Genomic DNA, 144,179 nt, shown 5'->3' with positions numbered 1-144,179 from the left:
GAAAGAAATAGAAATTTTATTAAAAATTTGATTGGTTTGCCATATTTTTCCTATCAGAGTAATGATAGAAATTCTATTTTATATATATATATATATATATATATATATATATATATATATATATATATATATATATATATATAAAATTAAATGTGAATTGGGGAGGTCTGTTATTAAAAATTCATTTTAAAAATAAATAAATAAACAAAAAAATTATATCATATTATATTGGTGGGGAGGCAGAACATTAAAATTCCCACCTCCCACCATACTTTCCCCCTACCACAGCAACACAGGCTATCGACGACCATTAAAAGCTGCACAATAGGCCTGTTGCTGTGAATAACAAGTACACCTGTTGTCATGACAGTAGGGTTGCCGCGACAACAAAGCCTACAAACTTTTAAAGAAAAGTCGCAGGGTGTTTTATTTTTTATTTTTATATATACATTTTATGTAAAAATTTATTAAAATTTTGATTAACTTTTTAATTAATAATTTCATTATTAAGATTTGTATTAATAATTAATTTAATTAATTAATGGACGTTTAATATAGTTTTTAATTAATAATTTATTAATAGTTTTGTTAATTATTGTTAATTATTAATTAATAAGATATTAATATAATTATTTATTTCATAATTATTAATTAATTTAATTTAAAATAGTTTAATTAAGTTTGATTAATGCTAAATATCGTTTGATGAAGTTTTAAATTTATTTATTTTTATTTTTATTTTATTTTATTTTTTTTTAAATCGATAAACAGCCAAGGCCTTGATTAATTTTATTATTAAATTTATTTTATTATTATCATTGATAATATTAATTTTTTATAAAATTATAATTATTTTATTTGAAAACCAATAATTATTATTTTAATAATTTAATAAACTATTACCTTTTGTTGAAATAATGGGTGTTGCACACATTGCATAATATTGTTATATTTTATTATTTTATTTTATTATGTAATGTTGTGCCTAGATGGACGTGCAACATGTAAAGATTTTCATGGAATATTCTTGATGAGTTGTATTGTAACATTGTGATAATATTTCATGTAATTATTTAATATTGGGAAAAAAGAATAAAATGCCCAATATTAAATGTGGGGTCAGTGGGTTAGGTAGCACATGGTTTTAGCACATGGTTTATGTAATACCACTTAGTGGTTTTGTGGGACTTGCTACTATATAAGCAGCCACAAGGGTAGTTGTTGTAGAGAGAGAGAGTGACAAGGAGAAGACAAAAGGCAAGAGTCGAGCGGGACAAGGCTTGACAGGTTAGCCAAGGGAGCATTTGTGAAGGTTGAAAGCATGGCATGGGATGTGTGGATTCATGCTTGTTCACATAGTTTGCTCGGTTGTGGCTATGGCCATGAAGGCTTCCATGGTTGTATGGCAATGGTATTTTTTGCTGAATAATACATGGTGATGGATGCTTTTGGAGGCTGGGTTTTTCCCTCAATGAGGGTTTCCCAGGGTATATCTTGTGTTACAATTTTGTGGGTATGTTGTCTATTCTCTTGCATGTGGATTTTAATTCCGTGTCTATTTTAGATCTATTATGGGTTATGTGGAAACGGTTATATTATTTGTTGTCAAGTTTCATTACACCTTTAAATTATTTTGGAATAATTGACTTATAATCGAATAAGGGTAATTGTGCTTTTTGTTCAAATTCAAGAAATGAGTTATATGGTTAGGGATAAAATGTAAAATTCATATGTTCGAAAACTTACATTAAATGAAAATGCAAACCTTACTATTACCTCAAAGTTTGTGTTTTCAAAATCAAACCAAACTATGAAACTACTCTATTATATGTATGTTGTCTATGTTTTGGGTTTGGGTTGACTAGAGTGTTGACCAATTTTAGGACGTCTACCAAAGGCTTGGGAGTTTTGTGTTTGTGATATTATCATAATTTGATCTTTGATCTTTTAAACTCAACCATGGTAATGTGTTTGACATGCTCTATGATGAGTTTGGTTGTATTTTTCATTATTGCTTTCAATGTCCTTGTATGATTATAAGATAGATGGTATGACATAATTGTCTTGACCTTTCAGTCTTTGATCAGTTATGTTTGGGATATTTTTCAGTTTCTTGTAAAGAACTAAGAGATTATTGTGAATTATCTTTGATGCATTCTAGTCACTTGTATAGGATTGAGGGAAATACTATGATTCTTTGATTTGTGATTTTATGAGCTTAGAGTAGGTTATCTATATGTAATGTTGGGAAGTGGCTTGCAATGGAGGCTAGGGCCCAAAGTGGCTGCAAGAGTAACCCATTGTAAGTTGTTTAATAAGTGAAAACACTACATTGAATGAGAGTAAAATGAACCTAATAAGAGTCTTTGTTTTTTCTCGCCCATGCCTCGAGTGCTTGTATAGACTAGGATGGGAGTAGAGAGGATGCTTGGTTGTAACCATGCATTATTAGTATGCCTTGTCAGTACGAAAGGATACTAGTGCCGCATAGAGTCACTAGAGGGCTGGGGGATTAAAAGACTAGTCAAGTAACCCTAGAGTTGATTCATGTGATGACACTTTCCCACTTACATAGTAAATTTCCTACGTGTCTTTGTCTGCCTTTGGGTCTAGATGTCGATTTATCTTGGAACCTTTGAGTTAGATTACTTTTAGGGTTTCTTTGACATAGATATTACTTTTGATTTTGGGATTGATATATTGTTTGGGAATTGAGACCATCTCCTCAGCACAGTGGGAATGGACCTTTTTGGGTTACCACACAATCGGGTGGTAGTGCATTTTACTCTTACCTTTGAGATTTGTCCCTTGATGTCGTGGCTAGAGTTCCTTGTCTGCATTTCCTTTCATTCTATCTTTGTATATCATGATGGATGGTTATATCTATTTGATGGATGGTTTTACTTATTGTATTGTATCTTGTTTCATGGATCTGAAAGGGATGATGTAATCTATTTTATAAATGTATATTCTTTTAGCCTTTCATACCCTATGACATGTATAATGGATGATTGTGCATTCCAAATTTTATTGCCAAGTAGCATTCAAAACAACTGTATATTATTTAAATGGACTTGGACTTGTAATTATTCTTTCATGTGGATGTGTTATTTTTGGTGTAAATAAGTATTTACTTATTACACTTTACTTAAGTTTACTTAGGTTAATGCATTATTTTATTATTTCTTAACTGACACTTAGGAGTTTGCGTACTCTTATGAGTTGTCATGTTGACAACACTAGAGTAAGCAACTCTAATTCAATGGATAGTGTCTACAACACTAGAGCTTGCCTAATTAACTGAGTTGTCATGTAGACAACACAGTTATTCGAGTTGTCATGTAGACAACACAGTTATTCGCACTTCTAATTTAGCACATGGTGTTTACAAAATTATTTTGCATGCTACACCTTTGTAGGCTTATCCTCTCATCTTTGCACTTACTCCTATGCTTAATGGAGGATAATCCACACCTGGTGGACATGTGCTTGGTTGTGACACTTATCATGTTGCTAACTCCTAGGCATTCTAGAAACATTCCAAAGGCCTTTATATACACCCACTCCTACTATAATTTCACATTGAATGAATATCATATCATCATTCTAATCATACTCTTTTGGTCTAATGTTGTGCTTATGATTGACTTCCTTGATCTTGAGTGAATTTTTCTCTAAGGCAAATTCTTACATGGTATCAAAGCTATACCAAATTCTTACATGGTATCAGAGCCAACAACTCTAGCAAGCAAGAACCAGCAAAATCAACTTTGTTTTGGTTAGTGAGGACCTTGAGTTTTAAACAACTCAAAGTTTGGATTACCCATGCATGTGGGATTAAAACTTTGCCCCCTCACCAGCATTTAAACCATCGACCTGACAAATCAACCTGCTCTTCCTATTGTCTGATAGCATCATCTCTAGTAGTGACTATTTCTCTAACACCCATGTGCAGCCACGCTTTGGAAACCCTGATGTCATTTGAAGACTTCAATGACTACTACAAAGATCCCAACTGGCATAAAAGTATCCAGCCCTGACTTCTGACAATCCTCCATGCCTAAAAATCCTTTGTCGGCCCTTTTTTCAACTTTGTGGCACCAAAAATCACACTAGTAAACCTTTTTTAAAATTTGGCACCCATTAGTTGACATAGATTTCCTTACCAAATTTTTGCTAGTTTGAGACACGTGGACTCTACAAATGCATCCACACAGATCTATTGATAGCTTAGCCATAGCCAGTCAACAACATCTCTCCATGTTGACAAGGTACACATCATCAAGCCCTATCAGCATTGATCATACATCTGACTTAGCTGGTTCATACTTTTTCATATAGCTGACATCATCACCACATCAGTAGGGGACCCGAGTTTTTGTTGACATCAACAATTCACAGTGTTAAAATTGATGACCGTCTATGTTGGCATTAAGTTAGTATTGCCATTAGTGACAACACTAATCCATATCAGTATAACTATCGAGCTCAACACTTAATTCTCTACTCTCCCTAAGCATTCTAGTGTTAACCAAGCTTTGAAGAGTTTAGTAGTTTAAACCAAGTAGACAATAGCTACTGAGCGAATACAAGCAATATGAAGATCTGCAGTGTCTACCGAGCTTCACAGTGTCTACCAAGTAGTAAGCTTGTGTCATGCAGATTCTATGTAAACTGAGCATTGGAAGAATTAGTGTTTGCCGAGTGAAGCAAGGTAAACTTAGTATCTACCAAGTAACACTACATCTACCGAGTCACCAGTGGTCACCAAGTTCAGAACTACATTGAGTGATTAGTATGGACTGAGCCTTCACTTCTACCAAGTGCATGATGATGTTGAGTAATGCAGTGAATGTCGTGTATCAAAAGGTCACCGAGTCAGTTCAGTGAACCCAAGTTATTTACTATTGGGCCTACTTTGTAATGTATTTGTTCACTTATGTTTGGCCAACTTTGCAGTTTTGTAAATTTGAAAGGTATTTATGTAAGGTGTATTGTTAGATATCATACGAATGAAGAAATAGCGAAGTAATGAGAAGTATATGCAAAAGATTATCAGTAGCAGTTCAAGGAACACAACAAGGTCAATACAGAGGAAGAAAAGTTATATCTATCACATAAGGTGATCAGTGCATAAAGGATCTTATCAGCAATTAGTTGTAAGCAGATCCACTACTTCATCTTAATAGGTGAATCAATTTTGTAAATCCTTTAACAAGGTAGACTTAACAGTCTTTGTACAAATCTCTTAACCAAGTGCATACTTCATTGTATGTTTGTAAATCCTCTAACAAGGTGGACCTAGCAGTCCTTTGTGCTCCTAATAGGGAAGATCACCAGAAGTGGTCAATGTAAACCCTAATAGGCCAACTTTATGCTGCAGTATTGAAGTTTTGTGGGTATCATCCCCACCCAAGTTTTACTTTCTATTTGGAAGGTTTTTGGCTCACCAAAATATTGTGTTCTTTTGTGTGGTGAATGTTTTAACTTTCAGTATTAATGCATACAGTAGCATAGATTAGTTTGTGACAAATTCAAAAGAAGTATTTAAAGTTATTGATTCACCCCTCCCCTCTTAGTAACTTATCATATATTGAATATTTCCAACAATTGGTATCAGAGCATTGTGGTTCTTCGGATAAAATTTTGACAGCTTGAGCAAAGATCTAAGGACAAATGGAGATATTTAGACTTGATAAGGCAATTAAAAATGAAAAGCTAGATCTGGAGATGGCCATAGATCAACTCAAAGAAGCAAAGGAGAACCTTTCCCAATCCTTGAAAAGAAGGAAGGAACTTTCAAGACAAATGAATGACCATTAGTATGTTGAAGAGAAGATTGAAGACTTTTTCCCATCAAGCAGCTGAGATGAAGCTAATGAAGCAATCAAAGAACTCCTAGCAAAGAATGGCTCTCTACAAGAAGAAGTAAGGAAACTTAAAAGAGAACAAGAAATCCAATAAATTAGGCTATGTGAAATTTTGGAACAAAGAAATAAGGCAAATGAAGACTTGAAGACAAGGAACAATGAAGAAGAAAATCAATCCAATCAGCATGAAGACCTCATTGATCAAATCACTGGAGCAAATGAAGAAATCAGGATTCTCAAAACACAGAATGAAAGAATAAGAAGTGATCTAAATTATGAAAGAATGGTGAAAGAACTAAGATGTGAAAATAAAATCATTGAAAAATTGAAGAATGACCTAAATGCTAAAAAACAAATCAATAAGTGAATGTTGAAATCACAAGAAGACATGAATCAATTGAATCAGCAAAATGAGCAGAATCTTCATAGGCAAAAGGGTAAAGTAGAACTAGGATACAATGAAGAACAAGGTGAATCTTCAAAGCAAGGTGCAAAAAGGAATCTAAAACCCTCATGCAATCATTGTGGGAAAATTGGTCATACATCAAACAAATGCTGGAGAAATGGAAAAGGAAAATTCAATGGAAAGTGTCATAACTGCAATCAGCATGGTCACAAAGCCAATGAATGCAAGGAGATACCAAAATTTGAAGGTAAATGTCACAAATGCAAAAAGCATGGTCACAAGGCATCTCAATGTAGATCCAAATCATTCAATCCAGCTAAACAATTAGTAAAGGCAATATTTGGATGGGACTACAATACCTGGTGCAGATGTCATTATTGTGGAGAATATGGACACACAGGCATAAATTGTGCAAGGCATCACCTAAGAAAGAAAGATACTACTATAAGGTGTTACACATGCATTGAACTTGATCATATAGCTAAAAATTGCATGAATATAGGAAAAGTTGAAGATGAAAAGAAAGCAAGGGTTGACAATATAAGGAAACAAATGAGGCAGCAATGGATTCCTAAATCTACTAAGGATACAAGCTCAAATCATGGTAGTGAAGTCACTCAAGAAGTGGGTGACTCCATCCCTCAAACTAAATTCCTAAGAATGTATTGGAGCTATACTCAGCAAGAAAATCGTAAGCAGTTCCAAGAAATATAAGGAATGCAAATGATCCAATTAGTATTCCAGATACACTAGGAATCATAGAAAGGTTATCCTTCGTCGAGTTACATCAGACTCCACCAAGGTAAGTTTGTTGTAGACCTTACCAAGCAAGGTCGGGAGTAAAGGAAATTTGGTTTGTTCATCGAGTTAATACTCTTGCCGAGTTAGGTCAGTGGATGACAGTCTGTCATGCACTATGTCATAATGGCACCGAGCATTTTTGAAAATTTCTCAACAAAAAGGGGTAATTTTGACTTCATTTTTCATCGCATCCATAACATTCAAAGAATAGAGTGATTTGAAAGAGCATTATAGTGTTTTTGAGTGATTCAGCAGTAGGATCCTTACGAATTTCATCATCTACTAAGCAGCGATGGTGTTTACCAGTGGAAGCAACACTAAACCAAAGAAGGGTTCTGAAATGCTGGTTAAGGGTGTTGAATGGAAAGCACCAAACTTCAAAATCATTTTGGTTGTTGCTAAGTCACTTGATCCATATAGAGCTCAGTCACAAATCTCGCCCAAGGTACTCCTAATTAATGACATACAAACTCACTTTAAATGTTCTGTTCAAGAATTAGGGACACTAGAAATGGATACTACCCTAACTGAAATGTGTGTTGACGGAGTTTTGAAACCTGAGCATAAACATTTGGAAGTTAAAGGATTAACTCATATCCCTCACATGCCTCAAAATTTCCAAGTGAAATGGATAAGATACATATTGAGTCAGTTTCACAATGGTCAATTATGGTTGGAGCAACCCATTCTAATTACAAAGAAGATGATACACAAGGTTATGGGTCTACCTATACTAAGCAAAGCCAAATCAACCAAAACCATACGTCAGGAGGAACTACAAAAAAAAACCCTAGCCGAATGGGATGGTAGAGGTTTGAAACTAAACAATGTCATTGACATAGAGCTTAGGTTTGGCATCCATATCATTGCACATAAAATCTATAGCTTGAGTCCGTCAAACATCCTTCCTTGTGAGGCAATTGACCTAGCATACAAGGTTATAAAGAAGAACCTTGAATTTGATTTGTCAGATGTACTACTGAAGCAATTGAACAAAAATATTGAAAGTGTGAAGACTTCCAAGAACAATTCCTTCAAGTTTAGTTCATTGCTTACCTATTTATTCTTTTATGTTCAAAAATTCTTTCCATCTAAGGGCACAGTCATATGGAGGAAAGACACCCCTGTTCTTTATCAAATAAATGAATTTATTGAAGAAATGGGTGAAAATTTTGAAAGGGTGTTGGATAATTATTTTGAGGCATTCAAAGAGAAAATGAATAATAGATTATGAATCCCACCCAAGCTTGTGGAAGACTACAAGGATGACATATGCTTCATGGTGGACTGTGATAGAGTGTACATTCAAGCAATCATACCAAGAGTGGCATGGGTAAAACCATTGCCTTATGAAATTAATATTGATGAAGCTAGAGACATCATTGAGATTGTAGTAAATGAGCTAGCCAATCCAAATCTTCCTACATTTGGCACTTATGAGGAAGCCAAGAAGAGGATAGAGCTCGGTATCAAGATTCCTCAAGCTATCAACAGAGGCAAGAAGAGGATTGAAAAATTGAAGACAACTAAAGGTCCTCTAATGCTTACTAAGGGTAAGGGTGAGGATGAAGAAGAGGAATATGATGAAAGTGAAGAAGAAGAATCAGAGAAGGAGGAACTAGCAAGGAAGAAAGGTAGAGTGATTATCACTAAACCTCAGAAGAAACCTACTGTAGTGTTCTCCAGGAGAGGTAGGAAAGGTAAAAGTGAACCAGTATTCATTTTCTCTCCACCTACATTTGAGGAAAGGATGAAATAGCTAAGAGTTGGAGCAGGAATATGTAACTTCAAAGTTCTCAAATATGAGACTTGGACTCTAGCTGAGCAGAAAGAGATTGAGGACTTAGTCATGGAGAAGAAGGGTATTTGGAAATATTCCCCTACTCAAATGCAACCTCAAATCCATGCAAATATTTTTGCCAAAATTCAAGTCAGATGGGAGAACACGGTGCAAACTGTAAAAGACATCTTTGAACAATAGTTGAGATAGTTAGTACCTAATCTGACTAATGTTGAAGTAAAGAAGGCAATGAAACAACATGAAGACAAAATGATTCTAAAGATTAACTCATGTTTTATATTAATGAATAACATAGAATTAGTGGTTAAGCATGCCTCAGACATCTGGAGAGATGTAAATCATCTCAACAAGCCATCAAATGAAACTGTTATAATTAAAGATGATGATAGTGATGATGATGATGACAAAACTCCTTCCATCACAGTTACTAAAGGTGAATTGCATGCTCTAATAGAGGAGAAGGAAGAAGAAGAGAAGGAAGAAGAGGAGGAGGAAGTAGAAGAAATGGATGAAGAAGGAAAGGAGGAAGAAGCAGAAGAGGAAGAAAAGGATGAAGATGATCTAGTCAGAATTGCAGTAGAGGCTATTGCATCTCTTCCTCACACTCCACCACATACTATCACATCAATGGAGATAGCTTCTACTAGTGAAATTGTGAGCACAAAAACAACATCAATTGCTCAATCTTCACCAGTCACCTCCCAACTCCAAGTGTCTACAATGGAAGTATCAAGCACTTCATCTACTGAGCTGACTATTACTTCTTCAGCTACTGAGTTAGCTCCCTCTGCCTCTGCATCTTTAGTTTGTGCATCAGTAAGTTCTAAAATTTTATCTTCATCAATTCCAGTAAGCTCTGTGGTTTTGTTTTCATCTTCATTGTCTGCATCTACTTCAATTCTAGTTAGTTAAGACACTTCTATGAGTATTCTATCGAGTGTGGCACCATTTTTGGGAAGTGTTTCAATTTTTGGTCCAGTTAGTACTTCTATTGGCATTCAATCCTTAAGCCCTATTCCATTTTTCACTGCTAGCCCTTCTATATCTACTATTGTGTCTATTCCAAAGGTCAAACTAGTCATCACTGAAGTAAAACCAAGGCAACCATTGAAACTTCTTATCACTAGAAAGGAAATTGAAGAAGACATTGACTTAGACATAGATAATAATACCCAAGATTGATTATGAGACTACTACTATTGAAGAAATCAGGTTAGCCAGTCAACTCATAGAGAAGAAAGCTACACAGAAGCAACTAAGGTCTGAAAGGGATAAGGAATACAAAATAATTGAAGATGCCAAGAATATAATTACAGATGCTATAGGTATTGAAGTGAATTCCACTCAACATATTTTGATTCTATTAGAAGAGGTTGTATAAAAATATAATGAGGACTCCTCTGGACAAGAGAAGCTAATTGAAAAGGTTGAAAGGAAGTTTGATACCAAGGTGATAGAGCATATTGCTTAGCAAATTGCAATCAAACAAGTGGAGTTGTCCACATTTTAGGGCAATTTGGAAAATTCCTTTAATAATGCAGCATCACTTTTTGCAAAACTTTATGATATGTCTGGTTTTACCAATGAAATAAAGGAGAAGCTAAATAAGATTGATGCTGACATAAAATCTAGTGCATCAAAGTTGTAGGCTGACCCCTCTTTCAGCTCCTCTCATCACACCAAGGTGAAATATCTAGCAGAAGTGCAGGCAGAACTTCTAAGAGAAGATGGAAGAATAAGAGCAACCTTGATTGATATTCAGAACATGATCTTGCCAATAATAGATACAATGCAGAAACATATTGCTCATTGCAAGACATTGGTTCAGGGTCTAAGCTTCTCAGTGGTTGATCACATGATCAAATTATCAGCAAAAGTTTAGATTGCTCTCTCCACCTAAAAAATTTTGCAAAAGAATTGAGATACCTCATTCACCCTCATTCTTAAGGTACATCAAGAATTTTTCTCTTATTTTGGTGTAACTATATAGATAGTACATTTAGCCCTTTGGCATTACTATAAAAAAGGGGGAGATATATCAGTATTAAAAAAAAAAGGGAAATTCTATATATAAGGAGAGATATCAGTATAAGTGAAAGGGGGAGATAGCACTTAATAGAGTCAGTATGTATATGTGTATAGCTATGTACATAACTATCTTTATATATACATTATATGTCATCAAGGAGATATATGTAGAAATGTATATGCAGTAGCTTTACAAAGATCAATTTTGAAAAACCAAAATTTAGTGAGTCAGTTTATGTACATATGTTTTGGCTTATAAGTGTTTTGTCACTAATTCCAAAGTGAGAGATTGTTGGCATTAAGTTGGTATTGCCATTAGTGACAACACTTATCCATATCAGTATAGCTACCAAGCTCATCACTTAATTCTCTACTCTCACCAAGCATTCCAATGTTAACCAAGCTTTGAAGAGTTCAGCAGTTTACACTGAACAAGTAGTGGCTACCGAGTGAATACAAGCAATATGAAGATCAGCAGTGTCTACCAAGCAGTAAGCTTGTCTCATGCAGATTCTGTATAAACTGAGCATTGGAAGAATTAGTGTTTATCAAGTGAAGCAAGGTAAACTCAGTATCTACCGAGTGACACTCCATCTACCGAGTCAACAATGGTCACTGAGTTTAGAGCTAAATCGAGTGATTAGTATGGACCGAGCCTTCACTTCTATTGAGTGCATGACAATGCCAAGTAATGCAGTGAATGTTGTGTATCAGAAGGTCACCAAGTCAGTTCAATGAACTCGAGTTATTTATTATTGGCTGACTTTGTAATGTATTTGTTCACTTATGTTTTGGATGACCTTGCAATTTTGTAAATTTGAAAGGTATATATGTAAGGTGTATTGTTAGATATCATATGAATGAAGAAATAGCGAAGTAATGAGAAGTATATGTGAAAGATTATTAGCAGCAATTCAAGGAACATAGCAAGGTCAATACAGAGGAAGAAAAGTTATATCTATCACATAAGGTGATCAGTGCATAAAGGATCTTATCAGTAATCAGTTGTAAGCAGATCCACTACTTCATCTTAATAGGTGAATCAGTTTTGTAAATCCTCTAACAAGGTAGACTTAATCGTCTTTGTACAAATCTCTTAACCGAGTGCATACTTTATTGTATGTTTGTAAATCCTCTAATAAGGTGGACCTAGCAATCGTTTGTGCTCCTAATAGGGTAGATCACCAGAAGTGGTCAATGTAAGCCTTAACAGGCCAACTTTATGCTGTAGTATTGAAGTTTTGTGGGTATCATCCCCACCCCAATTTTATTTTCTATTTGGAAGGTTTCTAGGTCACCAAAATATTGTGTTCTTTTGTGTGATGAATGTTTTAACTTTCAGTATTAATGCATACAGTAGCATAGATTGGTTTGTGATAAATTCAAAAGAAGTATTTAAAGTTACTGATTCACCCCTCCCCTCTCAGTAACTTATCATATATTGAATATTTCCAACAATCTGACCATCATTCCCAGGTATTTTTGAACTACTACAATGGCCATTTGACCATCAAATTTAACCTTGTATTTGCTTCCTAGACCCCTCTCCAAATGTAGTTTTGATTTGACATTCTGACTTTGGGAGGTCATAACTCAATCATTCAAACTCCAAATTAGGTGCAATTTTTTAATTTTGGGTAGAATTTCTTGAATTTTTAGTGGTGCAATTCTTTTTTGGTTTTGGTGCACGGATTTGTCAGAAATTGTATTTTTTGGTGATTGTACCTGTCCAATCCTGCATTTTGCAACTTGAAATGCTCCGTATGGGCTTATCTAGACACATTTTTAGGTTTTATTTTTTTGAAAGTGCTTAATTTTTTGTCTACTTTCCAGATTTGCAATTAGATTATAGGGTTGTGTGACAAAAATCTCACTTTCATACTTAAGGCTTTTTCTACATTGTAATGCTTTGATTACTTTTCAAAATTGTTGTACATCTGAGCTATAGTGCTTAGTGATAGATTTTGAGCTTCAAAAGGTAGTTGTAAATAGCAAAATCAAAAGTCTACTTTGTACATTTTGACAAGTGGCCTATTGTACATGCACTATATATAAAGTGCCAAAAGCATCTTTTTTTTTTGGGAGGGGGTGTATTGTGTTTTTATGTCTCTCTTTTGAACTTTTATTATTTTTTGCATCATGGGTTCACCTAAAGGTCCACTTCTAACTTCACACAATTATTCTACATGGAAAGATATTGTATGGAGTAGATTAATGGAAAAAGGTCTAAATCTTTATGTTGATGGTACAATCCCCAAACCCACTAATGCAACAAAACTCTTTGATTGGCAAATTAAAGACCAACAGGCTTTAGGAATTATCAAGAGTTGTGTACATAGAGATCTCTTCTTCCACATTTCTAGTTTTAAGGAAGCCAAACATGCTTGGGATAAACTTGAATCATTGTATGGTAAGGTGGATGAGGAAAAAGGATACCAAATTGAGGATGATCTACTTCTCTTGGATCCAAAGAATTTTGGCACAATTCAAGATTATATCAACAAAGCCAATGAGTTTAGAGCACTACTTAAAGATTTCGGTAATCCCATGAAGGATGATAGGTTGATTCATCACATCCTAAAGAGGATACCTTCAGAGTATGCTTCCTTTGTTTCGAATTAAAAAACTCATAAGTTGACCATGGGAAGTGCTTTCCAAAAGCCTACATTTGATGTATTTGCTAAAATGTTGGATTTTGAACAACCAAGTTGATAGATATGGGATTTCTCACGTCACCAAAGACCAAAGTATTGGTGGCTAGTGATGAGAACCAATCAAGTCAAAGTGGAAAAAGTTCTAATAACAATAAAAAATAGTGGAACCAAAAATCACAATCTAAGACACAACAATCCTCCTCACAACAAGGTGGTTCTTCTTCCAACAAGAAGTGAAACAATGAAAAGAAGGAAAAACTATTTTTTGCATATTGCAAGAAACTGAATCATGATGAGCATCATTGCAAGACTAAGAGAATCAATGAGTTAGAAAACCTACTCAAGAAGAACAAAATGCAAGTGCCAAATGCTTCCAAGGATTCAACTCCAGCCACTTCAAAGGGAAAAGGCCAAGCACTTATGGCTAGTTCAAGTTCTTCAACTGAATGGATTCTTGACTCAGGTGCTTCATATCATATGGGTTCTTCAAAAGGAGACTTTTCTTCATTGAAGCAATCACAGGTACCGCACATCTTTGTAGGAGATGATACAAAAATGGAAGTTGAAGGGAAAAGACATGTAAAGATGGAAAATGGGGAATTCAAAGATGTTCTCTATGTTCCAGACCTCAGTTCTAGTCTCCTCTCAATTTACCAAATCAATCACCTTGGAGATGGCAACAAAGTTGAGTTCCTTCCAAAATCAGTAATGGTGTGTAATCTCAAAGATGATCCATTGGTTGCAGTGAGGAAAGTCAATCATGACAAGAGGCATTATTCCTTCTCCCACTTTGTGCTAAAGTCTCATTCACATGCCTTATTAACTCAATCACATGCACAAATCAAATTATGGCATGAGCGATATGGTCATCTTGCCTTCCGCTATCTTTAGAAACTTTTCTCAAAAAACATGGTCAAAGATCTACCTACAATCAACTTTTCTAAGGGTCAATGTTCAACATGTTCAATGGATATGCATCTCGAGGAGAAGTTTGATAAAGGGAAGTCTTCAAGAGCACCAATTGTTCTTTAGTTGGCTCACATAGTACTAGTAGGTCCTTTTGTAGTGACATCAGTTAGCCAGGGTTGCTACATACTTACTTTCATTGATGACTTTTCACGCTACACATGGGTCTACTTTCTTCATCATAAGAATGAAGTGTTGGACAAGTTTCTAGCCTTCAAGAGTCATATTGAACAATAATAAAGGAAAGCCATCAAATTTCTTAGGATGGAAAATGAAAGCAGATGTGTGAACACAAGACTTAAAGACTTTTGCAAACTTGAGGGTATTTATCTTCATAATCCACTAGCATTCAGTCTACACAAGACAGATGTAACGCCCCGCTCGGGAACCCAAGAGAAATAAACCTAACATGTTACAATGTTTACTGAACTTTTTTCTTTTTTTTTTAAAGTTTAAACAACATCAAGATAATATTAATGCAGAAGCAATAAGAACATACATATCAAATACACATTTGCAATTACAGATACAGTTTTCAATTCCTCAAGGATTCCTTTACGTTGAGTCACATTTAATAATTTTAAATTAATTAGTTTAAGTTCCAAGTACAATGTCTCAAGATCATAAAGAAATAATAGATACATAATCGCATAAGCAAATGCATGAGTATAAACAATATAATGAAAGTACATCCAATCAATAACATCCACTGCACATGTCGCAGGGTATGTGAGAAAAGATACAATACATCAGAATACGTGATAACATATATACATCATCTGAAAAGAAGTCTCTGAGATAAGAAATAAGAATGATAAAGGTACATCTTCAGCAACGAACATCCAATAGCTGGCAATGTGAAGGGGGACCCAAATGGTAAGAAGGCACTACCTCCCAACCGCGTGGTTACCTAGTCAGGTTTCCACTCCCACCGTGCAGGGAAGATAATGAACGATCCACATACGGCTAATCAAACATAAAACATTCCAAGGCAAGGTACCCCTAATAGCCAAAACTACCTCAAAGGTAACACATACTACTCAAGAAGATAAAATAATCCAAAAGTAAGAACACTCAATCTAGTATCGATACCACATAACCAAACATCATTCACAAACCAAGTATAAACCAAATACCAAGATCACAAGATAAAGTCAACGAAAAATAATCACCTCAAGTCAAAAGCCACATGTCAAAAGTACAACATCCATGAATCACCAATCATCCTCAATGAATGTAATAACCATAATAAACACATCCGACAATAGATACACCACCAACAATGAGTACACCACTAGAGGTACACAAAATCTATAGAGGAGACTCAGGCTACATACTAGGGAGTGTCATCACATGGCTTCTTGAGTTATCCTGGACTGGTCTCTTAAGAGACCGCGGACCCTCAAGCGTTGAGTTACCCTGGACTGGTTACTATGAACCCCGGACCCTCAACATCACACATATGGAAACTAGAAAGCCCTCTCAAGAAGACGAGGCACTCATCTCATTCCCATCCTTAGTCTATACAAGCACTAAAGGCATGGGTAGATCAAATATCTCTAACTTATCTTTTTAGTGTGTTTACCCCCCATAAATTTTACTTACTAGATTATCACTTATAACATAACTTGCATTAGGTTACCCTGGTACCGACCACTTTGGGTCCCAGACCCCTATTGCAAGCCACTCCCAAGTCACGTACCTAGACAACCTCTCCTAAGCACATAAAAACATAGTTGTGTCCCATACCACAACACCCATAAAGATCAAACTCGGTTCCTTAACAGGCAACCTGATAATAAGATGGATCAAACTAAATCCAAATACACATAAATGCTCACAAAACAAATCTCATAAGTACAAACTCCAATTTGAATCACAAGAATCATCATACATTTAGCCACATAATTGGTATAAAATAATTCTCACAACCTCTGGTGTACTCCCTAGACTGGTCAACATCTAAACAACACCAAAATCCAAAGCATAGGAAGTACAAGTAAAACAGTCCAATTCATAGTTTGTGTTTGGATTGAAAAGACACAATAGGGTTATAAGTAAAGTTTCAGTTCTTGTTTCAAAGTATGAATTTGATTGACAATATAATGTTGAGTTAATGATTAGTTCCCATAATTCTCGAAATCGATTTTCTAAAATATTCTAAGGGTAAATTATAAATATATGTTTTAATTTTACTAAGATAAATTCTTATTCATTCTCGATAAAAATAATTGTAATTCTACTAGAATCAAAATCTGAATAATCTTAAAAAAAAAAGATTTCCTATCCTACTAACTAATGCTTATAATTATTAAATTTCATTTTAGTTTAAACAAACTAATATCCATTAAATTCTGTTTTTTTTTTTTACTATTATTATTATTATTTTTATTAAATTAATTATATAAATTTATTAATTAATTATTATAAATTACAAACTTTTAATAAATTGAATTGGAACAAATAATATTTAAAAGTAAATTATAATAAATAACATTAAAACTTAAAATAAATCAATTTTAATAACATTTAAAACTTTTAATAAATTTTAAATTTAATAAATTTTTAAAAAAAATTAAAAAGGGGCCGACGACCTTCCCTTAAAGGGATTGCCGAAGGCGTACCCTGCTGCCGCAGGTCTACGCCAGCAGCGGTACGCTGTACCACTGCTGTCGCAGCCTGCGTCAGCAGCGACACCGACAGGTAAGTGGGAGGGTACAGGGTTATTCCCTCCCCCAATCAAATTATAAAAAATAATTTTGTTTTTAATAAAAACAATCAAACTTTTTCCTTCCTTTCATAATTAATTTTTTTTTTTTAATTTATTTATTTATTTATTTTTTTTTAAATTTTTTTTTTTTAAATTTAAGAATTGTTTTATTATTTGATAAATTTTCATTTCATTAAAATTTATGATTTTCATTTCAAACAAATTCTACAATAAAATTATTTTAAATATATATATATATATATATATATATATATATATATCTTTACATTATTAGTCTGATAGGAAAAACTAAGTTTGACCATTCAAATTTCTAATTTAAATCTTTCTTTTCCTTCAAACTCTGTGATTTAATTAATTTCCTCTATGATTCTTTTGTATAAACAATGAGAAACTAATTTTAACCAATCAGATCTTGAAACAATCGAGATGATAAACATAATTTCAATCACCCAACAATCACGAAGCAAACAGATATTTTCAATTAAAATTGCATTCACAGGATTTCAAAACCCTACCTCGTACTGATGCTAAAACTCTAACAGCTGGATGAAAATTTTTACTGCAAGCAATATCCTTCAAGCTACGAAAAATTCCTTCTTTTCCAAACCCTCTGAATTGCTCAATTGCTCTCCAAACCTATGTGTGCCCTTTAAACTTGTGTCTGAAAAACTCTCTACTAAATAATGACCCCAAAACCCTCTAATATAGAATCTAATTACCCTTTAGGGTTTCTATCTCCACAACTCTAAAATCAACCTTTATTTATCTTATCTTTCATATTTTCATGCACGTTATGTTGCAATACTGAGGATACAGACTCTTAATTCTATGGCAAGTTGCATGATACAAGCCAAGTCTCTTGATCCATCACTTGAAGTCAAAGCTATAAGTAGTGCCAGTCACATACTTAATAGGTCTCCTCGTAATGCCTTAGATGGAAAGACTCCTTTTGAGTTATGGTGCAGCAAGAAACCAATTGTGAAACACTTCAGAGTCTTCAGTTGTACTTTCAAGGGATGCAAGGCACCACACATAGGCCTTGTACTTTCATCAGATATGAAGATGGTGCTAAGGTATACAAACTTATGGATCTTAAGACTCATAAGATCTTTATAGATAGGAATGTACACTTTAAGGAATGTGTTGATGCCATGACCTCTCTTTGCATATGTATACATTGCCACAGTGATAGGTCCAGCACAACAAGGTATACCTTGTCTTCTAGCTCCAGCAACAGGGGATGACTACATAGCAAATATTTTAGAGTTGTTTGTGGAGTCATACATAGAAGATTTGTAAGACATCATTAATGATATACATATTCTCTTTGATGATGACAATCCTTCTTTAGTTGTTATGAGGGGCTCACTCTGACCCTAATGTCCATTCTCTACATGATCGATCTTCACAAGTTGATCTAATTGTGGATCCTTATGTACAACAGTTGCAGAAGGTCTCTTTATCATTTGAAGAGACACTTGGTTCTTTGGGACAAGTTCTACATCCATCCTTGCCAGATCTATACTTGTTCTTTTTAGTATTCTTAGAAGGGGTGATAGTCAGTATCAATACAGGGACAGTTGAATAGGTTTTAGAGGCATCATTCATCATTGGGATTCTTTCTACACATAGGGGAAGCATCTCACTTGTACCTTTTCCATTGTTTCTTCCAAAGGGGAGGAACATTATTCAACACTCATGGACCAGCTTCTACCTTGGAACTGTTATCACTAATTGACACTCTTTATTTGGGGGGGGGGGGGCTATCTTGTCTCTCTCCTTCTTCTCTCTTATGGGGGGGACTTTTTCCTCTTATGGGGTTGTGTTCTTCTCATACTTCTCTTTTGTATATACTTGATGTATGTCATAATGGGGGGGTCTTGATTACTCCATCCATCCATGCATCTTGTCTTTTCATCTCTCTTTTTGGGGGAGTGTTTTTCCCATGAAGTTTTCCCTCTTTCTCTACTTTATGAGAGATCACATTGTCTTTTGTGTACATGGGTACCTAATATGGCCTTGTAGTTGGGACCCATTATGCATTTCATCCTAGCTTTTGTAAGCTTAAGTACATTCCCCTAAGTTGCACTTAAGGGGGGGTGTTGGTGTAAATAAGTATTTACCTACTACACTTTACTTAAGTTTACTTAGGTTAATGCATTATTTTATTATTTCTTAGGTGAGACACTTAGGAGTTTGCATACTTTTATGAGTTGTAATGTTGACAACATTGGAGTAAGCAACTCTAATTCAGCACATGGTGTCTACAACACTGATGTTTGGATAATTAACTGAGTTGTCATGCAGACAACATAGTTATTCACACTCCTAATTTAGCACATGGTGTCTACAACATTATTTTGCGCACTACACCTTTGTAGGCTTATCCTCTCATCTTCACACTTACTCCTATGCTTAATGGAGGATAATCCACACCTGGTGGACATGTGCTTGGTTGTAAGACTTATCATGTTGCTAACTCCTAGGCATTTTAGAAACATTGCAGAGGCCTTTATATACAAGCACTCCTAGTTTACTTTCACATTGAATGAATATCATATCATCATTCTGATCATACTCTTTTGGTCTACTATTTTGCTTGTGCTTGAGTTCCTTGATCTTGGGTGAATTTTTCCCTAAGGAAAATTCTTACAGATATTTATTAGACTTAGTATTATTTAAATTTAAATGTGATTAAACATATTGGAATCCTTAAGGAATGTAATCTATTATGTTTGCTTATGTATGATTGTATGTTATTGATTCCGCTACTTTATGATTGTTAAACATGTTATTCTTTAAATAAAAAAAATGTTTGGCAAACTTAGTAAAACTTTAGGTTAGTTCTTTTGGATCCCTTGACATGGCATTACATTTCATATGAACTTTTCCTTTTCCTTTATTTTATTCATTACTTAGTGCTAGTGCTTGGGTCCTACAGGTTTTCTCAAATATCCAATCTTATGACATCTATAGAAAACTATACTACCATTCATCCAACTCTTAGATTTACATTTGAAATGTGTTCTAATTCAATTTTCTACAATAGATCACATTCACCACAGTAATGATAATTGTACCATGTGTTGTAATCCTAATTGTAGGAGTTACCTTTCTCAGGTGCATTTCCTTTCTTCTTGGTTATCCAATTAGATTTTTCCTTTGATCTACATTCTTGAGCTCTATGTCCATACTTCAAACAATTTTAGCAAAAACCTTCAAATCTAGGTGTAACTGGTGTATTGTTGGCTTTGGGTTTACACTCATGTGCTTGATGTCCTTATTTCTTACAATTAAAACAATATCCATTGAATTTCGGCTTAGGGTTTTGCTTACTAGTCTTGGTCCTACAAACATTTTTTGTATGACCTAGTTTCCCATAATGATAACATGTAGGCTTGATGTTCTTTGGCTTTGCATTCCTTTGTTCTCCAGTCTTTAATGATTCTCCTTCCTTGGTAGATGATAGGTGCTTAGCATAGCCTAGTCCATACATATCATGGTGTCTTCTTTGTGATCTCATCATCTCTTCGTAGTATCTCACAGCTTCTTTAGGTTTGTTCAACCTTTCAATGAATTCCTTTTTAGATCTCAATGCATTCCTTAGATGATCATTCTCATATTTCAGATTTGCAATCTCCACATCTTTCCTATCAAGTTATTGATTTGCACTTAGCAATTGATTGAGCATATCAAAATGCTTATGAGTGAGTTTTTGCACATTAGATATTCTTCCATCAAGTCTTGTGGCCATTTGTCTCTTTTCTTCATCAACCATTGTCTTGTCTTCCTTGGCTTTCTTTTTCTGTTTATTCACTTCACATGGTCTTACTGATTGGATTTTGTGCTCTCTTCAGTCCTCTTATCACATCATTCAGTGTATTGTTCCTTTCCAAGAGATATGTTATTCTTGCATCACTTTCACTGGAATTTCTATCATTAAGTAGTCCTTAAGTATCTTCTTCTTGATATTGAGTGTCATTCTATTGGATTTCTATCTCATTCCTTTTCTTTAAAGATTTCTTCAATTCCTATCTTTTTTCTTAAAGTTTCTATAGTGCAAGATTTATATCAAGCTTTTGGTTTTCAACGATCTTTCCCAACTTGTAAGCCTCCCTCTCCAAGATCTTAATTCTTAAGTGGTTAGACTTCTACTAAGAGAACAATGCTCTGATACCAATTGTTAGAATTCTATTAGGAAAGAAAGATACTGAGAGGGGGGGTGAATTAGGATCTCATAAACTTGTATCATTTAAAATAATTATCAAATGGATATCTATCACCACCAATCCTTATTTCAACAATATCATAAATCACATAAACATATTCTGCAATAATGTATCAAATCTAATCTACTAATCACAACCATAAACATGAAAGTAAATAATCAACACATAACACAAAGGTTTGGTAAACCCTCCAGGGTGAAGGTAAAATTGGGGTAAGAATGAGACCCACAAATATTCACTATTGTAGCAATAAAGTTTTCTTGTTAGGGCTACAAGTTTGATCTCTTCTAATGATCTACCTTGTGAAAAGACATTAAAAATAGCTCCTCTGCATTTTAGGGCCAAAGATTTTGCACCATATATGTAGATGGAGTCTACTTACTATTCACAAGAGGCCATTTAGAATGGATAGTGGGAGACTGACTTCTAACTCCATCTTTGCAAATTTCTTGGACAGAACCAGTAACAAAGCCAAAACAAAACTATTTAGAAAAGGAAAGAAAATATGCACAAGATTCCTAATTAATGCCACATAGAATTGAGAAAAAATATATTCTACCTTAAACATGTGTTATAGTGCCAACGTCAATCCTCTAACCACCCATTGTCACGGAAATACACAGAAAATGAACAAAAATCACTTCAAAACTTCAATGTTCAAAACTTCTCTTTGTACAATGGATGTCCATCCTCGCACTTAGGTCAAGGCATGTCTTATGTAAGGTGGTTAGGTAGTTACTAACCCATTAGGCTCACTGTCATCAATTTTCAACGAGCAACATTTCAAAGTTACAAAGTTGCACAATGCAACTTTTACATCTTTTTGGCAATTTCTTCCAAAACTTAACTAAATGAGTTCCAATGCTCATTAAACCTTACCAAAGACCTTAATCGTGGTTGAAACCATGGTTTTAACTTATCCTGGACCCTATTGACCTCATGTTGATGTCATCATCGACTTCATGCAAATCAAGAGGTTTTACAACTTGCTGATCCCTAATTGCACCTACAAGTGTCCAAAGACTCTTAAAACAGACCCTATTACACTCCTACCATGGTCCACTTCACCGTAAACAAAATACTTCCAAAATACTCTAAAGGCACACACACATGACAAAACTAAAATTGGATTGATTAAGCAATCCTTATGTGCTCCTACACCACATTGTTTTATGCCTATGTTGCTAGTTTGAAGTGGACTCCATTAGTGTAATGATGCATGGACTATTTTGATGGTCCTCTACAAAGGATTCATGCAACTATGTCAAATTTGCATGTGGCATGGAAGAGAATTGAAGCATTATTTAAAGATGGGTGCAGTGGGTTTTACTCCCTTTTTGAAATGATGTGTTCCAACCAGCTTTAGTTGAGCAATGACAGATAGAAAATGGAAGTAGTTCAACAATTAGCAAGCAATGGGGTTAGTTGTATGGAGAGATGTTGTGGTTGAATTTGGATGTGGAATGAACAAAGAGTGGCACATGATCAAAGAGGAGTATGTTTCAATTTCTACTAGTCTTAAGTTAGATCCTTGTGTACTTTTAGTGGATTATGGATGGAATAGTTCTAGTTTGAAAATTGCATAGGCCAAAGATGGTCCAATGATGAATGGGGGAAGTGTCTAGTATACATGCATATCCCATGGAGCCATTGGTTGTGGGGAAATACTAGAAATCAAGCGGATTGCTTTTCAAGTTTTCCATTATATGCTTCATGCAGAAGTTGGAATGCCTTTTTTCTACATTTTGGTAAGGCTACTATTTGGAGAAGATACTCTAGGCATTAATCCCACATTTTAAAGGTAGTAAGTGAGTTTGTTTGTTAAATATAGGACCAATCAAATCATGTAATGTCACAAGGCACACTCCTTATAGATAAGAAGGAGAGCTTTGCGTGTGGGCCCTAGCCCAATTCGATGATCATTAAAGAAATTTTGACCAATCATGTGCATAGTAGGAAAATGACGTAGAATAGATCGACAAATAAAAATATGCCACATGGCACACATCCCAATGCATGATGACTCAACAAGATGGACGAATGAAAAAGTGTCATGTGGCATGCCATTCGAGGCATGTGACATGGAAAAATTTGACACATATTGTGTTGTCGCTATATTATGATGACATGGCGAGAGGCTAACTCAGCAAGTGAAAATGTGATAGGCCACCACATGGTAGGGATGATGACTTGGCAGGAGGATCGAGTTGCTAATGTGGAACAGGTGGACATGTGTTGAGTTGTCGCTATGTTGTGATGATGTGGTAGGTTACTAATTGTGTATGTGACAATGAGACATTATGACATGTGGCAGAGATGATGAAGTGGCACATTTCAGGTCGACACACTAGATTGCACGATGTAGAAAAGATTGACAGTTGTCACATAATCACCATACAAAGTTTCTCGGGAATTAATGATTGCAACAAAGCATCCCAATAGGAGCTTGCTACATGGCAGTATGTCAAAGGTGAAGTGGCAATCCATTGCGACATGTGATGGTGACATGGCAAAGTGCTTAGGTAGATGCTGACAGAGTAGGATGAATGGACATAATAGACTAATTAGAATGTGCCATGTGTCACATGGTCAGCCAACCAGGTTTGATCCAGATTTAAAAAGAGGAAAAATTTCAAAGTTTCAAATATTTTATTTTAAAATTATTTTCCTCATTGAGCATACATGTTTGATTTTAATAAAACTGAGTTTGTTTTATAAAGTTTCAACTTTATGAAAAAGGTAAATATTTGCAAGACATCAAGGCCTGTTGATTAGTTATGAACTTGGATTTCAAATGGATGCCATGGGTTTGACTTTTGAGAAATCATACAAATATTATATATCGAAGGAAAGCTCTTGGAGTCTACTTTCCAAAATTTTCTATCAGTGTTTTCACAGGTATCAGTGTCTAGTTATTATTCTCAGTTTTGTCCTAGGTGCTCCATATTCAACTGAATTCTGGTATGGGTAGTTCAGAATTAGTTTGTGGAAAGGTGGTGAAATATGTATCCACAAAATTTGGAGAGAGGCTTACAAACAATATTATTTTGCCTCCAAATCAGTTTGGTAGAGGTTTTGGCAACCTTTTGGAACCAGATCTGATAGTTTACCAGAAAGGGGTTTTTCTCATCATTCTTGAGAGGTATTTGTGAGTTTGTCGGAAACAACGATAAGATTTGATCCAAATTTTAGTTCTAGAGAGAAGAAAGAGGCTTTGCAACAAAAATGGATAGAGATTCAAGTGGACAAGTGTTGATTCCATATCAGATCCGAGATTTCCATCCTCTTCTATATCTTTCTTCTTTCTCTCTTTGTATAGGGTTGGTTCCCAAGATTTTGAGCAAGTTCTTAGCTGGGTTTCCACCATTTTTTTCAGCAAGTTTTCTCTGTAAGAACACCATTAATGGATTTTTAGTGTATACTTCTAGTCTGTTGTGTGTTTCATGAGTCTTTTCATACATCTTGAATGTAATTATTACAAAGGAATGAATACAAAGAGCACCAATGAACCTTAGTTTGATTATGATTCTTGTCTCATATCTCTGTTGTTTGTAACCTTTTGTGGTTTATGATCAAATATTATAGATCCAGTTGCAATTCATTTTGGGTTGTATGTCATGGTGTGTTTTGCCTTTGATTCAAAGAATCATGTAAATGCTTGATATATATTGGCAGAGTTGCAGATTTCATAAAAAAGATAGTATGAGTATGGGATTTAGTTTGAACATAGATGTCTGATTCACAAAGTGAAGGAATAGATCTAATACCTAATGTATATTGTGATTTGTGGAATACCCAATGGATAGGGCACTAATCAGTCATAGGATCTACAGGTATATTGTTGTTTTATATGTCGGTAATGCTAATAGCAATCAATTAATCAAAATCATTTTCCCTTTCATGTTGTAGAGTTGAAAAGGATGCCCACACTTAGCTTGTGAATCTCATAGATCATGTTAGTAGCTATTTCATGTCTTTGTCATTGCATGAGCATAGAAGGTTTTGGGTTTTTCATCTACTAAATATAGATTAATATTTATGTTTTAGGAACTAGTACCATATAGATGAATCTAAGGTCTACCCACCTAGGTTTTACAGAGCCTGAAGTGAAGAAGGAGTTCAACCTTATAGTTGACCCGGTTCTAAACAAATGGTGACCATTATAGGAGATAGCTTCCCTTAGATGCAATTTTTTCTTTGCTACCTGGTAGTTAAAATCACTATTAAATCAAGAGCCAACACACCTGTTATGCAATGTGAACATCTACTATCTATTATCAATTAGATTTATTTTTCTCAATATTTGAAACAAGTTCCTTTGCTTCCTTCATAGAAACAAATGCAATTCATCTTCATCATCGCTATCTAGAAAATCAACATCTTTAAACTTAGTAGATTACACAATTACTCACATATAGACATTCCTTAGGAATATTTGATTTGTAGGGTCGTCTAGGTTTATCTTTTCATTCTATTTTAGGAAGTTTATAAGAAAATGGACCAATCTCCTCACAATGCCAACAAAAAAAATTAGGTTTCTTACATTTATGTTCTCATTTTGAAATCAGTGAAACAAGCTCATTAATCTTCTTTCTTCTTCCTAAATATCTACCCAATCTCTTGTATAGTCTCCACTAGTGTTGGCACTTTTTGTTAGTACTATAGACTAAAATTTCTTCAAAGAATGACTATCTGGAGACATAAACAATTGGTTTATTTGGCCTCTTAGGGTTAGTAGAGATAACAATGGTTTATAGAATTATCTTCTTGCAAGAAAGGATAATCTATGTATGGGGTTTGTTTAATGAAATTTCAAGCATAAGGAGATGTCTCTAGGAAATTATTTGGGGAATCATCTAGCATATCAAAACCATCTTCTAAGAATTCCTTATCAAATGTGTCAAAACCTTGAAGGAAGGGAATTAACACAATCATTTGTGTCAAGTTCATCAAAATGTAGAGGAGGGGATTCACTACACAACAAGGTCTTAAGAAGAAACAAACCCTTATCTACCCCACTAAAATTTCACTTTGGTGAGCTAGAAGGATTGAGTTGGAAAATTATTTTATATCTCTAGCTTAGGACCCCATTCCCCATCATTTTAGATAGTTGTCTTAGCATGTTTAATTTGCCTCCATTATTTAGGAATCCAATAATTGATAGGAACATCTCGGGTCATGAAAGTCAATCTTGTCATGGAAAACTTTAGAATGAGAGGTAGAACAAAAAAAAAAAACTATCCAAGGCGTTCTCTAATGCCTCTTCAAACTTTTATAGGAATAACATACAATCACAAACAAAGTACAAGTTAATCACTATCTCATTTTGAGGAACACAACATACAACTAACAAGATTTTTGGAGGAGATATCCAAAAGAAAATAGTTTGTTAAGGAACTATAGGAAGGGAGATAAAGTACACCATTTTCTAATGAATCATTATAAGCTCAATGAATATAATAAACAATTGGGCATTAGAAATTTTGAATAATATTTGAACATGATTCTACGTTTTAGGCCTGAGACCTAGCCACTAAAGCTAAACCATTTCAAGAATGAAACTCTAGAAAACTATATGACATACTCTATCAAACTCTAAGTTAACCAGTGCATTTTGACCATATTTTTGAGACCATTGAATGGTTTTCCAAGCCAACATTAAATCTTTAAGGTTATATCTACTTTTAAAGAATCTAGTTTATTTAGCTTCCACAATTCCTTACACTATGGGTTTAATTTTTATAATGAAAAATTTGGCAATAATTTTATGAGGTTTTTAATAAGGTAACTGGATGCCAACAAACAATAGAATTTTCATCTCCCTATCTAGAATAGTTTTGATTAATTTTTGTTGATAATTGGTCTTGAGGATCTATTTTGGAGTTTTTTTTTTCTTCTAAATAAAGCATATATGAATCATCTTTAATACATTTCCTCATGATTTGATAAAATTTAGCTAGAAGACCATTAAATCCTTGACTTTTATTTGATTTCATAGAGAAAAGAGCATGTTCCTCTTTTTGGAGTGAGATTATGATCTAAAAAATTGACAATAATCTTGATAATCTAATTGGGCAAACAATTTTTAACACATTCTTCCAAGGTCTATTTATCTACCATCTAATTGAAAAACTTCAACATGATCTATATGTAATATTTATTCATTTAATATAGCAAAGATTTAGTATTTAAAAATAAAATATTTCAGACAATTAGAGAAATAATTAGGTTCTCTATTTGCACATCCTTGATCCATTGAAGTTAAGCTCTAATTTTAGCACTTGACCCTTTATAATGATCTAATTTTCTCAACTAATTGTTAGTAATAAATATTTTCATTGGTGGATACACATCAAGTTGTTTCGTTGCATTTTCTATTTTCCCTTTAAGGTATTTTTGTTTGTGTTTTTGTTTCTAATCCATTCTCCCTCCAAAGGACCAAAGAAACTCAACATATTGTGTCAATGGATTACCCCAGCACAAAACCAACAACTCACTCTCACTCATTTTTAAAATAAAATTCCAAATTCCTTCTAGAGTAGCAACACACTCTAAATCCTTTAGATGCAAAGTATTAAGTTTAAATAAGAGTCGAGAAGGAGGGGTCAATCTTTAGGAAAAGGAAGTAGAGTAAATGATAGGAAAATGACCAAATAAGATAACCTTGAGTCCTCAACTTGAACATATGTATCATAAGTAAAGTTCTCTAGTCAAATAAAATTTCTCTAACCTATGCAACTTCCAATATTCTCTAGGTCTACAATTAGACCATGTAATCTACTTATCAAAATGACTAGCTTGTTTATTGTGAATGGCGTCAAACAATTTGTTTGATTTTGAACAATAAATCCATTTCTAAAATTCATCATGACTGAGTTAGTGATAATTAAATCAACTACACATGTTTAACTAGAATGAAATCCCCTCTTAAAACCCAATCAACATTAGGAAGAAACATTTAGCCCTATTAAGGAGCTCTCTCTTTTGTATTATTAAGAGTTTGTACAATGCAAAAATCTAAAGGCTTTCCATTGATAAAAGAAAACACCTACGTAAAATTGTGGGAAGGGTCCTCTTCCTTGCCAATGACACATTTATAAATCCAAGCAGACATTCCAATTATAGCTCCAACACTGCTATCTTCAAGAGTTGTATGAAGGAAATCAATTTCAATCAAAAGATTAAAAATAAAAGCCTCTAAACACTCTTTTCTTAATTTAACTTCTTGTACAAATAAAACATCTAGTTTCCTTTTCAATAAAGTGTCCTTAACTTTAAACTTTCATTGAGAGTGTGACTTCCTAGACAATGTGATGAATTAGAGGGGTCAATCTCATCCTATTGTGGCAAAACTCCAAAAGAGTTAGAAGTGGACAATTTTTTTAAATATTTCAAACAATCATTTAAATTGGATGAAGCAGGTCTCAATCTTTGTCTACCATGAGGTGGAAAAGAATTAAGGAGATCTCACTCTTTCTCTAAAAGATCTATTAGAGAATTCCAACGACTCAATGTTCACTATTCTTTTTGATAATCGAGGGGAATTGGTAGGGTAGTCCAACAACTTAAAGTACAACTCAAGATAATATGAGTTCCCTATAAACTCTAGGGGATAGGCAAGTCTAAACATATTTACCACTATATAATCCAATTGACGAAAGTTGAACCTTGGATCTACACTAAAAGAGTTTAAAACCTCAGCACAAACTTACTAGACCTTTGAACTAATAACCAACCCTCAAATTTTCCTAATAGCTTAAAACAAAACAATTATATTAAAAGACATTTCTACTTTATAGTACATTAAAAATTAAATGAATTTTTAGCTACAACAATCAAGTTTACTCTATCCAACTTTGATTGCATCATTGGTACAAGTTTCCAACAAAGGTATGTAGAAAATGGGATATCATTGACATCTCTAAATAATTTTAGATAATTGGAAATAGTAATAATAAAATATATGATAGAAAATCAATTCGTCCAATCTAACATTAGTTACATGAATGAAGCAAAACATTAAATGGTTGACTAAATGGAACATCAAGTTACAAGATTGCCCGAACACAAATGCGGACATAAGAAAGTTTGTCAGAGGAAAAAAACATACCTTGGGGCTACTATTAAAGGAAAGACAAGGTTATTAATGACACAACTAAGGATGAGATCTCATCACCTCAAGTGCGAGACATGAATATGGAAGAGGCTAAAAGAGACTTGGGAGTAGAGAATTTGCATATTTTGCAGGTCTAGAGTGGTCGAAACAGAATGATATTTCCACTCAGAATGTGCGGCATATAACAACATCTGATCTCTCTATAGTGTCATCTTGAAGGCGGACAACATACATAGCTTATTCGAAGGGGATAAGATAAAACTAGTTTTTTTGGTCAAGATACATACCAAAAGATTAAAAATAAAAAGGAATTCGGAAATTATCTAGTGCAATTGTTCTTCAATCCCTTAGACTGCTGTGTCTCGTAGACTTCATTAAAAAAATATACATTCATACATTCATTTCCTTACCATCTTATCATCGAAAATGCCAAAATGCCCACACCTTATCCTTTCCCCATCACACTAATAAAATCATTATGTGAAATGTTTCCTGGAACAGCCCAAACTTGATTTTGCAAGCGGCTACTGCTGAGCTGAAGATGGCGTTTCCTGCAGTGTCTGCTTTCCAGGGCACCACTTCAAAAGCAACCATATACTCTGCTCTAACATGTCCTAAATTATTCGCTGTCTCTTCCTATGGTAAGAAAAGCAGGCCAGTCTCAAAACATTTCATAGCTACATTTCCTGTAAAGTCTCTTAAGCCTCGTCTCAGACATTCTAAAGCTTTGGGAACAGTCAGAATTGTTGCACAGTCAGATTTTGCAGACAGCGTACGTATTTTGTTCTGCTTTCTGTTTTCCCTAAAAATAATCTTTGTCTATCTCTGTTAAACAAGGCTTTTGAATGAGCTTATCCGACCTGCTTTTTGTTTTTGGTTCGGTTATATTGTTCCATAAATATGGTCACGACAACATTTGATTGATTTTGATTTCTTACGTAACAGGAAGCGGCAAAGTTTAAGGAAGGGCTCCTTGGAATGCTTGCAGATGATGAAAACATTGGTGAACAGAGAGTACCCATGGTGGAAACTTGTACCAAGGTACTAGTTTCAACTCGTTTCTCCACATAGAAACCAGTACTAGTTTCAATTCGTTTCTCCATATATAAACCATTCACTGGCTTCCTCCGCTTCTAGCTAATGGCGATTTTGTTTCGATAGATCCTTTGTTCTACCGATGTGCTTGGAGAATGTAGGCAAGATTTTAATTAGGCAACCATTGGCAATGAGTTCATCCTCCAACAAGTCATCTTGAGTTCAAATTATATACTCCCCTTCTGGCTTCGCCATTCTGGAACTCTTGTTCTCGTGGAATCATCTCTTGCAATTAACGCAAAAATCCAAAGCTGCACAAAGATAGACTCCACCTTACCGATTTGCACATTTTATAACGAAAAGTATGCCATCTCGCTAATATCCGCCGCTAATTACTGTGTCTTATTTATAAATCTCAAGATCTGACGCTTTCTAGGTGGTCAAACGCGTCATAATCAAGTAATATTTTCCTTATCAAGGGTCACGAGTTTTAGTGGTAACATGTTTTCAGAAGTGAAGTCCAGCCCCAAAGAGATATTTCATTTTAGCGTAGTTAACTGGGATGAAAATAATTAGAGGTGTGGATGACAAGGGACTGCGTCATAGAACGCATATAAACTACAAAACCAACCTTTTACTTAATGTGGGCTTGAACATGTCTGGAGGGATCAATTCTACAGGTCGTGTCACTGTTTATATTGAATCTTGAGACGCAGAACTCTAATAAAACAACAATGCACTCAGTACTCTTTTCTGGTATTGGTTCTAGGCAGTTAAGCATCCCTGCATTCAATCCACGAGGATAGCGATAGGAGCGTTCCATGGGACAGGACACTGGCTTACAGGGGCCCTTTTCAAGTCGTTTTCCTTAAGAATCTTGAATTTACAGACCAAATACTTATGGGTTCCATATAATGTAACATAGCAAATGATAAATACAATGAATTACATACAAACATAGAATTCAGAGACTCAATACTATTGTTTCCATTTGTTGTAACATAACATGCAAAAGAGTCAATCATTGTCTCAATCCCATGACATTTCCTAAATAAGGACAGAAAACTGTGGACTGTTTGACATTTGACTCTTTTTGTTTTGAGGGTCTTTATGCTTGGTAAAAATTTTCAACGGTTGATTATAATTGCTATGCTCTGTTTTGGCTGGCTGAAAACAAGAACACTCTGCGAGCCAAGAGAATACCAATTCTCAATTAGTAAAGGTAGCATGATGTCTCAGTATACCTCATCTGGCCGGCCATAGACTGCAGACAGTGGTCCGATATTGGAAGACAAGTTATGGAGTGATTTTGGAGCTTTTCTGTTTCCAGCATGAGATCATGCAATCCTTACTCAGTGTTGACTTGGGAAGGCTACTGAGTAAAAGTCTGGCTCTTCTATCTGTTGACTTTGTTGGATGGTCTTCATATCATTTTCAGAGGTATGTAGAATTAATCCACAAAGAGGAGAGGCCACTTTTTATCAAAGTTTCAATATATTATCTCCCATTGAAAGATATATGGATGTATTGACCCATTTATCTTGACTGACGATCTGTTGTGGATAAATTCTGAGACTTACAGCAGATTCTGGACCTAAGATAGCCTCCCATGAGTATAGAGGAGTTCCTAACGTATTATTTAAAACATTCCACTGGTCTAATTGAGTGAAAGTGCACAGGTTCTGATGAGGACATGAGTTAGAGAATGCTGCTTGAATATGAGGAAAATAAATATGTTTCAGTAAAGAGATCTAATTCATCTAATAAATTGAGCTTTATTGAAGGCACTGGAAAGATATCTAGTATGTAGTGATGCGCCAATTCAAGTTCAGGTGGGTATGCTTTCAAGATATGAGCTGGAAGAATTGATTGACTCAGAAAATGAATGTGAATGTAATAACCCCGTTTAGCGCATTTTCTGCTCATTTAACTGGAATGATGAGATGCCTAACTTTATTTCATATTATCAGCATGCTCAGAATTAAGTTAGCCTAATAGAAATGTAAGGCTTTCAACTCAGAGTAGACACAATTGCATGTCAAAGGCATAACTAATGTTATAACTTATTTCACAGATTATCATGGACACTACAGTGCTTAGGAGTTAAGCTCCATTGTCGTCATATTTCGGAAGGGCTATAAATAATTTTCTTCTGATCTAATGTTGAACAGTCTTATAAAATGTTTTGGTACGTTGGAAATAAATTTTTGGCTGTCAAGGAAGTTGGGTAGTTGCTGATGCCAGCTACTATCCCACTTTGGCAACAAGCCTGTCTGGTATTTCTGTGTTCGTAATGTCCCCAATTTTTAATGTAATAATTTAATTTAATTAATTAATTAACTGGTCCTAGAATTTAAATAATATAATAAAAGGACCTTTAATTAGTTACTTTAATTAATTAATACGGGCCCAAGTTAATATTTGTATTTGTGGTTCTATTGATTTAATATATATCTTGGATCTATTTTTATTTTAGTTTCTGTTGGTAAGTGTTGCCATCGGCTATCTTTGTACACCTTTGGAAAGGTTTTCCCTGACGGGTATTTAAGCACGGCTTGTAGGTAGTTGTAGGGATGCATTTTGAATTATTTCTTTATATTGCGAATTCCCATTGGGATTCTTTGTTGTTCGCCATTTCGGAAGTGAAAGATCTTCCCTACTTAGCTTGTTCGGTGTTGGTGGGATTCAACCCTCACCCTATTCCATTGCATGTAATACTTTGCTTGGATTTGGCAAATTGGAGCACCATCTTTTGACAATTATTAATTGAAAGATTATTCTTGTTCAATCTCTTGTTTGGCTTTATTTCATGAATTTGAATCTATAAGTTTTGTTGCATGATTGAGTCCACTTTCTATCGGTACACCATCCGCTATCCTTGGTTTGGTGCAACATGCATTGCATCTGTCTGTGCTGTAGCATTACCATTCCGTACGACCATCTCTGTTTGTGCTACAACATTACCATACCGTACAATCATCTCTATCCGTATTGCAACATCACTGTCTGTACTCCATTCCAAACTACCATACGGCCCACGCCAAACAGTTTGTACATCACTGTTCACTCCATTCAGCTATCCTGTATGGCCATGAGGTAACTAGCTATCAGGCACATGGGACCAGCGGGTAACTGGCCATCAGGCACACGAGACCAATAGGTACCTGCTCATTAGGCACAGGGGACCAACGGGCAGTTGTCTATCAAGCACATGGGACCAATGTGTAACTACTATCAGGCACACGGGACGAACGGATTGTTACAGTGTTCATTTGCTTCACTTTCTTGGTCCATAATCTTGGCATGATATTGAATGGTGCCAAATTTGGCACAAGTACCAACTAAATCCTGCACATTATTAAAACACCAAGAAAACTCCAACATCTATCCATACTTATCATGTTTATCCCGGAGACATTTTATTTTGCAAAGTTGCATGGACATCAATACGGATACAAATGCAGTGACGGCTATTTTTTAAGACTCCTAGTATGGATATAATTTAATAATTTCTAGAAAATATCACGACATAGAACTTTGAAAGTAACAACAGTAGATAACATTAACTTTGAAGTATAAATATACAAATGTCAAATGCCATTGTGTCAAAGAAATCAAAACTCACACTACATCTTTTGTATTAGATTGTCATTGCGTATTGAAATCCAGGAAAAAATGATAGTTTGATGGTGATACACAAATAAAAAACAAAATTCAGAAATCCGCTGTCTACTCTGCTATGTTTTCATTGTCCATATCAAGGTCCTCAGCCAAGATGCTTTCCATACTCATCAGTCTCTTACTTAAGTTCCTCTGATGGTAGTAGAACTGGGGGCAACTCATTATGGCCTTTTGGTTTAACCGCTGCATCCCCCATGGCTGCAACTTCTCCATTAGGTGGTTTTTGGCTGTTGAAGGACCCCCATGTACCTAGGATCAACATGAGAAAGAGGACGAAGTGAGTTATGAATGTAGACCAAGTTCTTTGCGTTCTTTGACCCTAATTGATTCCTCTTTTCTGAATGAATAATTCTATAAGTACTCCAATTTCTCTCCAAATATGAAGAGCTAGCTACTTGTGAGAGCAATTTAATTGCAAGTGATTGCAATTTAGGTGTTTCACCTCCATGGCTCTAGCACCACTCTAAAGATTCTTTCTTTGCTCACGTCATATAAAGTCTCCACTGAAGCAAGATCAACTTATCCACATGAAAACTTATTCTATTGATTCCTTGTAGTTGATGCATCCTCACCTTGATCGAAATCTTTTTTGTTGCAGCTTCTTATGACCTTTTCAGACATCACATTGCAAATGTGGACCTCCTACATATTTTGGCCCACTTGGTTGTTTTCTTTGAGTTCCTAGTAGTTTGGTGCAATTTCCCATGGTTGGTTCCTTGTGTTTTGAATGAGCATTGGTGATTCATGCTAATTATGGAATTGAAAGTCATTTGCCTTTGGCTCTAAAAAGGGAAGTATTGTGAGGGATATCAAAATTCGGCTAAGTATGAAAAAGAGATTAATCTTTCAAAGGGCATGCTAGTGAAATTGTTAATTTTGTAGTAAGTTTCATGGTGTCCCCAATTGGCTGATTTTTAGTTTGAAAGAATTAACTATTATAGATGTGTCTTTTTTTAGTAAGTTTCATTGTGTCCTCGATTGGCCTAATTTTGTGTTTAAACAGACTTATTATTTTTAGTAAGTCTATTATTGGCATGTCTATTTTTTGCAACAAATGAGCACTGATTGAGAGAGATATAGAGAGCATCTAGTCCTAAATTTGGAAGAGAGAAGCTAAGACAGATGATCCAAAATGGGCTAAGTGTGGAGAACATCCTCCTCTAACCTCAAAGTGCACCCAAGAGAGGGAATTCCTAGAGTGCAAGGAATTCTTCAAAAATGGAAAAATCCTTCTCCATGCCTCATTGTGCCCAAGAGAGGGAATTCACATAGTGTGTGGAATTCTTCAAAGCTGGAAAAAATCCTTGTCCATTACTTATATGCACTCAAGGTAGCATGAAACATGAAAAATTTCTTGAAGTATGGAATTTTTTTTGATCCCCCTCAAGATGCGCACAAAGGGGAAGAACAAGGAAGAATGCAAAAATGGCTAAGTGCAAGAAAATGCCTTCACCAAGCTCTTAGAGCACTAATTCTTGAAGTCCAGAGGATTTCTTTAAAGTTGAAAAATCCTTCTTTAGGCCTAAATGGTGCCAAGGGCATAGATTCTCTAAGTGCAAGGATTTTTCCAAATTGACAAGAATCCCTCCCCCTCCTTGGCTTTAATGCACTCTAGGGTGCTAATCCAACACACTCAAGGATTTTTTCACCAAACCAAAATTCCATCCTCATGCCCAAGCTGTGTTGATAATTGTAGCTCATAAAGGTAAGAAAGAAGTAGAGTTCAAGTAGGACTCTACTTTGAGGAAGTAGAGTTCAAGTAGAACTCTACTTTATCCACCTAACTAATTAAAGTAGTCACCTAAGAAGAAGAGTTCATGTAGGACTCTACTTTATGGAAGTAGACTTCAAGTAGGACTCTACTTTATCCATCTAACTAATTAAGCTAGTCATCTAAGAAGAAGAGTTCATGTAGGACTCTACTTTATGGAAGTATACTTTATTAGAATAATCTTTATGTTTCATTTTTAATGCTCAGTATTGTATCTTCTTGTATCTCTGTAAATATTAGAATGTTTCTAATATTAGGTATAGTCTAGAATAGAATGTTTCTAATATTTAAGTATAGTCTAGAATAGAATGTTTCTATTCTATTTGACTCTCCTCTTTGTATATATAGATCATTTGATCTCTGATTAATATATCAAGTATTCTGCCATTTACGTTTGTAACATGGTATCAGAGCCTAATACATTATTATTTCAAAAATTTATAATTTCTTTTGAAATTATCAGTGCATAAATTTTTCGAAATTATTGTGTGCATTTCTTGGTGCTCATTCTGAGAAACCCAACTAGGGTTTTTGGCCTAAAGGAAAAATCCCGAATTTGGGTTTCTCTTTAAATCATCTCCCAAAATCGCGTCCGTTTTTGGCGATCTCTCTACTCACATCGGATTAGTAAAATTGACTGGAAAGATCACGTTTTTAGTTGCTATATCTGGGTTGTCTGGTTCCTTTTCTTCAACTCACGATTGAGAAAACAAATTGCGTCTTCAATCCTGCACTTGCGTGGTTTTTTTTCCACTCATGTTTGACGGCTCTGGTTTTTAAAAAGACACAACATCTACCATTATTTGGAGGTCATAGACTGTTTTTAAGCAACGTCTCAATCTATAATTGTGCGCTGGGAAGCAGAATTGGCTGTTTTTTCAAGCAATCCACCATTTTTTCTGCAAATATCGACCTCCATAGCGGCCGACTAGGGTTTTCTTCGAAACCCTAGTTTTTGACGTCAGAAATTTTTTTTGCTGACATATTCTTCGTGGGTTTTTCGAGATCTCAAATGGGTCTTCATCAGATTTTTGTGGGTGCCTTGATTCTTGTGCCTCAGTTTTCGAGCTAGTGGATTTGGATTTTGACAACATTTTATTTCTGGGTTTTTCGAGCTCTCTTTTGAGTACTTCTGCATTTTTTTGGGTCTTTCATTTTCCCACTTTGAAGTTTGTGCCATTTAAGATATTCACATATTATGAGCATCTTAATCAGCAACATCAGAAGCAAGCTAATGCTGCCCAACCCTCAGAGCAGAAAGAATCTATCTACTATGCCTTTATGGCCAACATACCTACAAATCATGTGAAATCTTTTGCTTGGTACATAGATTCCGGTGCCTCCCGACATTTCACTCATAGGCATGATTGGTTTGTTGAATTCACTACCTATTCTGACTCAGTAATCTTTGGAGGTGGCGAAGAATACAATATTGTCGGCAAGGGCAATGTTCAGATTCAGTCTGGAGGAAGAATACTCATGTTCCTAAATGTATGTTATGTTCCTGGCATGAAACATAATCTTCTGTTTGTTAGTTAGATTATAAAGCACTCCCCTCAGTTGGATGTCGTTCTCAGTGGAAATAAGTGTTCGATTATTGATCGTGCTTCTCACACTACACTTGCTATCGGTCTTGAAGATCATGGTATTTATAGGCTTGTAGATTCAGGCGATTCCCTTGAGCGTGCCTTCATCGCCAAATCATCCGCTCTTAGCAGCCTTTGGCATCAATGATACGGTCACCTGAATATTCAATATCTAGCACAACTTGCTTGGGATAATTTAGTCCATGGTCTACCTGATATCCTGACCCAAAACCATCACGTTTGTGGAGCTTGCCAAGCAGGGAAGCAATATAGGACACCATTTAAGGATGGTGAATCATGGCAAGCATCTAAAGTACTCCAGCTGGTCCACGCTGATGTATATGGTCCTATGAATACTCCTTATATTACTGGGAATAGGTACTTTTTACTCTTTGTGGATGATTTCAGTTGCAAAATGTGGGTATATTTTCTTAAGCAAAAATCAAATGCTTTGTATTTCAGCAGTTTAAAGCCCTAGTAGAAAAAGAGTCTGGTTCTCCCATCCGTACTCTTAGGACCGATAATGGGGGGAAATTCTATTCTTCTGCTTTCTCTGCCTTCTGTACTACTCATGGCATTAGACGTCAGTTCACCACACCTCACACCCCTCAGCAAAACTGTGTTGTAGAGCGTCGAAATCGTACCATCACAAAAATGGCTAGGGCTATGCTAGAACATAGAAATGTTCCTAGAAAATATTGGGCAGAAGTAGTATCCACAACTGTCTACCTTCTTAATTGGTCACCCACTCTTGCAGTTAACCATAAAACACTTGAGGAAGCCTAGTCTGGTCGTAAACCTAGGATCAACCATTTGAAAGTTTTTGGCTCTCTAGCATATGTGTGGATTCCTGATGCCAAACGCACTAAGTTGGATTCCAAAAGCCAGAACTCATGTTTACAGGATACAATCACACACATAAGGCCGACAGACTGATTGATGTAAACACTGATCGTTTAATGTTTAGTCGTGATGTTGTGTTTGATGAGGAACTCAGACCATTTCAGCTCTTTGCCTCCCCACCACATTTTGAGATTTAGTGTTTAGCAATCTCTAACTTAGGTCCTTCTATTTTATATGAGTCATCTGATGCTACTGATACACCATCTTAGCCACCTCTAGATAATACATCTCTTGCTCCTGCTCCTTATCCAGTTATTTCGACATCTGATATTGGCTCCTCTACTCTTTGACCAAAATGATGGGCTCAAACGATTAGTGATCTTTGTCTTGATGAACTCATTGAGGGTAGAACCTCCAGAAATAAGAAGATTCAGCACAACCCAATTAATGTTTCTCTTATGGCCAACATCCACAGTATCCTTGAGCCCTAGACATATGCAGAGGCCAAAGGAATTCTAGAATGGGAACAGGCAATGGATGCTGAGCTTCAAAGTCTTCAAAAGAATCACACCTAGGTTCTTTTAGATCTCCCTCTTGGGAAGAAACCCATTAGCTGTAAATGGGTCTATAAGGTCAAGTACCATGCAGATGGTACCTTGGACAAATATAAAGCCAGACTTGTTGCTCGAGGATTCACCCAGCACGAAGGCATTGACTATGAGGAGACCTTTGCCCTGACAGCCAAGATGAGCACTATTCGCCTTTTTCTTGCCATTGCAGCTCAGTATGGTTGGAAAGTTCATCACATGGATGTGACATGGATGTGAAGAGTGCTTTTCTCAATGGTGAATTATAGGAAGAAGTCTACATGACACAACCCCTAGGTTTCAAGGTTGCCGGTTTAGAACCAAAGGTTTGTAGCCTCCAGAAGGCTCTCTATGGTCTTAAACAGGCCCCTTGAGCTTGGTACATAAAGATTGATTAGTACTTGGTTGCTTAGGGATTTTAGCGTAGCCCGTCAGACAACAATCTGTATATTAAACACTTTGGTAATGATATTCTTTTTCTTGTTGTCTATGTGGATGATTTGATCATTACTGGGAGTTCAAACCATTTGATTTCAGATATCAAATAGGATCTATGCAGGACTTTTGATATGACAGATCTCGGATTGCTTCGTTATTGTTTAGGTATTGAGGTTTGGTAGACTGACAACAATATTTTCTTGTCTCAGTCCAAGTATGCCAAAAATTTGGTTGACAGGTTTCGAATACAAGATTGCAAACTTGCTTCCACTCCTATGGAGACTAGTCTAAAATTGTCCGCATAATCAGATTCTCCTCCTGTAGATGAAACACTCTTTAGGCAACTAGTAGGTAGTCTTATCTACCTTACTACTACTAGACCTGATCTCAGTTTTGTAGTCAGCTACATCTCACGGTTCATGATGAACCCCAAGATTGATCATTGGATTGCAGCGAAACATGTCTTGCGCAATGTACATGGTACTTTAGATTATGGTCTTTTTTGCACAAGGAGTGCTACTCCTCAGCTCAGCGGATTCACCAACTCCGATTGGGCTGGCTCAGTTGATGATAGGAAATCTACCTCTGGCTATATGTTTGGTATCGGATCTACAACAGTTACCTAGACTAGTAAGAAGCAACAGTCACGAGCACTCTCCTCTACAGAAGCAGAATATTGAGGCGCTGTCAAGGTAGCTTGTGAAGCAGTTTGGCTCTGTCAGATGCTTGCAGATATGCATATTCCTCAAGCAAGTCCGACTTCTTTGTTTTCAGACAACCAGGGAGTCCTCAAACTTGCCAAGAATTCAGTGTTTCATGAACGAACCAAGCACATAGAGCTTCATTGCCATTACATCCAACAGTTAGTAGAAGATGGATCTATTCAGTTACTCTATGTCCTTACCTCAGAGCAATCAATAGATATTTTCACAAAACCCCTTGGTCCTGACAAGTTTGTTAAATTTAGGGGATCTATTGGTGTAGTAAATAGATTGAGCATTAAGGGGGGGGGGTATTAGAATAATCTTTATGTTTCTTTTTTAATGCTCACTATTGTATCTTATCTCTGTAAATATTAGAATGTTTCTAATATTTAGGTATAGTCTAGAATAGAATGTTTCTATTCTATTCGACTCTCCTCTTTGTATATATAGATTATTTGATCTCTAATTAATATATCAAGTATTCTACCATTTACGTTCGTAACATACTTCAAGTAGGACTCTACTTTATGGAAGTAGACTTCAAGTAGGACTCTACTTTTTCCAACTACTATTATAAAAGGAAGCTAACGGTTAAACAAAAAAAATCTTTCTAAAGGACATTGAGAGAGAAAATCAGAGAAGAGATTTCTGATTTTCAGCAGGGCAGAAGAAGAAAGTTTACAACAATTAACAACAAAGGAGAAGCTAGCAATACCAAGTATATTCCAGATTTGTTGTTTTGTTTATAACTTGTTTTAGAGCAATTTTCCCATGCTATAATGTTCCCGTCATAACATAAATAATTAATCAAACCTTTGTTTATGGGCTGATTGATTTAGGATATTTCAGACCCATTTTTATTTAATTGTTTCTGTAGGTGTGGCCGTCGGCTATCTTTGTAAACCCTCAGAAAGTTTCTCCGAAGAGTATTTAAGCATGACATGTAGGTAGCAGTTGGTATGCGATTTGGATTATTTCTTTGTACTGTGAATTCCTGTTAGAGTTTAGTATTGTTCACCATTTTGGAAGTGAAAGATCTTCCCTACTTGGCTTCTCCGGTTTCGGTGGGATTCAACCCTCACCCTATTCTGTCGGTGTATTACTTTGCTTCAAATCTAGCAAATCCAAAACACCATTTTAGTCTAGAATATATATATCTATATGTGTTTATCTCAATATACTTTGGTGTCTCCTTGTATAATTTCCTTGAGTTGTCAATTCATGTGGAGGACTTAGGCGTTAGTAAATTTGAAGATCGGCTCTGTATTGTATCACCCTCATCACCGCACAACTTCTTTACCCTCACCGTATGCTTCATATCCATCACTGTACGATATCTCCCTCCTCACTGTATGACCTCCTAAGAACAACTATATGGCGACCCAATCACCACTATACGACCATTCCATCACAACCACACAACTTCTCCAATGACTACCGTACAATCCCTCCACCTTGCATCGTATGACCCTTGCTCCACCACTATCGTACAACCCCTTTCCATTTTGCATCGTCCGCTCCCATGCTATTGTACGACCTCCCTACCACGCTACCGTACGACATCCCTATTGTGCATAGAATCACTATCGTACGACCAACTAATCTTCCTGGAAGGGATGTCGGGAACAAAACATTATAGTAGTGTCAGAGCCAACGATCCTACCAGCTTGTGGATAGTGAATGAAAGTTTATAGCCGAAAGAGAAGATCCCATTTAGTTGATAGAATGATAGATCAAGAACCTACTCCTGCTGAACTCATGGCACTACTAAGGGATCTTTCGAGGAATCAGGCTCAGATCAATGATATTCAACGACTTATGGAAGAAACTCTCAGGAAATTGGCAGACAATAAGATATCCAGTGAACAAAATCGTCACAATGCGGACTTAGTGTCGGGTAAGGGAAACCCTCATTCAGCACGCTCTCGATCTTCCATACCAATTTTCTTTCCATGGATGGAGGTACCACACAGAGGAAAGCAACCAACCTTTGAGGAAGTTCAAGAATAGTTGAGAGAAGACTGGAAGAATGCAAATTTGGAGGAGGATATATCCTACAAAGATTATGCAGAATTGAGAATGAGATATTTCGGAGGTGGAAATCGAGGATAATTTAACGACAATCTCAGAAGAAAGTTGAGTAAGGTAAATCTGTCACCATTTGATGGATCAGGATCCATATCTGCCCAAGCATGGGTAATGAAGGCCGATCCTTCCTTCCAACTTAATCCAATGCTAGAAGAAGCAATTAAATTTGCAACACTCCACTTGGAAGGAGTTGCGCATGAATGGTGGCATCATAACACTATCACACTAGGGCATGACCGAGTAAATGCTTATGTGGAATTCACTGAAAGATTGATAGATTGATTTGATGGTAAAGATTCAGAACTCAATTTCAAAGAGTTGGCACAACTGAGGCAAACTGGATTAGTTGACCAGTACGTCACAGAATTTCAGAAACTGTTTGTTTTGGTCATGGATATTTCCAAAAGGAAATGGACAGTGCTCTTCATTGACGGACTGACAGAACCACTGAGGGGTTGGGTAAAAGGTTTCAATCCTGCCACCCTTTTAGAGGCTATAAAAGAGGCGTGAAGCATGGCATCATCATTGACATCATCCTCTCAAGGTTACGCTCCAAACCACCAACATTTCCAAGGGACAAAGATAACAAACCTCTGTCGAAGAAGCCTTCGTTGGACAAAGCTACCAGATAGGATCTCCAAAGGAAGAAATTGCGTTTCAGTTGGAAGGGACCGTGGGAACCTTGGCACAAATGCCTTGGTAAAGGAAAAACACACTACATTGAAGTCATATCTGATGATGAGGATGATCAGGAGGATCTACCCCTAGAAGATGACGGCCCCCGTGAGGACTCCAGAATGGTTAATTTGAATTGTACGGAGAGGATCGTTGCATAGGTATGACGTGGGGGAACCATCACCCTAGCAGGAAGTCTGAGATGTACGGTATTTCATTTATGGGGAACTTTTCAAGGATAGAGGTTCATTGTGATGCTCGATAGCAGAGCTACTCTAAACTTCATAAACTCATCTTTGGTGAAAAGAAGAGGTCTACCTAATGAGACACGTAGGATTCTAGGTCAAAGTCGTCGAAGGAACACTTTTACCCTGTATTCACCTTGTTCCCCAATTGAGTATCACCATGGCTAACCACACCATGATAGAGGATTTCTTTATAGTGGACCTAGATAATATGGAAGTTATTCTGGGCATACAGTGGATGGAGACACTTGATGAATACACACAAAGTTTCAAGCAGATGGGCTTCACTTTTGTTGTTGACAGAAAGAAGGTTGTTTTTCGGAGGATGGCCAATAAGGAACCGAAGGAAGTTTCGACACAACGGATGGAGGCCATTTTTCGGCATGATGACATTGCATGGGCTGCACACTGTTTTGTTTCAATAGAACCTATAAAAGTCACAACAAACACCCCATGGGGATGATGATCTTCAAAATATCTTGAGTACCCATGATAAAGTTTTTATAGACATTCCTCCAGGCATACCCCCCCACCGTGGGTTTGAGCATACCATCGAGTTGGAAGCTGGCGCCAAACCAGTTATCGCCACGCCATACCATCATCCCAAAAAATTCAAAGATGAGGTCGAGAAGACGATTCAAGAGCTGCTCAAGAAAGGATGGATTTGTCCCAGCTCTAGCCCTTTTGCATCATCAGTGGTATTGGTAAAAAAGGATGAGATGATGCGCATGTGTGTGGACTATTGTACGTTGAATAAGAAGACAATAAAAAATAGTGAAATATGGGGATGCGTCCCCTTGCCAAAACCGTGCCGCACCTGAGATAGGGGGACGCCATTTCTGCGTCTTAGATGACGCCACTTGGAGCGCCACCTCCGTTGGAGACGGCGAGACGTCCTCACGTCCCCTGTGGGTGCGAGAGGACACTTGGACGTCTCCTGTGGCAACGTGATGGGACAAATAAAAAAATATAAAATAATGGCATTATTTTAATATTTTTTTGTTTCTATTTTTGTTATAAAGAAGGCATTATTTTAATTTCTTTTTGTTTCTAGTTCAAAACTTCAATGCAATGTTCAATGTTTAAGTTTTTTACATCTTTATATTTTATATTGTAGTACATCTTTTCATAACTAGCATTTTAGGTACCATATGTATAGTATATACACCCCTGCTCCGCCCACCCCTCCTACCCCACTGTTGTCCCCAAATCAAGGCCCCTTTGTCCCCTCGTCTGGAAAACTTGTCTTGTCGTCCCCTCGTCTCGTAGGGCAGTGTAAGTATGATAAAAAAATAGATACCCTATTCCCAGGATTGATGAATTATTGGATAAGCTGCATGGTGCGGTTAATTTTTCTAAAATAGATCTTTGTTCTGGATACCATTAGATCTGCATGCGGGAAGAAGACGACTTTCCATTGTCACTATGGGCATTGAGTTCTTGGTCATGTCGTTCAAATTAACAAATGCACCAGCTACTTTTCGGTCTTGCATGGAATTGCATCTTCAACAAACAATTGTGTAAGTACTTGCTTGTATACTTTGATGATATTCTTATTTATGAGAAAACTTGGGAAGAACACCCGAGACACTTGAATGAAGTCATAGGGATCATGAAAGCTCAATCCTTGTTCGCCAAGCAATCCAAGTGTGAATTCAAAATGATAGAAATATTATACCTAGGGCGCGTTGTTAGTAAATATAGAGTGCAGGTCCACCAAGAGAAGATTCAAGCTGTCCTTGATTGGCCCCTATCAAAATCACTCTCTAAGTTGCGAGGGTTCTTGGGACTATGCAGTTATTACTAGAGGTTTGTAAACGGTTTCTCTCAGCTTAGCGCACCGTGAACAAATCTGACTAAGAAAGGCTCCTTCTAGTGGAATGAAAGATGCAACACACTTTTGATAAGTTAAAAGAAGCAATGAGCACTTGTCCAGTTCTCGCCTTACCCGATTTTACACAACCATTCATTCTAGAGTTTGACACATTCGGAGAAGGCATTGGTGTGATATTAATGCAAGATAAACACCCTATAGCCTATCAGAGTCGAAAGCTTATGCAAGCAAAGTGTCAATATTCCATTTATGACAAAGAGATGTTGGCCATCATGCATGCACTGACAAAGTTCCGATAGTATATGGTAGTTGCCAAGTTTGTCGTTCGTATCGATCATAATAGTTTAAGATATTTTCTGGAGGCAACAAAAATGGGTAAGATTCAGGCTTTTGATTTCAACATTGAATATGTAAAGGGAAAAACCAATGTGGTTGCAGATGCCTTTTCAAGAAAACCTGCCATCTGTTTGCTATCTTAGATTTTAGCTGGTTGGAAGGCACACTTATTGGTGGAATATTCCAAAAACACATTTGCATGTAAGGTAATGGACGACGACACTCAGGATGATCGATACAAGGTGGTGGATAACATCATTTATTATAAGGATCAGATATACTTGGTGCCTGAATCCAACTGAAGCAAAAAATCTTGAAGGAAATACATGCCTCACCCTAGGCCGGACACCCAGGTTTTCTCAAAACCTATAGACACTCAGGGAGAGGTTTACGTGGAAAGGACTTAAAAGAGATGTGTTGCAATACATACGGGAATGTGCAGTTTGTTAGCAAAACAAATCCAAACACACTTTACCTGCTGGGTTACTACAATCCTTGCCTATACTAGAACAAAAGTGGGAAAGTAGTATCTTTGTGGACTTCATCATTGGGCTTTCAAAGTTAAATGAGAAGGATTGTATCTTTGTGGTGGTTGACAGAATGACGAAGTATGCACACTTCTTCGCCATCTCCTCAGATTTCTAGGCCGCGTAGGTAGCTGACTTAATTTTTAGAGAAGTTTTTGTCTGCATGAGTTACCCCAAAACATTGTTAGTGACATGGATGGCCGGTTTATCAGTATGTTTTGGACAGAATTGTTCCTGTTGGGAGGAACATAATTGTCGACAAGTACTAGCTACCACCCTCAGATAGACGGACAGACGAAGATCATGAACAAGTGGCTAGAAGGCTACCTCTGAAACTACGTTTTGGCATAGCAATGGGCATAGGTCAAATGGATGCATGTGGGGGAATACTATTACAATACCACTTATTACATGTCCATTAGGATGGCAACCTTCAAAGCACTATGTGGGTATGAACCCCTTTCATTCATCAATATGGTACTGGGTGATAGCTGTGCAACAAGGGCGAGGGACTGGCTTCAGGAAGGCCAAGACATCCTAAGATTCTTGAAGGAGAACTTACAAAGGGCACAGAATCAACAAAAGATCTACGTCGATAGGCACAAGGCCGAGAGAAGTTTCAAAGTAGGAGACTTGGTCTATCTCAGACTCTAGCCATATAGGCAGTCCTCATTGAAGGTAAAAGGGAAAGAAAAATTGAAGCCACGTTTTTATGGTCCTTATCGTGTAGCTTGTTGCATTGGTGAAGTTGCCTGAGATGGAACTCCTAGAGGGAAGCTGCATCCATAACGTCTTTAATGTCTCTTGCTTAAAGAAAGTCGTGGGACAAAACATCACTGTAACCACAGATCTTTTGCCATTCAATGAAGAAGGGAAGCTTGTGTTAGAACTGGTGGAGATCATTGATGTACATGAGAAGACTCTACGAAATTGTACCTTGAGGGAATACTTGGTATGACACTTGTTGTTGGACGATGTGACTTGGGAAGGTGAACACATTCTGCAACATTCGACATTGCATTTGCTTGAGGACAAGCAACTTTTGGGACAGGAGGAATGTAATGTTTCCATCATAAAAAAAAAATTAATCAAACCTTAGTTTATGGGCCAATTGATTTGGTATATCTCAGACCCATTTTTATTTATTGTTTCCGTAGGTGTGGTCATTGGCTATCTTTGTAAACCCTCAGAAAGTTTCTCTGAAGGGTATTTAAGCACGAAATGTAGGTAGTAGTTGGTATGCGATTTGAATTATTTCTTTGTATTGCAAATTCTTGTTGAGTTCAATATTGTTCGCCATTTCGGAAGTGAAAGATCTTCCCTATTGTATCACCCTGAAGATCAGCTCTGTACTACATCTCCCTCGTCACCGCACAATTTCTTTACCCTCATTGTACTCTTCATCTCCATCGCTGTATGATATCTTTCTCCTAAGAACAATTGTACGACTACCCAGTCACCACCGTACGACCATTCCATCACAATCACACGACTTCTCCAATGACTATCGTACGACCCCTCCTCCACCTTGCATGGTACGACCCTTGCTCCACCACTACCATATGACCCTTTCCATTTTGCATTGTTTGCTCCCACGCTACCGTATGGCCTCCCTGTTGTGCACAAAATCACTACTGTACGACCAATTAATCTTCCTAGAAGGGATGTCATGAACTGTTGTATTGGGAGCTCATGTAAGTTCTAAAGTTATTTTGAATGATGAACTGATTGAAGAGCATATGAATTATTTTGCTTTTCTTAGTTTTCTACTGCTTTATTTCGTTAAATAAATATATTAGTGTAAATCTAGATTTGATCTATTTACCTAGATATTGGATTTAAGAAATTAACACAATATGAGAGCTGTAAGCTCTAAAAGAAAAGCATAAGACAGATATGGCAGCTAGCTGTCTTAGGTTTGAGGACATCCAAGATTGAATTTTAAACTTCTTGCCTTCATATTGCTTCTCAAAGGGCAAGACTTGTTGGAGAATGTAGAAAAGGTTCTTCCACTACAAATAGATCTTGCACTTCAGGGAGCACAAGATAAGGACACAAAGGGTCCTTCTAGATGCTATAAAGGATCACTTGACTTTGCATATAGCAGAAAAGATGAAAGCCAAGGACATGTTTGATGCCTTAGTTGGTCTCTTTGAAAGTGATAATATGAACTGGAAGATGAATCTGAAGAACAAGCTCCGAGAGTGTCGGATGACCAAATCTTATAATGTTACCAGTTACCTTATGAGTATCACACAGATCCGTGATCAACTTACAACAGTTGGAGAAAAGATCTTGTATGAAGAGTTGGTGAATGTAACTCTAAATGGTTTCACCAAATCATGGAAACCATTTGTGAAGGGAATTTTAGCTCGAGTAAACATTCGAGTTTGGCAGAGGCTATGGGAGGATTGTATTCAAGAGGAGACTCATGAGGAGATTAGATCCAACAAGCAAGGAGGTGGTGATGAAAACTTGGCCCTCATCACCAAGACTAATAAAAGCAAAGAGAAAGCTTTCACCAAAAAAGGTAACAATTATGGAGAAGGACATCGCCCTGAAAAGAAGAAAGACATAAGCAAGATCAAGTGCTTTGTTTGCCATAAGCAAGGTCACTATGCTTCTCAATATCCAAAGAAGAAGGAAGGCACATGAGAGACACAAGTAGCAGCAATAGCAATAACAAAGACTTAATTGAGTGAATTTGCAATAAAGTTTGAGAATGATTTTTCCCTTGTAGCTTGTCTTTCTACCAGCACTATAGTTAGAAGTGCTTGGTACTTGGACAATGGTGCCTCACATCACATGACTGAAGCACGAGAGTTGTTCAGTCAACTTTTTGAGTATGAATGAGGGATCACTGTGGAGCTTGGCAATGATGCCTTGTATTCATTTAAGGACAAGGAATCATGCAGTTTCAACTTGAATCAGGAGGATCAACTGATGCTCAAGAAGTGTTGTATGTACCTGGTTTGAAGAACTTGTTGTCCATCTCAGTTATGTAGGACAAAGGTTACACAATTACCTTCTAGAAAGGGCAAGTGTTTATATGCCTAGAGGGAGCCAATCTAGACATAGCTATGAGGATTGGAGTTAGGGAAGGCAACTTATATAGGCTACAAGGTAACTCTATTCAGGCATTGGTGCATAACAGTAAGAGCTTGTGTGAGTTGTGGCACAAGAGGATGAGGCACTTGTATCATAAAGCACTACCTATATTAAGAGAAATGGTCATTGGCTTCCAAAGTTTAGTTTGGAGCAAGAAGGGGTATGTAAAATATGTGCTCTTGGCAAAAATGTTAAAGCTTCATTTCCAACAGTGAAACTCGATCTAAAGAGATTTTGGATTCAATACATTCCGATGTTTGTAGGCCTATGTTAGTGGCATCAATGAATGGTGCATCCTATTATATGACCTTTATTGACGATTTCTTTAGGAAGCCCTATATCTACTTCATGAAGACCAAAGATGAGGGCTTCACTCTATTCAAGGAGTTCAAAGCTCAAGTAGAGAATTTGGCAGGGAAGAAGATCAAGGTGTTGAGATCAAACAATAGGGGTGAGTTGGTTATCAAAGCCGTATACATCAGAAACTTCTGTGGAGGTCTACTCTCCCTGAATGTGGTTCTGGGAGCCTCAACATGTTCCTGAGCATCTCTCAAGGTTTGCTCAAACTATCTAGGCCTCCTAACTAATTCAGAAGGGGTTAATTGTCCCTTTCGTGAAGCTTGGCCTTTTGTACTAGAAGTTTGTGAACTCTTCTCACCTTTTGAATCCTCCTTCAAAATATCCTTTGCAACTGGTGGTGGATCATTAGATTTCTCGGAGGTCAAGTTTCCTTCAAACTTGACATTGCTAGTCATAATTGTCCTTTGTTGTGTTGGTATAAAGGCCCTGTAGCCTTTTGACTCTTCACTATATCCCACAAGAATGCCCTTTTCACTTGAGGGATCCAACTTTGTCCTCTTCTCTACAGGCACATAGATATTGATTGGACAACCAAAAATCCTAAGATGTCCTATCTTCAGTTTAATCCCTGTGAATGCCTCCTCTGGGGTCTTGTCCTCTAAAACCTTGTGAGGGCTCCTATTTTATAAATATACGACTGTGTTGCATGCTTCTGCCCATAGAAACAATTGTAAACTTTAATCATGGATCATGGCCTTTACAAAATTGATGATAGATCTGTTCTTCCTCTCTGCAACCCCATTTTATTGTGGATTGTAAGCAACTGTCTTCTCCCTCTTGATTCCTTTATCCTTGTAGAAATTCTTTGAACTCATTTGATGTATACTCACCCCCATTGTCTGATCTCAACACCTTGATCTTCTTCTCTACTAGATTCTCCACTTGAGCTTTGAACTGCTTGAATAGAGTGAATGTCTCAACTTTGGTCTTCATGAAGTAGATCTGCGTCTTCCTAGAGAAATCATCAATGACGGTGACATAGCAGGATGCACCATTCATTGATGCCACTGACATAGGGCCACAAACATTGGAATGTATTAGAACCAAAGTCTCTTTGGATTGAGTTTCACTGTCGGGAAATGAAGCTTTGACATTTTTGCCAAGCGCACAACCTTTACATACCGCTTCTTGCTCCAGACTAAACTTTGGAAGTCTAGTGACCATCTCGCTTAATATAGGTAGTGCTTTATGATGCAAGTGCTCCATCCTCTTGTGCCACAATTCACACAAGCTCTCACTGTTATGCACCAGTGTCTAAATGGAGTTACCTTGTAGCCTGTATAAGTTTCCTTCCCCAACTCTAATCCTCACAACTGTGTCTAGATTGGCTTCCTCTGGGCATATAAACACTTGCCCTTTTCAGAAGGTAATTGTGTAATTTTTGTCCTGCATAACTGAGATGGACAACAAGTTCTTCTTCAAACCAGGTACATACAACACCTCCTGAGCATCAATTGATCCTCTTGACTCAAGTTGAAACTGCATGATTCCTTGTTCCTTAATTGCATACAAGGCATCATTGCCAAGCTCCACAACGATCCCTGATTCATACTCAGAAAGTTGATTAAACAACTCTCCCGCTTCAGTCATGTGACAGGAGACACCACTATCCAAGTACTTCTAACTATAGTGTTGGTAGAAAGGCAGGCTACAAGGGACAAATCATTCTCAAACTTTGTTGTGAATTCACTCAATTGAGTCTCTGCTGTTGCTGCTACTTCTTGTGTCTTTCTTGTGCCTTTCTTTTCTCTAGACATTCAGAAGCATAGTGACCTTGCTTATGGCAAACAAAGCACTTGATCTTGCTTGTCTTTCTTTTTTTCAAGATGATGTCCTCCATAATTGTTACCCTTTTTGGTGAAAGCTTTCTGTTTTCTTTTCTTAGTCTTGGTGATGAGGGCCAAGTTTTCATCACCACCTCCTTGCTTGTTGGATCTAATCTCGTCACGAGTCTCCTCTTGAATACAATCATCCCATAGCCTCTCCTAATCTGGAATGTTTTCTCTAGCACAAAATCCCTTTACAAATGGTTCCCATGGCTTGGTGAAACCATTTAGAGCTACATTCACCAACTCTTCATCCAAGATCTTTTCTCCAACTATTCCAAGCTGATCACGGATCTGTGTGATCCTCATAAGGTAACTGGTAACATTATAAGATTTGGTCATTCAACACTCTCGAAGCTTGTTCTTTAGAACTATCTTCTAGTTCATATTGTCACTTTGAAAGAGACAAACTAAGGCATCAAACATGTCCTTGGCTTTCGTCGTTTCTGCTATATGCGGAATCAAGTGATCCTTTACAGCATCTAGAACGACCCTTTGTCCTTCAGTGTCCTTATCCTGTGCTGCCTGAAGTGCCTGAAGTGCAAGATCTGTTTGTAGTGGAAAAACCATTTTTACATTCTCCCACAAGTCTTGCCCTTTGAGAAGTAGTACGACTCATGCCGTCCATGGCAAAAAGTTTGAAATTCCATCTAGCTGTCCTCGAACCTGAGGCTGTTGGCTGCCATATCTGTCTTTTGCTTTTCTTTTAGAGCATACAGCTCTGATATCATATCAATTTCTTAAATCTAGTATCTAAGTAAATAGATCAAATCCAGATTTACACTTCTAGATTTATTTAACGAAATAAAGCAGTGGAAAGCTTAGAAAAAAAAACATGTTCATGCACAGTTCATATGCTCTTCAATCAGGTCATCATTCAAAATAAATTTAGAACCTACAAGAGCTCCTAGTACATGGGAAAATGGCTCTGAAACAAGTTTCAAACAAAACAACAAACCTGAAATATACTTGGTAGTTTTACCTTCTCCTTTTCTGTTAATTGTTGTAAACTTTCTTCTTTCTGCCCTCCTGAAAATACACACACAATACCCTTCTTGAGAAAGATTATTGAATTCTATTTAACCCTTAGCTTCCTTTTATAGTAGCAGTTGGGAGAAGTAGAGTCCTACTTGAACTCTTCTTCTTAGGTGACTACTTTAATTAGTTAGGTGGATAAAGTAGAGTCCTACTTGAACTCTACTTCTAAGTTCTAACTTACCTTTATGAGCTACAATTATCAACTTTACCATAGCATCAAATGATTCATGATGAGGATAGATCAGACTGTCCATCAGGCCACCCCATGGTCTTCTGTATGTCTAGGAGGCCCATCAACATTATCTGCATTAGTTTCAATTCCATTACTAGCGTTGGATCTTCCTTGATCATTATTGATGCTGAGTTCTTTTATAATCTGATTCAGATTGTCAAGTTCATTTGGATCCAACATGGATTTGAATTGGTTCAAATGCCAAATAACATTAACATCATGTTTAAAAATAAGCACAGAGCCTTCCCAGACAAGCGCATCATAAATGGGCTCTTAGAGATTTCCATGATAAGAGAAACCTGAGACAATAGAAAAATTGTTAGAGTTTAAGATTAAACTCAGTATGTCTTCTGGCCTTCTTTTGAAAAACCTCTTCATTTCTTGCGCTGCATAAAAGCCAAAGAATTTCACAAGAAAGTACAAACCAAACTCTATTGAGTTTCAAATCAAAGTAATCAACATAACCAGCAAGGATTTCACTCCAAGAAATACGAGGATGACTGTTCCAAGTGATAGGAGAACCTTAGAAGATGGACCAAATTTCCCAAGCAAATTTACAATAAAAAAGCAAATGCTCTAAGGTTTCATAAATAGAACAAAAGCCACATTTAATAGAGTCATGACCCCAAGACTTGAGCACAGATCCAACAACCAATTTTTAAGAAAAAGTAACCATCTAAAACATAATATTTTAGGCTCAGGGGGGATTGCCAGAAAAATTCAACGAAAAAATGCCAATCAGAAAAGGGACATTTGAGACCCCCGCCATAGTTCTCCTGATGAAAGATAGAGAAATCACTCATAAGCATATTATACAACTGTTTACTGTAAATCTCTAAAATGTTTGAACCATCCAACCATTTCATTTGACTCAAAAAGGAATCAGAATCATAAATTTTACTCATGGAAGAATCACCAATAGCTTTAAATAACAAAGTGTAAGTCTTCTTTTGAGAACTAGGAATCCCAAACTTAACACTAATCTCCTCCCAAGACCCCAGTTGGTTATCCACAAATAGGTCCCTGATTAGAGAAATGCCTTTGTTATTCCAAATTTTAGCAGAGCAACTTTATGTCAACACCAAAGGTTTATTATTCAAATATAACACCCACCATATAGATCTATCAGCCACTGCATAAGAGGGAAGACATCCTATAGCAGCTCTGTTTGAAAGAAAACACCTTACATGAAATCATGCCTTCCATAATGAAGCAAAAATATTAGACCAAAAGATTTTCATCTTAAAATCACCCAATAGGATGTTACAAAAGGGGGTATCTTTCCAATGTTCCCCCTTAAATATAACAGACCTTTCAATATTGTTTCTAATAAGAACCTTCCATGGTTCATTGCTAACAGTAGCCTTGAAGATCCATTTTTCTGCAAGAGCAATGCCATGAGATTTGATATCTCTTAAGCCCAACCCACCCATCGTTTTAGTTCTGTAACACCAATCCCAACTGACACAATGTCTTACTAGTACCATCAGACCACATAAAGTCTCCCAGAATTTCATCGATCTTATTCATTTGATAATTTGAAAATAACCAAGTCGAGGAGAAGTAAATGTGATGTGAAGCAAGGACTTTTTGAATAACTTGAATTCTTCTAGCAAGAGACAACTGATTTGTTTGTCATTTTAAGTGCTTCTTTTCTATCTTCTCATACAACGTCATCCACATATCCTTAGTAGAGGGTTCAACAACAAAGTGAATACCAAGATACCTGACAATATTGTTAGGGCCGACCCATTGCCAACCATGAGAGACAACCCAATTAGGGGCATTCTCAGTCCATCCAAGCACTGTAGATTTATGAGGTGCAATTTTGGCACCAAAGGCAAGACAAAAGAATTGAAGTCTATCCAAGGCATTAGCAAAGTTGGATTCAGACAACTCCAAGAATAAAGATGTATCATCAGCAAATTAGGCATTAATAAGTTCATCTCTGTTAGGAAGACAAATACCTTTGAGAGGAGGACCAAGCTCAGATTATCTAAGGATATAAAAAAGGGCATCTGCAGAAATAATAGACAAAGCCGGGGCAATAGGGTTCCCTTGACGAATGGATCTCTGTAGGGGAATAGGTTCAGATATGTCACTATTAACATCGATGACAGGGGAATAAACTTTAAAGAGAATTTGGACCCATCTACAAGAATAATCAAGAAATCCAAAAGCTTGCAACATGCTAATATTGAAAGGCCACTCAACTTTGTTATGGGCTTTTCAAAGTCAAGGAAGATCATAGCAACATTCTAGCCATCAACTTTTGGCCAATGTATAGCCTCCCAATTGGTTAAAAGATTCTATAAAATATGTCCTTTTAATTAATCCAGTCTGAGTGACAGAAATAAACTTCCTTAACATTTCAGTAATCTTTCTGGCCAAAACTTTAGCAATAATCTTATAAGATATGTTTAATAAAGTAATGGTTCTCCAATGTTTGACGAAAGTTTTATCCCCAGTCTTACGCAAAAGTTTAATCACTCTATTAATATTAGCCCCTAAAGAGCCCCTCTCAAAAAAATCTTCATAGAGAGCCAAAAGTTCCACCCCAATACACTCAATATTATTGTTTATAGAATTCAACAGGTTATCCATCAAGTCCTGGGGACTTATGAGTAGCCAAAGAGCTAACGACACCTAATTTCCTCAAGAGAGATACATTTCTCAAGCAAATTCACATCCTCATTAGACAACTTCTTAGGAATCAGTTTCGAGCAATCGTCAAGGACCTCTTGATTCTTGGGACCATGTTCAGAAGAGAATCATTGACAGTAGCAATTGTAAAATGTATTCCTGATAACACCCAGATCATTAGTGTGTCCAAACTTAGTTTGGAAAGATTCAGTAAGCTCTCTTTTATTCTTGGCTCTGATTAAGTTGAAACAGTACTTAGAACCCTTGTGATCATCATGCAAGCAATTCATCTTTGGTCTATTTTTCTGCCCGTGTATTTAATAGTTCTGAAGAGGTGATTCTTAACCTTAAATCAAATCACTTTCTAATTGAAAATCACCTCTTTTAACTTGCAACTCTTTTTCAATGAAGTTCAATTTGGTCTGAGCAACTGATTCCTCCACATTCATATCCATGGCATTCTTTTTACCAGTAATTTGGAAGATGTTTTTCCAAGACATGATAAGATCACCCCATTGTGCCCTAGGTCTGAGATGACCACTACATAATTTGGAAAGACAAGAGACCATCCTGATAGCATTCACAGTGTCCACATCTTGAAGCAAGGCTACATTGAGCTTAAGAGGCTTTTTATATTGAGCTCTAGAAGGGAAAGAACCCAAACCAATACCATTACAGGCCAAAAATAGGGGAGTGATCAGAAATGGAACCAGGAGAAACCACAATAGGGGAGTGACCCTCTTTACCAGAGAAAGAAAAAACCAAGGCATCCCATAAAATCTACCAAGTTTGGAGTACATTCTCTGAGAACCCCTTTGATTATTACACCGTGTACCAAATATCAGAAAAGGCATTCTTCCTATTTTCAATGGGATCGTAAAGATTAAACTTTCTTTTGAATTTAGCCCAAAAGAAATGCTCATTACCCTTCCAGCTAAATTTGTCACCTCCATATTTATCTTCACTACGTTCTATCATGTTAAAATCACCGACAAATAAGCATTGGGAATTAGGCAGGAACATAGTAGCCTAGTTCCACAGACTAGCCCTATCCCTAGAATCATTAGCAACATAAATATTACAAATGCCAAACTTTCATCCTCCAAAAAATTGACCCATAGGGCCCTTTGGCATGGGGAAATACCTGTCAATAATCTTGTTAGCCCATTTAGGCCTAACTAAAATGGCCATGCCACCTTTGCCTCTGTCATGATTAGAATGAAATCCAGTAGCTTGGTCCCAAAGAAATTTGAGCATTGTGTGAGCCTGAAATCCCACCACTCTAATCTCTTGGACAGATATAATATTTTTGTGTTTTAAGCTATTACACAATCTCTTAACCACATACTCTCTGATAAGTAGGAGATATTTTCCACAGCAAGTCAAATTGTGATATTGCTATCAGGATTTAACTCTGTAGTTTTTGAGTCAAATTCATTGACCCATATATCATGAGTGGTGATTCACACATGAATCCATCTCTCAAGAGAATAAATGGAAGCACTCATTGGATCTAGGTGATGCTCACCAAGGTGAAGCACCGGGACTTCCCAAGAGGTCAGCCATCCCAGTAGTACTCCAGCTTGAGCATGCTTAACTTCGGAGTTCCCTCCGTGGTTAAACCCACTCTGTGAGCATCACCTAGATCCAATGAGTGCTAAGTGTTCCATTTATTCTCATGAGAGATGGATTCATTTGTGAATCACTGCTCATGATATATGGGTCAATGAATTTGACTAAAATACTAAATAGTTAAATCCTGATAGCAATATCACAACACATACTCTCTCTCAGGCATTTCTAGTTCCCTTTCATTCCAACTGTGGATATTTATCATTAAAATTATTTAGGTGGGTTTTACCATTATTATACAATCTATTAAAGCAATTGAGAATACCACCATTTTTCTGCTTGTTACCACTACTATTTGACAATGACTGTCTATCTAAAGCTTTCGTTTTCTTTTTAGCATGTTTGTTCAAAACTTCTATGAACTGCCTGGACTTGTTTGGGGAAATTTCCATTCATGGAAGACATACTCCCATCTAAGGTGCACTTCTTCTCACACAGAGGCTGTTTAGCATTCTTAATAGTCTTGACCCTCTCAACAATGGTAGCAAGAGCAAGCTGTTGGGCATTAGGTCTGGATGGTGCTTCACAATGCTTATCTATTTCACATTGGCACTGTTGCACGCAACTGACTAGACTGTGACGAAGAGAAGAGGGAGGGACACTAGTGATAGTGGGTATACCATTATTTCTAGGAATAACATCAAAATCCTCTTCAAAGAGGGGACTGGCTAGACTAACAATTTCAGAATCATAGGAAAGAGAAACATTCTCTTTCATTTGACCAACAAGACCTGCTTCAGGTCCATTCACAATTACCACCTTACTCTCCTCTAAGCCTTGTGTAGAAGGGGAAACTGACTTAGAGTTTACTTCCAAATCTTTTCTTGAAGAAACAACAAAATTAGCTTTTTGTGAGCTCTTCAAAGGACATTCCCTCCTAGAAGTTCATTGAGTTTACAATGACAACATGCCCCGAGATTGCTGAACAATCCAATTTCCCATGAAAAGGACTCATTTCCCAAACTGAAAGAAATAACATTCGGGGAATTAGCATTAGGGTTAAGAGCAATAAGAACTCATGCATTAAGTTGGGGAAGGGTGACCTTCGACTCTTCCACCTGCAGTACAAAACCAAGCAACTTGAGAATTTGGTGCAAAAAAGAGCTCAATTCTAGATGTAGATTCTTAATCTCAACTTAGTTAGGGAGGATTTTGCTAAGACTTCTTCAAAATTGCCTTTTGGAGACCATGGGTAAGCCCTAATAGAGACTTACCCACATTCCAAAATATTTTCCTCAATATTCTTTCCTGCATATTATGCATTTTTTCAGGAAAAAATAACAAATAAACCCTTTTGTATCATCTTGCAAATATTCACATGGATAACCAATTTTTTGCCCCAAACATTAACAACCCATTCATCAAAAAACTTTCGGGAGGGAAAAGCATCTTTGTCCATACATACAAAGAAAATAGCGATGTTTCTAAGCTGAGAGAGCTCAGACCAAATAGCTTTAACGATATCCTCATTGGGTGAAAGAGCTTTCAAATTATGGGGGGAAGACTTACCTTTAGATCCTCCTCTGGGGTCATTAGGTTTGGTAAGGCCCCTCCATTTCTGAGTCCATCTCCATCGGCTGTAGGTCTTCCAATTTCACTTTTAGCCCCCACCCTAGACCTCAAGAAAAACTCTCCATTAAAACAAGCCAAGGCTGGGCACACCATAGCTGAATTCTCTGCAACAACAGTTGCATACCAAGGTTGGGAACACATATTCATACCCATCTCAAGGCTTTTCCCACAAGGCATTGGATATACACGTCCTTACACCATCTTAGCATTCATCTATCTTGTGAGGAATGAGTCCGCCTCACCCTAACATAACTAGCCTGTCCTCTTAAGGGGCTATATCGAATGATTAAGGAATAGGCTATGCATATAGTAATATCTAATCTATTACCAATATATATACCTGCACACACACACACATCTAGATACATATGCGTTAAAGTTGTAGCTTCAGTCAGATTAATTCGATTTGATATACATTATTGTTATTGGTAAATCATCATTTGCTATATATACTTATCCATGTTAAATAATATATATTATTGTATATATATTATATAATAATATATTATTTATGGTTATTTACATTACTAATATATTAATATGTTAACGAGTGATGATTAACTGTAAAGACATGTCTTTTCATGAGACATGTCTCCTCCTCTCTTATTTATAAGCCTTCATTTGCATTTGGGACACAATCAATACAATGGCAATTGTTAGTTCATTTGCAGCGATCCTAGAAAACATGGTATTAGAGCCAAATTGCAAATGTGAGAAAATCAGAGATAGTGATATCTTTACTAGTGTCAACTGATAAAATTTCTAAGTAATAACAATTGTCTAAAAGAGGAATGGTGATCGGAAAATAATAATCAGTTTTGATGGAATTTTGCAAGTCATTGCACTTTCAATGATCAGGGTCTTTGGAGATTGGAACCTGTAAAAGATATTTAATAGAATGTAAACAAATTGTGTAAGAAATGTTGAAGATATTAGAAGAACATCTGACAACGTTGAATGAAGAACACATTTTAATAGAAGCTATTCATTATCTTAAATAAATAAATATAATAAACGTGGGTATTGAATGATAACAATATAGAGGTACAAGACATTATAGTTAGTGATATCAGAAATTATTGAAGTTGACTAGATTTGCATATGACAATGCATTTGGTAGTGAGCACAAGTTTAGATTCCATTGTTACAAGCACAAGACCCAACACGAAACATTACAGTGAAATAAGTGAGAATTTTACATTGAAGGGGGAAATAATAAGCAACGTTTTATTCCCATTATTTGACAAATGCCTATATGGAGATAGTTTTTGATGCATATGGACCTTCATTGAGAAACTTGCATGATGTACATATAAGTATTCATCAGCCTTGAATATTACATTTATCTTCTCACTGTATTCTCTCTTTTATTTGTAATTCTACACATACTATAAAAGTTATTTTGCCTTGATCTTTTCCTTTGTATCTGAAGTTGATCTTGCAGGGAAAAAAGAATGACACATCAGGCAACTTATGACAGTAGCTTAAAAGAAGTTGTGAGTAGGCTAGATAAAGTGAGGCTCTTGAAGAAAACATCTTTGATGATTGAGATTATGAGATCCGTCTACAATAAGAGGGAGTATGATTCTTCTTCTAAGGCAACGTAGGAGCTTAGAAGATTGATACTCAGAGGGAGTCTACAAATACATGTGTGTGATTGCATGATGTCAATGGGCCTACTCCTATGTATATCACGAGGAAGTGATGACTTATCAGAAGAAAATCAGAAAATTGATATTAGATTCAGAGTGAGTCTGACAAGAATCCTTGGGGGAAGAGAGCCTCTAAAGGGAGTAACTATTGGACCTGACTTCTTAAGATCATTGTTCAAAGGGAGAATTTTTGAGGTGCAATCCTTTGTGAGTGATATCGTCTCTATGAGGGGAAGTTTTAAGTGAAATTTATTGTAATGTGTACTTCTCTATGGGAGAGAATTGAGTTGAAAGCCCTTATACCACCCTTTGACTTGGTTCATGGTGGTTACTATTTTGCATATGATATGTAATGAAGGTGACAATCTTTCATTGACATATATAAATAGAAAGTAATCATTATAAGATGACAATCTTATAAATGGTAGACCTGTTATCATGACACATTTCATTAAGTTGTCCCAGAGTGCTGAAGTTGTCCCAGAGTGCTGAAAGTCATGATAACGGATGTATCATAACAAAATTCATTAAGTTGTCACAAGAAGATTAAATTTTTGCAATTGTATCATGAAAGGTGACGATCTTTCATATGTGTGAGGTCACTATTGTAAGGTGACGACCTTATCGATAGTTGATTTATCTCCTAACATGAAAATGTGTTGGAGCAAGTGTTATCATCGTTCTTTGGGCCAGATTTTGCCAGACACCTTGATAATCAACTCATCATGGTTCTTCAGGCTAGATTTTGTCAGACACCATGAAAATCAAGTTTTATGGTTCTTCGGGTCGGATCTTACCAGACACTGTAACTTAAATCGATCATGGACCACACTTAAAGTGGTGTTCAAATCTTGTATTATAATTGCTTAAATTCTTTTTTAACTACAGAGAGAGTGTTGAGAAATTTAGCCTTACAGTGAATTGAATATCATATTGAGATGATATCTCTTCATATACTTAAGAACATAATGTGCTCTACAAATCCTCCCTAGCTAAGAGGGTGTGTTAAAGTTGTAGCTTCAATTAGATTAATTTAACCTAATAAAAGTTATTGTTATTGGTAAATCATCATTTGCTATATATACTTATCCATGTTAAATAATATATATTATTGTATATATATATATTATTGCATATAATATATGTATATTATAGTATATAATATATGTTATATATTATATATATTGTTATATTTATTATATAATAATATATTATATATGGTTATTTATATTACTAATATATTAATATGTTAACTAGTGATGATTAACCGTAGAGACATGTCTCCTCCTCTCTTATTTATAAGCCTTCATTTGCATTTGGAACACAATCAATACAATGGAAATTGTTAGTACATTTGCAGTGATCCTAGAAAACAACAATATGAACGGGTTCCTCCCCTAATAGAATTCACACACAATATTTTGAAAGTCAATATTTAACTCATTCATGCTTGCCAGCAATATGACTGATTCATTTCCTTCATCATTACTTCTGTGCAAATAGTATCCAATATATTTATAGTCTCCACTTTCATTGATATTCTTTGAATGAAGAGTGCCATGGCGTGGGACATGCCTTTTGTCCCTCCATAATCATTGCATCTTTTCATTACAAGTCTTTAACATCTTTCTTCTTGATCATTACTAAATGTACCTGTTCCTTATGTTTAGATTTGCTTCCTTTCATTAGATAATCAATCAGCCTTTAGATGGCATCCTTCCATCTATTAACTTTATAATGATGATGATTAGTGGATTGACTAACACTCTATGTTAATCATTACTTCGATAATCATGATAACCGCTGACTTGATATTCCCTTTGATCATTGGGCCTGATTATGTATGGTGCTGAGATGTTTATTGTCTGATTAGCAAGTCATCGAGCAAATAGAGCAATATTGACGTTCTTACTGATGATTACTTTGTTAATGTCAAATAAGCTCTGCAATATTAGTCAATATCACAAACTTATATTATTGATACCTGGGCATTGTATTTTCTCTTTCCAACTCCTGTCTATTCTTTTTGGGGATTGTTTATTTGTATTAGTGAACAGACTGTCCTCCAAGAAAATATATGCAAATATAATGCTAAATGCCCAAGTGAGAAGACTAATCAGCACTAACAGTTGGGTCACTTCACTATTGAAAGAGTGTAAGCACCCTCTGAATTTATCCGGGTACAGCTCCCCGTATGTGGTTTACAATGAATTTGAATATAGATGCTTTTAACTAGAAAGCACGAAAGGATTACAAACATCTATCCGTAAACACAAAGTAGATGCGGAAACTTAGAAACTGTAAAGAAAAGAACAACAAATAGCACAAAGTCTTTTTTATGAAATGCTGCATTACAAAGTAAAAAACAAAGAATATAACTTCCATCCTCTTGAGAAAATGAGAAATCAGAGCATTTAAAGATATCTTGAAATGTTAATATAATCGGAATACAATGACATTAGAATGTATTTCAGAGAAAACTGAAAACAATACAAAGATCGTGATCAGTGGAAAGAAATTGCCTCATAATCAAAATTCTGATGCAATTATCTTTCAGTCTCCCTTCTCCAAAATGCAAAAGACAGCAAAGGTCCTCATACACATTTACAGTCCATGTCACTATCCAGAGAAAACTGAAACTCTCCCTTTGTATTACATAAAACAAATCAAAATCTATTCTATCTCTAACGCACAGTTTAGAAATTAAATGAACACCAGCTCTGCCTTCTCACGGCCTCACAAGAAAATGGAACAAATCAGAAAATTTCCTCTTTCTGCTATAGCACACAGTCTGTAGTCACCAGAAGAAAAAGTGGAACCCTTTCTATGTCTCTCTGATTACAAGAAATAACATTTTTGCTGATTTTTTGTTATGCAACTGATTCTTGAAAATATTACCCATTAAATTATCTTATATCTCTTCTTTTCCTCCAATGACTTTATCTCTTCCTTAATCTCCACATGCTTTATAACTTTTTAAAATGAACAGCTTGGAAGTATAACTCTCCAAAGTCCCAAATAATCTAATTAAATTGGGACAGGTGGCACTTTGGTGGTTGTAGAGTGCTGTCATCTTTTCATGACAGTTATAAGAAATTTTGACAGCACTGCACTCATCAACCCATAACTTTTGATCATGACATTATAAGAAATTTTGACAGCACTGCACTCATCAACCCATAACTTTTGATCCGTAATTAATATGGAAAAACCGTTTGGGGAGGTTTTGGAAAACTAGGATTTCTAGAACATATCTGAAAATTAATTCAATCCAACGGTTAGATTAAAATTTATGACCCCCGAAATAGGATCCATTTTTCTGGCATCATTTTCTGGGTGTCATGGATGATTCCAACAGTACTGTATTAAAACATGTTTAACTTTCTATCGGTCAGGAATATTTTCAAACTGTTTGGAGAAGATTCAGATAATTAGTTTTCTTCAAACATCTTTGAAAATGAGATTGATCCAATGGTTGGATAATGAGTTATGACTCTTGCAATATGACTATTTTTCTGTCATCTGCATTTGTGACTGTCATTGCTGATCTGATAGTGCTGCACTCAAAAACCTGCAACTTTTGATCCATAATTAATCTGACAAAACGCTTTGGAGAGGATGTAGAGAACTAGGTTTGGCCATACATATCCAAAATTTAGCCCAATCCAAAGGTTGGATTGTTAGATATGACCCCCGAAATATGACCTTTTTTTTGTCATCAGAGAATCCGTGCTTGCAGGTTGTATTCTTGCATATGTACTTATGTGCCTCCACCCAAGACCGTGTTTGAGTGAGTACTGACAACTTTCATGCCATGTATTCTCCCAAGGGAGCTGAGCTCATGCACTTACTACTTGAGTTCATGGTTTCCTTTTCACCATATCTGTTTCCTTCCATTGTGAGGTTGATTGAAATATTTGTTTTTCACATTCAATGAAAGGGATTTTCAGGCTGAGGGTGATGAATCACTATGCCTGAACACCAAAATCATATGCCCTTTCAAGATGAAACACGGTATTTCACTCCATGTGCATGGATTCAAGACTGTGGGTCATGAAAACCTGATAGGGTAAACTGAATATGCAAGTCTTTGATTCATTGAGGCAGAGTAAGAGTAACCTTGACTCTCAAACTCAATTTTAATTATGCAATTTGAATTGTGAACCCAAACTTCTAATTAATCATCTGTGCCTGAACTTGGAACAAAAATCTATGGGGCTTGATCCTCTGATTCTGAACTTTCAAACTAGTGAATTTGAATTTCAAACTTTGGACTTCAAATTTTGGAAATTGAATCTGCATTTCAGAATTGCATTTTGAACTTTCCTGAGTCAACCATTTTGCATTTTGAACCACTTCGAACCCTTAACCACTTTGAACTGCTTTGAACCAAGTTCGAAGTAGTTCAAAGAGGTTCGAAACCTTAAATTGAAAGGTTCAAGACTTGAAACTGAAAGTTTAAAATCTAGGTCCATATGTGTACTAACAGTTTGTTATCGCTCTATCTCCACGTTGATAGCCATTATAATCTTTTGTCGCTGTTTGTATTCATAATCCATTAATGCTGCATTGGTACCTTAGTAGATCATATTTCTTTCTCATACCTATTTCTACTTATCATCTTGGGATTTATTGATAGCATAATTGTAATTAGTCAAAGGAGACACTTTTAATTATCATATGATACCAATTATCAATGAGGTATATTTATGTGTTTGTTTATAGAAGGATCTTAATATATCAATGCTCTTATATAGTTGCCGAGATAGGATATATTATGGGATCATGATGCACATGGTTATTATTTTCGGATTTGCTTTTTCGGACTGCTTTTCTGGAGTTGCTTTTTCGGACCGCTTCTAAAAACTCAAATCTTCAAGTAGTCTGAGTATACAAATTAAGCTCAACTTGAAATGGCTGAATAGCACTTCCAAAGTGCAACCCTTCAGAAGGTCTTTCACTTCCTCAGTTATGCAATCTCTTGAGAGGTATCGTTCTCAAGGATTATGCTGAATATTTGCAGACTATCAAGCTCCACAAATGCTCATAGAAGTTGTAGTTGAGTTACCAAATCCCGTGTATCCAAATGGGAGCCCAAGCCCTCTATTTATCTACTTTCCTAAGAAGTTACCAAGAACTTCTAGAAACATCCTTTTCTAAGAAGTTACTAAGAATTTTTAGAAACATCCATTATAAAATTCCATTATAATGCACTTTTTTATAATAAATAACTTTGTAAAATAAAAGTGCAACTCAATTTTGAATTATAACATGTAGGTCCCGTATAAGAAATGATGATAAAATATAAATAAAATAATATCTCCAAGAGCACAATGAGCCATCTAATCACCAAATAACGCCAAAATGACTCTTTCATCACAACCACTGTCTACGAGAGTCTGTAATAGACTGATTTGGCACGCAAAACGATGTCAACCAAAACGAGGACATTACAGTCTGCCCTTCCTGAAATTGCTTGTCCTCAAGCAATCCAACAACACAATGAACTCCAACCTCCACCTGGATCCCAAATGAAGTAGTATGCGACATCCTTGTGGACATTAAATCTACTGCAAATCAACATCATCAAGACCAACCACATGTCCTATAACATAGCACCCAAAACTTGTGCGGGTGATGTAGAAGTGAGAATGACACCAAAAGGCAACTTCGTAGAAGATCTAAGAAATCTCTTCTTCCCTGTATCCACCCATATAATATATATTAGACTGGAATCTTGGTCATCACCAACATGCATTGAAAAAGATGTAGCTACAGGCGAACCATATGCACTCATGCTAATTGTATCAACAACAGGTGTAGTCGTATCAAAATACATGGACATAGGAACAACACTAATAGCTGCAATAGAAAACTTAACTGAATCTGGAGTTGATGAAATCTCATAATCAACATGTGTGCCATCATTAGAACACACATCAACCACTGCATGCATACTACTAAACTCCTCATTGGATGGTTCAACTGACATAGAAGTGGCTGCTGATATGACAGTATCCTCACATTCTCCTAATCCCACTATTGCTGCATCGTCATCTGCTGACAAAGCTTCATATGTGGACTTCTGACTTTGCACATATGACTCAATGCCAGATTGTGACTCAATGCCAGATTGTGAATCAATTATACTAGAGCGTAAACCCACATTGACCGACTCCGCTAAAACACCAACATCATAGCTGGGTGGCTCTATACGTGTCTTGATCCCACCTGAGGAATCAACTACCTCCTGCATTGGAGCAACATACAAATCATCAATATTGATGCCCATCTGTTTAGCCATAAGCTGCAACATCATATCCATTCGCCTATTCTGCTCATGTTGCATCATATCCATTCGCCTATTTTGCTTCTCTAATGTATCCAGTAACTTGAACATTATATTTTCCTGATCTGGACTGATATACATTTTGTCAAACATTTTTCTCTCTATCTGGCTATGCCAAATTCTCAATAAGACCTCCATAGGATGGCAGGACTTATAGCTTTGATACCACTGTAATGACCCTACTCAAATCTGATCCCAAAATGCTGATAAAGGTTCAAGAAAACGCTTTGCATACAAGGGTCATATGACTGATATAAAATTTCAGTTTGCTTTTATGGCTCTTTCCTTCACTTAGCATCAATAAGAATGCTTGCAAGAAGACTCTGAATTGACTAAACAATGACCTAACATGAGTGTGCAACTTATTTTGACAATATTCAATGCATATATGTGACTAAAACTACTTGCAATATGTAGCTACAGCAATTAGTAATTTTGACAAACACTTGGGATGCAAAATTATAATATTATTTATGCCAAAAAAGAGAACCTACAGCCAATTGACATTTTGTCAAACAATTGGCATGCAAACTAATAAGCTGATCATGAATGATAAATACATATTCAATTACACTATGTCAGACCAGCAACTTATGTCTCCTTTATTGCACATAAAATGTCAACTACAATGCTAGTATGAAATGGCCAAGACTCTTCGCTTACATCTGTATGAATAATGCTTATATCTATTACAACATTTCACCTACAGCCTTACCTCCTAATATGCATCTAAATGATAAGAACAATGCGTGTAATATCCAAAGGAACCTGATTGTAGATGACTGTAATAATTTTCTCTAATGCTGCCTTTCTGCTTTGCTTTTTCAGATCTGCTTTTTCACTTGCTTTTTTCGGATCTGCTTTTTTCGCTTTGCTTTTTCGAACTGCTTTTTCAGATCTGCTTTTACGAATTGCTTTTTCGGACTGCTTTCAAAAACTCAAACCCTCAGGTAGTCTGCGTATTCAAATTAAGCGCAACTTGAAATGACTGAATATCACTTTAAAAGTGCAACCCTTCAGAAGGTGTTTCACTTCCTCAGTTATGCAATCTCTTGAGAGGTATCGTTCTCAAGGATTATGCTGAATATTTGCAGACCTAGATGGTGCCACAAATGCTCAAGAGAGAATGTAGTAGAATTATCAAATCCGGTATTTCCAAATGGGAGCCCAAGCCCTCTATTTATCTACTTTCCTAAGAAGTTACTAAGAACTTCTAGAAACATCATTTTCTAAGAAGTTACTAAGAACTTTTAGAAACATCCATTATAAAATCTCATTATAATGCACTTTTTCTAATAAATAACTTTGTAAAATAAAAGTGCAACTCAACTTAGAATTATAACATGTAAGCCCCGTATAAGAAGAGATGATAAAATATAAATAAAATAATATCTCCAAGAGCATAATGAGCCATCCAATCACCAAATAAATGCCAAAATGACTCTCTCATCATAACCACCCGTCAATGAGAGTCCGTGATAGACTGATCCGGCACACAAAACGATGTCAGCCAAAACGGGGACATTACAAAACATCACAATCTTGGGGTTGCAACAAACGCATAGTGATACATTTTAGAGTTTCTGAATCTCCAACACACGCCTACATGTCAATAAGAAATCGTATGACTATGGATTTACCAATCCTTTCATCTTTGTATGCTATCTAGATTGTGTTAAGGGATCTTGGCTTCTCTGACCTACCACTGAGTTGTTCATTGATAGCAATGCTTTTTTTAAGGCCTCTTCAAGTTTTATCCCTGAAACTTATGTGCCAACTACATTTGCAATGAATTCACTTGGGATTGATGATCCCTCTAGATACATTCGTAATGATGAATCCACCTAGTCATTGTTTTGAGGTTGAGGAATCTCCTCTTGTTCTTTTTGGCTTCTAGTCCACTTTGGGCTAGACAAATTCATTCGTCTGCAAATGATTGTATTGGGGATGCTTTAGATACCAACAAGATGAAATCATAGTTCCAGTGACATCCCTGTGTTTTCATTGGCTAAATTTTTGATCCATAGTCTTTTCAGGACGCATTTGACATGGGATGCAACTATGCAAGAGTACACTTACTCGGTTAGGAATCATACTTGGATTTGGTCTTCCTTCCCAAGAAAAGGAAGCTTGTTTAATCTAAGTAGATATATTGGACCAAATTTATAGTAGATAGATCAAGTAGTAATTTCAAAGGAGGTTTGGTTGTAAAGCGTTTTTCATAGGTTCTCTTTATATTGACTTCATCAAGACCTTTGCATTGGTTGCAAAGATGCGTTGATGTTTGATAGCTTCAGTTGGATAAACCTATATATATTTATATATGAGATATAATTTATATTTATGTGTTCTTTATATTGATATATTATACACACACACACACACACATATGAGATTAAATTTGTTATTATTATTAATTATCTGATTAATGAATAGACATGGCCCTTCATGGGACATGTCTATTCATGGCCTATTCTCTCTCTCTCTCTCTCTCTCTCTCTCTCTCTCTCTCTATATATATATATATATATATATATATATATATATATATATAAATCTAAGATGATGTTGCATTTGGAACAAATATACCAACAAATGGTAGTGCTTGGTACATTTGCAGCAGATTTGAAAAAAACCAACATGGTATTAGAGCCACTTGATCTTAGGGATCTTTCAAAAGATCAAATCTGAATCAAACATCTACCTTGATCAAATTGCTATCGATGATGATATCTTGCCATTTGATATGCCTTGAATGGTATGAGATCGCTGTCAACAAGGGAAAATTTGGTAGATGATACGGAATACAGCTTGTAAAATTGCATATTACAATATGGTCCCAAGAGATATCGATGTCTTCAGAAATGGACAAATCTTTACTTTCGGGGAATTTCTTCTATGACTCTTGTTATCAAATCATTGACTTGGGAGTAATTGGCGCCTCGGTGAAACAGATCTGGAAGAGGCTCGACGTCATATTCTCAAAGGCAAAACACGACATCCTTCTGAAATGATGCAGCTGACAAGAAGAGTTGTTGTTGGTGTAAATAAGTATTTACTATTTACACTTTACTTAACTTAGGTTAATGGATTTTCATATTAGTTGTCATGTAGACACCTAGGAGTTTCCATATTCATATGAGTTGTCATGTAGACAACATAGTAGTTTGCACTCCAATTGAGCACATGTTGTTCTACTACATCTCTTTATGAGATACACCTTTACATTCTTATTCTCTCATTGTTGCACTTACATTCATGCACAATGGAGGATAATCCACTCTTGGTGGACATGTGCTTAGTTGTTGCTTACCTCTTTGCATGACTCCTAGTCATCTTGATTGCCTTTATATACAAGGCACTTCTATGATGTATTCATCCACTTATCTGATGAGTTCGTTCTTCTTTAATCATAGTTTGTTTCTCTTGTGCTATCTCTTGAGCTTCTAGATCTTGGCATTTCATTATTTCCTTAGGCAAATTCTTACATGGTTTCAAAGCTATACCAAATTCTTACATGGTATTAGAGCCATAGGAGTTTTATTATATAGCCATTGGAGAGATTTTTTTTGTAGGTCAAGATTGGAGCTTGCTAGTGCAAATCAGATGTTGGCATCATATTCAGAAGGTCAAAAACCCCTAAATTGACTCCTGTTTCATCAAAATTGGACATCTGAGGTGAAATCTAGTCATTTTTTTGGAGGTGCGACGACAGCAATTCAGCAAAAATAAATATAGAGGTGATTTTCAAACGACGATATCTCCCTCATACGGATTCCTTTTTTCGAGAAATCTTTTTTGTTTTGGGGTAGAATTTCGTGATCTACACATTGTTGCAAGTTGTTTGGAATCCCTGTTCCTGAATTTTTCTGAAAATTGCAAATCCCGATTTTTGCAACTTCAAAGACTTAGTTTGGGCTCATCTAGACACATATTTAGGTGCTATTTTTTTTTGAAAGTGCATGATTTTTTGTCTACTTTTCAGATTTGGTATTAGTTTGGAGTAATTATGAGTAGACATAGCACTTTCAGCATTTGGTCATTTTTGGCCTATTTTGGCACTTGTAATTAATTAGATCCTTGAGAGGTCTTGTGTCTTATCTTGTTGAGTATAATATAGATTCATAATTGTTGTTGTAACCATCAAAAATAGAAGTCCACTTTGGTTCATTTTGACAAGTGGCAATTATACACGCACTAAATATAAAGTGCCAAAATCATTCATTTTGGGGATGTTCTTTGATTGAGTGATTTGGGGGGTGTTTTCAGTGTTTGTGCTTCTCTTTCTCTTGTGTTTTTTTATTCTGCGTCATGGGTTCTCTTAGGTTTCCACTTTTAACTCCACATAATTATGCTACATGGAAAATTAGAGCATGGAGTAAAATGATGGAAAAAAGGTTTAATTGAGTATGTTGATGGAACCATAGTTGCATCGTCTGCTCTTGATAAACTAAATGAATGGAATCATAACAATAAGGTTGCTATTGGTACTTTGAGGAAGTATAACATGAATATCTTATCTTCCATATTGATAATTGTAAAACAATAAAGGAAGCATGGGATATGTTTACTAGCTTGTATGCAAAAGTAGACAAAGCTAGGGGTTTTGAACTTGATGAAAATCTCATGTCAGATCCAAAGGAGTTTGACACAATTCAAGACTATATCACCAAGGCACATGAGCTAAGGTCAATGGTTAAGGATCGTGGAATTACCATGGAGGATGAAAAATTGATCTATAATTTGACGAGAAAACTTCCTCCAGAGCATACATCATTTGTTTCGAGCTTCAACACTCATAAGTTGACCTTAGGTTCTTCCTACACCATGCCTTCATTTAATTCCTTCATAGAGATGTTGATGGTAGAACAATCAAATTTGATGAGCATGGGGATTCTCAAGTCTTCAAAGTCCAAAGCATTGGTGGCTAGTAAAGGGAATCAAGGAAAAGGGTCTAACAAGAAGCAAAAATCATGGCAACAAAATTCACAACAAGAGAAAGAACACTCAACCTCCTCACCACAAGACAACTCCAACAGTAAGGGTAAATCATCCAAAAAGGAGTTGCTTACTTGTGCATATTGCAAGAAGAATGGACATGAAGAACATCATTGTTATAAGGAGATAGATGAACTCAAGAATCTTCTTAAGAAGAATAAAATTGGTCTACCATAAAGAATGACTACATCATCTTCTTCACATTTAGATTTTGATAAAGGAAAGGATCACATGGGCAAAGGTCAAGCCTTAGTAGCTACTTCAAGTCGAGATTTAGGGAGATGGCTTCTAGATTTAGGGGCTTCTCATCACATGGCATCATCACAGTCTATGTTTTCATCATTTGATCATTGTCATACTCCACCTATTTTGATGGGCAATCATACTTACATGAATGTGGTTGGGAAAGGAACTATTGATAAAGGGGAGGGATACTTCAAAGATGTGTTGTGTGTACCTCACCTAAGTCATAATCTTCTTTCCATCTATCAGCTCACTCATGGAGATAGAAGGACCGTGGAATTCACCCCTGATTCAATGTTTATCAGAGACTTGGAGACTAGCGAGATCATTGCTACAAGGGTGGTTGATCATGCATCTAGGCTATACTACTTTTCAGATTTTGGTCATGATGATGACAATGATTCTTTAGCAAATTTTGATAACACTTTTAGTGTTGATTCATTGTCTTCCAGACTCAGTTCCATGGGATGACTACTTGATAGACGTTTCTAGTTTGTTTATGGTGTCCTACATTGCAGATTTGGGAGACACTATTGATGACATTCATCGTCTCTTTGGTGAAGATGATCCTTCTTCAGTTGTTGCGAGGGAACACTCTGACCCTCATCTTCATTCTCTATTTGATCGGTCTTTCGAGGTTGACATGATGGTAGATCCTTTGATACAACAGTTGGAGGAGGCCACTTTCTCTTTAGAGGAGACACTTGAGTCTTTGATACATGTTTTACATTCATCCTCAGTTGAGCCTGATTTGTCTTTTTCAACAGAGTGGCATAGTATACATGATTTGGAGGAGGCACCTTTTAGTATTGACATGGGGATACTTGAGCTGGTTTCAGAGATTTCATATATTTTGAGGTTTCTTCCTATAGATGGGGGAGGCTTCATTGATACACCTTTGGTTATGTTTCTTCCTAAGGGGATGAATGTTGTTCTACACTCATGGACAAGTTTCTACATTGAGCCTTGTGCATCTACCACAGGTGTCATTCTACATTGAGGGGAGGTTACTTGGTCTATCTTCACTTCTTCTCTCTTATGGGGGGAATCTTTTCCTCACATGAGGTCTTCTTCTCTCTCATTTTCTTTTGTTGTACTTATCTCTTTTTTTGGAAGGGGGTTTTTCCCATATGGTTTTCCTTGTTTCTCCACTTTGTGAGAGATTGCATTGCATATCATTTGCACTTGCATATTGTACATGGGTGCCTAAGCTGGCCTAGTAGCCGAGACACATCTTGCATTATTATTTAGCTTTTGTGAGCTTAAGTACGTTCTCCCAAGTTGCACTTAAGGGGGGTTGTTGGTGTAAATAAGCATTTACTATTTACGCTTTACTTAAGTTTACTTAGGTTAATGCATTTTCATATTAGTTGTCATGTAGACACCTAGGAGTTTTCATATTCATATGAGTTGTCATGTAGACAACACAGTAGTTTGCACTCCAATTGAGCACATGTCTACAACATCTTTTTATGAGATGCACTTTTACATTCTTATCCTCTCATTGTTGCACGTACATTCATGCACAATGGAGGATAATCCACTCTTGGTGGACATGTGCTTAGTTGTTGCTTATCTTTTTGCATGACTCCGAGTCATCTTGATTGCCTTTATAGACAATGCACTTCTATGATGTATTCATCCAATTATTTGATTAATTCATTCTCCTTTAATCATAGCTTGTCTCTCTTGTGCTATCTCTTGAGCTTCTAGATCTTGGCATTTCATTCTTGCCTTAGGCAAATTCTTACATGGTATCGGAGCTTTACCAAATTCTTACAGTTGTTGATCCAAAGGGGGCTTTACTCACATTTTGATCACTCAATGTAGAGAGCATTTGCTGTTCATCGATCAGAAATCACATTTAATTTTGTTTTGTTTTGAACTAGGCATCCACTAAAACCAATTTCAGTCACATTGTTAGCACTTTTACGACATAAATCATGCATTGATCAATTTTGGACTATTGTTTTTTCGGAATATTGTACTAGAAATGACAAATGAAGGCCACAAGATGCAGAAGAAAAATCTTCGGGAGGATGTTTGTTTGTTCTGGTCATTGATAAAAATAGGCCTTCCAGCCTGGTCTATAGTATGATTCTGCACTAGTTCTCATTCTCTGGTAGTCGTAATGTTGAATTGGTTTATACAGTATTAAAAACTTGAGAATGGCAATGGAAACTTTAACAAGGAAAAAATTGATGTTGTTCATCGGTGTCTAACGATGGCTGGTACATTCGATGAGGTTGTAGAAGCTATGAAGATTATGGAGGAGGCCGGTTTTGTGCCAGATAACAACACTTATTAAGGGCAAGAGCAGTATAATAGTGCATGCATTGAGAATGGACATGACATCCACATAATACAAGTAAAGAATTGTAAAAGAAGGAAGCTTCAAGGGTATAAACATCAGGCCCCACAGAGGTAAACTAAGGTAATATGGTTCCTTTACATTAGTGAGATTATGAATATAAATATATGAGGCTCTATTTATATAAATCTAAAGTGTCATTATATATACGATGATGTAAATTAAAATATAGATTGAAGTATATATCTAGAAAATTGAATATATACATATATCTTCAAAGTATATATTTAATTAGATATTTATCTATATTTTATTGGAATGATCTTATAATTATGCAACATTATTGAGTATTTTATTTATCTAATCACTGTAGGCTCTCCCTTGTACTTCTATAAGAATTATTTGCTTTGATCTTCCTTTGAGAATGTTATTGCAAGAAGAGGGAGATTGAGATTCAGAGGGAGCCTGGCATTTTGTTAGAGGCAACCTTGAAAGAGAGGGAGCAGATAGAGGATATAATCTAGTCAACCTTCGGTGATCTCGATCATATTGATTCAGTGGGAGTAAACCATGTTGAGATGGATTCTCGAGTAAATTTGAGCAGTCAAGAGGACTGCAATTCATGAATAGATCTCGTGACTGTGTGATTTAATGGGCCTACCCCCTGTGTACATTATGAGGAAGTGACAACTTCCAAATGATGTCACTTTATTTGCAAAAGTTATTGGAAGGTGACAATCTTATAATAATTTGTATTATGAGATCAAACAAATTGAGTATATGGTGAATGTCTTGCATCTTAACATTCTGGAAGGCCATTACTCAAAGAGTACTTGGTGATTATCATTGATATTCTGAGAGGCCAAAACTCTTGATATCAAATGTGATATCAAAACCTTTTGAGTACTTGGTGAGTATCATTATTCTGGGAGGCCAATATTGTTGATATTAGATGTGATATCAAACCTTATTTGGGTACTTGGTGAATATCATATGTTGATATTCTGGAGACTAATACTCATGATATCAAATGTGATATCAAATGGTGAAAATCTCTCGAGATATCAAATGAGATATCCTGAAAATTGTTATTTGTAATATTACGTTGAAGTAATATTTATTCTTATGTGTTTATCCTTCTAAGCTAAGATGGAGTGTTGATGTTTGATAGCTTCAGTCGGATAAACCTATATATATATATATATATTTATATTTGTGTTCTTTATATTGAGATATGAGGTCATTATATATATATATATATGAGATTAAATTTGTTATTATTATTATTTATTTGATTAATTGTAATAACTCCAATTAGTTACAACTTCATCAAACACCAAATTCTTTTATAACTTAGTTGTTTGACATTCCGTCAAACACTTTGCAAGCAAGTTTTGATACCATTGTAATGAGCCCTACTGGCTCTCAAACAATCTATGCTAAATAAATGATTTTTTGTTTTTTGTTTTTGAGGTTTTGCAATTTATGATACAACAATATAGCAAAAAAATAGAAGATATTACAATTATTATTTTAACTCAAATATTTGGATATTAAATAGGGAATATATAGCTGAAAATTCTAGATTTTAATATCAACTTAGATACTGAGTATTTTCACAAAATACCAACAACCTAGTTGATAAAATATCTTCTATTATCTAAATCAACAATTTAAAAAAAGTTTAGAAGTTACAATCCATGAACTTATAGGTAAGACATGCCTTGAAACCCTTTCAAATGAAGGCTAGTAGTAGCAAAAAAATTCTCCAACAAACAAATGCAACTGCAAATATGTAGAACACTGTTCCCAAAGTGCAGATAGAAAATAATGCCTAGTAGCAAATATAAATGGGTGCTCAACCAACTCCAAATTAACTAGCACCCAACCGCTTCTCAGCAACAGTAATAACAATACAAGAAGATGCCGAATTCCAAATTCTCAACACCACAGTATCTCCCAACCACACTGCATACAACAATGGAGATAAAGACCAGTATTCAGAAAATTAATTCACAATACCTCAGCAATGAATTACAATAAACTTCTCAAGAACAAACCTTTATACTTTAGCAAGGGCACAAAATCAGACTTTAGAAATGTCACAAAGACGACAAAGCAAAATAAAATAATCAAATAATCAGATGCTTTACTCATCAAATGGGCTCATATTTATAATCTTCAAGTGGCACAAAGTTTTCCAAATGAACTTCACTTAAGAAGCTTCCCACACACAACATTAAAATATAATAAAAGTGCCATTATAAACTAATTTTTTAATTGCTTTTGGCTCCGAAAATGACCTTTTCCACCATAACTTAATATTCTGACATGTAAGGCCATTGTTTCTTGTTCCCACGATTCAAAACTTTTTGTCCTGGTTCCAATGAGCTATGATACTGAGGTGACCAACAAACAACACCAACAAAAGTAACAACCTCAACGTATTTAGATGAATAATAATAATTCACCCGTCTTGCAAAAACAACTGAAGAAGCTACAGAACCAAAATCTGATAACACCAAAGTGATCTTTGATGATGAAAGATGATGAATGAACCTGATGGGGTGTCTTACTATAAATAGATGATCCCTCCAAGATTCTTGGAGCCCAAACCAGAAGCCCGAAACAAAAACTGAGAGCATCACTCAACTCTTCCAACTCAACTAAGCTCATCGAAACCAACAGATTGACTTAATATAAATAGTAAGTCCCTCAAATGGAGCCAAAACATACCACAGGCTATTGAAAAGCCTATAACCCCGCAACTGAGACCCTCAAATCCCACTGTTAGCTTACGAGGGTCGCGATGGTGAACTGATCTGGCCAACTACAAGAACCTGCTAAAAATGGGGACATTACATTAATGAATAGACATGTCCCATGACGGGACATGTCTATTCATGAATTCACAATTGCTATTATTGCGGCATATTATTAGGAGGAACATTTGATGGACATGGAGAATGCTTTTCTTTATGGAGTTCTTGAGGAGAAGATATTTATTAACTACATGAGTCTCTATAGTATTCTTCCATGGTTTGTAGACTTCGGAAATGTACCCATGGCATCAAATAAATCCTTCATGCTTGGTATACCAAGATGAATTCCCTTATTTACATACTTGGGTTGTCTAGATGCTATTTTGATTTGAATGTTCACATCTTCTAATAGCATGATTTTCTCTTATTTTTGGTTTTTGATGTTAATAACTTTTTCATCAAGGGGGATTCTTCACCTGCCATTGCATCAATAAAAACTGTTCTTCATGACAAGTTTTTTGTGACCAACTTGAGTTCGTTGCATTATTTTCTTGAGATTGAAATATTTTAGTTTTCTTCCATGAATATCATTGTAGAATTCAAATATTTACTTGATTTACTCTAATTGTTTTACATGGCTAATTGCAACATTGCTATGCACAATGTTCTTCATTGTTGGTTGATGCTACTTTTATCGACATTCTGATGTAAGCCATGATCATATACTTGACTCACACCACATCTCATATTTAATTGGCACAATTTTCTTGATTGTGTAGAAGCCTCGTTTGTTGCACTAGAAGGTATATAGCTAGATTCTACACTATATATGGGTTCTTGAGGAGGGCAAAAGTAGGGGCATAAACATTGGAGGGTTATGTGGACAAAATAATCTCCACATCTCCATTTTATTCTCATAAATGCAACCAGCCAATCTTCCAAGGAATTATCCTCTCTGACCCAATCCAACAAAACAGAGAAGGATACTTGAACCCCAAATGCATAAAGAAGGGTACTCGTACCCTTACCTATCAATGGAGCCATGACCACTCAACCCCACCCAAGAATGCAGGCTTAAACAATGGGATTTTAGGAGGATGAATTGTGCCCTGAACCATTGAATATTTCTAAAGCATGCCACTGTAAGAATCTGCAATATAATCTTCAGATCCTTCTCTAAGGATATTTCCATGCTCACATGGAATTTTTACCATGTGATCTACTCCCCTATATGATTTACAAGGTTTTCATAGTTACGGGATTCATTCTACAAGTATTGATACTGACTTGGTTGGGTGTACTAATTTAGATTAGGTGGTGTTGGTGTTTGTTTTATGACACAAACAACTTAGAATAAAATACCTGGGGTCTTCTATCCTCTCTTGAAGAAAATCCTCTAATGTGCTAAACAAACAAACTATGTGATCACAAAGGTGACTCCAAGGTTCCAGATGCATGTGATTTTGCTGTTCAAGATAGACTCTCGTGGCAGGATAATTTGCAGAAAACCTCCAAGGGGACTTACATACTTGTTCAAGATTTTATTCTTTTAAATAATTTTGTCTTTGAGCTTCTGGATTCTACTTCTACTAAGATTTAAAAAAAAGGAAAAAGATTAATGGTTGAGGAAAATCATTCCAACTCTAAAATAGACATGTGAACTCTGGAGACAACAGCAAAAAATGGAATCTGAAACCTATTCTTACTTCGTCAAATTCATCAACTCCACAAAAACGGTTCAATCTTCTAAGGTATTATAAGAACTTTCACATCACAGATATTCACCAACATTCGAACAATGAATATAGTAATGGAAGTTTTCTATCACAAGTTCTGACATCCTTAGCACAATAGTTGAAGATAATCCAACTATCAAAAGTATGAACATATTGATTCCATAATGAACATTCTCACAAATCTTTTGCTTAATTTAACAACTTGAATTTAAACTCTACTCTAATTGAGAGACAAGAAACTACACAGCTTACAAAAGATATTAAATTCACCAATGATGGTGAACATTGAATTCACTAAGAAGTGTTTTATGCAACAATTTCTCCGAATCTCTCCTTTAAAAACAAGGAGTGGATTTTATATAGGGGTTCAAAAACAAATGAAGAGCCCAAATCAATTTCAGATTGATGGCCAATATCTAGACAACTACCATGATTAGGGTTTAAACTTTATAATGATTATCTAGTGAGAACCAATGAAAAATGAGCAACTTAAATAGAGCTTATCCTGATTGAGGAAAAGGTCAAGTTCATTGAACTTGGATGCCTTGTCCTGAAATTATTTGATTGGAGGAAATAAGTGGTTGCTACATCAACAAACTCATCTCTTTGAATGAAGTTAGCTTTGGCAATTCCTATTCAATTTTGGGAAAATGTTCTCAAATTGCATCGTCTTTAAACCTCCTTGAACTTGGAATTTTTGCCCCTTTTGAATGTTCTTCGATCCAGAATTTGGTGTGAACTTTAAAATATGGAAGATGTCTTTGAAATTCCATTGTCTTGCCATTCTTCTTCTTGTCTTGAAATTCTTTGTTGGTGACGAAGTCCTTAATTGTGTTTGTTTTCCTCATTTGTGAATATCATCTTTCCTTATACCATTTGAATTTCTTCGTTTGATCATTTGGAAGTCCAAGGTGGTTGTAGCATCTCCTTTATCATTGTGTGCTCCTCTTGATTGTTCACTTTGCATCAGACTTGCAAAATAACATTGAGAAAATTGTCAATAACTCATTAAAATGACTCAGCAATCTTACCTTTAATCTAGAAATGGCCTTATGAATTTTGGAAATGATGAAGCACAGTCCCTAGAAATGGACTTTCAGGTCTGATTTTTCAAGAAATTTCCCATGCTTATGCAATTTACACCATTGCTTCCTTACTGATTGCACTCTCTACAAATACTTTCTCTTTGAAATTCACACCTCTCTCTAGAAACTTATACCTCTTCTTTTTTATGCATAAACTTAACATTTTCCTTTGAAACTTGGCCTTTTCATCTTTCCTGCTTGAAATTTTCTTTGGATACCTTGTGATTTCAATCTCAATTGGCTTTCACAATTTTCTAACTTTTCTCAGGCTGTAGAGAGTGAATTTCATCATTTGGTCTGCATTCTTCACCTAGGTTGTCCACTCTTAGCCAAATTTTCATCACGAGAGGGCAGACTTTGCTTGTGCTTGTGGATTTTCTCTAAAATTTCCTTGGCGAATTTTGCATTGAAACATGAATTTCCTCAAGTGCATTTTACGTTCAATTGAGGATTCTTCTATGCCTTAGGCGAATTCATGTTTGATTTGTCAACTTGTAAATCTCCATTCATTAGCAATTTCAATGCCTTAAACACATTTTCATCTCTTCAAAGTGGACTTTGTGTTGAAATAAGGAGACAAATTTCTGATTGCTTTCTCTTGATATTTCTCTTGGATTTCCTCTTGATTTTCCTTTTGACCCCTTGATTTTCCTCTTTATTTTCCTCTTGATTTCCTCTTGTCCTCAAATTTCCTTTTGATTTTCTTTCCAAATTGGGGCGGACTTCAACTAGGTTTGAGGATTCTTTACGGGCTTAAATAACTTTCATGTAACCCTGTGTATTTCTCTTACTTCCTTGGGCGGACTTGGGCATAAGTTGAGGAATTTCTTCACTTAGTCATTTTTCATATCAGCGAAACTTGGGTGGACTTATTATGCTTTGTGGAATTTACCCAAATCTTAATTACCTTAGGCCAGGCAAACTTCATGTAGAGTTTTGGATTTTCACCTTCTTAAGAGGTCAAACTTGATGTAGATTTAGGATTTTGACAAGTTTTAAGTCAGACTTTAGTATTACGCAAAGTAATTGGTAAAATATTTGATGTATTAACAAATGATCGAAGAGATCATAATAAAGAATTTACAAATGTACAAAATAGAAGTTTCTAATAAGAAACTTATTAGAAACTTAAGAGGATTGTAGAAATAATCTTATCTACAAATGATTAAATATATTACATAATTGACCATTAAAGTAATAAAATAATAGTACTCTAAAACCCTCTCTTAATGGTCAATCTGTCCACAACACCAAGTCGTACCCTGAATTGAACAAACTTATCTGGACTAAGAGGTTTGGTGAGAATGTTTGCAGTCTGATTTGCTATTGGAACATACTGCAAGTGAACAGTCGCATCTTCAACCGTCGAATATAATGAAATGTCCACATCCTTGATGGAAGATCGGGTTTTCGGCAAGTTTGAGCACTCCCTGATTATCTAAGAGAAAAGGAGTCGGGGCTACTTGAGTCAAATGCATATTTGCAAGCATTCGTCAAAGCCAAACTGCCTCACAAGCTACCTTAATAGCTCCTTGATCCTCTGCATCTGTGGAGGAGAGTGAGAATGCATGTTGCTTCTTACTAGTCCAGGTGTTTGCACCAGATCCCAAATTGAACACATAACTAGAAGTTGATGTCTTATCATCAACCAAACTGGCCCAATCTAAATCGCGAACACACAGAGTCTTGAATCATGAATGCTAGTGTAAAGAAGTCCAGAATCAGAGGTGCCCTTTGCATACTGTATTATGGTAAAATAATGAAAGTGTTCTTAAATAGAGATCATAAATGATCTATAAATTCAAGTATACACAAGAATGTTTCTATAATGAACAAAGAAATAGAAACATTTTGAAGAGAGAAAGAGAAAGTTTCTATAACGAATAGGACTTTATGGAAACATTATAAAAAGAGTGACCATTGGAAAAGGACAAAAGAGGGAGTAAATAGAAACCATCTAATATCATAATACCCTCCCTTTATGGTCAATCTGTCTTCAAAAAATAGAAATTTGCATGTCCTCAAAAATTGTAAAAGGCAGCCTTGGGTTGGTCAGAGAGGTTTGCATGTTCTGTAATGTTGGCTTGTGGCTGAGACCCTCCCTGCTTCCGCTAGTCAAAAGCAATGCGAGTCCTGCATTCTTGGATCACATGACCAAATTTGTGGCAATAGTTGCACCGGATTTGCTTCTTTTTGGAGCTATTATGAGACTGAGCAGAGAACTGAGATGGCCTTTTATCCTTGTTAAAGGATTGGGCTGAAAAAGTTTGTCTAGAGGAGGATGAAGGAGCACTGTTGCCAAACTGTTGTTTACAATGGTCCTACTGCAAAAGTTTGGTGCATAAATCTAGAAATTTGAGTCAGCATTAGTTGCAATAATGTTGAGCATCTCAATAAAGTGCTCATAGGATGATGGTAGACTTTTCAAAGTAACGACTACCATATCCTCTTCCTCCATTGTACGACCAATGACCTCACGCTGATCTCTGATGTCCTTAATCTTTAGAAGATGTTCCTATAAGGACGTGCTAATCCATAATAATAGAGAATAGCTGATTCTTCAAAAAGAAGGCTTTGCTTTTATTTGATGTCTTGTGCAGATCCTTCAGTGTCGTCCAAATCTCTGCAGCTATCTTGCCAGACGACAAGGCAGCTTAATAAGCATAATTGCTTCATGATTAAACTCATCAAACTTCTCTAAAGTAGCATCGATTGTGGTAGGACAAGTCTCAATACCGTAAAGAAGTGCCTCAAGGCGACAGTAATTGATGATCGTCATCATTCTTTGCATCCAGGTGTTGTAGTTCTTTTCGTTGAATCACTGATTGCCTTCCAAGAGAAGCTAGGTGAGAGATGCCATGACACATTTTTCAATGCAAAAAAAATGAATATTAGAAATGGCACAACTTCGAGGCAGATTGACGGAGGACCCAAAAATTTTGAAGAGACACTCAGACAAGAGCTCAAAAAACCTAGATAAAATTCTCTGATTTTGATTCTGTTGGGTCAAAAATTGAGGCACGGAAAATAATGCACCCAAAAAAAGTGAGACTAACCCAGCTGAGATCTGCAAAAAGCCACTAGGGAATATTCATTTTTTTTATTAATTCGACATGAGAATCGAGGGGTTTCGAAAAACCTTAGTCAAATTAAAAAAATTGAAAAAATCCATAGAGTTCTTGAATAAAAGGTGGATTTGAAAAGAAAAGATAGATTTTAATCCATGTAGGGGGTCGTGTTAGCTAAAGAATGTAAAAGATGGAGGCATAAATTGTTTACCGTAGGGGTAAATAGATTAATGCATACAGACAATGAATGAGAACAATAGTACTCCTTTTATTATTCGCATATGCCAAAGAGATCACATAATGCTTATAATCATGATTACAATGATGATCCAAAGTTGTACATATACCATCCTGAAGAACCTTCTCGAAGGGGTCTGTCGGCTACATAACAATGCTAATCTACTCGTTGGCTACACTATTTACCGACGACATCAACTCGTCGGCTACACAATATTTATTGACGACATCATTTCCCCCCAAAAGAAAAAGTCGTCTCCGGACGACAATTACAAAATACCTGAGACAGATTAACAAAACGGAATACATTAACTAACTAACTACAACAAGATAGATCTTCTTCTATTACACCACTTTCACATTTGTTCTGTGCCTACACCAAACTGGTCTCTAAAACACGTTGCATCTGTAGCCTCTGCTGACAATATTGTCTCCTTAGCCAAGTTGACCGTGATAGCAACCCGTTTTGCCTTCTCTACTTCCAACTCTTGGGTACACTGAGCCAAGTGTCGTTGTACTGCCTTTAACTGGATGATCAGCTCCTCCCAAGCTCTCTATGCATCCACCAAGACAGCTTCACGACCAACACCTACTCCAAGTGCCTCAAAGGGTATCATCCCTCTCGAAAGGCTTGCTCTGATGTTCTCTCTACCTCTGGTACATAGACAATCCGTCCTTGCAGCAGCTTCAGGTCTTATCAATTGGTCACACATCCCACGACTGATAATTGCACCATTGGGGGTCTAAGGGGCATTGCCCCCGCCACCAAGACCAAATTAGCACCCCCAAAGCCACACAAAATTGCATGGAACACACCATTTTTGTGATTTTCTTCCGATCCCACGTTCTTTCTAGCAACCGCTTATGTTTCCTACCTGTTTATATCTTTCCCTTCCCCTCAACATCATACATTATTCATTCTGAACATCTTTGAGTTGTTGCCTTTTTTTATAAATTTTATAATATCCATTTGACCGTATTCCGCTTGATGGAAGCCCACTGAGGGCATGACCAACTGCAACCTTCTTGTCGTCTGAGAGAACGCGCAAAGCCTTATAACATAAGCCACGGAAGGTTGGAACACACCTCGCGGGCCCTTAAAACATATGCGTGGAAGTTATGAATCATAAATTGTAGAAACTTCAAACACATCCGACGGATATTAGAATAGTGTCTGCGGAAGTTCGAAACATATCCGCGGGGATCCAAGACCCAGTCCATGGAAATCATAAATACCCCTGCCGAAATCTAACACCGTCTGTCGAAATATCACCGTGGGGCATAGGTGTTCGTGGACACGCATTTGCGGGACACTTTGTGTCCGTGGCCACATGTTCGCTGGACACTCAATTTTTGCGGAATAGTCCACGGAACACCCCATCCGTGGAACTTCTTTGCAAAACTGGAGTAACTGTATTGCTTGCCACCGGCACCTTCCCCTTATGTTGAGCCCTTACTGAATCACGGTCATCAGGGACTCTCCTACCTGAATCTGTCTTCCTATTGCCCGAATGCTTAGAGAACCGAGAACTGGATGAACCATTTAAAGAGATGGCATCGGAGGCTGATGTGCATCCAAATCTACTAAAATTATGCCTACAACCCCCCTGTGGAGGACATCCCAACATATTTATCTTTTGATCCGGGTCCAGTACTTGTGGTACAACTTTCTTGAGAAGAACTCTTGCCTCGAACTTGGTTTGCACTTCTTAGAAAAGAAGTCTTCCACCTATTTTGTGTAACTTCCGTGGCCCATTGTATCAATAATCACTTCTCCTTGAGTTTTTTTAGATTGTACAACCTTTCCCTTAGGCTTTCCATGTCGCGTACCATGAATTCCATCAGCTACCATTCCTTGTCGTCAATAGCTGTATTCTTGATTTTAGAACCTTCACTCTGTATTGCTGAAGTTTTTATTAAGCTCTCCCTCTTTGTTTCCTGTGCAGACTGTATGATGTGTTTTCCTTGCTGCCGACAACTTTCTACTAATTTTGTGGTGTGGTGTATTCTTTTCTTTTTGCATGGTCCGTTCACCGTGTATCAGACGATGGGATCTTTCCTTTTTCTGGGTTCGTATTGTATGTTCTTCTCCTCAGCTTCAGCCGTAACCACCTTTCCTTCTTCCGCTTCTCTCTATTCCTTTGGATATTCATTTTCCTCTTCTTTCTCACCTTTGTCGACCCTTAACATATTACAACTCGGAAAGAGTTCGTAGTCCTCTATCTACTAATGGAAAAGATCATTCACCGAGTCTAGGTCGTCCTCATTCGATCCTCCTAATCTCAATACTCCGTCCAGTTCCATTATCTTCTTTCCGTCATCATCACTCTCGCTTTCACCTTTTGAGTCTGACGACGCTGCCTCCTCACCTACCATTTGTGTGTGTAGGTAATTATGAATTTTCTGCCTTCGCGCTCCATTGATAGGGTATTTTGTTTCCAGTCATATTTTACTTTTGCTTGCACTAACCAATTCTATCCTAGAATAGCGTCATATCCCTTTCTTTTCAATGGGATGACCACGAAGTCCAATAAAAATGGTTGCATTCCAATAGTTACCGGTGGCGCCCTCAAGGTTCCCAACGGATTGATCTTGTGCTAATCTGCCGTGAGCAACTAGAATGTTGGTGGCCACAGCGTAGGTTGTCCTAACTTTTTCCATACATCTTCTGGTAACACATTCACGCCTAACCCTCTGTCCACAATTTTGTTTGTCAGAACAGTTCCCAGAATACCCATCTCAACTACTACGGGATGCCTTCCTGTTGTGAGTGCCAGTAGCATTGGGTCTGTTGCCATCATTCCACTTCCATCCTTTCCTGTTTCTTCTGCCACCTACGGTGTCATATTCAGAATGGCCGTCCGTAACTGGGGCATTGTGAGGTCACTTAATTTGATTGGGACTTCCATTTGCATCACCTGCCTTATTATGTTTTGCTCAGCCAGGTTCCTTGTTGAGGTACCGATAGTGTCCTTCAATTGTAATTTCTCTGCCTGCATTGCTTTCTCAATTTTTGCCCTGTTTACCGTACAGGTAAAGTAAATGAATGCATACAGAAAGTAACAGCAGAACAGTAGCATAATATTCGCAATAGTAAGTGAATGGTGATTTACAATGATCCCGGACAGGATATAAATACTATTGCCGAACATTCCCGAAGGAGTCCGTCGGCCACCATTATTTTATTCGTTACAAACTATTTACCGCCGGACCGTCGGCTACAGAAACACCGCCGGACCGTTGGCTACAGAACATCGCCGGAACCATCTAGTCGGCTAACACCATCCCCCCCAAAAAGAAAAGTCGTCTCCTGACGAATGACAAAATTAGGAGACAACTTACATACTACAGAAAGGACTAGAGAGAAGGGGGCGTCCCAGAAGTGGGTTGCTGGCGACGTAACTCATACACTTGCTCTGTCCTGATACGGAGATCTGTCTGGATCTGAGAGTTCACTTCGACGGCCTCCTTTAGAAGAAGTGCCGCGTCCATGGCCTGCGTCCTGGCTAACTGCATCTCATACTCAGCCGCATCCTTATCTCGAACCGCTGCCTCCATACTTTGCTTAGCCAAGTCCTCCTGCACCGCGGCTGCCAAATCTGCTAGTAGTGCTGTCCGCTCTGTGGCCCATGCTGCCTGCTGGGCGGTCAAGTCGGTGGCTAGTTTCTGTCTAGCCTCAGTTTCAGTTGCCAATGACTGCTCTGCTGCGACTCTGTTCGCCTCCGCACGCTGACGACCGTAGTAAACATCTTTGTACAGTCCCACAATCTCATGCGCTAGTTTCATCATAGGAGTGTCAATGGGTCCCAATTCCGGCTCCGTGGCCCAATCTGTCAGCATCTCCTCTGTCTCTATTGCCGGCCAGCCCCTATCTATAAAGCAAGTCTCGAATCGCCGAGGACAAATCCCACGGATATATGCTCTGATCAAGTGCCATTCCCTCCGTCGAGTCAGGGCCTGAATTGCCACATCGTGGCCCTTCTTTAATGCAGACTTTATAGTCTTGAGGTAATCTCGACACCTGTCTTCATCTGACCCATAGTCCTCCTTGGCGAAAGCCTCTAATGACCATTCAGCATCACTGTGTCCCCCCTCGCCAGTGGGAGCCATGCCCACATCCGGTGCTGCCCTCTGTGTTGTTGGCGCAACCACGGCATGTGGCATTCCCTCCTCCGGAGGCTGAGGCTGGGGTTCCACCGGCCATGTTTCGAAACGCCCAGGAGACTGAATGGAGGGACCCCGCTTCGCCGGAGTGAGTCGGAACTACTGCCTCAGAAACTCACTAGCTCTATCCATCACCTCCGGTTGTTCGACCCGCGCAGGCTCCATATTCATCTTCTGTACTAGCTGGGCTGACTCGGCCTCTGCTAAAAAAGATGATGAAATGGTGACCACTGCGTCACAATCAATGACCTCCAACCGAACCTGCGGCTCAGACTGTGGTAGTGGTGGCTCTGCGACAGTGACATTCGTTGGTGCAGCTGAAGCTACTTCTGCTACAGCCGTCGGCAGTGGCTCGGCAACTATCTGTGGGACGGTATCCGGTACTGCGTGCGGAACCACCTCAGCTACTGTCCGTGGGACATCTGCCTCCGCTGGAGGAGTCATAAGAACTGGGGCATGGCACTGACCAAAGGCCGGAATGACCGTAGAAGAGGTAGTCAAGTGCGCTGAGGTTGACAGCTGAGGCGGGGTAAAGAATGTAGGCCCACCTCCTGCTGTCTCTCTGTCAACTTCAGCCGATGTGCTCTCCTCTTCTTCCCCAGATTCAGCCCCGTCACTTATTGAAGTGCCCTCCCTCCCGTTATTTGTTTCTCCGGAAAGGGCTAATTTGCGGAGTACTTTCCTGTGTCCAACAGCTGACCCTCCTGTATCCAGGTGTCACCAGTAGAATATGGGAGGCTCCCCGTCTGCCAGCTTGCCCCGTGGAGGAGCCTCAAAGCCATCCATAGGGATCTGATTAGCTGCTGCCTCTAAAAACAACCCGATGGCATGGTGTGGCATAAAAAATGTTCGGTGTTGAAGCGTCATGAATTCTTCCATTCTGTCGGCAAGCACTGAGGCCCAATCATAGACCACTCCCTGCATGATACCATTCATAAACACAATCTGTGGCAGTGCGATATCTGAAGCTCGAGTGGCACCGGTCAACCTGCTCTTGATGACGTCCATGATACAACGCCAATGGCCCTCTTGAATAAAGTCCCTGCGAAGCCCTCTGCACTTTGTCACCTGAACTACTGCCTCCTTCTCCATAGGTGTAAGGTCCCTGCATACTAGGGCTATCCAATGCTCCTTCCGTTCCTGCGACAGTTTATGATTCTTTATTTCCACTTTCTTCCCGCCGGGGCCAGGAATGCCGAAGACCCTGGTGAAATCTCTTGGTTTAAAGGACACCGTCATCCGCTGCCTTTTGTACAAGAATGTACTTGTTTTGCTCTGGACACTATATGTTTCTATCATGGTGCGCAATACTGATTCAAACCTCCGAATGGAAAAGATGGGAAGCTGAATAGCCCAATGTACCTGTGCCCGCATCAAAATCTGTTTAATTTGGTCTGCCTCCGGGGTTTCCTGCCACCACTTCCGGCATTCGCTTCCGCTAAGACTCTCAAACTGGATGGTGAGATAAGTGAGTTCTTCCTTGGTCTTCTGTTTCTTGCTGCTGGAACCGGAGGGGCCTGCAACTCGAATTCCCGATGCCAAAACTCTTGAAGTCTTCTCCATATTGGCCAACTGACTCTTCCACGGCTTCCGCTTGCCCGCTGACTCCATGCCAAGAAAATGATTTATTCTTCCTATTGCCGACTTCTTAACTTTCCCGCGGAAATACTTTGTCTGACGGCGAAGGTGGAAGTTTTCTCCCGCGGCGATCTTCTTGTCTATCCGTGGCGTTGAAGTTTTTCCTGCGGCTGAGGCCTCAATATCCGTCACAGAAATTTTTAAGTTATTACTTACTGGCAATGCTATAACTCCTGCAAACCATCACCGTCTTCCCGGATCTCCTATGCTAAGTTGTAACCCGCAACTCAATCTCATGGACTGACAAAATCGGATGTTATCCCAATTAATCTCGACCAAATTTCCCAACCACGGCCTAGGATGGCATCATAACCTTTCTTTTTCAATGGAATTACTACGAAATCCATTAGAAACGGCTGAGTGCCAATGGTTACCGGCTGTGCCATGAGAATACCCAGTGGTTTAATACCATGTTGATCAGCGGTTAGGAGCTGAAAACTTGGAGGCCATAATGTTGGCTGTCCAAGTTTCCTCCAAGTTTCCTCTGGCAATACATTCACGCTAGACCCTCTGTCCACTATGGTGTCCGTGAGAACATGTCCAAGTATCCCCATTTCGACAACTGCAGGGTGCCGTCCTGATGTCAGTGCCAACAACATCTGGTCTTCTCCTCTCGTAACAAGTTCCTTTTCTTTCCGTCGACTTGGTTCTCCTGGTGGCTTCTCCTTCTCAAGGCTTGCTTCCCCTGTCATATTTGAAAAAGCAGATCGAAGTTGGGGCATGGTAAGAAGCAAATCAGTTACCTTTACTTGCACCTCTGTTTGCAAAATTTGGCGTATTATGTTTTGTTCAGCGGAATTCCTTGCTGAGGTGGCGGCAGTGGTCGGAGGTGTTACTGCTTGAGATACTTTACCAACCTCTGCCCGTGCTGCCGCAAACTTCTTTTTTTCTTCGGTGGGGTCCGGATATCCTTTTGCTTGTTGCCGCGTAATGGCCAGAACTTCTTCATTGGTTCCAACCGTGATTAAGTTCACTCCGGCTTTTGGGCATTTTGAGTCATCGTGGTTGCCGGGTCCGCACCATCGGCACAATAGGTGAGGTGTATTTGCTGTTGGACGTTCTCGCGCAAAATGCCCCCATAAGTTACATGCTCGGCACTGAATAATTGGTCGTCCGTTTGCATCATACTGAATTCGGCTTCTGCTCGTATTGGTGTTGTTATTGTTGTTGTTATTCTGTCCACGACGATTATTTCTGTATCCTCCAGATGTAGCGCCTGTGTTGGTGTTTCCGTTACCTCCTGACGGGGAAGCTTCCTGTGTGAGAAGCACCTGTGAAGATCCTCTTGTTTTCATGTTAAAGGGACAGTCCTTTGTCGAATGGCCCATGATCTGACAGATGTCACAAAATTGGTTCGTCGGACATGATCCCTTAGTATGACCGTCGGTCTTACATTCCGTGCACCACAGTTCACTACTTTTTGGCTCCTTCTGCATATTTTTAAACTCCTTCATCATTCGAACCATATCCTTCTGTAAGGCACGAACCTTTTTGTTACTACCTTCGTCATCGCTGCTATCATCCTGAGCGGATTCATCATCATCAGAGTCAGAGGAGCTGGTTTTCTTCTTCTTTGTCTTCTGTGCACTCTCAAGGTCGAGGGCTCTGTTGTAAGCATCGGCATATGATGACGGTGGCACAATTTTCATTTTCCTCCGTAGTTTCGAGCGTAGGCCGTCCACAAACCACCTTTTCTGCAATCCGTCCGCTGGCTTGCTTTCCATTTTGTTTACTAAGTCTTTTAATCTCCTGGCATAGACACGGACCGTTTCGTGCTTCCCTTGCTTGGTATTGAAAATTTCTGCTACGATTTCATTATCATCTCGCAAGAGTTTAAATTCCGCCAAAAACTCCTTTTTAATGTTATCCCATGTATCCAGCTTCTGCGGATCCATATCCGAAAACCAATCAATTGCAACACCCCGTAGGGTTGCCGGAAATTGCCTGGCCCATTCGTCGGCATCTGTGATTCCATTTGCCCGCCAGATCGTCTCACATGTCTTACAATGTCGGAGAGGGTCAGCTGTACCATCGCCTTCAAATTTCGGTAATTTTTCTTTGGGTCCCGCCATAACTCTGGAGGTCTGCACTCCTACAGTGGTCGGCACTCCCACACCGGCAGTCTGTACTCCCACACCGGTAGTCTGCACTCCCACATCGGAGGTGTCGATAGATGCAACCCTTGGTGAAGACGGAGGATCCTCCGAAATTGTTTCCCGCGGAAGTCTATCCTGGACGAAGAGGTCACTCCACGCTCGTGCTCCGTCGGCACCGCGAGCCGTGCGAGTTGATGCTCTCCCGTCTGAATTTTCTTCCCTCGGCGAACACAAATTCAAGAACTCCTCCCGTGCTTCTTCCACCAATTCCACCCGCTGCCGAGTCTCCTCCAACAATTCCTCCGCACTTCGGTGTCCGTCGGCAATCCTTTGAAATCTTCGTCGGCGTTCGGCTTGCTGTGCTAGAATTAAATTCTCTTGCGCAATACGGATTCCATCTTTTCCCTTCACCTTATTCCGATCCTTGTTAAGCTGATTTGGCATTAATCTTCATTCCTCCCACCTTCCAGATTCATAAGGCAACGGCGCCAAATGTTTACCGTACAGGTAAAGTAAATGAACGCATATAGAAAGTAACAGCAGAACAGTAGCATAATATTCGCAATAGTAAGTGAATGGTGATTTACAATGATCCCGGACGGGATATAAATACTACTGCTGAACATTCCCGAAGGAGTCCGTCGGCCACCATTATTTTATCCGTTACAAACTATTTACCGCCGGACCGTCGGCTACAGAAACACCGCCGGACCGTCGGCTACAGAACATCGCCAGAACCATCTTGTCGGCTAACATGCCCGTGCTTCTTCCAACCTCTTTTTGTTTGTCAGGTCGGGGTACAGTTTTGCTTGTTTACGGGTGAGTGCCAAGACGACTTCTTCATCTGTGTCAATGCTGATCGAATACACTCCTGATTTCGGGCACTTGGCATCTTCATGATCTCCAAAATCGCACCATCTGCATAACAACTTTGGCACATTTGTTGATGTACAGTTCCGTGCAAAGTGGCCCCACAAATTGCATGCTCGGCATTGAACCATCGGGCGGCCATTCGCATCATACTAAATTCGGCTGCAGCCCTCATTATTATTGTTGTCATTGTTGTTGTTTTGCCCTCGCCTATTATTTTTGTACCCTCCCGACGTGGCACCCTCATTATTGGTGTTTTCGCTCCCTCCTGACGCGGAAACCTCCTGGGTCAGGAGCACTTGTTGAGGAGCTCTTGTTTTCATATTGAAGGGGCATTCTTTTGTGGAATGTCCCATGATCTGGCAGATCTCACAGAACTGGTGCTTTGGACAGGATCCCGTCGTGTGACCTTGTGTCTTACATTCTGTGCACCATAGCTCGTTTCCCTTCATTTCTTTCTGCATGTTCTTATCTTTCATCATTCAGATCATATCCTTCTGGAGGGCTCGGACCTTCTTGCTGCCCTTTTCGTCATCGCTGCTCTCTTCGTTCGAAGACGCATCATCATCTGAATCGGATGAACTGCTCTTCTTCTTTTTTGTTTTCTGCTCACTTTCTAAGTTCATTGCCCGATTGTATGCTTCAGTGTATGACGATGGCGGCACAATCTTCATCTTCTTCCGTAACTTCGGGTGTAGTCCTTCAATGAACCATCTCTTTTGCAGCCCATCTGTCAGCTTACTTTCCATCTTGTTTATTAAGTCTTTTAATTTTTTGGCATATACTTGAACTGTTTCATTTTTTTTTTGCTTTGTGTTGTATATCTCTGCTACAATCTCATTGTTGTCACGCAACAATTGAAATTCGGTGATAAATTCCTTTTTAACTTCCGCCCAATTGGTTAATTTTTGGGGATCCGTATCGGCAAACCAATCAATTGCTACACCCCTTAGGGTTGCTAGAAATTGTTGGACCCATTCGTTTGTATCGCTTATGCTATTCGCCATCCAAATTGTTTAGCATGTCTTACAGTGTCTGATTGGATTGGCCGTTCCATCACCATCAAACTTTGGCAACTTCTCCTTTGGTCCCACCATTACTACTTGATTTTGTGTACGGGCGCTGTTCGGCACTGCAACACCGACGCTGTTCGGCACTGCAACACAGGCATTGTTCTGCACTTCGACATTGGCGCTTTGCACTCCCATACCGATGCTCCGTACTCCCACATTGGCGCTTTCTCCGACAGTTGTCTTATTTCCAACAGCTGCATTCTTTGGTGATGGTGAAGAAGGGTCTTCATTAAGAGAAGTTGTCTGTTTTGGAAGTGTATCACGGACGAAGAGTTCACTCCACGCTCGTGCTCCCTTGGCACTCTAAGCCGTGCGAGTTAATTCCCTCCCGTTTGGATTCTCTTCCCTCGGTGTGTACACGTTCAAAAATTTCTCCTTTGCTTCTTCCACCAAATCCAACCGCTATCGAGTCTCTTCCAACAATTCCTCGGTGCTTCTGTGTTGTCGACAATCTGCTGAAACCTTTGTTTGTGCTCGGCCTGTTGTGCCAAAATTAAATTTTCTTTTGCAGTGTATATTCCATCTTTTCCTTTTATCTTATTTCTATCCTTGTTAAGCTGATTTGGCATTAGTGTTCATTCCTCTGCCTTTGTTCCAGGTCCATTAGGCAACGACGCCAAATGTTTACCATAGGGGTAAATAGATTAATGCATACAGACAATGAATAAGAACAGTAGTACTCCTTTTATTATTCGCATATGCCAAAGAGATTACATAATACTTATAATCATGATTACAATGATGATCCAAAGTTGTACATATACCATCCCGAAGAAACTTCCTAAAGGGGCCCGTCGGCTACATAACAATGCTAATCTACCTGTCGACTACACAATATTTACCAACGACATCAACTCGTCAGCTACACAATATTTACTGATGACATAAATCGCGAGAGGTCAAAAAATTGTCGCGTTTTTGAAAAAAAAAGTAGCAAAAAAACACTAAAAATAATGATGAAACTCACACATTTTGCAGAAAAAGAGACCGTGGGTGAAAAACGATTGTAGAAGACCAAAACAATGCCTAAGCTGTTGATAAGAAACAAGAAAATCGCATCTAGAAGTCAAAGATGCGCTACAATAGGAGGAAGATGCCCATAATCTTGAGGAAAAAATGCGATTTTGGAAAAAGAAAATTGCAAAAAAAAGTTTGGACGCCAAATCCCTAATCGGGTTTGGAGGGAAACAAAATGCAAATTTTGAACACACTCGGGCAAATATTTCAAAAGTTTTGAACTAATAATTTCGAAAAGGTTTTTTTTTTTTTTCTAGAGAGCCCGAGAATTTGCTTTGATACCATATTATGGTAAAATAATGAATGTGTTATTAAACAAAGATCATAAATGATCTATATATACAAGTATACACAAGAATGTTTCTATAACGAACGCAGAGAGAAATAGAAACATTTTTGAAGAGAGAGTTTCCATAACGAACAGAAGGAGTTTATTGAAACATTACAAGAAGAGTGACCATTAGAAAAAGACGGAAGAGAGAGTAAATATATACTATCTAATATCACCATATGCTGCAGTATACACTTCGTTGCTACCTAATGATCAACCCTAGTGGCTGTCATGAAGCTTGATATGTAGCTCGCTACAAAATTGAGATTTGGTCTAGTGGCATAGAGGTAGATGAGATTGCCCACTAGTTCCTTGTAAGCGGTTTCATCAACAAGAGGAGAATCAGACTTGACTGACAACTTGGTTCCTTTCTCCATAGATGTGGAAGTAGGTTTACAATCTTGCATTCAAAACGTATCAAGCACGTTCCTAACATACTTGAACTGCGAAATAAAGATGCTACCATTAGTTTGCCAAACTTCAACACCTAAACAATAATGAAGAAGCCCCAAATCTGTCATATCAAATTCCTTGCATAGATGTTTGATTTATGCAATCAAATGTGCTGAACTGCCAATAATGATCAAGTCATCCACATAGACAACAAGAAAGAGAATATCATCACCAGAGCATTTGATGTAGAAATTACTATTAGAAGGGCAATGCTGAAAATAAGGAGCAATCAAGTATTGATCAATTTTGATGTATCACGCTCAAGGGGCTTGTTTGGGTCCATAGAGTGCTTTCTTGAGTCTACATACTTCGTGTTCTTTGCCGACAACCTTGAAACCAGGAGGCTGGCATCACGTAGACTTCCTTCTGCAATTTACATTGAGGAAGACACTCTTAACATTGTTGTCAGGTAATCGGGTAGTTAGACAGTTTTGTGCAACTGAGGGAAGTTACGTACGCGACGCTTCACCTCGCGTCCCTCAATTACTATATGTACTAGTCTCCATAACAATTAAAGACATATTATGCATTGGAAATGTAATCTTGCATCAGATAATGAATGAATACTTAAGTTGCTTCTGAGTTATTTATAATTCCTGCGTTCAATAACTTATTTTGTCTTTTTGCGTTAGTTCTTGTTATCCTGAAGGGAAAACAAATATCCATCTGATGGACTTTCCATCCAAACTAAGCTACAATGGCGAGAAGAAGATAAATTGTACTCATCTTGGTGGTAGGAGCAAAAGTCTCCTAAAATTTAATGCCCTTCCATTGTAATAAAATAATAATATTCTAATATTCATGTGTGTTTTGGAAATTACGATGCCTTGGACAAATTTAAGCCTTCTCATCTTGAGCAGAGTTTACTTGAAAATGAGGATTTTCAGAAGTTCTAGTCAGACTCTCATGTCTTTTGGAATTTTCATGTTGGCATAGTCAAACTTTGCCATGACTTGTGGATTTTCCATGAATTCTTGGGTGGTGTTGGGGTCTTGATGAGGATTTTCAAGCTTTGAAATCGAATATTTTCTATTTCTTAAAGTTATATTTTATATAAATACTACTAGGATGTTTGAGAGTGTTTTCAAATCTCTAGGAGTTGTATTGAAGACTCTGGATTTTGGAAAATCCTAAATTTTTTCAGGCTTAGCCAAATTTCAGTCATCAACACACTTCCATTAGTATTTTTCATAGCTTCTCCTAACTTTTCTAACATAATTTTGATATCAGAAGAAGGATTTTCCAAGAATATCCAAAATTTTGAATGCCTTTTTTCATTTTGAAGTCTGGAACTTTTCACCACTTTTCATACTTTTTCATGAAATCCCAAAAGAGATTGAAGTTGAAAATTGGAATTTTACACTTGGGCTATTTAACAACTTTTGGTCTTCCCAAAATAGAAACTTCTAAAAATAGGAAAAAGTTAAAACCAACTTTCTAAACTTTGGGAAAAAAGCAAGCCAAAAGAACAGGTTCCCAGATTGTCCTCAAAAAGCAAAAAGCAGAAGAAAATAACTTTGTCTATAAATTAAAAAGGAGTTGTTAGAATTGACCATAAGCAATGTCCATCTTCTTCCTTTGGCCCTGAAAACTTCCATGGCTTTAGAATACACGTTTGGTTATGCTTTCATTCTTACTTTTTTAAAGACACTCTTGAATTTGGCAGAACTCAAAACTCTGATTGAACTCCTAATCTTTGCTCTTGCAGGAGACTGGAGATTGAAACTAAAACACTTAAACAAAACCCTAAAAACTGAAAAAATTGGGGGTTTCCATCTTCAATGGGGAGATGTGTGATAAGATCACAATAGGTGGGTTATAGTTGGGATGGCGAGTTCTCTTTAGGCTAGAAGTTTTCACTTGGATAAGTTCTCGTTTGTTGGTTGAGCAATATGTGGCATGCTATTGGTCTATCCTTTGTTAGGTTGACTATTGGGGGGCTGTGAATGCTACAATTGGGGTCATTTGGCTTCAGCACATTCTTGTTGTGTTTGTTTTCTAGTTTAGATGACTAGTCATATTTTGCGATATGTAGAGTGCCATTCAAGTTTCATGGAACTTGGTCCACCATTAGTGGATCAAGCATATGAATATTCATGTGCACTAAATATGGGAGTTTATATATAGACAGGTCATTGATCTTCAATACTACTAAATGTTTGGGCAGATTGCTGTTATGGTCACCAAGATTTTTCGTAGAAAGCAAAAGGTTCTTCATTTATGAGATTTGCTAAGGGTATGGGAGATTAATTCTTGGTGAGTTAGTTCTCACTCTTTTCTCATTTTTTGGGCAATCTTTATGCTATCTATTTGGGAGGGTCTTTTCTCTTACCTTTGGGGGTAGGGGGTTGGACCTCTATGCATACAAGTATATCATTACGCTTCATTTGTCAGAAATGATTTCTTCACCACTAGTCTACACTTAAGGGTGGTGTTAGTCTAGTTTTTCATTTTCCTTTGCTTGAGTTATTGGCTTTTTTCCTAAAGGTGTATTAAGCTTGTGTAGGTTGTTAGGAGTGGGCTATTATGAGGGTAGATGGCTCATGGCATTTTTTGAGTGTATCTCCCATGTATTTATTGTAGTTGGAGTTACCCTTTTTATTGCTTATATTTGCCTCAGTTATTTTTATGTATTTCGCTGCTTATATTTGCCTTGGTTATTTTGATGTACTTCACTCACTTTGCATGTATTACTCAATGAACTGTGAAATTTTGGTTATGATTTTCTTGTTAGTAGGCATCATGAAATCTTTAATGGCTGGAGAATATTTGGAATATTGTTGCATGTTTTGCAAATTGGATTGTATTAATGATGTTTTTGTTATTCTGGCCCCTGCGTAATAAAAGAACTATGCCCGTTTGGCTGTGGGCATAGAAATGGAGAATAGGCATGTAATATTGGGAATAGGAATGGCTATTCCAATAACAGCTATTTTTTGGAATGGTTATAAGCTCATTTTAGAGGCAAAATGGGAATATGTATTCCTATTCCCTATTCCAAGTGACGAACCAAACAGAAAATAAAAATAGTATTCCAATTTTTCTATTCCTATTCCATCAACCAAATGGGCCCTCAATGTCTTGATAATTGGAGGCATAGAAGCTAAAAAGGGAATACAATACAACCAACGACATTTGATCAGCACCTGGTGCTTCATCACAGTTAGGTCAATCCAGCAGGATTTTGACCTGGTCAAGCCCGAATTTTTGTTAAATGTGGTTCAATAGTTCACATTTTTTTTACGTTTTCAAAAAAAAATCTTCCTTTTTAAAGGTTTTGAGTTGGAATTTGTATTTACCCCCTCCAATTTAAATGTGTAATTTCATCCAAGTTTAGTGTCATTAACTTCCTCTCATCCTTGACTGCATCAGCTACCGTGTACCAGGTTAACAGGGTGCTTGTTTTTTTCCTGAAACTGCATCAGGTTGGGTTCTGGGCATTAACATAAACTTAACTGCAATTAACATAGGAGTGTCTACCTTTAAAAACTGGAAATTGAAAGATAGATTCCTAATGAAGGCAATTCATAAAATGATTCTAGCATCTGAACAGCAGGACCTAGCTTGCAAATGGGGTTGCAAGCAGAGTGGGCTTAACCATGGATGACCTCTGTAGTTAAACGTGCTTGAGCTGGAGTAGTACTGGGACGGGTGACCTCCCAGGAAGTCCCTCCGCTTCACCTCTGTGAGCATCACCTAGATGCGATGAGTTTTAGGTGTTCCATTCATTCTCATTAGAGATGGGTTCTTATGAATCACTACTGATGAAACATGGGTCAATGATTTTGACTCAAAAGCAATTCAATTGAATCCTGATAGCAATATCACAATTTGACTTGCTGTGAAAAATATTACCTACTTATCCAGGTTTTCCTTAGATAAGCAACATAGCTTTGATGGCAATGGTGGGTAATAGAGAATCTAGATAGTACTATTATGGTCGTATGGGGAGTTGTCTTTGGATATCTAATATTTTAGGGTGGTCAAGAATGATGGCATACTTAATTGACTGTGACCTTCTAGTGGCTGAAGTGTTCAACATGTTGTGTATTTTGAAATATGATTATCGAATTATAGTTTGAGATTAAACTGGTGGGAGTTTATGGTGGTTGGGCATGCATCAAAACTTTGTAGTCCACCAATCTCCATATTTTCCTTGTGTCAACCCTCTCTGAGAAAGAAAAGGGGGTGTACCCTACTCCCCTAAAACAGATTAAATTATTTCTCTTCATTTTATGCACTGTTTTTGTTCTAAACGCCCTTTCTTTTCCTTTCAAGAAGAGATAGGACATGTTTACATACATTTGATTGGAGCATGCTATCTTTCAAAAAAGTTAGGCAAATTGTAGTCAACTTTGGAAATTGCATGCAGATTTCTTTGTCTTCTATTGTTTTCCCCTACAGCATAATGTCTCAACTACTATAGGTTTTTCATATTTGAAAGTACCAGGACAAAATCAAGAGGAAACAAAACTAATTAATCTATAGGTCAATGGCATTGTAAAATTACTTCTAGGTTTGAATAGATAAGAGGAACAGTGGATGTCTCTGATGGTCTTTTAACCAGATGTTAAAAGAAAAGATTATTCATCCATAGCATGGCAAAGTGTGCCATAATAACTAGCTGAAATAGTACAGACCAATGGATTTCATTTTGAGAGAGTTTGGGAGCTAGCAATCTGCAAACTCTGACTTATAGTTATATGGAAAGCATTATATATTCAGCTCCCGCTCAACCATTTATTGTTTCCAAATGGCAAGTGCTTATGGCTTTTTAGATTTAATATGCCATTTGCAACATTTCATCTCAAACTATCAGTTTTTTATCCTTTCCTTTTTGGTTTCGATGTATCAAGAAAACAGTAGAGGTTTCTAAATGATATTCTTTACATCTAGAGTTTATTTTTGTTGGCCTGTATCTAAATAAGATTGTTTACCCTCTGATATACTTAAATTGAAGTTATTCAAAATTCCTGTCAGTGTTGGTTGACTTTTTCCCATGCTGATGATTGACAGATTTTTAGGCAATTTGCAATGAGCTACAAAGGAGAACTCCCGGTAGATCCATTTGTAGAAATGAGATATGCTCTAGAAGGGCAAGGTATACCCCTCTCCAAAGTGGGTAAGGTCACACGAGGAGCAATTGGATGGTCTCGGTATAATCTCTATCGTGATTGGAAGAAATGGTCCACTTCAAATTAAGATGACGGAAGCATGGATTCTTCAGTAGTTTATGTTAGACTGAAGACTCGTGTTTTTTCTTACGGTTAAGATAATTGGCTACACTACTAAGGACACAGATTATTCTCCTAGAGTCCTGCATATTTGTAATCTGGTGATTGGATGTATTTATTCTGGGAAAAGGATTCGTGTCTGTTAAATAATAAGATCTTGATTCCTTCCCTTTATTCATGCCATTTTGAGATGTAGAGTTTTGTAATCATATGATAAAACTTTGGTTCATTGAAATCTTTGCCTTGGGTACATGAAAAAAAAGAAAAGAAACAAACTGATAGTATTGGGAAAAATCATGAAATCTTTTCAGAGGATATTATCAGGTGAGAAGGACTCTTCTTGGTTAGAATAATGAAATCTTGATTTCTTCACTTTCCTAATACTTGGGTACATGTAAAAAAAGAAAAGAAACAAACTGATAGTATTGGGAAAAATCATGAAGCCTTTTCAGAGGATATTATCAGGTGAGAAGGAATCTTCTTGGTTAGAATAATGAAATCTTGATTTCTTCACTTTCCTAATACCATTTTGGGCTGTACTGTTGTGTATGCATGGGATGGAACCTCAGTTCAGCTAAGTCCTTGCTTTAGATGATACATAACAAAAAGATGCATATACTACCAATACATATATACCTACACACACATGCACACACATGAACGGGTTCCTCCCCTAATAGAATTCATACACAATATTTTGAAAATCAGTATTTAACTCATACATGCTTGCCAGCAATATGACTGATTCATTTCCTTCATCATTTCTTTTGTGCGAATAGTATCCAATATATTTATAGTCTCCCCTTCTTATATTGATATTCTTTGAATGAACAGTGCCATGGTGTGGGACATGCCTTTTGCACCTCCATAATCATTGCATCTTTTCATTACAAGTCTTAAGCATCTTTCTTCTTGATCATTACTAAATGTACTTGTTCCTTATGTTTAGATTTTCTTCCTTTCATTAGATAATCAATCAGCCTTTAGATCGCATCCTTCCATCTATTAACTTTATAATGACGATGATTAGTGGATTGACTAACACTCTATGTCAATCATTACTGCGATAATCATGATAACCGCTGGCTTGATATTCCCTTTGATCATTGGGCTAGATTATGTATGGTGCTGAGATGTTTATTGTCTGATTAGCAAAGTCATCTAGCAAATAGAGCAATATCGACGTTCTTACTTATGATTACTTTGTCAACGTCAGATAATCTCTGTAATATTAGTTGATATCACAAACTTGCATTATTCATACCTGGGTATCGTATTTTCTCTTTCCAACTCCTGTCTATTCTTTCCGGATATTGTTTGTTTGTTATCGTTCTATCTCCATGTTGATAGCCATTATTATCTTTTGTTGCTATTTGTATTCTTAATCCATTAATGCTGCATTGGTACCTTGGTAGATCATATTTCTTCCTAATACCTATTTCTGCTTATCATCTTGGGATATATCGATAGCATAATTATAATTAGTCAAAGAATACACTTTCAATTATCATATGATACCAATTATCAATGAGGTATATTTGTGTGTTTATTTATAGAAGGATCTCAATATATTGATGCTCTTATATAGTTGCCGAGATAGGATATATTATGGGATCATGATGCTCATGGTTATCATTTTCTCAATGCTTGATGAAACATCTTCTTGAATACTTAGCCACATATGGATTAGTTGTTAGATTTAAAAGATTGATAATATTGAAATGGTGAAATTGTTTGGTCATACATCTTGCAATTAGATGATTTATATGCACTATGTAAGGTTGGTTTGAGCCTTTTATGTGGATGCCTAGCTTCAACCATTGAATGTGCACCATTCTTATGATGGTGTTCATTTGTGATGCGGAAATTCTTATCGCAACCTTTGAAGATTGTACTTTCTCAGTGTAGTTGATTTAGCGATGCAAAGTGTGGTAAATTTCACCTAAGCAATCATTGTCTTCCAAGTTCTTAGGATTATAATAGAATATCTGAACCCTCATCCTCTTTAATTTCAGTATATTTCATTGCAATATTTCAGAGTATTTTCCATTGCCAAATCATTCGAATAGTTCTTGAAGCTGAAATTGTCAAAGTCTTCTTGAAAGGTTTGTGTAAGTCCCCCTTGGATTACTATTATACAACAAAGTTGCATGTTCATAGTAGGATCCTTGGAGTCATCTCTATGAGCTTCACAATCTTAGCATATGAGGGTTTTTTTTTTAAAGAGAGGATAGAGTGTTTGTTGGCACTTTATTCTTGAAACTTCACATTCATTTGTTAACGTGGCTCAGTCACCTTATAACTTAGCAAACACAGCACATCATATACTCATAGATATGGATTAGTTTGTCAGAGAACATCAATGCTAAACATAGCATCAAGTCAGACATTTTGAGTTAACAATATTACTTTTGAAAGTGACATTTCTGCTCAAAATGATTAATGTTCAATAATTGTAGCTTGTATTCCAATTCCATTTTTCTCCTGTTTAAATCCCTTGGAAGAGGATTTCAAGAATGGGTTATCTATCTTCTGGAATAATAATAATAATAATTTTGCAGACACGAGAAAACTTCGGTGAATAAATGAAGAAAATCTTATCTTAATGGCTCATTTATAACACCTGTCAATTTCTTGCGTGACATAGAAACAAAAAAAGTGACAAATTTTAGGGTCTATACTTTGAATAACTAGGAATTGAGGAATCAAACTTACATAATGTGTTAACCCCAGATGTAATTCGGAGTTCGAAGGAAAAAGAAAAGCAAGCATCCAAAGGGAAGAAAGATCCAAATTGGACCAAACACTTATAAATCAAAATAACTTTGATGGTGCTTAAGGGGAAATGTTGGAGAAGTGGTTACTCAATTGGTAGAGATTGTTCTAGGAATTACATTTTTGGCATATGCTTGTTTTCAAGGGAGAGCTACCAAAATTTGTCCATCCTTCTATGCTAAATTCGAAATGCACTTCTTAGATTTTTGTAGGTTAAACAAATGTTAGTAACACTTTATGACCAAGATATATTGAGATTAACACCTTATTTATCTTATCTTACCACACACATCATTGTTTTTTTATTGGTAAATTGCCATAAAAGTTGTAAATGAAAATTGCCCCTACATGTATTCATGTGTTTTTTACTAGCATAATATTATATTTAAGTGGTACTCCCTAAATTGTTCTTAAGAGGGCGTTATTGTTGTTACTGTAAAATGCATATCATTATGTTTGATGATATTGGTTATAAGACAATATTTTAATTGTCTACATTAAGTTGGTTTTCACTCTCGAGTAGTTATAATTGTTGGTTAGTTGATGGTTGTGTTCCTCTTGGCAATCATAAGGTCCTTCAAATGTATTGAGTATCGTCAAGGAAGGAACTACGGTGTTGTCAAATGAACTATAATCCTTGGTTGACCATCCCTATCTTCTTTGTAATTATTTCATTAGCACATAAAACTTCTATATTTGGTATGCATTGCCATCTTTATTATTACTTTATGTAGTAATTTATTAAATATAGCATTAAACATTTGGCATTGTTGCCTTAAAAGAAACCGAGTTAGAATTACAGGATTCATGCCCTTAGCTCCCAATAAAAGTAAGAAGAGGCTACAAGGCGGTCAAGACCAAGCGATCCTCCAATCTTTAAGGATTATAGAACAAAGAGAACAAAGAAGATTACATAAATATTTGAGGAAAATCTAGTTAGATGATTACTAAGTTGGAGTCCTCCTTGAGAATGAAGTAAAAACCAAAGCATTTGCCAAAGTTGTAGTTAGGAGGAAAGTAAACCATCCGGGTGGGAGGACATTGCTAAACACTACAACTCTCAAACAAAACATATCTCGACCTTGTTGACCAAGCAAACAACTTGTCCATATGATCGACTTTGGATAACGAGTACAAAGAAGGAAATCTTGAACTAATAGACACATGCAATTCCTAATAAGGTTATAATATTTTGAAAGGGATTCAAAGTCTCCTAATAGGGACTCGTATGTATTGATTATAATAAATTGACTCCTAATAGGTCACATCCTTTCACAAGGAATATTTACACTAGTACATCATCTTGTGGGCATCATTTCCACTGGGGCTTTTCCTCCGATCAAGATTTTCCCTCAACAAATCTTGTGTAATTATGCATGTTTCTTATCTTATGATTGTTTCATATTTTGGTTATTGGAATTGGACTTAATAAGTTGAATTTGAGTTTCATCAAGCATACATCCGAATCAACCCCCCAGTTGTATTGGAGGACTTTACTTTCTAACAAATGACATCAGAGCATTAGATCCTTGATAAGAAATCTTAAAAAGTTGTGAAGATCCATAACACCATATAGGAAGGAAAGTCTGAAGTTTGATGGGGAGAATTATGACAACTAGAAGGATAAGATGAAGACACAACTACTATGCATCAAAATTGACTGCTAGATGATCACAAGGAATAAAAAGACTGTGATAGAAGAAAGTAAGCTAGACTCTTTCATTGCTGCATAGAGGGAGCTATTCATGTACACCATGTATTCTAGAGAAGCACTAATTTATGCACTCCATAATTATAGTTTGTTAAGGTATAAGGTCTACATGTTGCTCATGATATTTGGATAAGGTTAGAAGCTCTTTATGAAGGGGATCAACATGGAAAGGTTTCTAGATTGCAAAATTGCAAAGTTGTGCTAGAGAATGTAAAGATGTAGGAAGATGGACCAATTAGGGGAATTTACAAAAAAAATCTTTAAGATTGTTGCCGGCATCAAATGTGGAGGAACTATGTTAGAAATTGAGGTATGTAATAATATTTTGAAATCTTTGACCTCTGCTTATAAGGTATTAGCTATTGAAGAAATTATACCAATTATGCTAGATTCTAATAGAGAAATATTGATTAGGAAATTGGAGGAATATGAATCAAGATTGAAACAAAATTTACCTAGATCTAACATCGCTTTTAGAACCAGTGTACAAAAAGATAAAATAATACTAACCAAAAGTGCAAGCATTAGTGGAGATTTTGCAAGAATGTTGACAAATGTAAGTGAAGAAGATAAAAAGATTAAGGAAACTCTTTCATTAGTTGCAAGAAGAGAACCAAGAGGTAAGAAATCTTTTTCTTGTTGGACTTGCATGAATTTGGCCATTTCTCATATCAATGTCCTAAAATAGAAAAGGAAGTGAAACCTAAGAAGCCTTATAAATCAAATATTGCAAAAGAACAATTTTTTGTTTATGAGGATGATGAGTTTGATTTCAAGGAAATAAATCTTTTAGAAAGTGATGATGAAGACGAAATATTTTTTGTTGTGATAAAAGAAGAAACTCCTATGAAAGAAGAAAAAGAAATTGTATCACATGTAGACAAGAAAAGTTCTGATTCGATAATAAGTAGTGGATGCTCACATCAGATGACAAGAAATAAAGAAACACTTGTTGAATTCAATAGTTATGATGGTGGAGTAGTTAGAGTTGGTAAAAATGCTCCTTGTCCTATTAAAGGAAAACGATCTATAACACTTGATGGAAAAACTAACACTGAAGATATATATTTTGCTGATGCATTGAAACATAATCTTTTGAGTGTTGGACAACTTATTGATAAGGGTTATCTTTTTCAATTCACTGAGAAGACATGCATAATCAAAGACAAGGATGGTTTCTTGACTATAACAAGTGTAAGGACAAAAGGCAATCTCTTTTAGTTTAATCCTACTAAGATGACATGTTTGGTTTCTAAGATGATGATAGTTGATTATGACATAAGATATTTTGTCATATAAACTTTGACAATATTGTGAAGATTAGTATCGCTAATGTAGTAAGAGATTTACCTAAGATTGTGAAACCTTATAACATGGTTTGCAAGGAATGTGTGATGGGTACATAAAGAAATAACTCTTTTCCAAGTAATGTTTTCACTACAACAAGAAAATTAGAGATTGCACATATAGATCTATGTGGTCCTACAAGAACAAGAGAATTTTATGGTGAAAGGTGCTGGTGTGAATGCTTATGAGAGATATATGATAGATGTTAGAGAGATTTTATGAGGTGTTTTGGAGATGTTTGAGTGCTTATCTGTTGCATTCATGAATTGGTTTGTCATTGATGTCAACATATCCTCTTTCTAGACAACTTTGGCATAATAGCAAAGGCAATTTTATTTGGTGAGGTTTTTGGTTGCTGATTTTCTTTTAGTGGGGTCAATAATATATTCTTGAATGTGTATAGATGCTACATCTATGTTCGTGGAAGGAGTTATGAAGTTTTTAGTGAGTTATGGAAGGCTTATAGAAGATTGGTTGCAAGATAGTTTACAGGAACTGTATGTTGTTGTTCGTGTTGTATCATCTTGGTGAGCTTGAAGCTTGTTCAATGGGCTTGGATATTGGTCAAAGACATGTTGGTGATGCTATGTTCGAGATGCCAAAATTTAGTTTTCATTTATGTGAAGACTTGTGGAGGATAATATGTAGATTTTTCCTTGGAGGCCGACTGAATTTTGTAAGTGATTTAAATTGTATTGTAATGTGTGGAACCTAAATATAATATGTTATTATGGTCCTATATTATTCATTATACATTGGGAAGGCCTCAAGGCTAACTTAATAAGTTATTAAGACTTGGTATAGAGGAAATCTATTTTCCTTGAGGTTGAGTGTCTAGTGTGGATGTTTCTTATGTATGCAAGCTTTGGATGCAAATTTGCTGAGATCAGATTAGTGTTTGATGCTGAGGATAAGTTGTGAACTTCAAAGGGATATTATTGGCAAGATAAGTTTCCGTTTGAGTTAGTTCATTTTTCTTGGATAGGTTATCTTGAATAATTTAGTGAAAACAATTCTAAAGTATTTGGACAGTGGGTTCAATTGTCCTCTTTCAACTCTGAACAAGGTTGGCACAACTCCTAATAGGGTTGGAATCTCCTGATAGAGATTTAAAGTTTCCTAATAGGGACTCACATGTATTGATTATAATTCACTTGACTCCTAATAGGGTCACACCCTTTCACAATGAACTTTTTATATTAGTAATTATCTTGTGGGCATCATTCCCATCGGGGTTTCCCCTCTCATCAAGAGTTTCACTAGTTAGCATATCTTGTGTCACATTGCATGGTTATTATCTTATCATTATTGCATCTTTTGGCACTATGTTTCAATTTTGTTAAAGTTGATTTTTTTTTTAGTATAATCACATAACTGATTCACCCCCCTAGTTATATTGGTCGACTTTACTTTCTAACAATTGGTATCAAAGCATCAAGTCCTTGAAGAGAAAGTTTAACTACTTAAGGAGATCCATGGCTACATTCAGGAAATAAAGTCCAAAGTTATATGGAGTGAACTATGACAACTAAAAGGAAATGATGAAGGCTCACATGCTATGCATGAGAGAAGATTATTGGTTGATTACAAGAGAGAATAAGAATGTGATAGAGGAAAATAATTTGGCGTCATTTTCAGAAGAAGACAAATATATAATCATGAGAATATGTATGCTAGAGAGGCATTGTTGTCAACTCTTAAATAGAGTATTTTGAGGTAAAATGTTTATATCTTGCACATGATAGTTTGATTAAGTTACACAATCTATTTGAAGGAGATACATTTGTAAAGAAGTCTAGATTACAAAATTGGAAGAATATGTTAGGTAATGCTAAGATGATGGAAGATGAATCTATTAGAGCATATTTTGGTAAAATATCTAAAACTATTGCAGGAATTAAGAGTTGTGGAGGAACTATGATTGAAGATGAAATAGTATCAAAGATATCGAGAGATTTGAACCCTGAGTATGGACACACAATTGAGATCATTGAAGAGATTATTTCTAGGACACCTAATTTCACTAAAGAGACATTACTTGGGAAGTTACAAGAATTTGAACAATCTTTGAAGAAGAGTCAAGGAGTGACAAGGACAAAGACAACCTTTGGTGTACAAAAAGACATAGCTAAACTTACAAGGAGCACGAGCACAAGTGGAGATTATGCTAGAGATTGGATAATACAAGAGGAAGATAAGAAGATTGATGAAGGGCTTGCATTGCTTATGAAGATAGAGCCTAATGTTAAGGATTTTTTTGTTTTTTGGATTGATAATGAACTTGGTACTTTTTCATCGCAATGTCCTAAGAAAGTGAAGAAGACAAAACCTAGGAAGCCTTATAAGTCAAAGTTTACACAAGATTGCTTCTATGTTTTCCTGAAACCTTATACAAATCTAAAGATTTTCAATAAGCACAGATGCAAAAGTACAAAAAACATAGGAGGAACCGATCACCCCCCAAACAAAGGGTAACCATGGTGACAAAAAAGCCTATCACCAGCCAAATCCAATCATCCAACTAGTCACTACAAGGGTGCTCATGATTTGCCCTTTGATTTAGAGCCTCGCTTGCATGACTGGAGGTTCATTTCTAAAGGAGGAGTAGAGGGCTTAGATTTCTTTCTTTTTACTGCAGTCCAACCATCCTCCACCTTTGCTGCCTCAGCAATCCAATCCCTAGAAGAAATTGAATAGTGGAAGCTAGGGGAAGTAGAAGCAACAACATTTTCCCTAGGAGAGCTCGTAGATGATTGGCCCCCAACAGGACCAAGAAGAGCATCCAATACAAGGGGGAATAGGGTCCAAACTAGAAGTCTAGTTTTCCTTTGCTACCACTGGTACTGAATGTTCATCAGCAAGGGAATTGTCTACAGGTGGAGAGTCAATCAAAGGTTCCAAGGACACATACATGGACTTAAGCACTGTATAGTGCTCAGAAGAGGCCCTTGACCACTAGGAAGGTGGTCACCTTGATTTGGCCCTCATAGCAGCACAACAAGCAACAATGTGACTAGTCATATGGCATTTTCTAGAGCGAAGAAGGATACCTTTGTAATCTAACATTTGGATCCAAGAGCCCCTCAAGGAATCCAAACAAATCTTCTCTGGAAGGCCCTTTGAAACACCCATCTCTACAAGAATTCATGCACACATTGAATGAAGAACGTCAGAAGTGTCTGAGTCCACATATAAAAAATCACCAATAGCATCCCCAATAGTTTCGAAAATGAAATCTAGCCATAGATGCATCAGGAGATTTAGAAGTTGGACCTAGATAGGAACCCTATTAAAGGATTCTGTAAGCAGATCAAAATCCATATGCCATGGTTTGGCCATAAGTGGATATCTATCCTGCCATGAAAAACTATTATTGCACATAATAGTCTTTTTGTCTTTAGCACTTTCAAACTTTACTATGAAGAATCCTTTAGCATTCAGAAAGATGTGGACATCATGGTCTAAAATTGGTTCCCAATGCTTGGAGATCCAAGCATGAAGATCAACAAGAGAGGGCCAAAAACCTTGAAAGTGAAAAATAGCAGCAAGAGAAGAGAGCTATTCTGATGTACTAAAAATATCATCAATTGTTTGTGGGTCTAAAAAAACCCTTATAGGTTTTGAGACACTCACAGGGGAAACTTCACAGGGACGAGCAAGCCCAAAAAAAGGACCAGCATGAGGGACAAAACCATGCAGGCCGACTTCAAAGGCAACCACATCAGCAAAAGTCCTACCACCAAAAGACATAGAAGAGGCCAGCCCAAGAGACCCTGCAGTACCTGGACAAGCACCCGAAGGAAGAGGGGTGGAAAGAGGAGAATGAGTGACAATAGGAAATGTGGGTGAACAAACCCTACCCCCCTAGGAGTTGACGCTGCAACTAAAGATTTGCTACATGAGTGGACGTACCAACAGAAGGCCACACCACACCCTCCACACCCAGCTCGAAAACATCCACAGAAGCATCAACAAAACCCGTGATAGAGCAAAAATAGGAGACCCATTTTGAAATTGCCATTGGGTGCGAGCAGGAACAAGGATGTGAGCGGGAGCCATTAAGGTTGCTTCTATGTTGATGAGGATGATAAGATGAGGATGATAAATTCAATTTTAAGATGATAAATTTCTTAGAAAGTGATGACGAACTTGGATTTTTTGCTATTAAAGAAGAGAGTCCCAAAAAAGTAGTAGAAGATAAAGCTTTAGTATCACATGTTGAGAATAAAAAGAATTTTTGGATTATAGATAGTGGTTGTTCTCACCATATGACAAGACATATGAATAAGTTTGTAGAGTTTAATAATTATGATGAAGGAATAGTTAGAGTTGGAAATAATCTACCATATTAGATTAAAGGAAAATGATCTATTACACTTGATGGGAAGACTAGCACTGGGGATGTTTACTTTGTTTATGGTTTAAAATATAAAATTTTGAGTGTTGAACAACTTGTAGACAAGGGATATCTATTGCAATTCACAGAAAAGACTTGTGTACTCAAAGATAAAGATGGTAAGGTGATTGGTACTAGTAAGAGAACAAAAGGCAATGTATTTTAGTTGAACCCTATTGAGATGACTTATTTGGTTGCAAATGTAGATGATCGTTGGTTATGGCATAAGATATTTTGTCACATTAACTTTGATAAAAATTTTGAAGTTAAGTAGTGCACATGCAACTCCTAAGATTGTGAAACCTTCTAACATGATTTGCAAGGAATGCATGATGACTAACCATTAAGAAGTGTTCATTTCCAAGAAAAAAATTTACTACATCAATGAATTTGGAGATTGTGCAAAAAGATTTGAGTGGCCCTACAAGAACAAGAACATTCTATGGAGAAAGACACTTCATGCTTTTTATTGATGATTTTACAAGGATGACGTGGATAGCATTTCCTAGAGAAAATTTTGAAGCTTTTGGAAAATTCAAGATATTTAAGAATAGAGTAGAGAATGAATATGGATTGAACACTAAATGTTTGAGATCAGGTAGAGGAGGAGAATTCATTTCGAATGAGTTTAACATCTTTTGTGAGGATAATGGAATAAAGAGATAGCTTTCAACACCTAAGACACCACAACTAAAAGAGATAGCAAAAAGAAGGAACATATCAGTAAGTGAAGCATCTAGAGAAGTGATGTATCACATATCTTTTAATTTGGAGAGAAGCAACAAAAATTGCAGTAAACACAAGGAATAAAGTGTAGATTAGACAAGGCACTAGTGAGACACCTTATGAACTTTGGTTTTGACAAATACGCGCGCGCGCACGCGCACACACACACACACACACACACACAATGAAATACTTTAGAATCTTTGGAAGTAAGTGTTATATCAAAAGGGATAATGATATTGGAAAGTTTGACTCTAGAAGTGGTGAAGGTATGTTCCTTGAATATTCATTGAAGAGTAAGATATATAGTTGTTTTAATCAAAGATTGAAGACTATTATTGAGAGTGCTAACATGAAAGTTGATGAAAAGTTAATAATTTAGGAAAGAATGATTGACTTATGATTTTGATCACAATACTAATCAAAGGACTAACAATCAACATATTGAGTAGGAACTATTTTATGACTGATACTGATTTGCAAAATGAATTACAAAGAGAAGAACCTAGAGAAGAACCTATATCATAATCTAGAGCAGAAAATAGAATAGAGAGAGGAACACCTAGTTATATTGCAAATAATCACCCTATGAATTATATCATTGGAATTGCAAACAAAGGAATGATGATAAGAAACAAGGTTAGTGAAGAATTATGTTTGATATGACAAGTTGAACATAAGACTAAATCTTGTAAATATGAATTTTGAATTAAAGCTATGGAAGAGGAACTTGAGAAGACTGAAAAGAATAAGACCTAGGAATTGGATCCTAGAACTAAAGATAAGAATGTTATTGGAACTAAGTGAGTATTTAGTAACGAGATGAATGAGCAAGGAGAAGTGTTAAGAAACAAAGAAAGGTTAGTATGCAAAGGTTATTCACAACAAGAAGGAATTGATATTGAGGAAACTTTTCCCCTTGTTGCTGAATTGGAAGCAGTAATAATGTTTTTTGCATATGTAGCTTATAAGAAGAATGTTAAGGTTTATCAGATGGATGTTATGTTAGCTTTTTTTTAATGGAGATCTTGAGGAAGAAGTTTACATTGAACAACTTGATGATTTCCCCTTACATAAGACAAGGATATGGCTTTAAAATTGAAGAAAACATTGTATGGCTTGAAGCAAGAACCTAGAGCTTGGTATGCAAGATTCGACAACCATTTACATAGTTTGGGATTCAAGAAAGGTAATACAAATAGTAAAATTTACTTGAGAAAGAATTATAATGGATTACTGATCATTTTTGTATTCATTGATGGCATTATTTTTGGAGGAAATTATAAAGCTAGCAATAAATTTTTAGAAGAAATGAAGAATGAATTTGAGATGAGTATGATTGGAGAGATGAAATATTTCTTGGGATTATACATAAATCACAATGAGGATGACTTTTTCATATCAAAACTAAATATCTTAAGGATTTGTTGAATATGTTTGGTTTGGGGAATTATAGAATTGTAGACTAGCTGAAATACCTATAGTTACAAGATGCAAATTGTTTAGTAAAGATGAATCTTCTAGTGCATAAAAAAAAGGTACAAATCTATGATAGGAGGATTGCAATATTTAACTTACACAATACTTGATATATCTAATGCAATTGGGAATGTAGCAAGATTCCAAGAAGATCCTAAAGAGACACATGTTGTAGCAGTAAAGGGGATATTCAAATACTTGAAGGGTACACTTGACTATGGCTTATGGTATGATGAATCACATGATTTTACCTTATGCACATACATTGATGAATATTGTGTAAGAAATGTTGATGAAAGAAAGAGCACCGGTGGTGGAACATTCTTTTTGGGAGGAAGACTGGTTTCATGGTTATGTAAGAAATAAAGTTGTATATCATAGTCCAAAGAAAAGTTAGAGGATGTAGCAAAAAAAAACCATTGTAATTAGATTATTTGGATGAAGTAGATGTTATAAGACATTGGTATTGAGTTTACTAAGCTTATTATTATTCACTATGACAATACAAGCACGATCAATATGTTAAAGAATCCAATGTTACATTAAAAAACAAAGCACCTTGAAATAACATATCATTTCTTAAGAGAGAAAGTAGCAAAAAAGAAACTTATATGAGAGTATGTTAAAATAAAGGAGCATATAACATACATTTTCAAAAAATCTTTGGATAAATATACATTTGAGTACTTGCGAGGTATGCTTGGGGTTATGCTCTAACCTATTTCAGAGTAGTTGACGCAAGATTGCATTATCCATGTATGATCAGAGCACTATCTTTTATTTGAGTTGATCCTTGGTGCTTCTTCTATGGGGGAGTATTCGTGTTTGAGTTGATCCATTGAGGACTCTTGGTATGTAGAGCTCACCAAGTGAATTTTCAAGTTTCACATTTTACAAATTGTTTTGGAAATGATTGTTGTTGGCATAATGACACCTTTTTCATTGATGTCAATGGGGGAGAGAAATACATGAAAAATACCCTTTCAAAACTCATGGGAGAGAGATGTACTTTTTTGATCAATAGGGGAGATCAGGACATGAAAATATCTTTACAACATGTCTATAAGAGAGTTATGTTTTTGTATTCATGAGCAACATGAATGGGGCAACAAAGGTAGATGAGGAAGAAATATATTTTGGTATTCATGGTGCTTTGATGTTTTTCATCATATATTTCCACCAATACCAAAGGGGGAGATTGTTGGCACGAATTCGTATGAGAGATTGATGAATGCTATTAGAGAGATCGTATGAAGTGTTTTGGAGATGTTTGAGTGCTTATGAGTTGCATTCATGACTTGATTTGTCATTAATGTCAACATATCATCTTTTTGGACAGTTTTGGCAAAGTAATAAAGAAAATTTTATTCAACGAGGCTTCTGGTTGTTGAGTTTCTTTTAGCAAGGCTAGCAATACATTCTCTGATGTGTATAGATGCTACATCTATGTTCACAGAAATAGTTATGCAATTTTCAGCAAGTTATGAAAGATTTTTAGGAGGTTGGTTGCATGACAATTTACAAGAAATTATATGCTAATGTTTATACTATATCTTTTTGAAAGGTTGAATTTTGTACAACAGACCTGGATGTTGGTCATAGACATGTTGGTAATGCTATGTTCGAGATGGTGGAATTTAGTTTTCATTCTATGAAGACTTGAGGAGAATAATGCACAGGTTATTCCTTGGAGGTCATTTGAATTTTGTAATTGATGTAAATTGTATTGTAACATATGGAACCTAAATATAATATCTTATGATGGTCCTATATTATTCATTTTATATTAGGAAAGCCTCAAGGCCGATGTGATTAGTTATTAGGACTTGGTATAGAAGAAAGTTGTTTTCCTACAGGTTGAGTGTCTAGTCTGGCTGTGTATTATGTATGCAAGCTTTGGATGAAAATTTGTTGAGTTAGAGAAGAGTTTGATGTCAAGGATAAGTTGTGAACTTCAAAGGAACTGTATTGGCAAGATAAGTTGCTATTTTATTCAGTTCATCTTTCTTGGATAGCTTATCCTGAATTGTTTAGTGATTGCAATTTTGAAGCAATTTGGATAGTGGGTTCAATTGTCTTCCTTTTAAATCCTATCATGGTTGACACAACTCCTAATGAGGTTGGAATATCTTTACAAGGATTCAAAGTCTCCTAACAAGGACTCATATGTACTAATTGTAATTCACTTGATTCCTAATAGGGTCACATCCTTTCACAAGAAACTTTCTATATTAGTACATTATCTTGTGGGAAAGATTGTTAGAATGTAAAGTTCACCAACATAACTAAGAGGGGGGGTCTATCAATCATCCAACTATTATAACAATTATAAACCTTATTAGTCAAACCATATGAGCAATATCATTTGCAACCATAACAAGATAATTGTATGCAATGACACCCAATATGTTAACAAGGGAAACCCTTGATCAGAGGGAAAACCTTGGTGGGGACAGTACCCACAAAATGATGTACTAATATAAATATTCATTGTTAGAGGATGGACCTTGTTAGGAGCCAATGAAATATATTTAGTACATATCAGTCCCTATTAGGAGATTCCAACCCTGTCAGGAGTTGTAGAAGGCAGATGGGCCCACTATCCAAACAACTTTAGGGGCAAGACCACTGAACTTACTGTCCAATTGGTCTCCATATTATCCCATGTAGAATAATAGAAATTAAGTATACTTGTACTTCCTCTCCCTTTTTCCTCTCAACCAAACTTCTCTTCTTTTGATCTCAATACCAAATCAGCAATTTCACATCTAGTAATCCGTTGGATCACATACTCACATTTACTAAATACTTCGCACATCTCTTCACAAAATCACACTTCACCAAAAAGAAAATAACCTTCTTTTATACCATGTCCTCAAAAAAATTCCTTGAGTCGGCCTTGATGCTTTCCTAATTAATTATAATAGGACTACATTAAGATAATTTATTATATTACAATTACACAACATTGTCGGCTTACAATCTTTACAACTTTTTAAACATGCAACCTCTGACCTTGCGCACCCACTAACATTATCACTAGACTATTTAATATTAGTGTCCATCTTCACATATTGCAATTCTATTCCATTAGGAGATAGAATCCATTCATTAGAAACTGCTTCTCGGATACTCTGACTGTATATTGCTATCTATAAATCAACCATATCCTTTGCATATCTTCTCCTTACTTGATGCACACTTAAGTTCGTCATCCAGACATAGAGTAAACACTTCCTTAACCACGCTTGACCTGCTCATCAAAACTTTGTCTGTACAACCTCATTCTTTAGGCCTAGGAACTAATTCCCATGTTTATTTCTTCACAATTTGATCTAGTTCTTCCTTCATTGCTTGAATCCAATGATCATCCTTGCATGCCTCATCTATGCTCTTAGGTTTAACTTGAGAAATCATACATAATTCCTCATGTATTTTATTTATTGTCATCACTCCTTTGTCTTTTCTTCCAATAATCTTCTCTGTAGGGTGATTCTTTTCCAAATTATTGTTTCGTGTAGGAGTTTCTATCTCAACTCTTATTTCTTCTCTTGGTTCAATTCTTTGTTCTCCTCTTTGCTCAACATTTTTTACATCATTCTGCAAGTCATTATTAGTCTAAAAAAAACTTCTACATTCCCATGGTTAGCTTTCAGATCAACAATAGTCACCAAAGCTATCTCTTGAAGGATTTGAGCAATACAAATCCACAAAGTCCAAAGAATACCTACATGTAAAAACCTGTCATAGAGAAGAAAAAGACAAGAAGAGGCAAGGGTTTTCTCTGAAAATATGCAAATTGTATTCTTAGAAATTAAAAAGATAAGAAATAATTAAAAAAGATCAATCCTTATAGGATATCAAAACCCAAAAAAAGGGTAACCTAAAAGGGAAAAACCATTTAATAACTACTAATTAATTATTAAATGTGAATGTATAAGTGCATAAAATGAAATCTTAAGAAGGAAGAAAAGGTAATTTAATAAATGAAATGAAATGAACCTTTTTCTTTAACATAACCCCCTATAATGTTGAGAGATAAGACATGAACACTAAAACTAAATGCAATATCTCCTATAGAAAGAAGAGCTAGGAACATCGAGAGTGCACAAGAAGTACAAACGCCTATAATGGCATGTGTCATCAACACATCATGAGGCTAATGTCATGGAAGGAACACTTAATTGACAATGAAAGATGATGAATATGGCCAACATGAAACCCCCCAAGGCACTTTATAATGTAGTGCGAGTACAACAAAACACAAAGATGTCCAAGACCCTAAAATGCAATAGAGTGGCACTTTATTTCATTGGATTTGCAAAAATGCTACATCAAGATGTCAACAAAGATCATAAGAGACATAAGGCTGATACAAAAGATAGTACAACCCATGTAAAAGCAATAGAAGCAACATAACCCCCTATAATGCTGAGAGGTAAGACATGAACATTGAAATTGAATGTAATAACTCCTGCAAAAAGAAGAACCAAGAACATCGAGAGTGCAAATGAAGTAAAAAAACCTAAGATGGCATGTGTCATTGACATATCATGAGGCTAATGTCATGGAAGGAACACTCCCTTGGCCATCAGATTTGATTTTGACACCAACTTTTCTTACTGGCAACATTTTGACATCTTTGTCATGTTTCTAGCAGTTGCATTTTTTTTTTCTAGTAGGGGTCATTTTTGAAGCATTTTTTGGCCTTGACGACCATTTGACCATCAAATTTGGGCTCATCACTTGTTGACATCAGCACCATGAACACTACATCATCAATCTGGTTTCCCTTGAAGCTCTATTTAGAACTACCTTCACACTTTTGTTCATATCTTGAGCATACCATTTTTTGAAAATAAGATATCACCGAAAAACTAGTTCCAAGCCCATCACAGTAGTAGAAGTGATTTTTAGTTTTGATACTCTTTGAATGGCTTTTTTTGTTGTTAAAGTCAGGAGTATAGTTTTGCACTCCGAAGGCATACCTTGAGCATCCGATCTCTGATTTGAGAATTATTTATATCATTGGAAAGGTCTCTTAGAATCCTTTCTAGTGATGCTAGTTATTTTTGCAAATTCTGCTCCCAACACATTCTATTTAGCCTTCTGCATTTCTACATTCTGGTAGATATCTTGGTTGTTTTAGGTATGGGGATCGATTGTGTTTCTTTAGATGATTTTTCATGGGTTGTACTATCTCTTGTATCAACCTTATGTCTCTTTTGATCTTTGTTGACATCCTATTATAACATTCTTGCAAACACATTGAGATAAAGTGCCACTCTATTGCATTTCAGGGCCTTGGACATCTTTGTGTTTTGTTGTACTCACACTACATTATAAAGTGCCTTGGGGGGTTTCATGTTGCTCATATTTGCTATCTTTTATTGTCAAGTGAGTGTTCCTTCTACAACATTAGCCTTATGATGCGTCAATGACATGTGCCATTATAGGTGTTTGTAATTCTTTTGCACTCTCGATGTTCCTAGTTCTTCTTTCTGTAGGAGATATTGCATTTAGTTCCAATATTCATGTCTTACCTCTAAATATTATAGGGGGTTATGTTGGTTCTATTTCTTTCTTGGTTCAATGGAGTGAGCTTGTTAACATGAATGCTGATGTTACTATAGTGGGAGAGTATCCTAAGCATTCGAGAGTATTGATATGTTATATTCATGACTTCATTTGTCATTGATGTCAACATAGTAGTAATTATGGTAAGATTGGAAGAATAACAGTCAATAATCTTAGTATGTGCATAAGTTGAGGAACTTTTAGATGATGCACAATGGAAGACATGTTCCTGAGGTTGTCTTGATGATGTGGTTTAAAGGACTAAGTTTGATTCGATATTGTACAAAAGTTACAATTGTTTTACTAGAACCAGTGTAGAAACATAGCATTGGAAAGCAGAGTTGTGATAATCTATCAGTATCTTTCATCTTAGATGTAATGAAGGTGATGCACATATAATAGTGAGAGAGGACGATTGATGTAGGAGCATCTAGTGGTGTAAGGGCAATCTTATACCACCCAAAAATATGCTTAGTGTTAGTTTATGTTTAAAGTGGTTTCATTTTTCGATACCCATTTGGGTCAAACAAAGATTCCAACTCTCATAGTTCCACTATTGGTTTTCTAGGTTAGAGTTTTTGAGCACCTTGGGATATGTGCCAATGTAGAAAATGGGTTATTTTGTAATTGAGCCATAATTATGATGAGTTAGAGGGTGTAAGTTGGAGGGATTATTATATTTGTAATTTAAAACACTCCAAAAAAAGAATCAAGTCAAAAGGCTTTGCGGTTTGAAAGTTATTACAATTTTAAGTTTCTTGGAGACCTCCTAAGAGTGCTTCCAAGTTAGATTTGAGGCACTAAATGACCTCGTACGAGCCCAAAAAATGGGGATAAGAAAAGCTGGTCCATAGGGCTATAGAGTGCTTTGAGAGCTTTCTGAAAATGTAAATGGTTCGTCAGTCGGAGTCCTAGATCAAAAATTATGCCTCCCGAAAGTTGGAGTACCATTTCTGAATTCTTCTAATTTTACATTGGCTTCTAATGTGATTTCTAGAACCTTCTTCTTTGGTGGTGGATGCCAAATGACATATTCTAGAATGTATTCCTAACCCTAAACCTAATTGGGGTTTATTTAAGAACAATTCTGGCAATGTAAAGGTAGTTCTTGGTGGAGTTTGAGAGAAGGTACTGTGAGGAGGAATTTTCTCCAAGATTTGACCATTGTAAGCCCATAGGGCATGTCTTTGAGTCTATTTACATGTACTAAATGTAGTAGTAAAATTTACTAATAATAGTATTCCCCTTTTTCATGTTGCATTCATTTTTGTTGTGGCTTGTGCCTTCATCAACGATCGTGTAGTGACACTAGTGTTTGCATAAGATGTGGTTTCACACGTGTAAAGTTTTATATAGATTGTGAGCCGACAGTGTTGTTCTAATTGTATTTTCTTATTTTTAATGAATTGGGAAAGCCTCAAGGCCGACTCAAGGAATTATTATGAAGATATGATATAAAGGAAAGTTGTTTTCTTTATTTGATAACATAGTGATCTGGATCAAGAAGATCAAGTGGAATGCAAAGTATTAGTGTGCAGTGCAAAACGCAAAAAAATTCTTGTTGAATGCGTGTAAGCAATCCAAGGGATCATTGGATGTGCAGTATGAGATCTAGTTACAAGATCTGAAGGAGCAAAAGTCTGGTTGACAGGATAAAGATAGAGGAAGAAGTACATTAAAATTCTATTAGTCTACGAAGAATAATACAAATATCATTTGGACATTGGGTTCTTTGATCTTAACCTTGAAGCTATTTGGGTAGTGAGTCCAGTTGTCTTCCACAACTCCTACTAGGGTTAAAATCTCCTAACAGGGATTCAAACTCTCCTAACAAGGACTCATATGTACTGAATGTTGTAACAGACTCCTAGCAGGGTCTATCCTTAACAAGGAATATTTATATTAGTACATCTTCTTATGGGTACCATCCCCACTAGGGTTTTCCCTTTGATCAAGGGTTTCCCTAGTTAACATATTTAGTGTTAATTGTGTATGAGTATCTTGTTGTGGTTTTAGTTTATATTAATCACATGGTTAAGTTTGTTTAAGGTTAATGCTTGTGAAAATAGTTATATAATTGATTCACATGCCCCCCCCCCCCCCCCTCTTAGTTATATTAGTGGACTATATATTTTAACTATTGGTATCAGAGCATTAGGTCCTTGAAGATAAGGCTTAGCAGATTTGGGAGATCAATGGTGAATATGTTCAGGAAAGATAGTGCAAGATTCGATGGGGCCAACTGTGATAGTTGGAAGGAAAAGATGAAGAATCATCTATTGTGCATGGGTTCGATTTATTGGATTTTGACAAAGAGTGAGAAGACAATTGTGGAAGAAGGAAAGCTTGAAGAATGCAATGAAGCAGAGAGAGATCTATTCATGTGTAACATGAGAGCCAAAGAAGTCCTATTGTTAGCTCTTCCAGAGAATGAATGCAATCAAGTAAAGACATTCCAAACTTCTCATAAAATTTGGAAATCATTACAAGTTTCTTTTGAAGGTGATGAACATACAAAAAGGATGAAATTGCAAAGTTGGATTTGCACATTTTAAGATGATAAGATGATGGAAGGTGAATCCATTTGAAATTAAGTAGGAAGAATATCAGAAATTGTTGCAAGTATTCGATCTCTTGGTGGAACTAAAAAAGATGATGAGGTTATATGGAAGATCTTGAAAAATTTATCACACCATTCTAGCAAACAACTCAGATGATTCAACTAGTAATGCTCTGTACCAAAGATTTCATAAAGGAAACTTTTCTTGGAAGATTAGAAAATGTAGAAACATAAATGAGACAGTCTAGAGAATTAGCTAGAGTTGAGACAACTTTCAGTGCTATGAACATTCAACCTAATCTATCAAGAAGTACAAGTGCAAGAAGAGATTTTGCTAGTAGCAGTAGATTTGAAGAAGATAAGAAGATTGAAGAAGGAATAGCCCTTCTGGTAAGAAGATAGAAAGATGGTAAGAAAATCTTTAAATGTTGGACTTGTGATGAATATGGTAATCATGCATCTAAATGTCCTAAAAGAGAGAAAAAGTTTAGAGGAAAATTTAAGCCTAGAAGGGATGAGGATAAAAATTGTTTATATGCTAATGAGGATGAAGAATTTGATGGAAAAGATCAGAGTGAAAGTGATGATGAATTAGGATTTGTGGCTATTAAAGAAGATAACCTTGATAGAGAAATTAGAGAAGAGAGAGTTCTAGTTACACAAGTGGAGAAGAAATCAGATTGGATAATTGATAGTGGATGTTCACATCACATGACTGGTGATTTGAACAAATTTGTTAAGTTCAAAAATCACGATGGAGGTATTGTTAGAGTTGGTAACAATGCAACTTGTCATATTATAGGGATTGGATCTATTACTCTTGATGGTAAAACTAATTCTGATGATGTTTACATTGTTGATGGTTTGAAACATAATTTTCTAAGTATTGGACAGTTGGTGGACAAGGGATATCTGTTGAAATTCACAGAGGAGACTTGCATTACCAAAGACAAAGATGGTAAACTGATTGATACTGGAACTAGATCCATAGGTAATGTATTTTAGTTGAATCCTACTATAATAACATGTTTGGTTGCAAAGGTTGATAACAGTTGGTTATAGCATAGAAGGTTTTTTCATATAAACTTTGATAATATTGTCAAAGTTAGTAGTACATTTGTAGTAAGAGATCTACCTAAGATTATTAAGCCTACTAATGTTGTCTACAAGGAATGTATTTTGGCTAAGTAGAGGAAAGTGTCTTTTTCTAGCAAGAAGTTCTCTACTACAAAGAAATTGGAAGTTGTTTACACAGATCCAAGTGGTCTTGTAAGAACCATAGGATTCTATGGTGAAAGGTACTTTATGATTTTTGTTGATGATTTCACTAGGGTGATGTGGGTATCATTTCTTAAAAAGAAGTCTGAAGCATTTGAAAATTTTAAGATATTCAAGAATAGAGTTGAAAATGAATCTGGTGTTAATATTAAGTGTTTAGGATCAGCTAGAGGAGGTGAGTTCACCTCTAGAGAGTTCAACATGTTATGTGAAGAGAATGGAATCAAAAGACAGTTATCTTCACAGTGAACACCTGCATGGAATGGGATTACTAAAAAAAGGAACAAGTTAGTAGTAGAAGCAGCAAGAGAATGTTATTTGAGAATGATGTCTCAAAGACATTTTGGAGAGAAGCAGTTAACATTTCATTATATACTTTGAATAGAGTATAGATCAGAAAAGGTATGAGCAAGACACCCTATGAGTTATGGTTTTCTCATTCACCATCAATCAAGTTTTTCATAATATTTGGAAGCAAGTTTTACAGAAAGAGAGATGGTGATATTGGTAAGTTTGATCCTAGAAGCGATGAAGGTATGTTTCTAAATTATTCATTGAAAAACAAATCATATAGTTGTTTCACCTATAATATTGGTAAGTTTGATACTAGAAGTGATGAAGGTATGTTTCTCCGTTATTCATTGAAAAGAAAATCATATAGATGTTTCAACTATAGAACTAAGACAATAGTTGAGTGCACGAATCTAAGGATTGATGAAAAGTTTGGTACTAAAGAGAAGATGGTAGATTATAACTCTGATGAAGAAGAGGATACTTTTGGATTTGTTAGATAGAATGCTAAAGTTCTTTTTGAGACTAACAATGACTTGCAGAATGAAGTATCTGTTGAGCATAGAAATGAATAGAGATCTAAACCTAGGGAAGAGATTAGAGTAAATGAGGAATTGTGTCTAATTTCTCAAGTGGAACCTAAGAGCACAGATGAGGCATATAAGGATGATTAGTGGATGCAAGCTATGAAAGAAGAATTAGATCAGATTGTGAAGAATGAGACATGATAAATAGTTCCTAGACCTAAAGACAAGAATGTGATAAGAACCAAATGGGTATTTAGAAATAAAATGAATGAGCAAGGAGAAGTCATGAGAAACAAGGCCAGACTTGTTTGCAAAGGATACTCATAGCAAGAAGAAATAGATTATGAAGAAACATATGCACCATAGAAAGAATGGAAGTAGTAAGGATGTTCTTAGCTTATGCAACAAGCAAGAATTTCAAGGTTTATTAGATGGATGTCGAGTCAGCTTTTCTTAATGGAGAACTTGAAGAAGTCTACATTGAGCAACTTGATGGATTCCCTTTGATAGAAGACAAAATTTTTGTATGTAGACTAAAGAAAACATTATATGGTTTGAAGCAAGCACCTAGAACATGGTATGCAAGGTTGGACATGTATTTATCAAAGCTTGGATTTATCAAAGGTACAATAGATGGTAATTTGTATTCGAGAAAAACTGATGATGGTCTATTTATCATTGTAATATTTGTGAATGATATAATATTTGGAGGAAATGATGAAGAAAGTGACAAGTTTTCTAAAGAGATGAAAAATGAATTTGAAATGAGCATGATATGAGAAATGAAGTTTTTCCTAGGATTGCAGATTGCACAGAACAAAGATGGGATATTTATTTCACAAACTAAATATTTGAAAGATTTGTTGAAAATATTTGGTTTGGAAAATTGCAAACCCATTGGTACACCAATGATAACTAGTCACAAGTTATCCAGTAAAGATGAGATGCCTACAGTTGAGCAGAAAAAGTACAGATCTATGATTGGAGGATTGCAAAATCCAACTCACACCATACTAGATATAGAAAATGCAGTGGGATTGTAGCAAGATTTCATGCTGATCCTAAAGAGTATCATTATGTGACAATAAAAATGATATTCAGATACTTGAAGGGTACATCTGATTAAGGAATATCATACAATAGATCAAGTGATTTCAGCTTGTGCACATATATTGATGCAGATTGGGTAGATAATATAGATGATATAAAGAGCACCAGTGGTGGAGAATTCTTTCTTGGAGGAAAATAGGTTTCTTGGGTGAGTAAGAAATAAGACTGTATATCTTGGAGTACAATTGAGGTAGAGTATGTTGTAGCAACAAATAACTGTAATCAAGTTATGTGGATGAAACAAATGTTGAAGGATATTGGAATTGAGTTTACAGATTTTGTTATCATTTAAGTTGTGATAACAACAATACAATAAGTATGTCTAACAATCCCGTATTGCATTCTAAGACAAAGAACATATCTATAAAGTATCATGTTTTGAGAGAGAAGGCAACCGAGAAAGAGATAAGACTGGAGTATGTGAGTACTAAAGATCAGAATGCAAATATCTTTATGAAGCCTTTACCTAGAGATACTTTTGAGTGCCTAAGAGGTATGCTAAGGGTTATGCCCCTACCTACTTTCGAGTAGTTGATGCAAGGCGTGCATTAGTCTAGTGGTAAATAGAACTATGGTTAGACTGGACTAAATGATGATGCTTCCTATATTGGGGAGTATCTAATTTATATTGGGCCATAGAGGACTCTGGGTATTTGGTATTAAATAATGTCTTTGGACAGTCAAGTTGGTTGTTGATTTGAGCAACTGATTAGCAATTGGTATGTAACAATTGGTATTGTGATTGATACCTTTGACATTGATGTCAATGGGGGAGAGAATGTACATGAAAAAAATATTGAGTGAATGCACATAAGAAATGAGAAGATAAACACCTATTGAGATGACAATGGGGGAGAGTTATCTCTTTAGGGAGATTTAGATAGATTCATTTGAGTGCGTAGAAGAATAGGCAAGTATGTAGAAGAAAGTATAAGTGCGCAAATACAACCCAAAAGTATTGTAAGTTGTTTACTATGAACAATTATTTCCAATCCTAAAAGAAGAAGAGGAATAGTACAACATTCCAGAAGGTTTCAGATTGATGAAGAGGATTTGAGAAGATGACAACAACATAGTACAGTTTGGTATTCTTAGAACTTAGATATTTTTCATCTATGTTGCCATCAATGCCAAAGGGGGAGATTGTTAGCATGAATGCTAATGATACTACATTGGGGGAGTATCCTAAGCATTGGAGAGTATTAATATGTTGCATTCATGACTACATTTCTCATTGGTGTCAACATAGCCATAATTCTATTAAGACTAGAAGAATAACAATCAGTAATCTTAATATGCACAGGAGCTAAGGAAATTTTAGATGATGCCTAGTAGAGGACATGTTCCTAAAGTTGTCTTGATGATGTGGTTTAAAGGACTAAGTCTGATTTGATGTTGTACGAAAGTTACACTTGTTTTACTAGAAGTAGTGCAAAAACAAAGCATTGGAAAACATAGTTGTGATAATCTATCACTATCTTTCATTTGAGATGTAATGAAGGTGATGCACAGATAATAGTAATAGAGGATGATCATGTGGTGAATAGAGGATGATCATGTGGTGACACTAGCATGTGCGCAAGACCTGGTTTCACATGTGTATAGTTTTGTATAGACTATGAGCCGATAGTGTTGTTGTAATTGTATTATCTTTTTTTTTAATTAACTAGGAAAGCTTGAAGGTCAACTCAATGAATTATTATGAAGATATGATATAAAGGAAAGTTTTTTTCTTTATTTGATAAGAGAGTGGTCTAGATCAAGAATATCAAGTGGAATGCGAAGTATTAATGTGCAATGCAAGAAGGAGAAGAATGCTTGCTAAATGCATGTAAGTGATCCAAGGGATCATTGGATGCATAATATGAGATCTGGTTACAAGATACGTAGGAGTAGAGGTCTAGTTGACATGATAGAGATAGAGGAAGAAGTACATTACAATTCTATTAGTCTACAAGGAATAATAAAAAGATCATTTGGATAGTGGGTTCTTTGATCTTAACCTAGAAGCTGTTTGGGCAGTGGGTCCAACTACCTTCCACAACTCATAACAAGGTTCACAACTCCTAACAAGGTTCCACAACTCCTAACAAGGATACAAAGTCTCCTAACAAGGACTCATATGTACTCAATGTTGTAATAGACTCCTAACATGGTCTATCCTCTAACAAAGAATATTTATATTAGTACATCATCTTGTGGGTACCATCCCCACCAAGGTTTTCCTTCTAATCAAGGATTTCCCTAGTTAACATATATGATGTTAATTGTGTATGAGTATCTTGTTGTGGTTTTAGTTTATATTAATCACATGGTTACATTTTTTTAAGGTTAATGTTTGTGATGATAGTTATATAACTGATTCACACCTCCCTCTCAGTTATACCAGTGGACTATATATATTCTAACAGAGCTATGTATTCAGTATTTGATCTTATGTATTAGGCGATTGTAGTGGCTGGATACCTATGAATTTTGGTGAGATGGGTCAATTACATATAGAAATTCTTTCATTCCTCTTTTTGGAGGCCATGAAGATATCTTCTATCTTCAATTGATCAACTCTTCAGACTTAGTCTTCCCTACCTAGTCATGTTCTATATAGTGGACGTTCTTTAGATCAATAGTTTGATAGTTTTTGCAACTTCATGTTTTAGTGGTGTTCTTCATGATCATCCTTTTGTTCCTATCCTGTAACATTCTTTCTAGCTTTGATACCATGAAGGATTTGAGCAATACAAATTCACAAAGCCTGAATAATACCTACATGTAAAAACCTATTACAAAGAAGAAAAAGACAAGAAGTGGCAAGGGTTTACTCTAAAAATATGCAACTTGTATTATTAGAAATAAAAAGATAAGTGATAATCACAAAAGATTAATCCTTATAGAAAGAGATCGAAACTCGAAAAAAGGGTAACCTAAAAGGGAAAAGCCATTTAATAATTACTAATTAATTATTAAATGTGAATGCATAAGTGCATAAAGTGAATCTTAAGAAGGGAGAAAGAGTAATTTAATAAATGAAATGAAATTAACCTTTTTCTCTAACATCCCTTATAATACCTCCTCTTTCTTAACCAATTCAAGATCATTATCTTTATCATCATTATCATTCAAGAATCTTTCAATACTTGCTTTAAATTCCTCGTCATCACCAGAAAGCAAATTATTTCTAGTTTTTCTTACTCTCTTAGGAAATCTAGATGAAGAATGAACAAATTCTTTACATGTCGAACAAAAGTTTTCATACCTTCTGGCCTTCTTTTCATAAGCAGATCAATACCTTCTTTGATCTTCTTATCTTCTTCAGATCTAGATTTATCTTTACTTGTGCTTCTATTCTTTTGTATGCAATAGAAGGATTTTGGAAACACAATGCTCCATTCTATACACAATTTCAATATCTCACCAATAAGCTCCATCTTTTGAATGTCAAACTTCTCTCCATCTAACTTAAGATTTTGTTTTCTGAAATGACCCACCATTGATCTCCCAAATCTATTAAGCTTTCTCTTCAAGGACTTGATGCTCTGATACCAATTGGTAGAAAGTAAAGTCCACCAATATGACTGAGATGGGGGTTGGAGTGAATCAATTATCTAGCTATTATAACAATTATCAACCTTATTAGTCCTTAACTATATGAGCAATATAATCAACAACCATAACAAGATACTCATATACAATGACACAAGATATGTTAACTAGGGAAACACTTGATCAGAGGTAAAACCTAGGTGGAGATGTATCTAGAAAAGGATGTACTAATATAAATATTCCTTGTTAGAGGATGGACCCTATTAGGAGCCAATGAAATACATTCAGTACATATTAGTCCTTGTTAGGAGACTTTGAATCCTTGTTAGGAGATTCCAACCTTGTTAGGAGTTGTATAAGGTAGATGGACCCACTATCCAAACAACTTTAGGGACAAGACCACTGAACTCATTGTCCAAATGGTCTCCATATTATTTCTTGCAGAATAATAGAAATGAATTATACTTGTACTTCATCTTCCTCTGTCATGTTAACCAAACTTCTTCTTTTCTTTTGATCTTGATACCGGGTCACCAATTTTGCATCCAATAATCCCTTTGATCACTTACTCGTATTAACCAGATACTTCACATATCTCTTCAAAGATCACACTTCACCAAAAGGAAAATAATCTTCCTTTATACCATGTCCTCAAAAAAATTCTTTGAGTCCACCTTGAGGCTTTTCCAATTAATTATTATAGGACCACATTAAGATAATTAATTATATTACAATTATACAACACTATCGACTCACAGTCTTTACAACTTCTTACATGTGCGACCTTTGACCTTGCACACTTGCTAACATCATAATTAGATTGTCTATTGTTACTGTCCATCTTCACATATCACGATTCTATCTTTGTTAGGAGATACAATCCATTCATTAGAAACTGCTTCTTAGATACTCTGCCTGTATACTACTTTCTATAAATCAAGCATATCTTTTGCATATCTTCTCCTTACTTGATGCACACTAGTTAACCTCGTCACTAGGAAACAATGTAAAATAATTTCTTAATCATGCTTGACCTAATCATCAAAAATCTATCCATATCACCTTGTTCTCTATTTTCTACTCTAGTAGTCTTCAGAGAAATACTGCTATGTTGACACCAATGACAAACATAGTCATGAATACAACATGTCAATCATGTTAACAATCTCCCACGTGCTCTAACAATACTTAAGATACTCCCCCAAATGAATACCATGAAAATTCATGCTAACAAAAATTCCCACAGGGGTTTTCCATCTGATCACAGGTTTCCCTAGTTAACATATCTTGTGTCATATTGCATGGTTATTGTATCATGGTTGTTGTATCTCTTTGTTACATGTTTCAATTTTGTTAAAGTTGAAAAATTTTATTAAATGAACATAATTGATTCACCCCCCTCTTAGTTACATTGGTGGACTTTATTTTCTAAAAAGGATGGTTTGTTGATTAGAATAGGTGTAAGAAACTGAGGTAATGCCTTTCAATTTAATCCTACTAAGATGACAATTTTGGTTTCTAAGATGATGACAATTGGTTATGGCATAAGAGATTTTGTTACATAAACTTTGAAAATATTGTGAAGATTAGTAACACTAATGTGGTAAGAGATTTAACTAAGATTGCGAAACCTTCTAACATAGCTTTCAAGGAATGTGTGATGGATACACACTGAAAGAAATATTTTCCAAGTAAATTATTTACCAGGACAACCAAATTGGAGATTGTGCACATAGATCTATGTGAAACTACAAGAACAAGAGCATTTTATGGTGAAAGCTTCTTTATTCTTTTCATTGACAATTTTACAAGATTGATGTGGGTAGTGTTTCTTAGAGAGATATTAGAAGATTTTGAGACATTCAAATTATTCAAGACTAGGGTAGAAAATGAATTAGGATTGAAGGGTATGAGCAGGGTCTGAGGGGCCCAAATATGTGATGTAGAGCCACACCTTGGAAAACTCAGGAGGAATCAGTCACTCAACTGAGTTGCTTCAAGGGGCATCTACAACCTTTAGGATCAGACACTAAAATCAGATTCAATAAACAAAACTTTGAAAATAAAATCTCTCAAAATATCTTCTTGCTGCCTTCGGATAGACCCGCACTTAGACATGAATAACTTTCGAACCAGAAAAGATTTACTCAATCCAACCGTTGATATTTGGCATAACTAGGTTTCAAACAACATATAAAAATTTGAGATAAATCCAATGGTTCAAACCCAAGATATTGACCCCACATCAGAGTACATTTTTTCTGAAAATAAATCCCCCAAAATATCTTCTTGCTGCCTTCGGATAGACCCGCACTCAGACATGAATAACTTTTGAACCAAAAAATATTTACTCAATCAAACCGTTGATATTTGGCATAGCTAGGTTTCAAACAACATATAAAAATTTGAGAGAAATCCAACGGTTCAAAGCTGACATATTGACCCCGCATCAGAGTACATTTTTCTGCAATTTTTATTCCCTAAATTGATTGCCATGAGAAATATATGAAGCATAACAATAGAACCATAATCTTGAAAAAAAAACACAAGAGACCACAGGAGACATAAAACTTTCCATTCCTCCCCAAGTTAGAATCCTTTTTTACATAAAAGATTGGCTTTTTAATAACCAAAGTCTGACTGGCCTTTCTGTCCAGTAGTAATAAAAATGTTTTCTTTTCCATCTAAGAATAGGAATCTGAAAGATGTTTTACCATCAATACCATGCAGCAATCATGGATATTCTTGTAACTGCTAAGAATAGGAATCATCAATACCATGCAGCAATCATGGATATTCTTGTAACTGCTAAGAATAGGATTGGCTTTTTAAAGAAAACCAACTTTTCTCCAAATAGAAGGAATATGAAACGGTTTCTTTTATTCCATAGCCATTTTTTCGTCATTATGAACACTCTTAAAATTGCCACCAACTTTCTGATGAGATTTTTTTAATTATTGACCACATGGCATTTCTATTACTAATTTTATCCTTTCTAAAACCGACACTAACATCATTAACCCTTTCCTCTAACTCTCTAACATATCCGACTAAAAACTATAACATTTATTTAATAAGACACCTAATTCTATCCACTAAGACATAATCCTAAATTATTAAAATTGACCATTTAAAATATATGGAGAATCTTGGACCTTTGAAATTATTTAGTAATGAGATGCGCCTGCATCATACTCCCGGGGACAGAAAAATTCAAGTCCCATTGAATTGCTGCAATCTTTTTCCGGAGTTTCCAATTGTATGTAAGCAATAATGTCACCATAATAATGATGGAATTGATGCTGCTTGCCAGAACATTCTAATTCCAAACTATAGAATGAATGCCTTCCATGGTACCTGTGTCGAATCTTGGAACAAATATATTTAACAGCCTCGTATCACCTGCATAAAAATACCAAATTATCATACCAACATCTGCTTCTTGTTTGTATATCTCTAGAGCATCATAATGATCAAAAAATACTTCATTCTTGTCATCAATAGTCTTCTCTTTAGCATCTAATCTTTGCACTACATCTTTTCCTTTCTAATCATTTGTGTCAACATCTCCATCATCTGGGAAAATATTGTCTGCAACCACACCTGTCACCAACTCTTCTTCATCTGCAAGAACCTTTTCCTCACAAGGTTCAACAACAACCTTCTGTTGTTCACTCTTAGTCTCTACACCAACATTCACCTGCTGTCTATGCCCTTCTAATGGATTGTTTTCCTCTTCTTGATCTAACTCTTCATCCTCTACCTGTGTGCTTTGAATCACTTCTTCCTTCTTATCCTCAGCCTCCAAAATCTTTTTCATAGGAGTACCTTCCAGCATTGTACTCTTCTCTATTTTCAAAGGACATGTTACTGTTCCAACCACAGATTGTTTGCATTCAAATCCAATAGGGCTTGTCTTGTTACTGCTCTCGTCAAGAGATACTTGCTGCACTTCTTGTTGCTGCACTTTGTGTTCTTGCTGCACTTCTTTCAACTTAGCTTTATTCTCTTTCAACTTAGCGTCATTCTCCTCAAGTATCCTTCTCAAATTGTTTATCTCCTCTTCTATCTTTCTTAGCTCTTCTCTTTGTTTTCTCCTTTCTTCTTTCTCTCTTTTCTTCTTTTCCTCTATCTCCTTCTGTTTAGAATCCTTTCTCTGTCGATACCTTATAAAAAGATACAATAAAGCTGCTTCTTCTTGTCCCATCATTCCTCAGCTAGGTTATTTTCTTCTTATCTAGTCTCCTGGACTTCTTCTCAGACTATTTCTCTCAATCTTTCACAATCACACAAACATATACACAACTACTTTTTCCCAAACTTTTTGCTGAGCTCTGATACCAAAAATGATGCAGAGCCACACCTTGGAAAGCTCAGGAGGAATCAATCACTCAACTGAGTTGCTTCAAGGGGCATCTACAACCTTCAGGATCACACACTAAAATCAGATTCAATAAACAAAACTTTGAAAATAAAATCCCCCAAAATATCTTCTTGCTGCCTTCGGATAGACCCACACTTAGACATGAATAACTTTCGAACCAGAAAATATTTACTCAATCCAACCATTGATATTTGGCGTAACTAGGTTTCAAACAACATATAAAAATTTGAGATAAATCCAACAGTTCAAACCTGAGATATTGACCCCACATCAGAGTACATTTTTTCTGAAAATAAATCCCCCAAAATATCTTCTTGCTGCCTTCGGATAGACCCGCACTCAGACATGAATAACTTTTGAACCAAAAAATATTTACTCAATCCAACCGTTAATATTTGGCGTAACTAGGTTTCAAACAACATATAAAAATTTGAGAGAAATCCAATGGTTCAAACCTGAGATATTGACCCCGCATCAGAGTACATTTTTCTGCAATTGTTATTCCCTAAACTGATTGCCATGAGAAATATATGAAGCATAACAATAGAACCATAATCTTGAAAAAAAAACACAGGAGACCAAAAGAGACATAAAACTTCTCATTCCTCCCCAAGTTCGAATCCTTTTTTACATAAAAGATTGGCTTTTTAATAACCAAAGTCTGACTGGCCTTGCTGTCCAGTAGTAATAAAAACGTTTTCTTTTCCATCTAAGAATAGGAATCTGAAAGATGTTTTACCATCAATACCATGCAACAATCATGGATATTCTTGTAACTGCTAAGAATAGGAATCATCAATACCATGCAGCAATCATGGATATTCTTGTAACTGCTAAGAATAGGATTGGCTTTTTAAAGAAAACCAACTTTTCTCCAAATAGAAGGAATATGAAACGGTTTCTTTTATTCCATAGCCATTTTTTCGTCATTATGAACACTCTTAAAATTGCCACCAACTTTCTGATGAGATTCTTTTAATTATTGACCACATGGCATTTCTATTACTAATTTTATCCTTTCTAAAACCGACACTAACATCATTAACCCTTTCCTCTAACTCTCTTACATATCCGACTAAAAAATATAACATTTATTTAATAAGACACCTAATTCTATCCACTAAGACATAATCCTAAATTATTAAAAGATGATATGAAACTTTGAAATAGTTTTGTATCTTATATAAAACATTTGTAACAATATAATTTGTAGGAAATTGAATGTAGTTTCTAAACTACTAGCCCCTTTTGAAAATAAAATAAAATTTGATTGGTTAGAATTTTGGATTTTAATGCAAATGTATGAAAATTTCAAGAAAACAATATGAAGTAGGTGCATGTTTGACCACTTTAATCATAATAAAATGATAATATATTTTTCTAAGATTATGTATATAATAAGTAAATTGATACCTGGATGTGACCCATATTTTTTTAATTTTGTTTGAAGTAAATAATTTATTTCAAATTCTCTACTATAATATTTTTTTTATAATAAAAAAATCTTGTGTCTAACCACCTTAACTAATTCAAAACTACACAAATTTAAAATTATTTTTCTTCTTGTAATAGACAAAGCATAGAATGTGTCACATCTTTTAAATTTCAAAAAGGTCACACCATTTGAAAGTTATAACATTTTTCAATCATTATGTGAATCGATACTTTATAGGTAACTCCAATAGAAAATAAGTAATAATTACATACTAAAAGAAAAATTTAACAACAATTATGTCGATGGAAAGCTAACAATATCCCTAAGAAACCCTTTTGATTCCATCAAATTTAGATGAAAAGTGAATTTTCTTCATATCAACATTTTTTGGTCCCCAAATGATCCCGCACATTCCCTGAAGTTAAAATGTTTAAGACAATTTTTAGCTCCTAAAACACAACAATAGAATGGGATAGCTGAAAGAATAAACAAATCAATAATTGAGGTAGCTAGAGCTATGATTTTAAAAAGAAATGTAGCACATATCTATTGGAGAGAAGCAATTAACACCATATTATATAAAAATGAACAAAATATAGATAAAACAAGGCATAAGACACCTTATGAACTTTGGTTGGGCATACTTCTTTTGTGAAATAGTTTAGAATCTTTTGGACCAAATGTTATATCAAGAGAGTAGATTACATAGGAAAGTTTGGTCCTAGAAGTGGTGAAGGTATACTCCATAGATATTCATTGAAAAATAAAGCATATATATGTTAGAATTAGATATTGAGAAAAATAGTTGAAAGTGCTAATGTGAGAGTTGATGACAATTTCAGGATACAAGAGATGATGCTTGGTTATGATTCCGACATGAAGCTAGCACAAGCCAAAGGCCTAATAATCAAATCATAGAGCATGCATTATTATATGAGATAAACAATGACTGAAAAGTTAAGGAACCTATATATGAAGTTGGAGAAGGACAAAGAACTAAAAATAAATAAAAAATACTTGAGTAGAGAACAAAAAGGTTTGTTGCAAGAAATCATCTTGAAAATAAAATCACTCGAAGCACAAACAAGGGAGTGATGAAAAAGAAAAAAGTAAGAGAATAAATTTTTTTTGATGTCACAATTTGAACCTAAGACAATTGATAAAGCATGCAAAGGTGAATATTGGATGAAGGTTGTGAGAGAAGAATTTGATCAGATTGAAAAGAACACAACTTGGGAACTAGTTCCTATACCTAAAGACAAAAATATGATTTGAACAAAATGGGTACTAAGGAACAAAACAAATGAAACAAGGTGAGGTGGTAAGAAAGAAGACAAGGTTAGTATTTAAAAGATACTTGCAATAGGAAGGAATTGACTTTGAAGAAACATTTTCCCTTGTTGCAAGACTTGAAGCAATTAGAATGTTTTTGGATTATGCTTCTAACAAGAATTTTCAAGGTATTTTAGGTGGATGTCAAGTCAATTTTTTTGAATTGAGAACTTCAAGAAGTCTACATTGAAAAACCTAATGGATTTCCATTGACCGAAGATAAAGATGTGGTTTGCAGACTAAGGAAGACATTGTATGGACTGAAGCAAGACCCTAGATCTTGGTATGTGAGATTGGACAAAATGCCTGAGATTCAAGAAAGGAAATGGAGACAGTAACATGTACCTGAGAGCCAATTTAGATAGATGATTGATTATTGAAGTATTTTGTGATATTAAATTTTTGAGGGAATGATGAAGCAAGTGATTATTTTTTGAAGAAATGAGAAATGAATTTGAGATAAGTATGATTGGTGACATGAAATATTTTTTTGGGATTGAAAATAGACCAGAGTAAGGATGAAATCTTTATATCTTAGAAAAAATATCTTAAGGATCTATTGACAAGATTTGGGTTATAAAAAAGTAAGCCAATTGGTACACCCATGGTTACATGTTGCAAATTGTCAAGCAAATATGAGTCACCTATTGCAATACAAACAACACACAAGTCAATGATAGGAGGATTGCAACACCTAACTCATACAAGACTAGTTAAAGAAAATATAGTTGGTATTGTAGCAAGATTTCAAAAAGATTTAAAAGAGACTCACCTAGCATTAGTAAAGAGGATATTTAGATATTTGACGCGTACATCAGATTATGGACTATGCTATGACAAATCAAATGATTTCACTCTATCTTCATACATTGATGTAGATTCGGTAGGTAATATGGATGACAAGAAAAGTACCAATGGTGGTGCATTCTTCTTGTGGGGAATATTAGTTTCATGGATAAACAAAAAAAAGGTTGCATATCACAATCTACAATAGAAGCAAAGTATGTAGCAATACCAAAAAATTGTAATCAGATCATTTGATGAAACAAATGATGAAGGACAAGTGTATTAAATTTATTGAACCTATTATCATTCATTGTGATAACACAAGCATAGTAAGCATGTTAAAGAATCTAATTTTACATTCAAAGACAAAACAAATTTCTATGAATTATCATTTTCTAAGAGAGAAGGCAACAGAGAAGGAAATCAGATTGGCATATGTTACTACAAAGGAGCAAATTGCATATAATATCTTTACTAAACCTTTGGCTAAGGATACTTTTGAATACCTTAGAGGCATGCTTGAGGTAATTCCCCAAATCATCTTAGAGTAATTGGTGTGAGGAGTGCATTAGTCTAGCACAATTAGAGCATATTTATACATCTAGACTAGATGCTTGGTGATGTGCCTATGGGGGAGTAGTCACTTTAGGTAGAATTATCAAGAACTCTTAAATGATGACTTGTATAAAATTGTCTATTGGCACTTGGCATCTTGCTAGATTATTTTGGAGATGATTGAATATTGAGAGCACTTCAGATTCTAGATTAGCATAATGACACCATTATCACTAATGTCAGCGGGGGATAGTAATACATGAAAAATCCTATGCATGAATAAGGGAGATTATGAATGAATAGAGTACACTAAAAATTGATTGATGTCAATGGGGGAGTATTCTGATTGATGTTTTGGTATTTATGGTTTTTCATCACATGTTCCTATCAAGACCAAAGGGGGAGATTGTTAGAATGAATATTAAGTATGTACCTAAGGGGGAGATTGCTAGAGATTCTTGAGTGGTTCCCACTTGGATTGATTGCTTATGTGTTGCATTCATGACCTAATTTGTCATTGATGTCAACATATATGTATTCTAGTATTTGTCAAATAATGTTACATAATGCTGCAATGATAGATTTTATTAGTGATATTAGCCATTAGATAATTATGCCGTGCGGGCATAAATTAGAATTTGAGAATGTGTTTAGATGCTACATCTATGTTTGTGGAAAGTAATATAAGGAATTGGATGAGTTGTGATTGATTTAGTCAAGAATGGTTGTAGGCCAGTGTAAAAGAAACATGATACTAATATTTCAGGTATTATTTTTAGGTGAGATTAAATTGATCTAAGAGACCTTGGATAACTCTTGAAGACATACTCATGATGGCATTTTCATGGTAGTAGAATATAGAGATCATACTGTGAAGATTGCTAAAGGACAATGTGTGGCTTATTCCTTGGAAGTTGACTTTTGTTTTTATTCTTTTGGGAAGTAAAAATTGTAATGTAATGTGCATTATAATATCATAGTGGGGTCCTATATTATTTATTGTACATTGGGAAAGCCCTCATAGGATGACTCAATTAGTTACTAGGACTAGGTACAAAGGAAATACATTTTCCTTAGTTGTAAGTGTGGTTGTTGTGTGGATGAATGATTATGCTAATTGTAATTGATATATGGATGAAAATTTGATGAGATCAGAGTAGAAGTTAATGTATTGAGGGCTTCAAAAGAAACTGTGTATTAGAAAATAAGTTGTTGTATTAGTCATTTCACCCTTGGATATGCTATCTTGAGAATTGTTTAATGAAGACAATACTGAAATAATTTGAGCAGTGGGTTCAGTTGACTTCCTATCAACTCCTAACATGGATAGAATATTTTGAAATGGATCCAAAGTCTCTGATTAGATATTCTTATGAACTCATTATATTGAATTGGATCCTAATAGGGTCACATGCTTTCATAGTGAACATTTATATTAGTACATAATCTTGTAGGCATCATTCCCACTTTCCCTCTAATCAAGGATTTCCCTAGTTAACAATTCTTTTGTACCTATGCATGTTCTTATCTTATGGCTCTTGCATATTTTGGCTGTTAGAATTAGACTTGATACATTGAATTTGAATTTAAGAAAGCATACAATCGATTCAAACCACCTATCAATTGTATTGGTTGAATTTACTTTCTAACAGTACAAAGTGCATACTAATATCCTCCTGCAACTTCTTTGATATAGGTAACAATATTGGTTATATTGTTTGTGTTTTAAAATTACTTTGCAGGACAAGGCACTATTTTTTAATTTTTTTGTTTTGTACATGTAACACCCATTTTGTAATTGAGAATTTAAATTATCTACCAAATAGAGATTTTTCTATGAATCATTTGTATAAATTCCCTAGCATAACATTTTGAGAATGATATTAATGATTGGGATATTGTGACATTGAGGTCTCTTCAACTAGTTGACATTGAATTTCTGGTGTACTTTAGTACTAATGTTGTTTTCTTTTTATATATTTGAATTCTTTTGATGGATTGATAGAATCATAAGCTTGGGGGCTTGCACATGCTTCAAGCCTAGAGAAATCCTATCCCTAGGTTTTCTTGATATCAAATTCTCTATTTCTTCATTTCTACTTTATTGTGAGTATGAGCTTAAGATCACACTCCTCCTAAAGTGTAGGCTAAATATAGTATCATAAATTACAACCCCTCTTACATTCATACTCCTTTTTTGACCCTTGCACTAGTGAGTCTCCTCATTTATCTTTCCAAACTTATCTTTGGCTAGTTTACGATCAAACTATTGTCACATATTATTATTGGGATCAAATCATGTGTTTCAACTCATGCATTGTTCATTTGCCATTGTTTTATAGTTCCCCAAAAATGGGTTAGATTTTTCAAGAATACATTAGCCTTTCGATTACTGGCAATTATTTGATCTTGATATTTGAATATGATAATTGAAGGTTAGCCTAATTAATGCACTACCTTAGAACCCCTATATAAGAAAATCATTTCAAATTTTATTTCCACACATCATTATTTTGTAATCGCTTCCTAAAGAAAATGTTATGAATATAATTATTTAAACCCAAACACTAAGGAGCAAGAAGTTGCAGTAATCTTCATGCAAGGGAGCTTTCATGATTGATATTGATATTTGGTATCATGTTGTTGCATTGAAACACTTGAGGGTCATATTCAAAGATCATTGCATTCATTAACACAATCAAGCTTGAGGTAAAATATTTTCAAATTCAAAATTGTATTTTACATCAAGCTTTCTTTCTAATCATCTTTGTTGTAGGGATAGTTGCATCCACTTGAGGCTTGATTAAGGTGAGACCCTAAATATCTAACCACCATTTTTCCTTCTTATTGGTTACACGTTTTCATATCAAAGCAAGTTGAATTACAAACTTGGAATAGTAGACTAAGACAAAAAGATCTAGATTTCATAGAAGCACAAAAACCACGAGATTGTGTCTTAACTACATAAATTGGCATTTGTTTTGGTGAAGATTTAAAGAGATAATCAAAATGGCATGTTGCGTCAAAATTTATTTACAATATTCACATTAGACATCTCTAGGAAAATGCCACTTAGCCACATATTCCAACAAGTTTAGGGCTAAATCTTAGTGACAAGGTTTTCTTTGATTCCATTTCTAGATATATACTGTGAGCTCATTTGATTTGTCATTTATTGTTTATGTTGATTATTATCCAATTTGCACCATTTAACCTAGTCCTCACATCCAATACTCAATTCAATTAGTTCTCAATAAAAAATAACAAAATAAGGATAATTCAACCATTGCACCTAGCTCTTTCCAATAGGTGTGAAGAGTCAAACCTATTGCATTAATCTTCAACGTGAGTTGATGTGAATGAACTTGATTCTTCGTTTAGACTAGAGGGTCCCTTTTCCACCACCTCACACCTCCAAAATTTACCTCTGACTAGCTATCACTAGAATATTTCCAATCTTAGATTTGATAGATTATAAGTGCACGTGTTTCCTTTAGAATTCATTTATCTTTGATTCAATTCAAATTATATATTTGTATTGTCAATTGAATGTTCTTGAATATAATATAATCGATATCTACCATTTATTTCTGAATCAATTCAAATAAAATGTTTGTATTGTACTTATATAAGATGTCTTATTGAAAGAATAAACATCTAAAACATCTTATTTTATTTCTCTGATAATGCATTTGCTTTTAACTCTTACCATATTGTATAAATTTTACATAAATTCCCAATACAATTGTATCCTAGTACATTCTCAAAAGTTTTTTAAGTTCATGTGATATTGATGTCATTGGAGGAGATAAATATGGAAGAAATGGAAGGAGAAGATTGTATAATTTTATAGTGATCGAGGTAGAGAATGGGAAAGAGCTTGTAAATCAATTACGCCAATAAAACGTGGAACACAAGTAGACATAATAATTTGAGTTGAATTATTGAACTCCAAACAATTTTTCTTTCATTCTTTTCTCAGCCAAGGAGATGAGGGAAAAAAGAGAAGATATTTGCTGAAAGTTTGATTGTGATTCTTAAAAGTTTTCCGTAATTTGTGACTCTTTTGAAGATCATATTTATTTAATTCAGAAGTTCAGACAAATCGATCAAAGCTGACTAAAAAGAAACAAAGGTGCAGATCAAATGAATAGCCTTGACTGAGATTAAAACCAAAAAAACACAGTAACAAGTAAAAAGTTAAATCTCAACGAAGTATTTGAATGACTATGCACCACCTTTATTTTGATCAAATCAAGTATGTTTGAATTCCAAACAAATGGGCTTTTATATCTCCTCATTTGTCATAGAATGAGCAGCCTCGTAGCTTTTCTGAAACAATGGTAATCATGTGTGTGTGAAGCTCTAGAAAGTAATACTTATTTATCTGACTGCAAACTCCATTAAAAGAATGGACACATGGGCATCAATGATTATTTTTTCTTCATACATTTAAACATGGTCAAAAGTAACACTTTCTAGTTTAATGATAATAGGCAATGCAGTTCAAATCTTCCACTTTTTCAATGTAAAAGATCACAGAAATCATGCTACTGTTTTTGGGTTTGCACTCTAAATAATGTCTTTTGTCGCCCTTTGAAGGTTTCAAGGCTAAAGCAGTAGCAAACCCAAAATGTATCATTATATGCAATAGAGGGAAGAAATGTGTCTTGATTGTTACTTATTAAGTCTTGAGTATATCAGTTATTTTATTATTAGTTATTGTCTTATTTTTGCTTGTATTGACTAAACAATTTTACTATATACATTAGAATGAGGAGTTATAAGTTGTACACAAACAAAATCAAATAAGATTAAATTGTTTCAATAACTGTAAACTAAATATTTTCCTATTATTCCTACATTGGTTGGAGCTGAAGAATTAAAGGTGAAAGCCAATTGTATATAGTGCCATGGGAGATGGGTTTCTTTCCGAAGTGCTTATTTTCTCTCACAAGTACACATGAAAGCAACTACGGTTATTAAAAATGGTGTAAACAGTCTTTTAGTCTTAGGTTCATGAAACTAGAAATACTTTCCTACATGCAAAGCATAAAATTTAATTATATTTTAATTATGTTTGAATACCCAAAAGTATGTGAATGTTTCTTAATAATGAAGTGAAATATGAGGTCAAAAAGAAAAGAATGGAGAGAGTGGAGGGAGAGAGGGATTGGTGGGTTCATTCACCAAGTATAATTAAATAAATATATCTTATTTAGACTTCATAAATACTGTATGTTAATTTGATATTAAATTTGAAAATAGATAAGAAGGAAAATGATATTTCGTTCGATTACAAAAGAATAAAGTTTGTACAGTTTGTATTAGGAACTATTTCTTATTCTAGTATCTCAATGTAAAACTCAAGAGTAAGGAGATTTCTCATGTGTAAAATGCAAAATTACAAACTTTAGAGATCTAAATATCTATTTTAGCAATGAAAAGTGTTAAAACAAGCCCTACCTAAAGAGAATGTACCATGGTGACATGAACTTTTATGAGATTTTCATTCAAATATAAAGGATTGATTTTCTTTTCGAGGTATAAGTTATGACCTTCAAAAGCTAGACATTACACATAAAAAAAAGTATTTATAATGAAGACGAGAGTTGTATGAGGGTGTGATACCCATTGATCAACTTATGGAGCACATCATGACATGTTATAAAACATATTTAAATGGAGATACTTGTTGAAATACTAGGATTATTCTTATTCAATAAAAAACCTTCAACACAATGACACTATTACTTGCAACAAATTATAAAATAACATCAATATCATAAGATAATGCAATCAAGAAATTGAAGGCTCAAGAAAGACATCTTGACACAAATATTTAAGTTGAAAACTCTTAGAGGGTGAAAAACCCCAATAAATAAGTCTTTTAATAGGCCTACGCGCAAAAAACTCAGCACCAACTCTAGGAGCACCCACTCTAAGGAGTAGTGACCCCTTATAAAGGACAATAACTATAATCAATTAGAGGGTCACACTGTTTCCAAACAAGACATCTAGTACAAACTATCACAAAAATCTTGTCCCTATTTTCAATCCTTTACTTTAACAATTTGTTCTTTAAAATAGCTTTCACCAAGTATGTTTTGTTTTCTTAAGGATAACATCTACAATCAATTTTAAGAAACATAATATAAAATACTTTATTGTACCAAAGATATTCACCCATTGTTGTGAATAAATAACATGCAAACCCTCATTCACTATTATGAAAAAATATCAAATCATTATAGAATCAAACAATATCGCTATCAACATTTTTGTATTTTGATTAGTAGGCTATTGTTAAACCCCTTACTCACCTTTGATCTCCTTTTTATTTGCAAAATGAAACCTACTATAGCTACATCTGTTACATATTTAAAACTATCACATAACAAGTTTTCACCTAACATGTAATGCCCTGCCTAGAGATCCTTGGAACACAAGGATAAACCATGTACAATTTTTTTTTTCTTAAGATAAGTTACTTAACAACAACATAAAGTAACCGAGTGCAAGAATGAAACATCTAAAAAAAGTAATAAGAATAGGGAACATGGCTAAACTCACATGTTCACCTACACCAACAGAAGTCTTACAATCACTTTCAAAGATCCCCAAGCACTAAACCATAACTGATGAACCAATGATCACATGAATCTTGAGAATACACGAGGAAGGATGGTCTTTTAAAACCCCAAAGAACAAGTTCCTATCATGGTTAAACATACAAGTTAATTTCCAACTAACCATATCATAATCAAGAATTATAAGCAAAGACTAACAACGGTCATGCTCAAGATGAGGGCTCAAAGTAACAACCACTCATCTACTAGACACCATCCTGAAAGACAAATGTTGAATCCTAAAATTTGGCTAAGTTTGAAATCTTGAAACCTTGAAATTTGGCTAAGTTAGAATTTTTGATGCCCTAAAATTTTCTAGAATCTTTATCTTAACTTAAAGAGGTCTGGAACCTATATCAAATAAATTTTCGTATATATTAAAATATATCTTAAGTGCCTTATACTTAAATGATATATTTTAAACCCTGTAGAAAATCTATTTTCAACTAGGAAGGTGTGGAATTTAATAGGGTGTACAAAACAAACTTCCACACTTTCCTCAGCCAAGCCAAAATGGCCACTATTTTTCGCGTGAGAAAAATTTACCTCATAGTTGTTGGAAACAATTGATCAATTGTGTATTATCTTTGATGTTATACATAATGTTATATCATTGCTAGTTAGTGTATGCCAAGCTCACTTAGGCATTGAAGACAGTTTCCTATCTCTGCCTTGCATTCCAGAGTTTGCCTAGTTTAGAAGACAATGTCTACCAAGTTCACTCAAGTGACAAAGGAAAGTTTATAGAAGTTGAGTGTTAATCGAGCTCACTCAATTAATGAAGGAAATGTTGGATGGAACCAGCATTAATCGGGCTCACTCGATTACCAAAGGAACTTTGTGAATATGCAGTGTTAACCAAGTTCACTTGGTTAACATAGGAAAATCACTTTGAGTTAGTATCTACCGAGCAGGGTTGGAAAAAGAAGGATTTTCTTATTTTGGCATATTAAGTTCAATTGAATTATCTATTGGTTCTAGCTAATTGAGAATATGAATATTAATTATTCTAAGTTGTATTCAAATTGACTTGAAAATGTGTAAGATATAAATATAAGGTCAAGTCGAGGATTGAAAAAAGGGGAAACATGATTGAAGATTTGATGATGCTTAGAGTAAGAAAATTAGATGGATAAGCAGAATATCCTTGTTGAGTTGCAAAGATACATTTGATCAGAAAGGATCAAGTATACAAGCTAGAATTGAGATCTGTAATGAACAATTCAGTTGCATTAGAAATTAGGTCATCTCATTGTTACTCTCTAACCATTTTAGTAGTGATCTAAATCTCTTAACAGAGTTGGCTTAACAACTATTTGTAAATCCTCTAATAAGGTGACATTTCTATTGAATTGTCTAAAGACCTCTAACAAGGCCACTCCTAACAAGGTGATTAAATCTTCTAATAGGGTCACACATATTAGTGTGTTTTGTAACCTCTAATAGGGTTGGCTCCTAACAGGGCTCACTTTAGAAGAGTGAAAATTAGTAATTGGTTGTAATTGGTGATTTTTCCCAAATTGGGTTTCCACGTTAAATCTTGGTGTCAAATGTGTTCATGTGATTTCCTTTACATGTTTGCAACTAAGTTAAAGTAATATCAATCACAGATAATATCTTAAGGTTTTCATGATAATCTTTTATCAAGTTATTTCAATGTTTATTGAGCTTCAACATTTGTTAATGTAAATCGAGTACCTGTGTATTTGCCGAGTTACAACATAGTTCTGTTTTCACAAAGATTTGTATTGTATTGACATCTAAAGGATCTTGGATTTATTTTTGGAGCAATTGATTCACCCCTCCTCTCTCAGTTACTCCTCATTTATTTCCATCAATAGTCTCGTACGAGGATTTACATTCCTACGCATGAGGATTCACATTCCTACGTGTGAGGATTCACATTGTTGCACATGAGCAAGTACATGCTTGCATGAGGGAGAATGTATGCCCACATGAGACAATACACTCTCACACGCGAAACTGCCCTTCCCATGCAAGAAATGCCAACAATGCAACATCAAGACAAGAAGAAAATGTACAAAAATGTGAAACCTCTAC

The 144,179-nt window shown here is 36.0% G+C and overlaps 1 protein-coding gene across 1 annotated transcript; it reads left to right on the top strand.

The window, feature by feature from the left end:
• The first annotated feature begins 30,098 nt into the window (after positions 1-30,098).
• PRIN2 (Serine/Threonine-kinase) lies at positions 30,099-99,915 on the top strand. Its single transcript, XM_089833324.1, has 3 exons — positions 30,099-30,374; positions 30,548-30,643; positions 99,463-99,915. The coding sequence occupies exons 1-3, from the start codon at positions 30,144-30,146 to the stop codon at positions 99,646-99,648; spliced, it is 513 nt and encodes a 170-aa protein (XP_089689450.1). The 5' UTR covers positions 30,099-30,143; the 3' UTR covers positions 99,649-99,915.
• The last annotated feature ends 44,264 nt before the right edge of the window (positions 99,916-144,179 follow it).

This window comes from Cupressus sempervirens, chromosome 5, assembly GCF_028749045.1.
Source record: "Cupressus sempervirens isolate cs-2001-9-10 chromosome 5, ASM2874904v1, whole genome shotgun sequence".
Taxonomy (NCBI): Eukaryota; Viridiplantae; Streptophyta; class Pinopsida; order Cupressales; family Cupressaceae; genus Cupressus; species Cupressus sempervirens.
Note: the sequence above shows the minus strand (reverse complement) of the source record. Positions and strands in the feature narration are given on the sequence as shown.

Coding starts and splice junctions, on each gene's coding strand:
- PRIN2 (XM_089833324.1), top strand. CDS start 30,144: ATGGCGTTTCCTGCAGTGTCTGCTTTCCAGGGCACCACTTCAAAAGCA. Junction 30,375..30,547: donor AGTCAGATTTTGCAGACAGC/GTACGTATTTTG, acceptor CTTACGTAACAG/GAAGCGGCAAAGTTTAAGGA. Junction 30,644..99,462: donor TGGTGGAAACTTGTACCAAG/GTACTAGTTTCA, acceptor GATGATTGACAG/ATTTTTAGGCAATTTGCAAT.